The sequence below is a fragment of the Oncorhynchus keta genome, chromosome 26 (genome assembly GCF_023373465.1).
Source record: "Oncorhynchus keta strain PuntledgeMale-10-30-2019 chromosome 26, Oket_V2, whole genome shotgun sequence".
Lineage (NCBI taxonomy): Eukaryota > Metazoa > Chordata > Actinopteri > Salmoniformes > Salmonidae > Oncorhynchus > Oncorhynchus keta.
The window spans coordinates 22,080,059-22,218,529 of record NC_068446.1 but is presented as its reverse complement, the minus strand read 5'-3'; the positions used below and the strand labels follow the sequence as shown (position 1 = coordinate 22,218,529).

Genomic DNA, 138,471 nt, shown 5'->3' with positions numbered 1-138,471 from the left:
TATCTCTCAGCCTCATGGCAGAATGTGTAAAATAGCATGAGATTAGCTATAAAACAGCACATTTTTTATTTCTGAACATTAATGTGGATGCGACCATGATTACAGATAATCATGACTGAATCATAAATAAGGATGAATGAGAAAGTTACAGAGGCATAAATATCATACCCCCTGAAAAACGATTTTTGTAAGTTTGTAAATTAAGCACTCATCATTAATCACGATTCATCAACATTAATGTTGAAGTGTTCAGAAACATTTTATATTATTAATTACAATAAAAGGGACTACAAAATGACGCAATGCATTATTTACCATTAATTTCTACGTTTTAGCATCATTGTTCAAATAAATAAGTAGGGGAGTGTATATATGAAGGGTTACAGCAGGTTACAGCAGCCGGGTCACACTCGTTTCGCACCACTTCAATACAAAAGTGATTTTCGTAGAAGTTTAGTATAGCATTTGTGTTAAGCCTTGCCCTTTTCCTAACTTTAACCTCAGTCTCATAACCTGCTATGTTAATTCTCCTAAACTGCTGTGTAAATTCTCCTAACTTGCTACCATGCATATAACATAACATATAACATAATTACTTCCTGTTATCCTCCAACAATTGACAAACCAATCAGAATAGAGCAAAGTAGTTACTAGGTTAAAAAAATGATTACCATTATGATCCCAAAACAACTGATTCATCATATTTTAGAACTACACAACATTTAGAAAGCAACGTCTCCTATAAAATAATCCTAAACTCCTTTCAGTCATCCACTCAGAAAACATAACATTTGCCATAGTTTATCTGAGCAGTAATTTGCCATACATACTGTCTACTAATCAAGATGAACATTTCAATAGAGATGCTTTATTTTGATCAACGCTGAGTATTGGAGCAGTATTTATGTCTGGGGGCATAATCTGTAGACCACCATATTAACGGGAAACACACGTTTGTCAGTTGACCCTGTCATACAATGTGTCCATACACACATTCTCTCTCACACACACACTGCCACTCACCCCATGCAACTCCCAATCTCCAACCCAGTTTCCCAACTAAATACATCCAGATAAATAATATGTATAAGATTTTTTAATTAAATAGTTAGCCAATATTATACCGTGACCAAAATAGGTGTTCCAATTGTTTCAAAAACAACTGTTGTCATTCTGTTATTCTTCAAATATACGTACATTCAAGACATTATAGAATTATTTTCTCTAAAGGGAAGTCAATTCAATTTAATTGGGATCTTTGGATCCCACATGTGCAATATTGCACCAGAGGCAATATTTCTGCCTCCAATGGAAATGGAGTTGATTGTTCTTGAGAATCATGTTTGTGCCTAAGGCAGCCATGAGATCAAATGTGATTGTGTGACATTACAAAGGCACTGCAGCTATCCCTTATTTTCATCCCTTATCCCTAGATATAGTTCACTTCATTCGACATTTATAAACCCATCTGTCTTTGAGAAATTATATTTCTGAACAACAGATGAAGAGAGCCAAACTCAGAGCCAGCCATGATGCATAGAAGACAATGATATCTTGTTGGAGGAGAGGAGAGTAGGAAATCAACAATGACCTGAGTACACAGATAGGTCCATTGGATAGTGTTTGTTGTGCCTGTGAGGATCTCCCTGGGGTATGGCCTGTTCCCATGCCAGGTCACACTCCCTGATAGAGCTTCAAACAGATGTGCAGCTACAGCACTACTCTACTCCCAGCAAGGAATGGCTCCTGCCTAATGCCTCAGAGGACAGAGCACAGACTGCACAGCCACAGCCATAAAACTAGCATGGATGGATGTGTAGCAGCAGTCAAACACAACTCCACTTACTTAAACAGAAATAGGGCATCGAGTAGGATGACCACTAACATTGGACTAATGAATTGCACTCAGACCCACACTGTGTACTCTGTGAGATACACACTCCCCTTTTAAGGGGTATGACACTCCCCTTTTAAGGGGTATGTTACATATCATAATGAAAGTGGTTAATTCCACTGCTGTGCTAGGCCCAGATAGAAATAGCTTATTTGCTCTGGGTGGTTAATCTGAACAATATAGATCACTTAATGTGTAACATAATCAATGTATCCCATTTAATGAGTGGTTTCAACTCCCAAGAAAATCATAGCCCTGGGTGCAGTCCATCACAAGATGAATGTTGAGAGGCACTGAATATGTATTAAAACAGTTTGAAAAAAAAGTGGAGATGAGATTTCTGGGAGAGTTCCAGTAGGCCATCGCAATACAAGACAAATTAGGTTTAAGGAACGGGCAACATGTGGATGGATCCAACATTAAATGTGATCGACTTCCCTTTAGACCACTCTCTGTAAACATTTGATACAAATCAGATCGAGACACATCAATAGAACTTATAGAACCAATAAGAATAATTAAAGCAAATGTAATAGTAATAGTGTAATGTTGTCTCCGGCTGGAGAAGCCTGCTACTTTTAATCATCTAACAAATTCAATCAATCAATCAGTATGAAACTCCACCCACTCCTCTATATCAAGAGCAATACTCCTTCCCATACACTACCTTGTGTCCAATATAATGGTCCCTTCTCTGTCTCTCTCGGACTGGCTTAGTTCCTCCACTCCCACTAGTAGCATATTATGAATACTTAAATATATTTCTATTCTGATAATATCATGCACACATGTACATTGCACAAACATAATTTATACAGTGAAATATTAAAGTATAATCAAGTGTATACAAATAAAGTGATGTTGCACATAAAGCTCCCCCCCCTACATTAGATAACAGTAGATATTTTCTCTGGCTAATTGTCTGTAAAAACAAACACTCATAAAGAGAAAACAATACACAGTAAATCTTAAAAATCAAAAGGCAATGTTATATTAAAACATGGTCTGACTAGAACTACAAAAAAAGGCCATTTTAAAATAGGTTACAAGAGCATTTATGACACAGAAAAACACATCATCTGAGAGCCAGAGAGAACACTGTTAACGAGCAATCATTTTTCTGTGACTGAAAAAAGAATAACCAGACAATGAATGCCTAGATTTACTTGTACACATGCATTGGATTAAGGGGTAGATATATAGGAATAAGAACACAAGCTTTGTGTTCCTCCTCTGAACAAATTGGGCTTTGAACAGTCTAAATGCCCTTTTCTCTAAATTAAACAGAGTAGAGGTCATGTGGAAGTAACCCTAAATCGCCCCAATTAAATCTAGTCCTGCTCTGGCCTGCTCTATATTCTCCTGAGTTACTCTGCTCTTCGAAAAGCACACCTCCCATAGGGAAGTCAAGCGCTTACAGCAGCTGGCTTTTATAGCATCCCAAAATAATAAGGGACCAGGACCAGAGGTTGAGTTGACTGGCATGTCCAAGATGCTTGGAGTCATACCAAACCCATGTAAACACACACGAGGAAAGAGAACAGTCAGTCAGATTTTTACAATTGAAAAAAATACCTATCGCTTAATAATTGTCATCGCAATCACAGTACATTCACCTGGGCTGGTAGAAGCCTGTAATAGAACTTTGCTTTCCTCTACTACACATAGCAATGTCCAGCTACTCAAACTCAAGTAATAACAGGGTTTAAACTGGGGAAGGGAAACCGATTGTGAGATAAACTACTCCAATACCCCACAGCCTGGCAGGTTCTTTCTATACTATTGGCAAAATTCAGTGTGAACCCCCCCACACAATTCCCCTCTCCTCCCCTGTGCTGTGGCGCTGATCTCCTAAGTGTAGCCCAGATTCTCCATCTCGCTGCGGTAGCGCTGCTCAGACACCTTGCTCTTGTGCTGCTTGCTCTCCAGGTGAAGGCGGAAGTTGGCCTCCTCGCTGGCCCCAGAATTGCACATGGAGCAGTAGAACTGGCCGCTGGGCGTCACACACATGGCCAGGTCTCTGGGGATCCTCTGCCTGGGCCGGGGGTTGTAGTAGGGGGCTGGGTCACACATCAAGACATACACACCATAATGATGGAGAGTGAGTGATGGAGTGAGTGTTGAGCTGCTGCTCACCAGTGAACACTGAGTGAAAAGATGGAAGTGGCAGATAGATGCCAGGCACTGCATGGGGATGGAAGGCTGGCTGTGCATAGGATGAGCTTTCCACTGCCATGGCCATATGAATGTTACAAGAAGAAATACACATGTGTCCCTCATTAGAAGAAGGGAGATGTACTGTATGTTGGTCAGAAAATAGATGCTCTGCTGTATCTGTGTGTATGGCTGGAGGCAACCATCACGGGCCCTTGCAGAGTAACTCTGACAGACAAAGCACATTTCTCAGCGAGAGACTGTTACACAGTTCTATTTCTGGAATGAAATCAGCAAAGTCTCTGAGCCCTGAGGGAAGGGAAGCGAGTGGGTGCAGTTGTGTCCTATGATCCAAGGGGAGAAGGCCATGGTGCAGGGTATGTGGAGTGCGGTGGTGGGAGGTTGGGGGTGGATAATAATAATTAAAAGCAATTTGTGGGAGTTTATATTTGTCCTATTTCACACATGTACAATTGTGTATTAATGTGCATTTCGCAACTCTTCGAAGAGTGGTACGGGGATGAACAGTGGACTGTGAGGGCTCTGTCTGATGGACACCTGCCACTTGAGCAGGCTGTGTCTGTGGATCAGCAGAGTGGCCGTCGGTTGCTGTGCTTAGTGAGGGCCTGTGCTTAGTGAGTTCACAGTGACGAACCAGCCTCAGCCTCGGCCACCCCCTCAACTTTCCTACGACATTTCCCTGGCAAAGGTGGTGATGAGAGAGGGGTATTCACTGCTGGTACGACCGTGGAGCAAAAAACAATAGCCTCCACCTGCTTGCTGCCTGGACATGTGATATACATATACATATTCACATGCATATCAGTCTCATTCACCAGCCGTCAAAGGCTTCATTGGTATCAATGAAAAGGAAATGGGCAAACCACATCTACCCTCAAACATATACTGTACCTTCTGAAGAAGACTATGAACATCCCTGAATTCATCTGATCGTTATGGGCCGTTCTGGCTCTGACAAGGCTTACTTGTCCAAGGCTTACTTACTTTACTTACATCTGATCTGTACATCAAAATTGTGGAACAACAACACATTTTTCCTTATATATTGTTAAAAGTTATTTGCTGTTTGGTCATACTTTATTACTGGTATGTCTTTGGTTCAGTGTGCTGTACCTGGCATGGCAGGAGGCACCTGTGAGGTCCTGCGGTTCTTGATCAACTTGTACTCGCTCCCCTCGTTCTTCAGACGCCTCTGGACACACTCAGTTGACTCTCTGAAAAATGGATAGATCACGTTACTGAGAGCAAGTCTTTAGAGTAACCCATGTGCAGTTTATAAACCTAACCGTTCTTAAATATCTAACAATAATAGCCACTATGATGGACAATATAATGGAATGTATCTTTCAAATGCTTTTGCATTTTTCTTTAAATGGAAGCATTGAAACATAATCTGGATTGCATTTCATATAACAGGGCATGGCTGAAGGGGCAGGGTTTCTGTGTTAAGTATTGGTTGGTTTAATGGCCATATGCACATTGCATCTGTTGTTTGTCTTCCTGGTGGTAGAGGTGGGGAGGCAGTAGAAACACCCACTCACATGATGCTACTGCTCTGCTGGGCCTCAGCCAGCCGCAGTCTCTTGGCATGGTTCTTGCCCTGGTAGTGCGCCTGAGCCACGGCAGGTGAGCTGAACGAGGCGTCACACAGCTTGCAGTAGTCGTTCTCCGTGGCTAAGATCACCCTGCTGGCACCGTTAAATGACACCGGCTGAACAAAAAAACAATGAGTGAGTTTATACAAAGGGCTCTTTCACCAGCCAAAATGACACTCTTGCCAGTTCCAACGCTACATATCAAAAGAGTTCAAAACTTACTGACAGTTTTCTACAAACCATCATGGATGTTTCTAATGAGGAGATTCTATTTGATTGCAGTTCTCTAGATCAACAACAGAGATCCAAACAGTGAATGTGCTGAAAATGCACAGGCCTTGTACTTGCTCATACAGTATTATACTTTGCTGAACAAAAACACATTCCTTGTACCAACGCCAAGCGTTACCTGTTTTGGAGTTGTACTCTCAGTTGGTGGAGTCGTGAGGGGTTGCTGGGAAACTGGTTCTATTACCTCCGGAATCCTGATGGCAGGCAGCTGCTGGCTGCCTGCATAAAAATTTCTCAGCTTCTTACTGTGGTTTTTACCCTGGAGAAGAGACAATGTATGATTCAATCCCACAGCCACAGTTGAGTCCACTCATCGCACTGTCATTGTCATAGTGTCATAAACCAAATCATTGCATCATCAGTGAGCGCAAGGGTTAAGCATTCCTTGTTCTACTTACATTTATGAGGGGATAACAGTGATGACTGACATGCCCAACAAACAAACATTTTTTATTTATTTAATTTTTATTTCACCTTTATTTAACCAGGTAGGCAAGTTGAGAACAAGTTCTCATTTACAATTGCGACCTGGCCAAGATAAAGCAAAGCAGCTTGACACATACAGCAACACAGAGTTACACATGGAGTAAAACAAACATACAGTCAATAATACAGTAGAAAAATAAGTCTATATACAATGTGAGCAAATGAGGTGAGATAATGGAGGTAAAGGCAAAAAAAGGCCATGTTGGCGAAGTAAATAGAATATAACAAGTAAAACACTGGAATGGTAGATTCGCAGTGGAAGAATGTGCAAAGTAGAAATATAAATAATGGGGTGCAAAGGAGCAAAATAAATAAATACAGTAGGGGAAGAGGTAGTTGTTGGGCTAAATTATAGATGGGCTATGTACAGGTGCAGTAATCTGTGAGCTGCTCTGACAGCTGGTGCTTAAAGCTAGTGAGGGAGATGTGTTTCCAGTTTCAGAGATTTCTGTAGTTCGTTCTAGTCATTGGCAGCAGAGAACTGGAAGGAGAGGCGGCCAGAGGAGGAATTGGCTTTGGGGGTGACCAGAGAGATATACCTGCTGGAGTGCGTGCTACAGGTGGGTGCTGCTATGGTGACCAGCGAGCTGAGATAAGGGGGGACTTTACCTAGCAGGGTCTTGTAGATGACCTGGAGCCAGTGGGTTTGGCGACGAGTATGAAGCGAGGGCCAGCCAACAAGAGCATACAGGTCACAGTGGTGGGTATAGTATATTTGGTTACAAAACGGATGGCACTGTGATAGACTGCATCCAATTTGCTGAGTAGGGTATTGGAGGCTATTTTGGAAATGACATCGCCGAAGTTGAGGATCGGTAGGATGGTCAGTTTTACGAGGGTATGTTTGGCAGCATGAGTGAAAGATGCTTTGTTGGAAAATAGGAGGCCAATTCTAGATTTAACTTTGGATTGGAGATGCTTAATGTGAGTCTGGAAGGAGAGTTTACAGTCTAACCAGACACCTAGGTATTTGTAGTTGTCCACATATTCTAAGTCAGAACCGTCCAGAGTAGTGATGCTGGACGGGCGGGCAGGTCCAGGCAGCGATCGGTTGAAGAGCATGCATTTAGTTTTACTTGTATTTAAGAGCAGTTGGAGGCCACGGAAGGAGAATTGTATGACATTGAAGCTCGTCTGGAGGGTTGTTTAACACAGTGTCCAAAGAAGGGCCAGAAGTATACAGAATGGTGTCGTCTGCGTAGAGGTAGATCAGAGACTCACCAGCAGCAATACACTAAGTGTACAAAACATTAGGAACACCTTCCTAATATTGAGTTGCACCCCCCTTTGCCCTCAGAACAGACTCAATTTGTCAGGGCATGGACTCTACAGGGTGTTGAAAGCGTTCCACAGGAATGCTGGCCCATGTTGACTCCAATGCTTTCTACAGTTGTGTCAAGTTGGCTGGATGTCTTTTAGGTGCTGGACCATTCTTGAAACACATGGGAAACTGTTGAGCGTGAAAAACCCAGCAGCTTTACAGTTCTTGACACACTCAAACCGGTGCGCCTGGCACCTACTACCATACCCCGTTCAAAGGCACTTAAATCTTTTATCTTACCCATTCACACTTTGAATGGCAAACATAGACAATCCATGTCTCAATGGTCTCATCTACACTGATTGAAGTCGATTTGAGTGACATCAATAAGGGATCATAACTTTCACCTGGTCACTCAATGTCATGGAAAGAGCAGGTGTTCCTAATGCTTTGTACACGCAGTGTAGTTGACATCATTGAGAAACATTTTCTGCCATAAAAATATATGTGTTGGGGTAGGCCTACAAGTAAGCTTGTCCCCAATTGCTACCACATGTACCCTAATCTCTGGTGGACGAGATTAGGGTACAAGCTACATGTACAGTAAATCAGCTCACCTGGTAGTGGGCCTGTGCCTGCTGGGCAGAGTTGAGGGTGACATTGCACAGTTTGCAGTACAGAGGCTTACACAGCTCATCCAAGGTAGCGTCCTGGTCTGTGGCCCCGATCTGAGCCTCTTCCTCCTGGGGCTTGGTGCTGAGGGCCACCTGGGCAGTTGGAGGTGGGACAGGGCAGGGGACAGGGCAGGGGGGGCCCTGCATCAGCTGGAGGTGAGCGGGTGGTTTGGCAGACAGAGGGCTGTAGAGGGGGAAAAGGAGGGGGTCCGGGGCCACTACCACTGGTGTAGACGGCCTGAGGGTCTGTGGAGGGGGTCCAAGGGTATGTGTAGAAGGCATTGGCTGGAACAACGGCTGTTGCTGGCCAAAAAGGCTCATTGAAGGCGTCAGCATAGACTCTGGTCCTGAGGGCCAATGCAATGATGGCAAAGTATGTATTAGACTAGATTCTACACTTATTATAGCCATGTAATGGCTGTATAACATTGGGAGGAAGCAAGAACTACAGTCATCAACTGTGTTCATTTCTCCCTAGTGAAACTGACACTAACAAATAGAACAATGGTGGGTTTCACAGTCCAGCAGTCATTGTGAAAATTACACTTCCCCTGCAGTCAAGCATGGGCTCTGCTCCTTGCGAAAATAAGTTCCTCAATCATCTCTTGATCTGGTGCTGATTCAAACAGACTATTGCCTGCTTGACTGGATACATTTCAGGCAATCATGTGTGGCCACATTTTTTTCTGCATAAGGGTTGATGTGGGGGATGGGTCAGTGGCTGTGCTCATGTCTGATGTTTCTGTTGCATCAACTCAGATTGGAGACCCAATAACAGTGTGGGATGTTTTTGATTCCAGCAGCCATGCAGTGACACCAAGTGAATGGCATGCTTGAAATGGAACTTTCCGATAACAAACAAAATTGTTTTCCCGGCAATACTAGGCCCACTGTGTACATCAATGTTATTCTGATAAATAACAGAATGTAATCCAAACACCTGAAAATTCTCAAATGTGAGTGTGACATTTTTTTCCCAATAAAATAGCTTACTTTATATTCATGTTTTCTGGGTTTTTCAATGAAGTAGAAACCAAACTGCTAATCTGCTTAGCCTTGCGGTCCAGTATACTGTAAACTGCTTTCCTCATGCAGAGTAACAAGGAGACAAACCTGAATCACATGCTCATTGGAGAATATAGACTAATCCTCAAAATAGTCAGGAACCTACATTGTCATAGCCCAAGGTCAAAGTAAAAGTTATATTTTTGAATCTTGGGTATAAAACACTCCTCCTGCGATGTAAGACTGGGATCTCAAGTAAAATGCAAGTCCTGGGATATTAATGAGCATAGTAGTCATTGGCCATGTATCATAAGGGATGGCCTTGGGTCTCTGTGTTGGAGCGAATTAGCTTAATAAGACAAGTATTTGGTGGTTTTAAAGGAGAGGGTTCTAATTCTATCATTTGGTATCTGTGCAGAAGAAAAAAATAACCAAAAACCTTCAAAAGTTGAATAGCCCTTCACAGTGAGAGGTGTTTGCCACATACTTATAGTTATTTCATGCCTTTTATACTGTCACCTCTGCCACATCAATTATGGAGTGAAAAGTGTATGCCTCATGCAGTGGGATCAAGTGCATGACTAGTCTTTGAATGGAGAAAGGTTGAAGGGAACTCATAAGAACTTCATATTTTAATTAGAGAATTACAGTCCTCTTATTCTGACAAGCACTTTGCTCCACTCGCATTAATATCTGATAACCATGTGTATGTCACCAATAAAATTTGATTTGATTTGCGAAATGTTCAATGCCTTGCAAAGTCTCAAGATCGACATGGTTTTAGCATGGAGATGTGTTGAAAGACCCTGAGACCAATGGTATTTTGTTAACACTCAGTCATGCAGATAACAGATTAATTGCGGCTTAAACGTACCCATTAGTTAGCCTAGTTAGAGATGGCAACACAGCAGTTAGGCTATTGAGTTAGCAGTCTGAAAGGGCTCATTATTGCCAGTTCAAGTGAGAGATAGTTGACACGAAGACTATAGGCTAAGATTGGGGGGCAGCTTGGAGGCTGTCATAAAACAAGACTGAATGATCAAATCTGTCAATACTAATGTTTACCAATAAAGCTATATGGAATCAGGGTATAGTACAAAATGAAGTTGCTTATCAAGCATTTATAACATCTCCAGGGATGTGACCTGTCAGACTCAGCTCTTTCAACCTATTTTAGTGGACAGTGCCATCTCATCTGATTACAGCAGACTGAGTAGACCAACTCAATACAATTAGGTCTTGAAAGATGATGTTGCAAAATATGCTATATAACAGGTTTAATCACTTAAGAGAATATAAGGTAAACAAGGTAAACTCAAGTCCAGACCCAAGCTGTTATTCATAATAATCCTTATCAACACCATTATCATCATGTGAATAATGTACACTACACCATGGTGTGTCAATGAGCTTGTGCCATGACAAGAGTAGACAGATTTCAAGAGTTGGGAACCGAGACTGTCAAAAACATGGTCCTCCCCCTAAACAAGGGGACCATCATGTCATTCTACACCCACCGGTCTGACCATTATTACTTTAGCTGATTTTACATGAAACACCAATCCACCACTTCACACCTGCACTGAAAGAGAATGAGAAACAGTGATAGTGCTGTGGATACAGCAAATCAACACATTTTTGTTGACATATATTTTGGGTTGAATTGATCAGCAACCTATTATACCTCTGATTACAGATTTAATTTCAACATGACTGTTGGTCTAATCTCTTCAAATTAATGGGAAGGCTCAACCTCGACAAATGTTTTATAGCTGTACACTAAGCTAGTTCAACATACAGTATAATACCAACATGTTTACACCCTCTTAAATCTGCAAATTGCACTGGTTACATTGTAGCTGAGGCTGCATGCATCCATCCATTCTCAGTGTCACGGCTACTGACAGCAATGAATGCGACCCTTTTCCTACCTGGTAACCGGGCGAAATAATGTCTGTTATTCCGATAGTTTAAAGGCACCGAATTTCCGTAATAATCGGCACTTTGATAATAAGAAGCATCTCTATTCTTGACATGTAACGCCATCATTGCATCCTGGCCAACTTCGAACCAGTTTAGACGTGAGAACTCAGCAAGCTACTTTCACCGGGGAAGAGGAGGGGTGTTATACACTATACAGAGTTATACACTATTCTTTTTACATTGGCTACATTTTAGTAAAGCCTTTCATAATAAACCCCAAACATGGTAACCACACATTTAAAACATTTGGTAAAGGCGAGTCTTTGAAAAATATGCTTTATGCCTGTGTTGTTCTCTTGTTGGTACAGTCCATTTACTGCATTCAAGCTATCCGACACTTGGAAATTCATGGTCACCCCAGCGCTAACACACTACATTTACCGATATGATATCATAGCGAACACAGTTGATCAGAACTGGAGGATTTGAATGACATTTTGGTGTAAATAAAAAACCATACTGATAACTCGTTATACTCAGTATTAGGGTGGTATAGGATTTGGTCTTGAAAAATCCAGTGATAACTCTTTATACTCAGTATTAGGGTGGTATGTGATTTGATCTTGACTAAACCAGGGAAATTATGAACTCGACTCGTTTAGGGACAGTTCGAGGTGTCATGAAAAAAAGGCATCCCCCAACGTGAAAAATATTTTCACATGACCCTCCCCTTGTACTGTAAACTAAATTTGCACCCCTCCTCATAGAATTAACTCAAAATAATGTTTACGACCACAAATATCAATAACAGTAGCGACCCTGTGTTTATAAACGTGGATATTGATTTTGCTATTTAAACATGTTTTTGTGGCATGGTCGATGCCACGCAGGGCTATGGGCTGGATGGTTATAGAAAAAATAAACAGATACTTCACCGGATGTATAAATGTGAAACATCCGCTTGGCATTTCGACTCACTACAAAATTATGAGGTGAGAGGAAGCCCAGTGGCCAGCAGTTGGAAAGGATGAAAGCAGATGGATTTTGGCAGGCATTCTGCTAATTTTCTCATTGATAAAACATTTGATCTCAATACCGTTTGCTGTTCCCAAAGCTAGAATCTGTTTTGAATAGAGTTGACTAAGTTTTATAGACTTTGCCCTTTACTAAAGTTTTTACAAATCATGTTGTTCAGAAGTGCGAGTTATTACACACGCGCACTTCACAGTGCAGGCGTTCCCTAACGGAAAATATGCAGATGTATTCTAGAACAGGCTAATAGGATCTCGCTAGCTCGCGCTTGGCTCTGCCCACCTCCTTGCTTGTTCTGCCCACTGTGATTTATTTGTTCCCATTGAAAACGACAGGCTATGGTCTATCTTTTAGTTATAAAAATCTTTGGTTGAGGGTACTCTCCCTGCCTGTTTCTTTACACTATGCTCACAGCCGGCTGCAGACAATGCTAATCAGATGTTCTACATTTTGATGCCATATTTCTTATTATATAAAATATATGCAACGAATTAATTTTTCCACCGACATGTTTCTGTGCCAATGCACAACGCAACCAATAAACAAAGCATACCTACTTCGGGCACTTCAGTATCATCGTTTGCGTTTTCAACAACACAATAAACTATGTCAATCTCGACACTCAAGATAATGCAGACCACCCAATGTAGGTTTACCCAATTCGAAGACTTGGTTTGACAATCTCTGAATGTCATTCAACTGTCTGGTGTTTTGTAACAGATGTCTCTTTCTATTCATCAAATGGCCAGCTGCACAGTTTGGATTCATTTATTTTATTTGTCAAGTTTTAAAAAAATACATATATATATATATATATATATATATATATATATATATATATATATATATATATATATATATATATATATATATATATATATATATATACACACACAGTACATTTTTAAGTGACCGGGATTGCAAAATAAATCATGGATTTATTTCCATTGTGGTCCCTATTTTTTACATGAATACATTTACATACTGTAGATACAGACATAGATACATTGTAGATTTTTTTTAAATGCTCGACCTCCAGATGAGTATGAGGGCAGCATTTAAGTACAGTTTGTTTTGGTTGGTCTGTAGTTTATTCTTTAGATGTTTGGGCTGCTGGTGAACCATGATGTGCAGGCATCATCAAAGTGACACTAGATTAGCAATTTGCCGGTCTTTAGGCTATCTATAGATAGATTTCCATCCAATTGGCGACATATTTTCATGTGAATAGTCTAGATTCTGCAACAACAAAAAAAACTTGTATTTTCCCATTAGAGTTGTGTTTCTATCAAATTGACTTGTTGCGGATAAAAGTCTAAACACAAATATGTAGTGCACATGAAAACAACGTGTGCGGCTAAATTCCCATACCAAATAAAAAATACAAATGAATCGATTTCCATCGTATTTTCAATTCCAGGCCTACAGATGGTTTTGACACAAAAAATGTTGATTAGGTATGTGGCACATGCCCTCTAGCCAACAGTTTGCAGATAGAGTGGGGGAATTTGGGGTATTTTGGATACCTAATGAGAGTATTATGGACAAAAGCGCAAGTTCATTTTTAGTTGTCAAACTGCAGCCAAACATCGATCATCATGTCACCAGAATAAGAACATCGATATTTATTGAAAGGAGCATCAAGCTCATCACCATGTACTTTCACCACCCTGTGAAGTTCATATCTTATTTCATCTGTAGCCTAAAAAACTGCATGCTTTCCCGTGCTGTCATGACATTTTTTTATCTGACGTACTTTACTCGCATAAAAAGGTTGGATGGAAACATGGTTAATGTCAAGTCATTTTGAGGATGCTAGAATTAGAGGCTATTTTGGACCAACATGCACCCCCCACAGCAACTCGCCCAAGCCTTCCCCAGATGACACCATTCTGTATACTTCTGGCTCTTCTTTGGACAATGTGTTAACAACCCTCCAGGCAAGCTTAAATGCCATACAACTCTCCTTCCGTGGCCTCCAATTGCTCTTAAATACAAGTAAAACTAAATGCATGCTCTTCAACCGATCGCTGCCTGTAACTGCCCACCTGTCCAACATCACTACTCTGGACGGCTCTGACTTAGAATACCTAGGTGTCTGGTTAGACTGTAAACTCTCCTTCCAGACCCACATCAAACATTTCCAATCCAAAGTTAAATCTAGAATTGGCTTCCTATTTCGCAACAAAGCATCCTTCACTCATGCTGCCAAACATACCCTTGTAAAACTGACCATCCTACCAATCCTCGACTTCGGAGATGTCATTTACAAAATAGCCTCCAATACCCTACTCAACAAATTGAATGCAGTCTATCACAGTGCAATCCGTTTTGTCACCAAAGCCCCATATACTACCCACCACTGCGACCTGTATGCTCCTGTTGGCTGGCCCTCGCTTCATACTCGTCGCCAAACCCACTGGCTCCATGTCATCTACAAGACCCTGGTAGGTAAAGTCCCCCCTTATCTCAGCTTGCTGGTCACCATAGCATCTCCTACCTGTAGCACACGCTCCAGCAGGTATATCTCTCTAGTCACCCCCAAAACCAATTATTTCTTTGGCCGCCTCTCCTTCCAGTTCTCTGCTGCCAATGACTGGAACGAACTACAAAAATCTCTGAAACTGGAAACACTTATCTCCCTCACTAGCTTTAAGCACCAACTGTCAGAGCAGCTCACAGATTACTGCACCTGTACATAGCCCACCTATAATTTAGCCCAAACAACTACCTCTTTCCCTACTGTATTTATTTTATTTATTTTTCTCCTTTGCACCCCATTATTTTTATTTGTACTTTGCACATTCTTCCACTGCAAATCTACCATTCCAGTGTTTTACTTGCTATATTGTATTTACTTTGCCACCAAGGTCTTTTTTTGCCTTTACCTCCCTTATCTCGCCTCATTTGCTCACATCGTATATAGACTTGTTTATACTGTATTATTGACTGTATGTTTGTTTTACTTCATGTGTCACTCTGTGTCTTTGTATGTGTCAAACTGCTTTGCTTTATCTTGGCCAGGTCGCAATTGTAAATGAGAACTTGTTCTCAACTTGCCTACCTGGTTAAATAAAAGGTGAAATAAAACAAATTAAAAAGCATGCCTACAGGATTTTTTTTGAAGTAGCCTCATCAGATTAAAACATTGCGACTTGTTGTGTTTATGCCACATATAGGAAGTCCAGGATCCAGTTGCAGAGGGAGGTGTTTAGTCCCAGGGTCCTTAGCTTATTGTTGAGCTTTGAGGACCCTATGATGTTGACCGCTGAGCTATAGTCAATGAATAGCATTCTCACGTAGACATTAACACAGCCAAAAAGTCATAATTATGACTAAACCTCACCCATTTCTACACTTTCTCTTCCTAAAATTGGATTTTAAACCTCACCGTATGCATAATCCTAACCATAAATTAAGACCAAAAAGCACATTTCTGTAGCCAATTTAGACCTTGTGGCAGAGGAATCTGACTTTGTGGCTGTGCTATGTAGTGGAAACCGCTGAACACCCACTGGAACCCAGCAAGAGAAGGTGGTGAAGCAAGGTAGCGCAAGCTGTTAGCAAATGAGGTCTAATCGCAGTGCCAGTAACAGGCAGCATGCCTTGGTAAATGGTAACATTTAACGCTAATAGCTGGTTAGCAAAATCTTATTAAAATAACTAGCTAGATAGATATCTTTTGATTTCAATGATAAATCACTAACTATAACCAGAACAGGAGCCTTAGCTAACTAACACGTAAAGATGTTGGCAGCCGTTAGTTAGTATCAAAACAGATAATGAGTAGAAAAGGTCAGCTTGCAAATATCTTGTGAATGCCAACTATAGTACTTAACGGGATTTTGTTTTCTTAACTTCTGACTGTCAATTATATGATCTAGCTAACTATAGTTAAGTCACAGCATATTTACTAGATAACTTGACAGTTGTGATAACATTGTATGGCTATTGCAATCCATCTAAAGTTAGTTAGCTATCCAACTAACTAACATTATTAAACACAGCTGTAACCTTATGCTATAACTTGGTGTTATTAGAATAAGTCGGCTATTTGATCATGAAACTACCAGCAGAGTCGTTAGTGAAATGTGCTACATGATTAGGATTGGACTGTTATTTTTCTCCCTCTTGCCTTGGTAAGTCAGCTACACACACCCACTCCTTGCTGCATGATTTTCTTGCTCGAGCTCGCTACCTACATTTGTTGAGGGGGTGTATCATAAGAGTTTGATGTGGGCTATTTATTGTGATGATAACGATTCTGCTTCCACCCTCTGTCTTCACACAGTCTGGTATCACAGACTAGACGTAACATAGTGGATCTGGAATCACTGGCCACTTTAATAATGGAACACTAGTCACTTTAATAATGTTTACATAGTGCTTTACTCATCTCATATGTATATACTGTATTCTATTCTACTGTAGTAAGTCAGTGCCAGCCCGACGTCGATCGTCCTAATATTTATATATTTCTTATTTCTATAATTTTTCTTTTAAATTTGTGAATTGTTAGATACTACTGCACTGTTGGAGCTAGGAACACAAGCATTTCACTACATCCACAATAATATCAGTTAAATATGTGTATGTGACCAATACATTTGGTTTGATTTGACAAGGACAGCTGGAGCGCACCTGACTGGTAGGACTAGGCATGAATAGTAATTGAGAATGGTGAAAAACATCTATTACATTCCCATTAAAGTGAGATTACAAAATTATTGTTAATATAGCTATTATGTTATCAATTTTATTATTTTATTTTTTATTTCACCTTTATTTAACCAGGTAGGCTAGTTGAGAACAAGTTCTCATTTGCAACTGCGACCTGGCCAAGATAAAGCATAGCAGTGTGAACAGACAACACAGAGTCACACATGGAGTAAACAATTAACAAGTCAATAACACAGTAGAAAAAAAGGAGTCTATATACAATGTGTGCAAAGGGCATGAGGAGGTAGATGAATAATTACAATTTTGCAGATTAACACTGGAGTGATAAATGATCAGATGATCATGTACAGGTAGAGATATTGGTGTGCAAAAGAGCAGAAAAGTAAATAAATAAAAACTGTGGGGATGAAGTAGGTGAAAATGGGTGGGCTATTTACCAATAGACTATGTACAGCTGCAGCGATCGGTTAGCTGCTCAGATAGCTGATGTTTGAAGTTGGTGAGGGAGATAAAAGTCTCCAACTTCAGCTATTTTTTCAATTCCTTCCAGTCACAGGCGGCAGAGTACTGGAACGAAAGGCGGCCGAATGAGGTGTTGGCTTTAGGGATGATCAGTGAGATACACCTGTTGGAGCGCGTGCTACGGATGGGTGTTGCCATCGTGACCAGTGAACTGAGATAAGGCGGAGCTTTACCTAGCATGGCCTTGTAGATGACCTGGAGCCAGTGGGTCTGGCGACGAATATGTAGCGAGGGCCAGCCGACTAGAGCCTACAAGTCGCAGTGGTGGGTGGTATAAGGTGCTTTAGTGACAAAACGGATGGCACTGTGATAAACTGCATCCAGTTTATAGAGTGTTGGAAGCGTGAGTGTTGGAAGCAATTTTGTAGATGACATCGCCGAAGTCGAGGATCGGTAGGATAGTCAGTTTTACTAGGGTAAGCTTGGCAGCGTGAGTGAAGGAGGCTTTGTTGCGGAATAGAAAGCTGACTCTTGATTTGATTTTCGATGTTTGATATGAGTCTGGAAGGAGAGTTTGCAGTCTAGCCAGACACCTAGGTACTTATAGATGTCCACATATTCAAGGTCGGAACCATCCAGGGTGGTGATGCTAGTCGGGCATGCGGGTGCAGGCAGCGATCGGTTGAAAAGCATGCATTTGGTTTTACTAGCGTTTAAGAGCAGTTGGAGGCCACGGAAGGAGTGTTGTATGGCATTGAAGCTCGTTTGGAGGTTAGATAGCACAGTGTCCAATGACGGGCCGAAAATATATAGAATGGTGTCGTCTGCGTAGAGGTGGATCAGGGAATCGCCCCCGCAGCAAGAGCAGCATCATTGATATATACAGAGAAAAGAGTCGGCCCGATAATTGAACCCTGTGGCACCCCCATAGAGACTGCCAGAGGACCGGACAGCATGCCCTCCAATTTGACACACTGAACTCTGTCTGCAAAGTAATTGGTGAACCAGGCAAGGCAGTCATCCGAAAAACCGAGGCTACTGAGTCTGCCGATAAGAATATGGTGATTGACAGAGTCGAAAGCCTTGGCAAGGTCGATGAAGACGGCTGCACAGTACTGTCTTTTATCGATGGCAGTTATGATATCGTTTAGTACCTTGAGTGTGGCTGAGGTGCACCCGTGACCGGCTCGGAAACCAGATTGCACAGCGGAGAAGGTACGGTGGGATTCGAGATGGTCAGTAACCTGTTTGTTGACTTCGCTTTCGAAGACCTTAGATAGGCAGGGCAGAATGGATATAGGTCTGTAACTGTTTGGGTCCAGGGTGTCTCCCCCTTTGAAGAGGGGGATGAATGCGGCAGCTTTCCAATCCTTGGGGATCTCAGACGATATGAAAGAGAGGTTGAACAGGCTGGTAATAGGGGTTGCGACAATGGCGGCGGATAGTTTCAGCAATAGAGGGTCCAGATTGTCAAGCCCAGCCGATTTATACGGGTCCAGGTTTTGCAACTCTTTCAGAACATCTGCTATCTGGATTTGGGTAAAGGAGAACCTGGAGAGGCTTGGGCGAGGAGCTGCGGGGGGGGACGGAGCTGTTGGCCGAGGTAGGCAAAAAAATGGTTGCTGCGCCACATTGCGATGTTGACTCATTTTTATAAATTTCGAAGCTATAGCATTAATTATTAAATTGATAAGAACATTAAATTATGGCTAATAATACATTTGTTGAAAGTAATGAGCATTACAAACCAGAAACATGAAGATAAGAAAGATTTTGTGCCCTTCTCGCCAGCTGTTATTTCTGTCTCAAGGCTGTGTCACTCCCGCCCCGCCGGGAGGTACAAAAGTAACTTTGCGGTAGTTCTGTTCTTGGTCTATTTAATTTAAACTAATTTACCCTAGAAATGAAATTAGTTGCTTATGCTAGAGGACATATATACGTTGTTTGTCATAAAATATGGTGTCTCTATCGATGTCACGTTTGTCATACATAAGGAGTAGACCAAGATGCAGTGTGGTATGTTTCCATCCTTTTTTTTTGGAATAGAAAATTCCAAAGAACAAAAACAACACGAACAAACGAAACGTGAAGCTAATAATAATGCTCTCATGCAACTATACATAGACATGATCCCACAAAGCACAATGGGAAAAAAGACTACCTAAATATGATCCCCAATCAGAGACAACGATAAACAGCTGCCTCTGATTGGGAATCATATCAGGCCACCATAGAAACACAATTCCCCTAGATAACCCACCCTAAATCACAACCCGACCCAACCAACATAGAGAATAAACAGCTGTCTATGGTCAGGGCGTGACAATCGATCTCAATGTAATTAGGGGAAAAACAAAAGTGTTACTTTCGTCCTGGTTCTCCCCAAAATGCTACAGCCCACACTTATTTGTAAAAGAGGAATTGTTGTTCAATATTTTGTTTATCAATAGGTGATTGTGTTTCTGTCTTCTGTCTTGGTATAGGCTCTGAGATGAAATAGTAGGCTATATTATGATGTGCTCTTATCTCACAGCAATACTACAGCCTAGGCTTACCCATACTTTCCAGGCTACAGGTCTATTTACTTTCGAGCATGCTTGGCTATTAATTGAGCAATAGATAAATGGTAGCCTAATATTTGTTGTGTAGCAGGAATAAACCAGTATGTCAGAAAATATGATTGATTTTTACATTTACATTTACATTTAAGTCATTTAGCAGACGCTCTTATCCAGAGCGACTTACAAATTGGTGCATTCACCTTATAACATCCAGTGGAACAGCCACTTTACAATAGTGCATCTAAATCTTAAAGGGGGGGGGGTGAGAAGGATTACTTATCCTATCCTAGGTATTCCTTAAAGAGGTCGGGTTTCAGGTGTCTCCGGAAGGTGGTGATTGACTCCGCTGTCCTGGCGTCGTGAGGGAGTTTGTTCCACTATTGGGGGGCCAGAGCAGCGAACAGTTTTGACTGGGCTGAGCGGGAACTGTACTTCCTCAGTGGTAGGGAGGCGAGCAGGCCAGAGGTGGATGAACGCAGTGCCCTTGTTTGGGTGTAGGGCCTGATCAGAGCCTGGAGGTACTGAGGTGCCGTTCCCCTCACAGCTCCGTAGGCAAGCACCATGGTCTTGTAGCGGATGCGAGCTTCAACTGGAAGCCAGTGGAGAGAGCGGAGGAGCGGGGTGACGTGGGAGAACTTGGGAAGGTTGAACACCAGACGGGCTGCGGCGTTCTGGATGAGTTGTAGGGTTTAATGGCACAGACAGGGAGCCCAGCCAACAGCGAGTTGCAGTAATCCAGACGGGAGATGACAAGTGCCTGGATTAGGACCTGCGCCGCTTCCTGTGTGAGGCAGGGTCGTACTCTGCGGATGTTGTAGAGCATGAACCTACAGGAACGGGCCACCGCCTTGATGTTAGTTGAGAACGACAGGGTGTTGTCCAGGATCACGCCAAGGTTCTTAGCGCTCTGGGAGGAGGACACAATGGAGTTGTCAACCGTGATGGCGAGATCATGGAATGGGCAGTCCTTCCCGGGAGGAAGAGCAGCTACGTCTTGCCGAGGTTCAGCTTGAGGTGGTGATCCGTCATCCACACTGATATGTCTGCCAGACATGCAGAGATGCGATTCGCCACCTGGTCATCAGAAGGGGGAAAGGAGAAGATTAATTGTGTGTCGTCTGCATAGCAATGATAGGAGAGACCATGTGAGGTTATGACAGAGCCAAGTGACTTGGTGTATAGCGAGAATAGGAGAGGGCCTAGAACAGAGCCCTGGGGGACACCAGTGGTGAGAGCGTTTGGTGAGGAGACAGATTCTCGCCACGCCACCTGGTAGGAGCGACCTGTCAGGTAGGACGCAATCCAAGCGTGGGCCGCGCCGGAGATGCCCAACTCGGAGAGGGTGGAGAGGAGGATCTGATGGTTCACAGTATCGAAGGCAGACGATAGGTCTAGAAGGATGAGAGCAGAGGAGAGAGAGTTAGCTTTAGCGGTGCGGAGCGCCTCCGTGATACAGAGAAGAGCAGTCTCAGTTGAATGACTAGTCTTGAAACCTGACTGATTTGGATCAAGAAGGTCATTCAGAGAGAGATAGCGGGAGAGCTGGCCAAGGACGGCACGTTCAAGAGTTTTGGAGAGAAAAGAAAGAAGGGATACTGGTCTGTAGTTGTTGACATCGGAGGGATCGAGTGTAGGTTTTTTCAGAAGGGGTGCAACTCTCGCTCTCTTGAAGACGGAAGGGACGTAGCCAGCGGTCAGGGATGAGTTGATGAGCGAGGTGAGGTAAGGGAGAAGGTCTCCGGAAATGGTCTGGAGAAGAGAGGAGGTGATAGGGTCAAGCGGGCAGGTTGTTGGGCGGCCGGCCGTCACAAGACGCGAGATTTCATCTGGAGAGAGAGGGGAGAAAGAGGTCAGAGCACAGGGTAGGGCAGTGTGAGCAGAACCAGCGGTGCCGTTTGACTTAGCAAACGAGGATCGGATGTCGTCGACCTTCTTTTCAAAATGGTTGACGAAGTCATCTGCAGAGAGGGAGGAGGGGGGGAGGGGGAGGAGGATTCAGGAGGGAGGAGAAGGTGGCAAAGAGCTTCCTAGGGTTAGAGGCAGATGCTTGGAATTTAGAGTGGTAGAAAATGGCTTTAGCAGCAGAGACAGAGGAGGAAAATGTAGAGAGGAGGGAGTGAAAGGATGCCAGGTCCGCAGGGAGGCGAGTTTTCCTCCATTTCCGCTCGGCTGCCCGGAGCCCTGTTCTGCTCGCAATGAGTCGTCGAGCCACGGGGCGGGAGGGGAGGACCGAGCCGGCCTGGAGGATAGGGGACATAGAGAGTCAAAGGATGCAGAAAGGGAGGAGAGGAGGGTTGAGGAGGCAGAATCAGGAGATAGGTTGGAGAAGGTTTGAGCAGAGGGAAGAGATGATAGGATGGAAGAGGAGAGAGTAGCGGGGGAGAGAGAGCGAAGGTTGGGACAGCGCGATACAATCCGAGTAGGGGCAGTGTGGGAGGTGTTGGATGAGAGTGAGAGGGAAAAGGATACAAGGTAGTGGTCGGAGACTTGGAGGGGAGTTGCAATGAGGTTAGTGGAAGAACATCATCTAGTAAAGATGAGGTCGAGCAAGGTGCCTGCCTTGTGAGTAGGGGGGGAGGTGAGAGGGTGAGGTCAAAAGAGGAGAGGAGTGGAAAGAAGGAGGCAGAGAGGAATGAGTCAAAGGTAGACGTGGGGAGGTTAAAGTCACCCAGCACTGTGAGAGGTGAGCCGTCCTCAGGAAAGGAGCTTATCAAGGCATCAAGCTCATTGATGAACTCTCCATACAGCTCCATACAATAAGTCAATCAAACATATTAGGCTACATGTTGCTAGGCAATCTTCTTACCAATGGTAAATGTATCCATTTTATCATTAGGCTATTTTTTATTGTTTTTAAAAACATAATTTTTATTATTGTGTGTCAAACACCTCAATTTCCCCCAAAATAACAATATTTGCTTGTAATACAATTCTTAATTCATTTTAAGTTCTGCGTACTCATGGTCTGAGATTTGAGTGGAGATAGGCAAACTTTCCTTTCAAGTTCAAATTTGATAAATACCAACAGTTTGTGGGAAAAATGGCAAATGCAAGTTTTAGAGTCTTTTTCATGTGTGTGCACATTTAATAATTGAGGCCCCAGTTCTTTTTAAGGTAAGAAGCCACATCTGTTTGATTTGTCAATTACCAAAGTCTTAATCCTTTTTGTTGTTGTCTATATCCTCAGCAATACATGTTTCTGTATTCAAATAAACTAGGATTAGTGTTTCCTTTCTCCACATCCTGTGTTTGAGGAAGCTCCCTCATTTGGCTTGCACCCTGATGACAAGACTGACCTTTCACATTGACCAGAGCATAACTGTTTTCCTTGCCGTACAGTAGTTGTCATTGTTAGCTGCATGTTTACTGCCATTAATGGCTTTAGACAGTGATAGCAAAACAAGTTAAAGGTCTTGTAGAGCTTACCTTGTATACCATAGGGCTACTTGTTGTTGCACCCTCAGGGAAAGGGAAAACTCTGGTATTTGGTGACAAATGTTGTAGGCTCTCGCTGTATGTGGAGGAGTAATAACTTCACTTCTGGAGACAGGTTTAATTTCTGTTTGTCATGTGACTCACATACTGAGTAGGCTAGATCATCATGGACATTGATGGAAATAAACATGATTCGGCATAGCTGTTATCAAAACATAGGTTAGTTTGTCATTAGGTGTAGTGTTTTCATGCATTAGGGTCTGGTGAGTCATGGCGAGTTATTCTGCTGCCCAGGAGGGGTGTGGAACTCTACACAGTCACACTACAGCAAGAGGCGGGGCTGGATATAAGCTACGGTATGATGTTTGTTTTTATCATTTGAATGTGCTCTTTTTTTCTTCTTCAGGAGATAAGGAACTATTCTCTATGAACTTTGTCTGAGTGTGGACTGTAGAAATGCCCCCTGGGCCATCTTTTGGCAAATTATATTTGATGCCCCCCCCCAGGATCTTTGTGGACTTCTTGTTACCAAACGGGATGATCCTGACCCTCGAGTGCCTTCGTGAGCCCACGCTCATCGCCATCAAACACTAACTGTTCAAGGAGGCCAGGAAGTACCCCCTGCATCTCCTACTACATGCCTCTTACATATTTATCAGTGTTACACAGGATGCAGAGCGAGAGGAATTATACGATGAAACTAGGAGACTGTGATCTCAGGCTCTTTCAGCCTTTTCTGAAGGTCATGGAACCCATTGGCAACCTAGAGGAGAAAATTCTTAACAGAGAAATTGGTAAGACTTAGGCTACTTACTACCCTGCCTCTTTGTAGAGAGTAAACATAACTTTTAAACAGGCTTACGTTTATATTAGATATCTTCTAAAACATCATATCAGTAAGTGAGTTTCTTTTGTTTCCGGATTCGCAATATGTTTACCCTCCCAATGTGGAATAGACACAAGAACTTCCAAAGCACATCCATGGCAAACTGAACAAAGGTAGGCATTGTTGTATCAATTAAAATCAAGCAATGTGATTGTAATGTCATGATTCTGCAAGATGCCTAAGGCAGATCTAGTGGGTGTCAAACAACAACCTGTTTTTACTTTGTCAACACATATGCATTAATAAGCAACATTAATAAGCAACAAACAAAATGATCCTTATTCCTTTTCATGATAATCTCTTTCAAGGTTGTTCTTAGCCTGTGTGTGGTAATGATTATTCTCTTTTCTGTTCCTTATTTTATAGGTCAAATCATTGTAGTGATTTGGGTGATCGTCTCTCCCAACAACGACAAGCAGAAATACACCTTGAAGATCAACCATGATTTGTGTGCCAGAACAGGTGATAGCCGAGGCCATTCGGAAGAAAGCCAGGAGCATGCTGTTGTCCCCCGAACAACTCAAGATGTGTGTACAGGAGTACCAGGGCAAGTACATGCTCAAAGTGTGCGGCTGTGACGAGTACCTCCTGGATAAATGCTCCAAGAGGTTTGTTTGTTGGGCCCTAATGAGCACTGTATGTAACTAATGCATATACATGAAGCCTAACATTAGTTCTGACTCAGGTCTATATCTTAAAGGTCCAATGCAGCCATTTTTGTATTATCTCAATAGCAAATCATTTTTGAGTAGCAATTAAGTACCTTACTGTGACTGTCTTCAATTAAAATGGTAAAAAACAACAATTAAAAACAGTTTCTTAGCACAAAGCAATTTCTTAAGTTCTTATTGGTCTATTAACTAATTTACCGCCTGGTGATGCCACCAGGCATGCCAAAGCTCCATCCCACCACAACAGGCTGAAACTTCACAATTTCACAGTATTATTCCAACCTCAAAGTGTGGAGAAGAAAAAATAAATATATACACTACCGTTCAAAAGTTTGAGGTCACTTAGAAATGTCCTTATTATTGAAAGAAAAGTACATTTGTTGTCCATTAAAATAACATAAAATTGATCAGAAATACAGTGTAGACATTGTTAATGTTGTAAATGACTATTGTAGTTGGAAATGGCAGATTTTTAAAGGAATACCTACATAGGCGTACAGAGGCCCATTATCAGCAACCAATGGCACGTTGTGTTAGTTAATCCAAGTTTATCATTTTAAAAGGCTAAAAGATCATTATAAAACACTTTTGCAATTATGTTAGCAAAGCTGAAAACTGTTGTTTCTGATTAAAGAAGCAATAAAACTGGCCTTCTTTAGACCAGTTGAGTATCTGGGGTATCAGCATTTGTGGGTTCGATTACAGGCTCAAAATGGCCAGAAACAAAGAACTTTCTTCTGAAACTCGTCAGTCTCGATCAACGCTGTGTACTACTCCCTTCACAGAACAGCGCAAACTGGCTTTAACCAGAATAGAAAGAGGAGTGGGAGGCCCTGGTGCACAACTGAGCAGGAGGACAAGTACATTAGTGTCTAGTTTGAGAAACAGACGCCTCAAAAGTCCTCAACTGGCAGCTTCATTAAATAGTACCATCAAAACACCAGTCACAACGTCAACAGTGAAGAGGCAAGTCCCTATTTTTTGTGTTGTCTATTCTTCCTGTTGTCCATGAAGATTTATGTTCGAATCGGCGTCTACCATGGAGGGGAGCAGATTTGTGACAACGTGAACACGCAGCGTGTGCCGTGCTCTAATTCCAAGTTTTACACACACACAAAACACGTGCTGTCACAGACAGTGACTCACTCATCAAGATATATATTGTTGCTATTTATCCGATGGTAATGTGTTGATCTGTGATTTTTACACTTATAATTGGTTCAGGGTGATTTACCGTGGCTGTGCTTGTCTCCTAGGTGAAACGAGTGGCTGACATACGACATGTACATTCCAGACATCCACCGGGCTCCCGCCTCTGTCTCTCCATCTGCTCTGTGAAAGGCAGGAAGGGGAAGAAGGAGGCAAGCACTGAGTTTAATCAGACACCCCAGACCTTTAAGAGTATAAATGATACCCACTGGCTAGAACAGTGTTGAATGGTCTTACTTGAATGACCCGAGGTGTCCTCTATGTGCATGTTGAATTACTTATCGACTTGTGGCGTGGAGCGATCATGGCTGTGTAACCTAGGCATGAAGACTGTAACCAACACCTGGGCTGAGTGATATCACCTGAACGTCGGAGAGATGGGTTTTCGTGCCTATGATGAATTAGAGATAAATGTCTCTAAAGGCCATCCTTTGCGAGCAACCTACTTTATACCTCGAAGCCAATTAACTTGGAACTAAAACATTGTCTGTTTGTTTGCCTCCTATTCTTTTCAATTCAATTCAGTATGACTTTTATTCCACAAGGGGGCAATTAGGATGTTTGTGTTGTTAGTTACAAGTACCCCATATAACATTAACATAAGCCTGCATTCACTATTCTTTGTGGAAGGATGGCCATTCACAATATGTGTGTTAGTAACCGAAGCCACCCTTTGACCATGATCCTCCCCTCAGGAGTATTGTCCACTGGCATGGGGGAACGTCAACCTCTATGACTGCACTCACACCCTGGTGTCTGGGAAGATGGCTCTGAACCTGTGGCCTGTACCCCACGGCCTGGAGGACCTACCTCAACCCCATCAAAGTCACAGGCTTCAACCCCAACAAGGTAAACATGTTAGTTAGCATGTTAATATGACCACTCTATATTTCTGTGATCTTCAGTTCCTATTACAGTATAATGCCTATATTTCGCACACACAGGAAACACCCTGTCTAGAGCTGGAGTTTGACTACTTCAACTATCCTGTCAAGTTCCCAGACATGACCACTGTGGAAGAGCATGCTAACTGGACAATATCCAGGGAGCTGGGCTTCAACTACTACCAGTCAGGCCAGGTAATAGCATAAATGGATATGCACTGAGTGTATAAAACATTAGGAACACCTGCTCTTTCCGTGACATAGACTGACCAGGTGAAAGCTATGATCCCTTATTGATGTCACTTGTTAAATCCATTTCAATCATTGTAGATGAAGGATAGGAGACAGGTTAAAGAACGATTTTTAAACCTTGAGACAATTGATACATGGATTGTGTGTGTGTGCCATTCAGAGGGTGAATGGGCAAGACAATATATTTAAGTGCCTTTGAACGGGGTACGGTAGTAGGTGCCAGGCGCACTGGTTTTAGGGGAACAAGAACTGCAAAGCTGCTGGGTTTTTCACGCTCAACAGTTTCCTGTGTTTATCAAGAATGCTACACCACCCAAAGCACATCCAGCCAACTTGACACAACTTTGGGAACCAATGGGGTGAACATGGGCCAGCACCCTGTGGAACGCTTTTAACACCTTGTAGATTCCATTCACCTGAGGAATTGAGGCTGTTCTGAGGGCAAGAAGGAGTGCAACTCAATATTAGGAAGGTGTTCCTAATGTTTTGTACACTCAATGTGCATGGTAGCTGGCCTGATGTGATGTCTGATCCTTTGCAGAGTAAAAGAGTGGCGCGAGACCACACCTTCACAGACAGTGATAGCGAGCAGCTGAGACAGGTTCGCAACCGAGACCCTCTGTTTGAGATCACCGAGCAGGAGCAGGACTTCCTCTGGATGCACAGCTCCTGTCAGAAGCAGTACTGTCACCACCACAGAACTAGAATCAGTAGTCACCACCACACTTTACCTGGACAGAACCACCTAGTGAGGCCTTGACTAGCATGTCTACTGTCGCTTACTCACCAGGCAATAGTGTATAATTATACCTTTCCCAAGATCCTACTGGCTGTCAAGTGGAACTCAAGAGATGAAGTAGCGCAGGTGACATGTTTGTTTTTAACATTACGGAGCCAACATTTTTTAAAGACACTTCTCTCAAAAATGGAGAATGAAAGAAAATGTATTTTGAAAGTCTTCAGTCACCTTTCTGTGAACTCTTGTGGGAATTGAATCCTCTTCTACTGCAGCACTTATACCAATGTAATAGTGGTGAAGTTACTGTTGTTTTTCTTGCTCATGGATGTATTGCCTTCTGAAGGATTGGCCAGCAATAAACCAGAGCAAGCCATGGAGCTGCTGGATTGTAACTATTCAGACCCCATGACCCGTGACTTTGCAGTTCGGTGCCTTGAGAAGTAGTTGACCGATGACAAACTCTCTCAGTACCTCATTCAGTTGGTCCAGGTAGGATTTATTTGGCTTTGGCTTCCAGAGTGGCTTTCCTCTCACGTTTCTTTGATTGTTTGGACGGTTGTCAAATATAAAATGTCATAATGACTATAATCTCCATACTCTCTTGTCAGGTTCTTAATATGAGCAGTACCTTGATAACCCACTGGAACGATTTCTGCTGAAAAAGGCCTTCACTAACCAAACGATAGGATTTATTTTTCTGGCACTTACAGTGAGTTACTAATAGTTACTTTACTGAGTCAATTCCATTACTTTCACAGAGGTGACTAATTGCTAATGCCCTATTACTCATCCACATTCACTGTCCATTATGTGCCCCAGGTCTGAGATGCACAATAAGACGGTGAGCCAGCGGTTCGGCCTGCTCTTGGAGTCCTACTTCCACGCCTGTGGCATGTACCTCAAGCACCTATGCAGACAGGTGGAGGCCATGGAGAAACTCATCAACCTCACTAACATCCTCAAACAGGAGAAGGGCGAGACTCAGAAAGTAACCCAGCACTCCCTCTCTTTCTAATACACTCAGGCTTATTGTGCAACATGATGATCTGTTAGAGAATCTCTGTGGCTTCAGCTTACTGTTCCGCGTTTCTGTTTCACTTCCGAAATTGACATCAGTGGCTCTGTTTACCTAATGTTGTGAAAACTAGGCTTCACATTTCAAATAGGACATCTATCTTCACAGCTTGTGGCCCTTGCAGGTGCAGATGAAGTTCCTGGTGGAGCAGATGAGGACGCCAGACTACATGAATGCCTTGCAGAACTTCACCTTTCCTCTCAACCCTGCACACCAGCTGGGAAACATACGGCGGGCATGCCACACTGGCACTCCTGTGCCTTACCCACATTCTGTATATAGACACTATTGAAACTGTAGATGGGGCATTCTGTTTCAATGGCTAAAATGGTCAGCAATCTCTCTTAAATGGCCCTAGTGGGAATATTACATTAATTTGATCTAAGAGAGAGAAGGGAAACTTTCTAGTTCCCCCTCATAAAGTTCTGCTCATGCATGAAAATGTGAAATGTCATCGGTAAACCGATTGTCAACCGAAGTGCTCAGCCGCTGGGCCCCTCAGTGCAGACGACTGGCACTCTAACACTGTTCATCCAATTGATCAATGAAATTAATGCAGCTGCATGTGTTGCTTGTGCCTTGTAAAATGCTCTGACACCCCCAGGCTTGAGAAGTGCAGAATCATGTAATCTGCCAAAAGGCCACTGTGGCTCAACTGGGAAAACCCTGACATCATGTACTAGATCCTCTTCCAGAACAATGAGATCATATTAAAAAATGGAGATGTTGAGTCCGAGTCAGGTTTCATATTCATTCTGCGTTCTAAAGAAGAGCTTTACCTTGTAATGTTGTACTGGATCAGTTTGGTTAAATGGATGGAATATATTTCAATTCTGCCATGGCACACTGAATATGACTTTGTTTGTTTCAGACCTGCGACAGAACATGCTAACACTTCAGATCATCAGAATCATGGAGAACATTTGACAGAACCAGGGTCTAGACCTGAGGATGTTGCCGTACAACTGCATGTCTCTAGGTGACCATGTGGGGCTGATCAACGTGGTGCGGAGCTCTCACGACATCATTCAGATCGTGTAAATGTGGCCTGAAGGGGGCACTACAGTACAACAGCTCAGAACTACACAAGTGGCTCAAAGACAAGAACAAGGGAGAGACATGAAGAAACTATATGTCGTATGGGCACTTTCCTTCACAATTGAGTTGGTTTGAAAATCGTAAATCATGGCTCAGATTTGACATTGTAACTCTGTATGTATGTATGACCTGGCCAATTGCTTGTTTACACGATCCTGTGCTGGGTATTGTGTGACCACCTTCATCCTAGGCATCGGTGACAGACACAACAATAACATAATGGTGAAGGATGATGGGCAGGTAGGACCTGAGTTCTCAAGCTATTGTCATGATTTTTTACAGACTCTTCCATACTGTCTGCTTTAACAAATGGACTGATATCAGTATATACTGCTAAATCAACCATTTTCAACATAGACTATATATTGCAATGGCCAAATTTATGTTTGGGGCGGATTTTTTGAGGCTAGAGAATTCCGAGGCAACAAGGGGAATGGTATATACTGATTCTTCTGCATTTTCCCTCCTATTCTGTTTCTCAGGTTCTAAGAGATGTGCTATAAGGCCTACTTGGCCATCAGGCAACATGCCAACCTGTTTTCCATGATGTTGGGCTCCGGGATCCCTGAGCTGCAGTTGCATACATCTGTAAGACCATGGCACTGGACAAGACTGAACAGGAGGCCCTGGACTACATCATGAAGCAGATGAACGACGCCCACCACGGCGGCTGGACCCCCAAGATGGACTGGATCTTCCACACCATCTGCCAGCACGCACTCAACTGAGCCCAGGCAGGGATACCTTCACCCTGCCGGACACACCTGCCAACTGTGAGCGACACATCCATACCTCATGAACTGATGGGTGATGCCCGACTGTCTAACCGAGCACTTAACAATCCAGAGCGATATTTTTGTATTTTTTTTAACTGTATTTGTTTCCTGCAGCAGCTTAACTAACTCGCCTTCTCTAAAACCGTTGTTTTTTAAACTATTTATTTAACTAGGCAAGTGAGTTAAGAAGTCATTCTTATTTACAAAGACGGCCTACCCCGGGCCAATTGTGCGGCGCCCTATGTTACTCCCAATCACGTACGGTTGTGATACAGCCTGGAATCGAACCAGGGTCTGTAGTGACGCCTCTAGCACTGAGATGCAGTGCCTTAGACCACTGCGTCACTAGTGTTTTGTCCATACATTTTCTTTGAACCTTTTGTGTACACTTTTCTCTTCTAAGAGACACCTTCCCTCTGTGTTTATTTGTCTTGTTCCTTTCATTTTTGTAAAAGAGAAGAATTTGCCTGTCACCTTTACAGGGTCACAGGGTATAGGTGTCTTCCTGTAACGTAAATGTCTGTTGAATATGCACGGTACATAGGAACTCCCCCACAAAAAAACAAGGTATGAATTCAGTCACCTCTGGATGTAAAAGTGTTCCATTGAGGCCCAATGGCTCTATTTGGTGGGTATTTCTAGCGCCAGTTTTTGAATCCATTGTCATACTCCTCTTGCCATCATATTTAGCAGATTGTGCAGATGTTTATTTTTGGGGACACACACACAGGCTGTGTGTGTTACTACAGCAGTGCTGGAAGTAATGCATGTGCTGTCAAGAAATATTGCAGTGTAGAAAGGAAACCTTAATGTAGTTGACATACAATGAGCAAGGGCTGGATTTCTCCCTCTTGTGTCTTTGAGGTCAATGGTAACACACCTCTGTTGCTCAGTGAGACACCTTCAGTTGAGCTTGGTCATAATGAATGTTGAGAAGTGCATTAAGCTAGACAGTCATAGTCACATCTTGCAACTGATGTTTTGATCATGTCAATGGTGCAGTTGGATTGTGAACTATATGAATGTCACAGTGCTGTAGGTTAGAATGGGGAGAATGGGGCAGTACATTGTGAACATAATACTTTATTTGTAAATGTTGGGAGGTGGATGAAGTCTGATCAGTGAATGTGAGATATTTAATGGCTGTTCTGAGGCAGCTAGTCAGCACTGTTTGTGTGTGTTTGCTATTGTGTTCTTAGTGTAAACCTTTCGATAATAGTTTGACTCAGGCGACTCTAAATAGAAGCTGTGGGATACGGTTTTCATTCCATAATGACACCTCTTTCATATGAAGGACATTCATTTTCAGGTGAAAACTCTGAATTCTCCATAATGTTCTCAAGCATAACTCTGATATATGCTGGTGAGAAATAAGGTACCATCTGAAGAAGTGGCTATTTCTGGAAGATTTTTCCCCAATGACAACATATTTCTCAGAAAGTGATCAAGAAAAAAAACACACTTTGCCTTTTGTAACAGTTTTTGTTGATTCTATGAAAGCCAGTTTTGTGTCTATTTTTATGTTATGTGAATCGCTCAATGGTTGTATCTGCATTACCATAGAAAGCCTAACATATACGTGTGTATATATTGTGTATGTGGACACCCGTTCAAATGAGTGGATTCTGCTATTTCAGCCACACCTATTGCTGAGGGGTGTATAAAATCGAACACACAGCCATGCAATCTCCCTAGACAAACATTGGCAGTAGAATGATGACTTTCAGTGACTTTCAAGGTGGCACTGTCATAGGATGCCCCCTTTCCAACAAGTCAGTTTGTCAAGTTTCTGCCATACTAGAACTGCCCCGGTCAACTGTAAGTGCTATTATTGTGAAGTGGAAATGTCTAGGAGCAACAATGGCTCAGCCACGAAGTGGTAGGCCACAAAAGCTCACAGAACAGGACCGCTGAAGTGCGTCTGTTCTCAGTTGCAACACTCACTACCGAGTTCCAAAATGCTTCTGGAAGAAACGTCAGCACAATAGCTGTTCGTCGGGAGCTTCATGAAATGGGTTTCCATGGCCAAACAGCTGCACAGAAGCCTAAGATCACCATGCTCAATGCCAAGTGACAGCTGGAGGGGTGTAACGCTTGCTGCCATTGGTCTCTGGAGCAGTGGAAATGCTTTCTCTGGAGTGATGAATCACACTTCACCATCTGGCAGTCCGACGGACTAATCTGGTTTTGGCGGAAGAATGCTAGCTGCTCGAATGCATAGTGCCAACTGTAAAGTTTGGTGTAGGAGGAATAGTGGTCTGGGGCTGTTTTTCATGGTTCGGGCTAGGCCCCATAGTTCTAGTGAAGTTCCAGTGAAGGGTATCTGTACTTTACTTTACTATTTATATTTTGGCAACTTTTACTTTTACTTCACTACATTCCTAAAGAAAATAATGTACTTTTTACTTCATATATTTTCCCTGACACCCAAAAGTACTCGTTACATTTTGAATGCTTAGCAAGACAGGAAAATGGTCCAATCCACGCTCTTATCAAGAGAACATCCCTGGTCATCCCTACTGCCTCTGATCTGGCAGACTCACTAAAAACACATGCTTCACTTGTAAATTATGTCTGAGCTTTGGAATGTGCCGCTGGCTTTCTGTAATTAAATATTTAAAAAAACAAGAAAATGGCGCCATCTGGTTTGCTTAATATAACGAATTTGAAATGTTTTGTACTTTTACTTTTGATACTTAAGTATATTTTAACAATTACATTTACTTTTGATACTTCAGTATATTTAAAACCAAATACTTTCAGACATTTACTCTAGTAGTGTTTTACTAGGTGACTTTTACTTGAGCCATTTTTTATAAAAGGTATCTTTACTTTTACTCAAGTATGACATGTGGGTACTTTTTCAACAGACTGTCTTATAAGCAATTGTATCCCTTTCCATCTACATTTTGTCAGATGCATTCATTTAAAGCTTATAGCGGACCTGCCAACCCGTATCCATTTTGAGTATCGTGTGCACACATTTCGAGGTCAAAGAACATTGGTACGATACCAAGCTTAAACTATACCATTTTTGTTGTTGTTTTGAAATAAGCCTGCTGCACTGCTTTTCACTCGTAAAATAACTGCACCATACACTCGTTCAGGAACAGAAACTGTGTAGCATATTTAGCGGGCGGAACATGCTCTGATCTCTGAAACGGTGTTAGGCGCAAGCACATTGACTAGCAGAGCAGAGACGTGCTTTTGTGAACGGAAAGAGACTCATGGCAGAGAGAGCTGTTCCGGAAAGAAAGCAGTTTACATTTTCACTGGACTGTCCACGTAAAGACGCTTATTAGAATATTCATTACCCCTTAATATAACTTATAATAATGTGTGGGCGCTGAGGGGGTCATTGAGACCACTTCAAAATTAATTCACGATCCAACACTGTTAATTAGACTACTGTTTGCTACATTGATTTATATAATTTAAGACTCGAGGTTTCAGGAAATTGCAGTTACAGGGTTTTCAAAAATGCAAAATGCTCCAACTTCCAGAGGGCTTCACAGATCTCCCCTGCCCTTAGTCCTATGTCTGCACCACCTTGTCAGAAATGTAAATATAATACAGTGAGTGTGGTAAACGGTTTGTAAATATTTCCCACTTGCTGAACAGCACCAGGGGAGGCATTGTGAAGAAATAAAAACCACGTTTGTATGTTGAAAACAAAGCTGTCAGGGCCATTTGCTATATAGCACGGAGTGTTAGCACAGGGAAATCCATACCGATTGTGAATGTTAAAATAGTTTGGTCATCAAACAAGTCTCTTTACAGAAGGAAATTCAAAGACATGTGTCAACTTATTGAGCTATACATTGGTGTAAAAGGAAATAATCATTTGATGTGTAAATGGTGTAATTGTTATTTAAGAACAAGGTTCAAGGGTCATCTTTGTTACTCCTCTTTATTTAATACAGTACTTTTAGGTTTATAGACATATTGAATTATATTTTTAATATACTGTATTTTGTCATTACTATCAACCATGCTACTATGATTGTATTTATTACGCAGTCATCTTGCATGAGAGTTGGTTAAAATAATATTATTTTAGTCATTCTGATAAACAGCTGTAAAGAAAGTTTGACGCTATAGGAACAACTAATAATACTTCTAACCAGTGACATCTGCATTATTAAATACAGTATACTTTGTGTTTCAGTTTTTGTTCCTCGGTTAAATACTTGCATTGTATCCAGACTGACTAGAATTATTTGAGTGTTATGTGACAGTGTACAAATAAACTTCTCAGTTAAGTACTTGCATTTGTGGATTGTGTGTTGCTTTACAGAACAACAGCACCCAGCACAATTGAATTATTTTAGTTATTTGTTTTTTTTTGTATCAAATGGCTAAACAGTCTAGATGCACTTTTACAAATTTGAAGGAATACGAAAGCAAGTTTGAACTGCATTGTCAGAGAGAGTTATAAAAGCTTGGTAATTTTTCATTTCAAATCAGCAGATGTGCTTATGATACAAATGCACTATACAGCGTGCACTTGTTTTTTTCACTGCTAGATTAAATCACTTAAGCCCTCCTCTACCACTGGCAAAGGTGTTGTGCTTTTGTCCTGTGCAGGCCTCTGGGTTGTTGGGGGGACAAACTGCTTCCAGGGCTTGGAGGGGCAGTGGAAGGGGCTCTCAGCAGCAGTGGTGGGGGCCACAGAGGGCAGGGCTGGCTCTGGGTCTGTGTTAGCCATGGTCACAGCAGTCGGGCTGCGCTCCTGAGACTCCTCTGATGACTCCTCTTTGGCTGAAGCAGTAGAAGCTTGGGTTGTTTTAACTTCAGCAAAATTGTTGAAGTTCCTCAAGGGAGACCATCCAGGAGGTCTTCTTCTAAAGACTTCCTGTGAATGGAAAGATTGTTCTTGTCAAAATCCTCCATCATTTAGCACAAATCCCCAAAATGTACAGCTACACATCACTGCCCTATTCATTTATCAGATTTTCTGAGCATCATTAATATGCTATGTTAGTACTGTTTGCACAATGTCTCACAAAATTGTCAAGGGGGCCCGGTGCACATTCCACATTTGCTTCTGCAGTCTCATGCCTCCAAGGTGCCACATCTACAGTGGAATTGCAGTGAGCGAGTTCCTAGTGAGATAGCATACAAGATGATAGCGATGCCAGGGACAAGCATTCATGATACAACACACGACAGTGAATTATTATCAAATGTATTTCATTTACGTACAGAAGTATTACCACACCAGAATCATATATTAGATCAAATACAGTAGGTTATTTTAAAAAAAATACTATGAGCTCTAATGGAGTTTACCACATCAGCATCTGGATGACATTCGTCGTTCAGCTCTTTGTGGTCCGCTTTGGAGCAATTGCTTTTCCTCATATCGAACATCAGTCTATACCTGAATCCAGCAACCACCTGAGAAGAGCGTGTGAAAGAAAGTAGATGTTATTGAAATACAATAGTTTGAGCCCCCCCCTCCCACTCAATGAACTCTGGAATGACACTCCTAACGCAAACAAGTGCATTGCAGTCCAACGGTCACAACCATAAAGATCCATTTCGCCACACGCATCACACCTCCCAATGCCAGAACCAAGGTGATGATTTGGTGTGTTTCCATCGGAAGGGATGAGCAAAGATACTTATCTTCTTACAAAATATGATATTTTTTTCTAAATCTCTGTTTCTTTGTGTTGTTTGTCATTGTTGTAAGGCCCAATACCCCCGATCCCAACTGGTTACGCTGTTCCCTGATTCACACTATAGGGCGCCGACCGTACAATGCTGGCTCTGATAGTTCCTTTTCACAAGTTCCTTTCCAGCATGGGTTCAGAAGCTATGGTGGATATGTAACCAGGCCAGCCCTGGTCTAGTTCAGCTCAGCATGATTTGACTTGGTTGGGCCCTATTGTGTGAATCAGGCTTGAATTGAATTAGGTGTTTAGAGTCATGGTGCTTAACTTTCCACCAGGGGGTGTAGTTGGCTAGTCTTTGTAATGTTCAATAACTCCCAGTGAGATTTGCAACTGATTTACATGTACCTGTCTAGTAGCGAAACCAACACTGTTCAGGATGAAGTGGTGGCTGGAGTCAGAATCAGCATTGAACCTGGTGATGGAGTATGTCAAGGGATCCTTCAGGTCCTCACTGTCCACATCAATCTCCCTCGGACACCCCAGACATGTGGAGCGTTCAGCAACAACAGGGGCCTCCACTGGAAGTCAGAGAGGGTTGTCAGTATCACAGTTTGTCTCAGCTGCTCAAAGAAAATTATTTTAGCCACATTTTTCCCAGAATGTTTGGGTGATTCTAGTCACTGTAAATACATATTCTGCAGCATGTGTCATTCTATGGTCAATATATATTGGGTTGTCTAGAAATAGACTTGTTGGTGTTGTATGGCTTGGTCTGCTTGATGTGAAGTGAAAAACTAACCACCTGGGTCACAGAAAACTGCCAGGACCTTTTTATCTGTCTCTGACATGTGGACTGTTGCCTTACAAGGCCTTGGCACCTAATAAACAAAGAAAAAGTGGAAAAAAACTTTAATTGCCAAGAGATGTAATCTAATAACAATGCATTCTTCACCTAGCAAAATTATTCAAATGTACCTTGTTCCCGGTGGGGAGGTAGTCACAGTCTCTCCAGACTTTGTCTCCTACTGCTGGACAGTCAGTGACCCTGCTATTGAATTCCACAAAGTACTGAGTGCATGAGTCATTCTGAGCCTACAAGAGAGGAACGCAATACTGGACTGTGACTCGGTGTAGGAATGTTCGTATTCCATCTTCAACAACAGAATGAACTCAAGATGTATGCAAATAGGACAGGATAAATGACTAAATATACCATTACAATATTCTCAATCACTAAGCCACCTACCTTTGAGGACTCCAGAATCTGGTAGAGTGCTAGTTGATTTCCAAAAGGAAGCTTCTCATTATACTTGACTAGGGCCAAGTCCACAGCTGCCTCCACATCTTTGTCATCACAGAACGCCAGGACCTGCTCTGGCTCCAGCTCCTGCCCCTGTCCTGGAGCCCAAAGCTGGAGAGAGAACACCACCAGCACACACAGTCTCACTCCAAGTTTCATAATGAATGTCCCAGGTCCAGAGAGAATCAAATGTGAGACCAGATTTCGTTCCCTACTGGACTCCTACCTCTGAAATGATTGACTGTAGTCTATTCGCCAACACGAACCTGTTCAAATAAAATGAGACTGTTCACACACAAAAAAAGAAAGCCATCCAGGCAGTTCCAGTGACAGAGGAGTAAATGTTTACTTATCAGCTGTCACCACCATGCCTGCACTCTTTAAAAATCAATACCCTTTTCTGAGTTGGAGAGAGTTTATGGCGAGAAAAATAATGGACATGTTTAATGAGATATTAACTTCCAACAGTCACTTGTTGTGGCACCAGTTTGTTTGACACATCTAAAAAGATCCATACATGGCTGATAATGAACTATGTAAGAGTCAAGTGTACGAGTCACCTAGGTTAGATTCACGTGCCTGACGAGGGTTTATTTTCCTGTCTCCTGTATAATGTAAGGGATTAAACCTATCTTACTGTGCTGTGAATGTGTTGGTCAAATGACACATTATTCCAAGGGAATAACCTGTAGTAGCCACTATATCAAAACATTTTGGTCTAATGAAAACTAATTGTCTATCCCTAAAGTAAACATAAATATTAGTTTAGTTTTAAGTGGGTGTCATACGGTAATACAATAATAAAGGTCTCTGCTATTTAGATGTAAATGGGGAGGGAATAAGACAACCTCTCTACCACAATAAAGACTTTGGATGGATAAATATCACGCCTAACCAGACACTTTCCAAAAATGATTGTCAGTTTGTCAATGCAGAGTTAAGCCTGACCTGCATTGACACTGCTGCAGTACTGTGTATTTTAGGAGATACTTTGTCCCTTTCAACCTTTGACCCCGATTTCCTCCAATGCCTGCCTACGCATAGTTTGATTTCCCGAGCTCAGCCATTCCCAGAAACCAACTACAACTCTGGTGCAATAATTTCTATTCCGCAACAAAGCCTCCTTCACTCACACCGCCAAACTTACCCTAGTAAAACTGACTATCCTACCGATCCTCGACTTCGGCGATGTCATCTACAAAATTGCTTCCAACACTCTACTCAGCAAACTGGATGCGGTTTATCACTGTGCCATCCGTTTTGTCACTAAAGAACCTTATACCACCCACCACTGCGACTTGTACGCACGCTCTAGTCGGCTGGCCCTCGCTACATATTCGTCGCCAGACCCACTGGCTCCAGGTCATCTACAAGTCCATGCTAGGTAAAGCTCCGCCTTATCTCAGTTCACTGGTCAAGATGGCAACACCCATCCATAGCACGCGCTCCAGCAGGTGTATCTCACTGATCATCCCTAAAGCCAACACCTCATTTGGCCGCCTTTCGTTCCAGTTCTCTGCTGCCTGTGACTGGAACGAATTGCAAAAATCGCTGAAGTTGGAGACTTTTATCTCCCTCACCAACTTCAAACATCTGCTATCTGAGCAGCTAACCGATCGATGCAGCTGTACATAGTCTATCGGCAAATAGCCCACCCATTTTTACCTACCTCACCCCATACTGTTTTTATTTATTTACTTTTCTGCTCTTTTGCACACCAATATCTCTACCTGTACATGACCATCTGATCATTTATCACTCCAGTGTTAATCTGCAAAATTGTAATTATTTGCCTACCTCATGCCTTTTGCACACAATGTATATAGACTCCACTTTTTTTTCTTCCTATTGTGTTATTGACTTGTTAATTGTTTACTCCATGTGTAACTCTGTGTTGTCTGCTCACACTGCTATGCTTTATCTTGGCCAGGTCGCAGTTGCAAATGAGAACTTGTTCTCAACTAGCCTACCTGGTTAAATAAAGGTTAAATAAATATAAAAATAAAAAATAAAAATAATAATACGAATAATAATACAAATGCAATCTTTGATTAACCAATGTAAAACATATTTTCAATTTAGAGGCTAACATCTTTAACTCCTGGCTAATGCAAACAAGTAATTATCATAAAAAAATGTGAATTCAACAGACCAGATGGGCTGGTTCCTTTTTGACCTAGTGGGCCTGTCTATTTTGGGGGGGTTGCACAAAATTATCATTATCTGGCTAATAATGTGGGCCTCAAGGAAAGAAATTTACCGGGTTTTTCTTCAGAAATACCAGAGACGATTTCTGGTACCAGTCCGCTCTGATTCAACATATGACCTTTAAATGAACCAACCTACTTTTAGACTATGCTTTTAGGTAATAAAAAAAAGAAGATTATTTCACCTTTATTTAACCAGGTAGGCTAGTTGAGAACAAGTTCTCATTTACAACTGCGACCTGGCCAAGATAAAGCACAACCGTTCGACACATACCATAACACAGAATTATACATGGAATAAACAAACATACAGTGAATAATACAGTAGAAAAATAAAAATCTATATACAGTGAGTGCAAATGAGGTAAGACAAGGGAGGTAAGGCAATAAATAGGCCATGGAAGGAGAGTTGTATGGCATTGAAGCTCGTCTGGAGGTTAGTTACCACAGTGTCCAAAGAAGAGCCAGAAGTATACAGGTGTCGTCTGCGTAGAGGTGGATCCGGGACTCACCAGCTGCAAGAGCGACCTCATTGAGGTATACAGAGAAGAGAGTCGGTCCAAGAATTGAACCCTGTGGCACCCCCATAGAGACTGCCAGAGGTCCAGACAGCAGACCCTCCGATTTGACACACTGAACTCTATCAGAGAAGTAGTTGGTGAACCAGGCGAGGCAATCATTTGAGAAACCAAGGCTGTCGAGTCTGCCGATGAGGATGTGGTGGTTGACAGAGTCGAAAGCCTTGGCCAGATCAATGAATACGGCTGCACAGTAATGTTTCTTATCGATGGCGGTTAAGATATCGTTTAGGACCTTGAGCGTGGCTGAGGTGCACCCATGACCAGCTCTGAAACCAGATTGCATAGCAGAGAAGGTATGGTGAGATTCGAAATGGTCGGTAATCTGTTTGTTGACTTGGCTTTCGAAGACCTTAGAAAGGCATGGTAGGATAGATATAGGTCTGTAGCAGTTTGGGTCAAGAGTGTCCCCCCCCCTTTGAAGAGGGGGATGACCGCAGCTGCTTTTCAATCTTTGGGAATCTCAGACAACACGAAAGAGAGGTTGAACAGGCTAGTAATAGGGGTGGCAACAATTTCGGCAGATCATTTTAGAAAGAAAGGGTCCAGATTGTCTAGCCCGGCTGATTTGTAGGGGTCCAGATTTTTCAGCTCTTTCAGAACATCAGCTGAATGGATTTTGGAGAAGGAGAAATGGGGAAGGCTTGAGGAGTTGCTGTTGGGGGTGCAGTGCTGTTGACCGGGGTGTAGCCAGGTGGAAAGTGGAGGTGGCACTGACGGAAACATGGATCACCACAGATAACACTGCTCCTACTGCTCTCTTCGTCCGCCCACGTGTTCTCGCACACCCCGAGAGCTTCTGGTCAGCGGGGTGGTGGACCTCCCAAGTGGTCATTCTCTTTCTCCCCTTACCCATCTGTCTGAAGGTCCCCCAGAGTTCATCAATGAGATGTCTTGATAAGCTCCTTTCCTGAGGACGGCTCACCTCTCACAGTTCTGGGCGACTTTAACCTCCCACGTCTACCTTTGACTCATTCCTCTCTGCCTCCTTCTTTCCACTCCTTTCCTCTTTTGACCTATTGTTCCCTTGGCAATGGTCAGTCTCATCCAACACTTCCCACATCTGTTTTGCTCAAACCTTCTGATCTTGATTCTGCCTCCTCAACCTCCTCTCCTTGAAAGAGCTCACAGAACAGGGCTTAGAATGGAGGCCTCCCTGGTATTTTCCTCCTCTGGATTCCAAGCATCTGCCTCTAACCCTAGGAAGCTCTTTGTCACCTTCTCCTCCCTCCTCAATCCTCCTCCCCCTCCTCCCTCTCTGCAGATGACTTCGTCAACCATTTTGAAAAGAAGGTCGACGACATTTTTGCTAAGTCAAACGACACCGCTGGTTCTGCTCACACTGCCCTACCTGGTGCTCTGACCTCTTTCTCCCTCTCTCTCCAGATGAAATCTCGCCTTGTGACGGCCGGGCCCAACAATGACCCTATCCCCTCCTCTCTTCTCCAGACCATTTCCGGAGACCTTCTCCCTTACCTCACCTCGCTTTTCCCTGAACGTCCCTTCCGTCTTCAAGAGAGCGAGAGTTGCACCCCTTCTGAAAAAACCTACACTCGATCCCTCCGATGTCAACAACTACAGACCAGTATCCCTTCTTTCTTTCTCTCCAAAAAAGCCAGCTCTCCCGCTATCTCTCTCAGAATGTTGATCCAAATCAGTCAGGTTTCAAGCTAGTCATTCAACTGAGAATCACGGGGGTCCGGCTAAAGCAACTCTCTCTCCTCTGCTCTCATCCTTCTAGACCAGATACTGTGAACCATCAGATCCTCCTCTCCGAGTTGGGCATCTCCGGCACGGCCCAGAACAGGGTCCAGGTGGCGTGGCGAGAATCTGTCTCCTCACCACGCGCTCTCACCACTGGTGTCCCCCAGGGCTCTGTTCTAGGCCCTCTTCGCTATACACCAAGTCACTTGGCTCTGTCATAACCTCACATGGATTTATGCAGACACACAATTAATCTTTCCTTTCCTCCTTTGACCAGGTGGTGAACATCTCTCATGTCTGGCAGAATGGATTTTGGCAAGACGGAGCTGCTCTTCCTCCCGGGAAGGACTGCCCGTTCCATGATCGCCATCACGGGACAACTCCATTGTGTCCTCTTCCCAGAGCGCTAAGAACCTTGGCGTGATCCTGACAACACCCTGTCGTTCTCAACTAACATCAAGGCGGTGGCCCGTTCCTGTAGGTTCATGCTCTACAACATCCGCAGAGTACGACCCTGCCTCACACAGGAAGCGGCGTGTCCTAATCCAGTGCTGTCTGATTACTGCAACTCGCTGTTGGCTGGGCTCCCTGCCTGTGGTCTCACGTCACCCCGCTCCTCCGCTCTCTCCACTGGGATCCGCTACAAGACCATGGTGCTTGCCTACGGAGCTGTACACCCAAACAAGGGCAGCTACCACTGAGGAAGTACAGTTCCCGCTCAGCCCAGTGGAAAGTCAATCACCATGAGCCAGCCACCTCTTTAGAAAAATGCTTATTGTAAAGTGGCTGTTCTGGATGTCAATTATGGTGGATTTATCAGTGGTGACAGTGTGAAATTTCAATTATGGTGGATTTATCAGTGGTGACATCTTCAGTGCAGTGGGCAGCTGGGAGGAGGTGTTCTTATTCTCCATGGACTTTACAGTGTCCCAGAACTTTTTTGAGTTAGTGTTGCAGGAAGCAAATTTCTGCTTGAAAAAGCTAGCCTTGGCTTTTCTAACTGCCTGTGTATAACGGTTTCTAGCTTCCCTGAACAGCTGCATATCACGGGGGCTGTTCGATGCTAATGCAGAACGCCATAGGAGGTTTTTGTGTTGGTTAAGGGCAGTCAGGTCTGGGGAGAACCAAGGGCTATATCTGTTCCTGGTTCTAAATTTCTTGAATGGGGCATGTTTATTTAAGATGGTTAGGAAGGTATTTTTTAAAAATATCCAGGCATCCTCTACTGACGGGATGAGATCAATATCCTTCCAGGATACCCCGGCCAGGTCGATTAGAAAGGCCTGCTCGCTGAAGTGTTTCAGGGAGCGTTTTACAGTGATGAGTGGAGGTCATTTGACCGCTGACCCATCATGCAGGCAATGAGGCAGTGATCGCTGAGATCTTGGTTGAAGACAGCAGAGGTGTATTTAGAGGGGAAATTGGTTAGGATGATATCTATGAGGGTGCCCGTGTTTAAGGCTTTGGGGGGGTACCTGGTAGGTTCATTGATAATTTGAGTGAGATTGAGGCCATCAAGTTTAGATTGTAGGATGGCTGGGGTGTTAAGCATGTTCCAGTTTAGGTCGCCTAGCAGCACGAGCTCTGAAGATGGGGGGCAATCAGTTCACATATGGTGTCCAGAGCACAGCTGGGGGCAGAGGTTGGTCTATAGCAGGCGGCAACGGTGAGAGACTTGTTTTTAGAGAGGTGGATTTTTAAAAGTAGAAGTTCAAATTGTTTGGGTACAGACCTGGATAGTAGGACAGAACTCTGCAGGCTATCTTTGCAGTAGATTGCAACACCGCCCCCTTTGGCAGTTCTATCTTGTCTGAAAATGTTGTAATTTGGAATTCAAATTTCAGAATTTTTGGTGGTCTTCCTAAGCTAATAACCAACGAGTAATCTAACCTAACAATTTCACAACAACTACCTTATACACACAAGTGTAAAGGGATGAAGAATATGTACATAAAGATATATGAATGAGTGATGGTACAGAACGGCATAGGCAAGATGTAGTAGATGGTATCGAGTGCAGTATATACATATGAGATGAGTAATGTAGGGTATGTAAACATATAAAAGTGGCATTGTTTAATGTGGCTAGTGATACATGTATCACATAAAGATGGCAAGATGCAGTAGATTGTATAGAGTACAGTATATACATATGAGATGGGTAATGTAGGGTATGTAAACATTATATTAAGTGGCATTGTTTAAAGTGGCTAGTGATACATTTTTCACAAATTTTTCCATTATTAAAGTGGCTGGAGTTGAGTCAGTATGTTGGCAGCAGCCACTCAAAGTTAGTGGTGGCTGTTTAACAGTCTGATGGCCTTGAGATAGAAGCTGTTTTTCAGTCTCTCGGTCCCTGCTTTGATGCGCCTGTACTGACCTCGCCTTCTGGATGATATGACGGTGTAAACATGCCGTGGCTCGGGTGGTTGTTGTCCTTGATGATCTTTATGGCCTTCCTGTGACATCGGGTGGTGTAGGTGTCCTGGAGGGCAGGTAGTTTGCCCCCGGTGATGCGTTGTACAGACAAAGGTATGGTAGGATGTGGATACAGTGAGGGTAAACCTGTGCATAGAGTGACAATGAAAGAGATATTCTCCCTAGAAATATCATTTAAACCAGGTGATGTCACCGCATGTGTGGTAGGTGGAACTAAAGTTTTAAATAAGGTGTATTGAGCAGGGCTAGAGGCTCTACAGTGAAATAAGGCAATAAATACTAACCAAAACAGCAATGGACAAGGCATATTGACGTTAGCGAGAGGCATGCGTAGCCGAGTAATCATAGGAGTCCAGTGAGCGGCTTCAGGCGGCTTGCGGGCCGGGGCTAGGAATCTACCAGAAGGGCCTTGGAGGGACGTCGCGACGAAATAAAGTCTGTTGTGGCACCCTCGTGCTATTGCATTGGCAGACAGATCAGCAGGGCTCTGTGTGGTAAACCAGGCCAATTGGCAGAATAGGTATAGTGGCCAAATTATTTGCCCGATGGGCCTCTTAAGCTAACAGTCCGATGTGCTCTGGACAGCTAGCAGGCCGCGGGTAGCATGCTAGTGGATGGGATTTCAGGGGACGGTGCGAAGGCGGAGCCAGTTGATAAAAACCCCATTGGGCGAGTCACGTCGGTGGTCCAGTCATGATGAGTCGGGAAAGCCAGTTGGCAAAAAGAGGTATTGTAGCCCAAGTAGTGGCTGATGGACCTCTTTGGATAGCTGGGAGATGGGCCTAGTAAAGCTAGCTTCAGGCTAAAGAGTTGAGTCGACACAAAACAGAACATATCTGACCTGCAACAGCACAAGGTGCAGTTAGTTACATCACATACTGTCCATCAGCCATTTAAATCATTTAAAAATTAAACACTCTTTGCCCCTCCCCTTGAATGTGCTCATCACTTGAGCAAAATGTTTTGGTCTTCTGGAGTGGAATTCACCACATCACATCTCACAACCCACATTTGGTGACAAACACCTAACTGAACGCACAAGAAGACAGACAAACTCAGCAACAACATGCATCGTGAAACAATACTTTTTCTACTGGTTGTGATCATAATGGGTGAGTTACATGCACCTTTATCTAATAATGTCTAATAATGTTTAATCTATTCAGTGTTAGTGGTAGTCTGATATAAATTGAAACTAGGCAATGCTGCAATGCAGTTAACCACGAAGTATGGAATCGTTAATCTGCAAACAGAATAATATAGGGCATTTGAATCCGATTTTGATTCTGAGATGATAACAGTGGTACTCTTTAACAGTGCTCTGTTGAGTGCACTCTTAGAAAAAAAGGTGCTATATAGAACCTAAAAGGGGTCTTCAGCTGTCCTTATAGGTTCCAGGTGGAAACCTTTCGGTTTCCATGTAAAAACCCTTTCCATAGAGGGTTCTACATGGAACCCAGAAGGATTCTACCTGGAAACAAAAAGGGTTCTCCTATTGGGACAGCCGAATAACCTTTTTGGAACCCTTTTTTCTAAGAGTGTAAAAAATTGCTCGTAAACTTCATGACATTTTAAAAACATAATCATGACCACTTCAACACATGGAGTAATACCAAACAAGTTGTTAGAATAGCTTATTTAGGTTTATTGTTTTTAAAAAAAGTTTAAAAAAAAAGAAGCATCTGAAACCAAAGGGTGCTTATGAATGGTGTCTTGTGGTTTCTGTAAACTGTTTCACTTTATACTTCACAGCATACCCCTTTACAGGAAACAGCCTCATGACTGCTGCATTGGATCCTAAGCCCACTGAACAGGCCAACCTACCACAGAGGCCTGTCCTTCAGCCCAAAGAGACTGTTCCTGTCACCGGAAACTATGTGCTGAAAGACCCTACAGGCACGTCGTGCATCAAACTCTCCATGGGAGTTGAGTACGTAGTTATTGAGAAGAAGGTAGGGGCAGTCACTTTCTCAGCACTTTTTGTTTAGTACATTTCAGCACTTCTTTGTCAGGGGTGAGATCTCATGTGGGTTGCTACCAAACTGTGAAAAATAGACAACGGCCACAAAAAAATGCTACAGATTAATATGATATAAGTAGCTGTAAATCCTACAACATCACTTGTTTGCTATTGTTTTTGTCCTTTTCCAACCCAATGCTACGTTGATTCTTTTTTTCTCCCAGAAACCTTCCTATTTCAACTTAGACCCTACCACCACCAAGACTACTGGTAGATGTGCTGAAAAAGAGTCCGTTCTCTCCCTGGCTTTTCTAGGAAAGGGAGGTGATCTGAATCTCACCTTTGAAAAGGTACAAATTCAGAAATGTCCATTTTCTCATGTCTGACACGTATGACCACATTTTATAACTGGAAACCCTTTTTAGCCCCATATCCTTTCTGACTCGTACTGAGATAATGGCTGTGAATTCACAGGTTGACGTTTCCATAACGAGCAGAAGCAGAGTCATAGATTATACATGGCTCTGAGTAGAAGCATACTCATTCAAATACATTTGCATGATGATTTGCATGTTTGGCTTTGAATAAACACTTAAGTATTTGTCTACCCACAGGAAGGGAACCTGACCTATGTGTCAAAGATCACAGGTAATTTGGCACCAGGCAAAGGTAAGTTAACCATTATCATCTCACAAAATAGACACATGATGTGAAACAAATGCATATATCTTTTTCTACAGATGTCATTGTCAGAAAAACAAGGCTGATCTTGTTCTTCCACAATTAGGAATTAAAAACTATTCTGGGGTAATAGAACATGAGAAGCTGTTCCCAACTGCCGCTGGCCGCAGCCTCAAATGCTACTCTCAGACCGAGTTTCATCTGTCTGAGAACCTTCGAGTGAAGATTGTGTCTCTTCAGTTCCAAGCTTTCAAACTCACCAATGGGAATTTTGGAGAGGGTAGGTCACTTTAACTGGGGCCTTTCTGTTCACGATTTACAAAACCATTTTATTTATGATTTTACTGTAAGGTTATATATGGTTTAATGCTTTGAAATGTAACATTGTAAACGTAATGTTTTGTCCTTTCAGCCCATCAAAAACAATTATTCAAAGTGCTAAGATCCAGATGTAGTTTTCTAATGTCCCCCTTATGACATTTCAGAGGTTGAGTGCAGGGCTGATTTCATCAAGAAGATCATTCCCATTATTTGTGGTGCCACGGTTGTGGGGCTCTTGCTGATTGCTGTCCTGTCATTCCTGATAATCCGGGACCACCACAGACAAGCTGGCTATGACAGGATCTGAGAATGCTTCATGCAAAAAACATGAACACTTTTTATAGCCATGTTTTGTATTTCCTAAATGTTTTTTTATCCATTGCCAATTAGACACTATTGTTGTTTTTAAATATGAAATATTTCTGCAAAGAAAATATAAATAACATTATTACAGTAAAAAAATATGTGAATGTGGTTAACACTTATAGGAAAGCTCTGTGTACATTTTTTAGAATTTTGATGTTTGGAGATTATATTCTGGTTTGAATAGTGCATACATTCCCGTGTGGCTTTATCCAGCTGGATTGAAATACATTATCATCAAATGCATGTATACGCCTTTTTATAAAAACACACTGCCCAAAAACATATAATTCTGTAAAACATTGTTAATTCGGTCTTGAACCTCTCTGTGACCTCTCCTGAGGGTTAGCGCTATTCGTGATCCTTAGTATTTCCCGACCTTAAACACTAACCATAAACATAACCATTTTACATTTCAATTTCAATCGTAGGGACACTCAAGGACCCCGCAAAGCACGGCCAGTCCAGAGACCCGATTGACACTAGATAAAACACGCCACAAACCTCGTCTATTTCTACAATTTATCTTCTTGATTTTTAACCTAACCCTAACCACACTGCTAACATTATGCCTAACCCTTACCTTAAATTAAGACCAAAAAGTAAATGTTGGTTTTCGTACATTTTTAACATATAGACCGATTTTACTTTGTGGCTGTGGTAACTAACGGAAACGCAGAGACCCCACCTCCGTCTCGACTTTTTCTATTGGTTGATCATCTTACGGGTACCCAAGAGAGACAGTCTTAGCAAATGGAACTTCATTTTTGACATCACTCTGCATTTGTTATTTTCACCAAACTAGAGCATGTTTTAGTTTTATAATTTCATAGAATAGCAGTCCCACCGATCAACTCTAGTTAATACTTATTATAAAATGCAGTATCGTAACTAGCTAAGGCTTAATTGGTAAATCAAAACAATCGATTTCATAAAGACAAACGCTTATCATTTCCTCATTCGGCTGCTACTGGACAGTTTGTTAGACAGCAGACATGTTTGCTGTCCTGAAAGTTCAAACCCTACAGGGTCTAAGAATATTTCAACAGTAAGTCGATAATGCTTGTCGCATGTTATGTTTACTATTACTGCAAGTTATCTATTCAAAATAAATGAACTGCTAAGAAGAAAAGAAAAATGTTTATAGCTTCTTGTCTAGGCCAACTAGCTAGCGTCGCTAGACAGCAAGTCGAACGTGCATCAGAATATTGTAGTTATCATCTTAGTGTTAAACAAGTAACGTTAATATTATATAGCCAAAACCACTAAGTCACTATCTTGTGTCGTGTATTTCAACATAACTAACGTAGTTAACATAATTATTTTTTAATATGCACCGATTTTGTGCAAGGTTAAATAAAGGTAACTAACTTAGCATAACAGCTAACAAACCAGCTAGCTAAACAATTTGAATGGTGAAATGTTTCGTTTCCAAAGCAATGGGCAGTTAAGTTAATGCATATATATCAGCTAGCTAGCTAGTTAGATAATAGTCATTATCTTTGAGCAATGGTCATTACGCATTCGAGTATTAGCCAGCTGTGAAGGCAGCCACCTGCACTGTGGTACATGGTACAATTAGCATGTATGCCCTTGAAAGCCATTCATTTATGTAAACGGCTGAAACTACTGTGGGTGCTCTCTTGACATGACCTGTCCAACCAAGGTCTGTGTCCTGCAATGACCTGTGATTGTCTCATCTTAGGAAATGTATATGGACCAAAGGATCAGTACGGTTTGCCTCAGTTGGTAAGTAACATGGGACAATAATATTCACAGAAGTGCTGACTTTAATATGGTCTCTTTTTCAAGTTATTACTCTCCATCGAGATTGAACTGCAGAGGAAGCATTGTAAACTTAGCAAAAAAAAGAAAACGTCCTCTCACTGTCAACTGTGTTTATTTTCAGCAAACTTAACGTGTAAATATTTGTATGGAATTAACAAGATTCAACAATTGAGACATAAACAGACATGTGACCAACAGAAATGGAATAATGTGTCCCTGAACAAAGAGGGGGGGATCAAAAGTAACAGTCAGTATCTGGTGTGGCCACCAGCTGCATTAAGTACTGCAGTGCATCTCATGGACTGCACCAGATTTGCCAGTTCTTGCTGTGAGATGTTACCCCACTCTTTCAACAAGGCACCTGCAAGTTTCTGGACATTTCTGGGGGGAATGGCCCTAGCCTTCACCCTCCGAGCCAACAGGTCCCAGACGTGGTCAATGGGATTGAGATCCGGGCTCTTCACTGGCCATGGCAGAACACTGACATTCCTGTCTTGCAGGAAATCACGCACAGAATGAGCAGTATGGCTGGTGGCATTGTCATGCTGCAGGGTCATGTCAGGATGAGCCTGAAGGAAGGGTACCACATGAGGGAGGAGGATGTCTTCCCTGTAACGCACAGTGTTGAGATTGCCTGCTATGACAACAAGCTCAGTCCGATGATGCTGTGACACACCATCCCAGACCATGACGGACCATCCACCTCCACCTCGATCCCGCTCCAGAGTACAGGCTTCTGTGTAACGCTCATTCCTTCGACGATAAATGCAAATCCGACCATCACCCCTGGTGAGACAAAACCGGGACTCGTCAGTGAAAAGCACTTTTTGCCAGTCCTGTCTGGTCCAGCGACGGTGAGTTTGTGCCCAGCGACGGTGAGTTTGTGCCCATAGGCGACGTTGTTGCCGGTGATGTCTGGTGAGGACCTCCCTTACAACAGGCCTACGAGCTCTCTGTCCAGCCTCTCTCTGTCCAGCCTCTCTTTGTCCAGCCTCTCTCTGTCCAGCCTCTCTTTGTCTATTGCAGACAGTCTGAGAACTGATGGAGGGATTGGATTGTGCGTTCCTGGTGTAACTCGGGCAGTTGTTGTTGCCATCCTGTAACTGTCCCGCAGGTGTGGCATTCGGATGTACCGATCCTGTGCAGGTGTTGTTACACGTGGTCTGCCACTGTGAGGACGATCAGCTGTTCGTCCTGTCTCCCTGTAGCACTATCTTGGGCGTCTCACAGTATGGACATATCTGGCCATATCTGCAGTCCTCATGCCTCCTTGCAGCATGCCTAAGGCACGTTCGCGCAGATGGGTAGGGACCCTGGGCATCTTTGTTTTAGGTGTTTTGTCAGTAGAAAGGCCTCTTTAGTGTCCTAAGTTTTCATAACTGTGACCTTAATTGCCTACCGTCTGTAAGCTGTTAGTGTCTTAATGACTGTTCACAGGTGCATGTTTATGGTTCATTGAACAAGCATGGGAAACAGTGTTTAAACCCTTTACAATGAAGATCTGTGAAGTTATTTGGATTTTTACTAATTCTCTTTGAAAGACAAGGTCCTGAAAAAGAGATGTTTCTTTTTTTTCTGAGTTTAATTTACTAAATTGGTACGTGTTACATCACTCATAGATCAGGTCTCTTTTCCTTTAGGGCAAGGCAGGATAGAGAAAGTACTCATTGCCAACAGAGGAGAGATTGCCTGCCGTGTGATGCGAACAGCGAAGAAGATGGGTGTGCGCTCTGTGGCAGTATACAGTGATGCAGACCGAGATTCCATGCATGTGGCCATGGTATGTAAAGGCTGTCAACTTTGACCCCTCAGTGTTATGTTTGTAGATGCAACTGTATTGATGAGTTTTCTCTCATATTCCTTAGGCAGATGAGGCCTATAACATTGGGCCAGCTGCATCCCAGCAGAGTTACTTGTCAATGGAGAAAGTCTTGGAAGTTGCCAAGAGATCTGGATCACATGTATGTCAAGTGCAGTATTGTATTTGTAGTATTTTTTAAATTCTAAATTATGACAATCCACTGTTTCTCAAAGTCACCATACCAGCTTTTTCAAAGTCACCATACCAGCTATCACTGAAGAATAAGTTGATGTTTGTAATTGTGTTTTTGTTATAGGCTGTCCATCCGGGATATGGCTTCCTGTCAGAGAACACAGAGTTTGCTGAGGCGTGCAAACAGGAGGGTATCATTTTCATTGGTCCTCCATCATCTGCCATCAGAGACATGGGTATCAAAAGGTATAGTTAAATGACTCTCTTTTCAAGTCACTTTTCAGTTTTGTTTGTTGTAAGTCTGATCTGAATAAGGGTTATTAAAAAGTTAAATCTTAAATCTACTCCTTTTCTTTTTCCTAGTACATCAAAATACATTATGTCAGCTGCGGGTGTTCCTATCATCGAGGGTTACCACGGAGACGACCAATCAGATGAGAAGCTCCAAGCTGAGGCTGTTAGGATCGGCTACCCAGTGATGATAAAGGCTGTGCGTGGCGGGGGTGGTAAAGTAAGTAAGATATCAATGTCCAAACCAAAATGATTGTTTCATGGAATGATAGTGTGGTTGGTATTTCAAGGCTCCTATGGTTCTGATTGGTTTATCTAGGGAATGCGCATTTCACACACCGCTGAAGATTTCCATGAGCAGCTTGAGTCTGCGAGACGAGAGGCTCGCAAGTCCTTCAACGATGACGTCATGCTAGTGGAGAAATTTGTAGAAGACCCCAGGTATGTAGAAGACGCTGTATATCTATTTGTTTTGGAGATTCAGACAGTACCCTTGTTTAGATGTTGTGTAACCAGATTCCTTCCCTGACCAGACATGTGGAGGTCCAGGTCTTTGGGGACCAGCATGGAAATGCTGTCTACCTGTTTGAGAGGGACTGCAGCGTGCAGAGAAGGCACCAGAAGATCATTGAGGAAGCGCCAGGGGTAAGTGCAGGGTACCGGACTCCGCCCAGTACCCTGCCCTGAACTTTAGTCACTGTTACTAGCCGGCTACCACCCGGTACTCTGCCTTCCACCTTGGACTGCTTCGACACTGGTATTTTTTTATAATGTTACATACCCATTTCATACTGTATTATAGTCCAAGTTAAATCCTATATAACTACTGCAGTACACACCTTTTCTATTAATATACTGTCCACAATGTCTATACACACCATCATATATACATATACACTGAGTGTACAAAACATTAGGAACACCTTGCTAATATTGCCCTCGGAACAGCCCCAATTTGTCGGGGCATGGATGCTACAAGGTGTTGAAAGTGTTCCACAGGGATTCTGGCCCATGTTGACTCCAATGCTTCCCACAGTTGTGTCAAGTTGGCTGGATGTTCTTTGGGTGGTGGACCATTCTTGATACACACGGGAAACTGATGATCATGAAAAACACACTCAAACTGCCAAACTGGTGCGCCTAGCACCTACAGTACTACCATACCCTTTTCAAAGGCACTTAAATATTTTGTCTTGCCCATTCACCCTCTGAACTCACGTATACACAATCCATGTCTCAATTGTCTCAAAAATCCATCTTTAACCTGACACCTCCCCTTCATCTACACTGATTGAAGTGGATTTAACAGGTGAGGGATCATAGCTTTCACCTGGATTCACCTGGCCAGTCTGCCATGGAGAGAGCACTCAGTGTATATTTATATTCCGGACACTGACACTGCTCATTCTAGAGGTCGACCGATTATTATTTTTCAACGCCGATAACGATTATTGGAGGACAAAAAAAGCACAGCGTTAATCGGCAGATTTTTTAAATGTATTTGTAATAACGACAATTACAACAATACTGAATGAACACTTTTAACTTAATATAATACATCAATAACATCAATAAAATCAATTTAGCCTCAAAAAAGAAAGTGTTGGAGAAGAAAGTAAAAGTGCAATATGTGCCATGTAAGAAAGCTAACGTTTAAGTTTCTTGCTCAGAACATGAGAACATATGAGAGCTGGTGGTTCCTTTTAACATGAGTCTTCAATATTCCCAGGTAAGAAGTTTTAGGTTGTAGTTATTATTAGGACTATTTCTCTCTATACCATTTGTATTTCATATACCTTTGACTATTGGATGTTCATATAGGCACTTTAGTATTGCCAGTGTAACAGTACAGTTTCCGTACCTATCCTCGCTCCTGCCTGGGCTCGAACCAGGAACACAACGACAACAGCCACCCTCGAAACAGCGTTACCCATGCAGAGCAAGGGGAACAACCACTCCAAGTCTCAGAGCGAGTGACGTTTGAAACGCTATCAGCGCGCACCTCGCTAACTAGCTAGCCATTTCACGTCACATCGTTACACTCGTCTATTCTCAGGAGTTGATAGGCTTGAAGTCATAAAACAGCAGAGCTGCTGGCAAAATGCACGAAAGTGCTGTTTGAATTAATGCTTATGAGCCTCCTGGTGCCTACCATTGCTCAGTCAGACTGCTCTATCAAATCATAGACTTAATTATAACATAATAACACACAGAAATGCGAGCCGTAAGTCATTAATATGGTCGAATCCGGAAACTATCATCTCGAAAACAAGATGTTTATTCTTTCAGTGAAATACGGAACCGTTCCGTATTTTATCTAACGGGTGGCATCCCTAAGTCTAAATATTCCTGTTACATTGCACAACCTTCAATGTTATGTCATGATTAACATTCTGGCAAATTATTTTGCAATGAGCCAGGTGGCCCAAACTGTTGTTCTTTTAGCTAAATATGCAGGTTTAAAAATATATACTTCTGTGTATTGATGTTAAGAAAGGCATTGGTGTTTATGGTTAGGTACACGTTGGAGCAACGACAGTCCTTTTTCGCAAATGCGCACTGCATCGATTATATGCAACGCAGGACACGCTAGATAAACTAGTAATATCATCAACCATGTGTAGTTATAACTAGTGATTATGATTGATTAAGTTTAATGCTAGCAAGCAACTTACCTTTGCTTCTTAATGCATTCGTGTAACAGGCGGGCTCCTCATGAGGCAGGTGGTTAGAGCGGTGGACTAGTTAACTGTAAGGTTGCAAGATTGAATCCCTGAACTGACAAGGTAAAAATCTGTCGTTCTGCCCCTGAACAAGGCAGTTAACCCACCGTTCCTAGGCCGTCATTGAAAATAAGAATGTGTTCTTAACTGACATGCCTAGTTAAATAAAGATTAAGTAAAGGTTTAAAAAATTACCAATTTCCGATTGTTATGAAAGCTTGAAATTGGCCCTAATTAATCGGCCATTCCGATTAATCGGGCGACCTCTAGCTCATTCTCATATTTCTTTATTCCTTTTTGGGATTTGTGTATTGTTAGGTATTACTGCACTGTTGGAGCTAGAATCATAAGCATTATATTTATTTAACTAGGTAAGTTTGTTAAGAAAAAATTATTCTTTACAATGATGGCCTACCAAGGAACAGTGGGTTAACTGCCTTGTTACCGTTTCAGCTCGGGATGCGATCTAGCAACCTTTCGGTTACTGGCCCAATGCTCTAACCACTAGGCCAGCTGCATTTCACTAGACCCGCGATAACGTCAGCAAAATATGTACATGCAACCAATAACATTAGATATTTGCTCTCAGCTCTAAAGTAACATGTCTTGGTTTCCTGTGTAAATGCTGAATAGGAGACTTGACTGCACTGTGGTTTGCACAACCTAGGCCATGCGAGTGTGTAATTATTTTTTGTTTGTGTTTGCACCTGTGCTTTGTAGCCTGGTATAAGCAAGGAGGTGAGGTGGAAACTGGGAGAGGCAGCGGTGAGAGCAGCCAAAGCCGTCAACTATGTGGGAGCAGGTGGGCAGAGAATGGACCTCAAACATTGTTGCTTTGAACACTCACTCACTAGAGGGTTATGAAAACATTATTTGTTGTTGTAATGTTTTAAATAGATGCTTTCCCATCCTTTGGACTACCCTGTGCACCGGTGTGACAACCACATTTACAGTATGTCCCTGATTCTATGCAGGCACTGTGGAGTTCATCATGGATGCACAGCACAACTTCTACTTCATGGAGATGAACACACGTCTGCAGGTGGAGCACCCTGTGTCTGAGATGATCACTGGAACTGACCTGGTGGAGTGGCAGCTCAGGGTAAGATGGAAAGAGGGATGCCTTCAGAAAGAGGAGGTTGGGGACATCGATGTGTTGGTGTACAAAACATGCATAACACCTGCTCTTTCCATGACAGACTGACCAGGTGAAAGCCATGATCCCTTATTGATGTCACTTGTTAAATCCACTTCACTCAGTGTTGATGAAGGGGAGAAGAGATTATGGATTTTAATCTGCATAAAGATTAAATGAACAATTTGTTAAAGCTCCACCCTGATGTAGGGCTCCACGATATAGACAGAAAATCTTATAGCAATCTTTTTTATTTTCGATTTGTGATCTAGATCAAAACACTTGGGTGAATTGTTGGAATCATAGTAATATAATTATTTACACTGAATGTACAAAACATTAACAACACATGATGTAGCCTGGCCACCACTGTAAGTATTCAGAGGTACAGTAGATAATGAATAACATGGGCTTTCTCTCTGAGGTTACGCAGCACAGCGGTAGTGATGCTATCACACAGCAGTCATAAAGATAAGCTAACCATCAATGAGAATTCACCCCAGCCATTACCAAATGTTCATAAAATGCAAACAAATATTTTGTCCTCAGAACAGCCTCAATTTGCCGGGGCATGGACTCTACAATGTGTCAAAAGCATTTCACAGGGATACTGGCATAAGTCTTCAAAAATCCTTCTTTAAACAGTCTCCTCCCTTGAAGTGGATTTAACGAGTGACATCAATAAGGGATCATAGCTTTCACCTGGTCAGTCTGTCATGGAAAGAGCAAGTGTTCTAAATGTTTTGCACACTCAGTGTATATTAAAAATCAAAGTGGAAAGCAGCATCGTTCCTCTTTTGGATCAATCTGTTGACTGCATTTGACCTAACAGAACAGCATGCAAATGTATATTGAATCTAACCGCGAGGAGGAGGAACTGTGTTGCTTGAGTGACAGGGCGAGGCTGTGTGTGTGTGTGGTGGGGGGGAGCCACAACAGGAGAGAGACGACAAACCGAGTCAACTATAAACTATTTGGCTCTCAGGTGGCTGCAGGTGAGAGGCTGCCCCTCCTGCAGGACGAGATCGAACTGGTGGGCCATTCATTTGAGGCCAGGATATACGCTGAGGACCCCAACAATGACTTCCTCCCTGGGGCAGGACCCCTCCTTCATCTGTCTACACCCCCGGCAGACGAATACACACGCATCGAGACGGGCGTCAGGGAAGGTACAGTACACCCAGCTTACCTGTAACTACTTACACCTATTTTACACTAGACTGTCAAACAGAACTCTTAACCACATAGTGATGATGTACCTGTCTGTGTTCTCAGGAGATGAAGTGTCAGCCCACTATGACCCCATGATCGCTAAACTGGTGGTGTGGGGAGAAGACCGATCTGCTGCTCTGAAGAAGCTCAGATACTGTCTACGCCAGTACAACGTAAGAGCATTATACACACACTGGACACATCCCATTTCTGTTTCTTTCAGAGACTTTTGATTGACCTTTGACCACTGATCCCGGCAGATTGTAGGACTCAACACCAACATTGACTTCTTGCTGAATCTGTCTGGGCATCCAGAGTTTGAGGCGGGGAATGTGACCACCAGCTTCATCCCCCAGCACTATGAGCAGCTGTTCCCTAAACCCATCCCTCACTCCAGGGCCACACTGTGTCAGGTTGCCCTGGGCCTGCTCCTCAGAGAGAGGGCCAGCACTCAGACCTTCAGAGACAAGTCCAACGGTGAGGAACAACAACAGGCCTGTCTCTACAGGTCACTGACAACTACACTACATGACCAAAAGTATGTGGACACCTGCTCGTCGAACATCTCATTCCAAAATCATGGCCATTAATATGGAGTTGATCTCCCCCTTTGCTGCCATAACTGCATCCACTCTTCTGGGAAGGCTTCCCATTAGATGTTGGAACATTGCTGCGGGGGACTTGCTGCTTTTCTGTCACAAGCATTTGTGAGGTCGGGCACTGATGTTGGGCGAATAGGCCTGGCTCAGAGTCGGCGTTCCAATTCATCAAAGGTTTTTGATGGGGTTGAGGTCAGGGCTCTGTGCAGGCCAGTCAAGTTCTTCCACACCGATCTTGATAAACCATTTCTGTATGGTCTTCACTTTGTGCACAGGGTCATTGTCATGCTGAAACAGGAAACAGTTGGAAGCACAAAATCATCTAGAATGTCATTGTATACTGTAGCGTTAAGATTTCCCTTAATTCGAACTAAGGTGCCTAGCCCGAGCCATGAAAAACAGCCCCAGACCATTATTCCTCCTCCAAACTTTACAGTTGGCACTATGTATTGGGGCAGGGTAGCCTAGTGGTTAGAAAGTTGGACTAGTAACCGGAAGGTTGCAAGTTCAAATCCCCGAGCTGACAAGGTACAAATCTGTCGTTCTGCCCCTGAACAGGCAGTTAACCCACTGTTCCTAGGCCGTCATTGAAAATAAGAATTTGTTCTTAACTGATTTGCCTAGTTAAATAAAGGTTAAAAAAAAAAACATATTTTTAAAAAGGTAGCATTCTCCTGGCATCTGCCAAACCCAGATTCGTCAGAATGCCAGATGGTGAAGCGTGATTCAAAAAAACATGTTTCCACTGCTCTGGAGTCCAATAGCGGCAAGCTTTACACCACTCCAGCCGACGCTTGGCATTGCGTATGGTGATCTTAGGCTTGTGTGCAGCTGCTCGGCCATGGAAACCCATTTCATGAAGCTCCCGACAAACAGTTATTGTGCTGAAGTTGCTCCCGGAGTCAGTTTGGAACTCGATAGTGAGTGTTGCAACTGAGGACAGACAATTTTTACGTGCTTCAGCACTTGGCGGTCCCATTTTGTGAGCTTGTGTGGCCTACCACTTTGTGGCTGTGCCGTTGTTGCTCCTAGACGTTTACACTTCACAATAACCGCACTTACAGTTGACCGGGGTTGTACAGTTTGACAAACTGACTTGTTGGAAAGGTTGCATCCTATGACAGTGCCACGTTGAATGTCACCGAGCTCTTCAGTAAGGTCATTCTACTGCAAATGTTTGTCTATGGAGATGTTATACACCTGTCAGCAACAGGTGTGGCTCAAATAGCTGAATCCACTAATTTGAAGGGTTGTCCACATACTTTTGCATAGTGTGTGCTTGCATACATATATCCATACAGTTGAAGTCGGACATTTACATACACCTTAGCCAAATACATTTAAACTCAGTTTTTCACAATTCCTGACATTTAATCCTAGTAAAAAATTCCCTGTCTTAGGTCAGTTAAGATCACCACTTCATTTTAAGAATGTAATATCTCAGAACAATAGTAGAGTGATTTTTATTTCAGCTTTTATTTCTTTCATCACATTCCCAGTGGGTCAGAAGTTTAAATACATTCAATTAGTATTTAGTAGCATTGCCTTTAAATTGTTTAACTTGGGTCCAACGTTTCGTGTAGCCTTCCACAAGCTTCCCACAATAAGTTGGGTGAATTTTGGCCCATTCCTCCTGACAAGAGCTGGTGTAACTGAGTCAGGTTCGTAGGCCTCCTTGCTCGCACATGCTTTTTCAGTTATGCCCACCAATTTTCAATAGGAATGAGGTCAGGGCTTTGTGATGGCCACTCCAATACCTTGACTTTGTTGTCCTTAAGCCATTTTGCCACAACTTTGGAAGTCTGCTTGGAGTCATTGTCCATTTGGAAGACCCATTTGCGACTAAGCTTTAACTTCCTGCCTGTCTTGAGATGTTGCTTATATCCACATAATTTCCTTTCCTCACGATGCCATCTATTTTGTGAAGTGCACCTGTCCCGCCTGCAGCTTAGCACCCCCACAAAATGATGCTGCCAACCCTGTACTTCACGGTTGGGATGGTGTTCTTTGACTTGCAAGCCTCCCCCTTTTTCCTCTAAACATAACGATGGTCATTATGGCCAAACAGTTCTATTTTTGTTTCATCAGACCAGAGGACATTTCTCCAAAAGTACGATCTTGGTCCCAATGTGTAGTTGCAAATCATAGTCTGGCTTTTTTAATGGCAGTTTTGGAGCAGTGGCTTCTTCCTTACTGAGCGACCTTTCAGGTTATGTCGATATAGGACTCGTCTTACTGTGGATATAGATACGTTTGTACCTGTTTCCTCCAGCATTTTCACAAGGTCCTTTGCTGCTGTTCTGGGATTGATTGGCACTTTTCACACCAAAGTACGTTCATCTTTAGGAAACAGAATGCGTCTCCTTCCTGAGCGGTATGACTGCTGCGTGGTCCCATGGTGTTTATACTTGCATACTATTGTTTGTACAGATGAACATGGTACCTTCAGGCATTTGGAAATTGCTCCCAAGGATGAACCAGACTTGTGGAGGTCTAAAATTTATTTTCTGAGGTCTTGGCTGATGTCTTTTGATTTTCCCATGATGTCAAGCAAAGAGGCACTGAGTTGGAAGGTAGGCCTTGAAATACATCCACAGGTACACCTCCTATTGAATAAAATGTCAATTAGCCTATCAGAAGCTTCTAAAGCCATGACAATTTTCTGGAATTTCCCAAGCTGTTTAAAGGCACAGTCAACTTAGTGTATGTAAACTTCTGACCCACTGGAATTGTGATACAATGAAATAATCTGTCTAACAACCGACTTGCCAAAACTATAGTTTGTTAACAAGAAATTTGTGGAGTGGTTGAAAAACACGTTTTAATGACTCCAACCTAAGTGTATATAAACTTCCAACTGTACGTCCTACAGTACCAGTCAAAAGTTTAGACACATCTACTCATTCAAGGGTTTTTCTTTATTTTTTAAACTATTTTCTACATTGAAGAATAGTGAAGACATCAAAGCTATTAAATGACACACATGGAATCATGTAGTAACCAATAGTGTTAAACAAATCAAAATATATTTGAGATTCTTCAAAGTAGCCACCCTTAAGCCTTGATGACATCTTGGCATTCTCTCAACCAGCTTCATGAGGTAGTCACCTGGATTGCATTTCAATGAACAGGTGTGCCTTTATTGCATTTCTTTCCTTAATGTGCTTGAGGCAATCAGTTGTCTTGTGACAAAGTTTGAGTGGTATATAGAAGATGGCCCTATTTGGTAAAACACCATATTATGGCAAGAACAGCTCAAATAAGCAAAGAGAAATGACTGTCCATCATTACTTTAAGACATGAACGTCAATCTAGAAAATTTCAAGAACGTTTAAAGTTTCTTCAAGTGCAGTTGCAAAAACCATACCATTAAGCGCTATGATGAAACTGGCTCTCATGAGGACAATGGAAAGGAAGACCCATCGTTACCTCTGCTGCAGAGGATACGTTCATTAGAGTTACCAGCCTCAGAAATATCAGCCCAAATAAATGTTTCAGAGTTCAAGTAACAGACACATCATCAACTGTTCAGAGGAGATTGTGTCAATCAGGCCTTGGTCAAATTGCTGCAAAGAAACCACTTCTAAAGGACACTGATAATAAGAGGAGACTTTCTTTGGCCAAGAAACATGAGCAATGAACATTAGACTGGTAGAACTCTGTCCAACTTTGAGATTTTTGGTTCCAACCGCCGTGTCTTTGTGAGACACAGAGTAGGTGAACGGATGATCTCCGCATGTTCATGAGGGGATGGCTGCCGTCTTATCGGCTTTTAACCAACTATGCTATTTTTTAAATATTTATTTTGTACCAAACAAGTTAAACAATGCATAATGTTGCTGCTACTGTCTCATCACTAAAAATAGCTTCTGGACATCAGAATTGTGATTAGACTGAGTTTTTCTTCTATGAGTCGGATGGGAGGGATATACTACAGACACCTGACCAGCCCAGATCGCCTTCATTCACTGGAGAAGGAAACTGAGATTTTGTGTAAAAAGATCAGGGTGCCTTGTGAGGATCAGGTGACAAGTGGCTAATTTGCCTTTGCCTTCCATCCTGCTAGTTAACATTTTGCATGACGCACAGGCAATTTGCATACCACACCAACAGATCCACAGATAATGCAATCTCTATTGCACTCCACACTGCACTTTCACACCTGGATAAAAGGAACACCTATGTGCGAATGCTATTCATTGACTCTAACTCGGGGTTCAACACCATAGTGCCCTCAAAGCTCATCACTAAGCTAAGGACCCTGGGACTAAACACCTCCCTTTGCAACTGGATCCTGGACTTCCTGGCGGGGCCGTCCCCAGGTGGTACGGGTATCAACACATCCGCCATGCTGATCCTCAACACGGGGGCCCCTCAGGGTTGCGTGCTCAGTTCCCTCCTGTACTCCCAGTTTACTCATGACTGCACAACTCCAGCACCATTAAGTTTGCTGATGACCCAACAGTGCTAGGCCTGATCACCAACAACGATGAAACGGTCAATAGGAAGTCCGAGACCTGACCGTGTAGTACCAGGACAACAATCTCTCCCTCAACGTGATCAAGACAAAGGGGATGACTGTGAACTACAGAGAAAGGAGGAATGAGAACGCCCCCATTCTCATCGGCGGGGCTGCAGTGGAACAGGTTGAGAGCTTCAAGTTCTTTGGCGTTCACATCATCGACAAACTAACATGGTCCAAGACAGTCATGAAGAGGGCACGACAAAACCTATTCCCCCTCAGGAGACTGAAAAGATTTGGCATGGGTCCTCAGATCCTCAAAATATTTTACAGCTGCACCATCTAGAGCATCCTGACGGATTGCATCACTGCCTGTTATGGCAAATGCTCGGCCTCCAACTTCAAGGCACTAAAGAGGGTAGTGTGTACGGCCCAGTACATCACTGGGGCCAAGCTTCCTGCCATCCAGGACCTCTATACCAGGACCTCTATAAAATTGTCAGACTCAAGCCACCCTTGTCATAGACTGTTCTCTCTGCTACCGCACGGCAAGCGGTACCGGAGTGCCAAGTCTATGTCCAAGAGGCTTCTACACAGCTTCTACACCCAAGCCATAAGACTCCTGAACAGCTAATCAAATGGCTACCCAGACCATTTGCATTTCCCCCACCCTCTTCTACGCTGATGCTACTCTATCTGTACATAGTCACTTTAATAACTCTACCTACATGTTACCTCAACTAACTGGTGCCCCTGCACATTGACTCTGTACCCGTACCCCCCGTGTATAGCCCCGCTATTTGTTATTTACTACTGCTCTTTAATTATTATCTTACTTTTTTTTGTGGTTTATTCTTAACTGCATTGTTGGTTAAGGACTTGTAAGTAAGCATTTCACTAAGGTCTACACCTGTTGTATTCGGCGCATGTGACAAATAACATTTGATTTGATGCGTGGTTCCCACCATGGAGTAGATGGTGTGATTGTGTAGGGGGTGCTTTGCTGGTGACACTGTCTGACATTTTATTTAGAATTCAACCAGCATGGCTACCACAGCCTTCTGCAGCGATCCGCCATTCCATCTGGTTTGTGCTTAGTGGGACTATCATTTGTTTTTCAACAGGACATTGACCCAACATACCTCCAGGCTGTGTAAGGGCTACATTTTGACCTAGAAGGAGAGTGATGGAGTGCTGCATCAGATGACCTGGCCTCCATATATATATATACTTCTTTACTTGGTATTATTGTTTCACTCGCATCTCTGACCTGTATTGTTGGAGCTTAAGAATTGCACTGAACCCTGCAATTACAGTAAATCTGCGACCATGTGCATGTGACTAATAAACTCTGATTAGATTTATGCAACTGTTGGAAGAGATCCTAAATTCTGTTCTTTTCTCCCATCGCAGATCCCTTCTCTCCTTTTGCCTGCAGTAACGGCCGGAGGGTGAACATCCTATACAGTAGGAATATGACCCTCCAGCTGGGTGAAACTAGTGAGTCCGAACCTCCTTCACCAGGTCATAGACTGATTTTTTTTTCATGACATAAAAAGTGTAAGCCTATGCAACATTACCAACATCAACAACTACTGTAGATTCAGCCGCGGGACATGTTTTTAAATAAATTCTTGAGCGGATGGCTGGATCAGAATTACAAATAAATTGTAGACTGCAAGATTGAACGCAAGACGCCCAAACAAATATATTTGACTAAAACATGATCATTTCTCAAACCTTGCTTACAATCATGTGTCTCTTTTGTGTGTGACTACATGGGAACCTATTTACAAAATTAATATCACTTAGAGCTGATTTCCTGGCGTTTTTAGTCTCAGGCAAAATAAATAAATACATTCTCAGAACTTGGAGGGACAAATAAAACCACTCGCGGGCCAAATGTGGGGAACCCTGCAATAGGCCCAATACATTCTCACCACATATTGGCTGTGCTTGAATTGCCCTGCCAGTGCATTGTTGTTCAGACCATTTAAAAATATATATATATTTCAACATTTGATGTAGACAGTATGATCACACCAGTAATAGATCAGTTGTTGTATTACTTGTTAGGCACAGCTGAGTGAGCATGCATTTTATTTTACTGGGCTGATTGTCATTAGTCTCAGTGAAGGGAAAGCGCAGCAGACTGAGGGTCCGCCTCTCAATGTCCCTCCTTGAATAAAAAGTGTTGCCAGTGTCGAGTAAACTTAAACCATGCAGTCACTCAAAACCAGCAGCTCTTTGCTGTATTCGTTGACAGTCTCTCTAGAACATGGTTTTAAACGTTTTTAAATCTCGCAGTAGGCTTTCTTTTACGCCTGCTACGTTACTGCATACACGGGTATTCTGAGCCATCCAACCAATTGGCCAGCGGAAGGCATATAGTGCACTTGATTTGCTCTCTGGGACCGCCGGAAGGCAGAGTTGGTAGCTTCAGACATGAAAAAGGTTATAAATGGGAATACTTTGCCTACCCGGTGCACAGGGCAGCTGAATCGGGTGAACTTACTGCCAACAATGCGAGTCAAAAAAAATATAGTAAATCAAGGCTTTATCGTTGTTTTTTTTTACAGAAATGTTTGCAGATCGACTAGGAATGCCTAGGTCGATCACGATCGACTAGTTGGTGACCACTGTCATAGAGAAAGCAGCCAGTAGAACCTGGTTTGATTGAAATGCTAAGTCAATCTTCATATTGATGAGGAGCCCAAGTCTGTCCTCCTAGACCTTATTCTAATGACTGTTTTTAAATAATTAATGTGGTAATGACTGATTTAATTAGTGTCTGATTCCTCCGTCTATAAGCAAGCCCATCTCCTCATTATAGTTGAACTTTCAGCAGTCCATATGACATCATTAGTCACTCTCATCCTCATGTTTCTCATCCTCATGTTTCACTTTTGCTGAGAATATTTATTTGAATACAGAGAAAAGTACTTTAAGAGCTTTAAATCTGCTTTTTGTTTACTTGTCACATGAAATGTATAAGTCGTTTCCACTGAGGATAAGTTATTCATATTTTATGTCATACAAATACATCTTTAGAATAGGACACATCATAGATTTGCCTTTTATAGAAAATGCATGAGTCCATTTATCAAGTGGCAGAGGAAAGACTTCACAACTTTTTTTTTTTTCTCTGCAGAAGTGGAAGTAACGGTTACATACAATTCAGATGGGACTTATTCTATGGAGGTACATGTTCTGTGTGTGTTGTAAAAATTGCCATACATGTCTAAAGTTCTCTGTGGCACATGATTTACGACTGATGGGTCTTGTCCCCTTCATCAGATTGGAGGGGAAGTGTTCCAGGTGTCAGGGGAGGTGGAGACAGAGGGACAGACATCATTCCTGCACTGCTCTGTCAACGGGGTGAAGTCCCGGCCCAAACTGGTCATCCTTGATAACACAGTACACCTCTTCTCTATGGTGAGTGTCGCTTCACTACAGCAGGGTTTCTCAAACTCGGTCCTGGGGCCCCCTGGAAGCATGTTTTGGTTTTTGCCCAAGCACTACACAGCTGATTCAAATAATCAAAACTTGATGACTTGGTTATTTGAATCGGCTGTGTAGGGCTAGGGCAAAAACCAAAACGTGCACCCAGATAGGACCCTGCTCTAGAACACTGTCACTTTCCTTCTCAGGTCTTCTAACCCAGCCTCTTCTCCCCATCAGGAGGGCAGCGCAGAGGTGAGCGTTCCAGTGCCCAAGTTCCTGGCTGGTGTGAGCACAGGAGCACAGGGAGGAGCTGTGGCACCCATGACCGGGACCATTGAGAAGGTAATATTATGGATCATCTCTTTTTTTTCTTCTTCTCACCACCATTATTTCTGTCTATAAAAGCTGACCCAGCCACTCTGACAGATGATCTTGAATATGATTTCCTGCCAGATGGTCAGTTAGCACTCAGGCATTCTTATTCATGGGATATTAGCTCACTCAGCAGATTATTTAATCTGTACCTCCTATTGATGACATGGGGTGCATTGTTCAGACATGCCAATTGATAAATGTCAGTTGTGGAAAAACAGACATTGAGACTCCTGTCCTAACATTAACAGGGCCATTTTATAATCTATAGGTAAGGTTCTTAATTTAATCTCCTCTTCCTCTAGGTGCTGGTGAAGGCAGGTGACACTGTGCAAATGGGAGATGCCTTGATGGTGATGAATGCCATGAAAATGGAGGTGAGCTTGTCATTTCCTACACTGAGGAGTCCACTCCCAACCCACACACACACTCGCTCACTTTGACTTTTCGAACCCTGTAGCCACTTACATTGTGCTGTAAATGAACTGTGGGTCCTCAGACTGTGTTTTCTCGCTCTCTGCAGCACACCATCCGAGCACCTAAAGCTGGAGTTATCAAGAAGGTGTTTTTCAAAGAGGGCTCCCAGGCCAACCGACACGCAGCCCTGGTTGAGTTTGAGGAAGCTGCTGAAGAGGAATAATCTCGTGTGAATATCCATGTGTGAACCTTCAGTTACTGTAGAAGTCATAGGAGAGAGGCATTTACTATAGGAGTTGCAAACTGCTGTACCATCACTACAGGTCCATGTGGATCACATTGTACACAGTATGAGATGACAGAAAATTCCCTTTAACAATACTGGTATATTTGCTTTGGGTTATTTTATCAGATGGCTGTATGAAAGTAGACATCTGGCTTTTGTACTGTCCTCTGCAAAGTGCTCTTGTAGTCTGTTTCTCTATGTAGTGTGGTTCATGGTACTACTGTAACCACTAAACCACTAGCTTTTTGGTGGGTGTTCTTGCTCTTCCTCTCCTTCAAACTGTTTTTTTTTTCTTCTAGCTTCACTATAGTCAAGGTCCCATATGCTCTCGTCAAACCTAAGGAGTTTGAATGATGGCACAAATGGGTCTAGCACTCAGGCTACATCTCATGATTCACTCCAGGCTGTGAAATTCAAATAAGGGATATTTGCTAACAGCCTCACCTCACAGGCCTACCACATTGTGTTTAATGACCAGAATCTGGTTACTTTACAGTCCAATAGGTAATACCAGGGCAAAGATGGCCTGCCTTCTGAATTCATATAACACGGTCATCTCTCATATCATGTGACATACAAAATAGATAGACCATCAAATAACCAAGAAGAGAGAAGGGCCAGAGCACGTGTTTTTATAGGTGTTGTAATATGTTAGTGTTGTCTACTAAACTGTGCGGTCATCCATTATTCACGTTGATTTGTAATTAGCTGAGGGTTGTCAAATTGTTTTTCTAAAAGATCATTTCAGATAAATTCTCTAAATGTCTCATTTTGTGGTTTTATAGAGGTATACTACTATGCTGGGCACAGTAGTGTGTGTGTGTGTGTATTGGTTGCATACACGGTCTGCTGGAAAGGACAAAGGTTACATGCTTTTTAAAAACATTTATTCCGTAAACATCAGCAATGAAACCGTTTCACTGACAGGTGAGTAACAGAACTCTTTTTAAATTAACATGATCAAGAGCTAGGAACATGAACAGCTGACTTCATTGTTCCTAGTGCAGATGCATCCTTATTGCCAATGAAAATGGAGACTTCCAAAATAGATTTCAATATTCAAACACCTCTTGTTGACTGACCTATTGAGTGGCATGATTAGAAGCTCTTGGTGAATACTGGCTTGAGACCAAATTTCACAATCTGAACTAATAGCTGCATATATAAAACTGACAAATGACAACTGTAGCATACTAGTACAAAAAGTATACTTCGCCAGAGTGACCAATGCTGACCTTGATAAATCATGCCAGATGTGCTTACAAATATTCGTAACGTGCAAAGAAAAAAAAGCTCCACTGACTACTTGGACATTTCGGCGTCTCCCACTTCAAGCTGATGAAGTAACCGCTACAAATAGCAACCAAATAATTCCCACAATTTTATATGAACTTGGGTCATATTCGAATAAATCTGTGTGTGCATAAGTCACGGTCATAGATAGCAAGTTTAAAACGGTTGTCTCAATGACCCTCTCGACTCTGGCATTTCCGTTATTGTGGGCCAAAGGCCCCAAAAGATAGGATGCAGTTGAGTTCAGTCAGGTGATGGAAATAAATACACAAACAAACATGAAGTGGTTAATAGCATAGGGGGGAAAGACACACACACACACAAAACAAAAACATGATTTCAATGGTAATTAGCAATGAAAGGAAAACAAGAACTGTAATGTGCAAAGCCATGTTATACGTTGACAGCTATTTAATGTCTCGGAGCTATTATATGGACATTCTCTTGACATTTCTGAACAAACGTACTACTAACAATCTGCAGAAAAGGCATATTTTAGGGACAGTTTTGAGACCTGATCATCCAACTGCTTTCACATTTTCATACCTTGAAAAATCAGGTCATAAAATGGAGGATATGGCTATAACGAGGCCCACCTAATTTCCTCAGGAAAGATGGCAGACCTTCCACAGTCAGGTGAAGCAGCAAACAACACTAACCTACAGGCGTAAAGAAGTAGACCATGTTCTTTTTCACTCAAGTCTGATAAATTATTTCATATTTGGTACCATCTTATTCCCTTTTATTATTTACAGGAAGAGAACAGAGGCCCATGTAGCATCTCTTGCAAAGCCTCATGTCATTGCTGGTCAGCCCTGGGCTGTGTGGTGAGTAGTTCCTCTCCGTGTGGCAAGGTGGCACTACTGCTCTCTGCTACCTTAGCAATGAGCGGCCTCCATGGGTGCGAACGTCAAAATGCTCCGATCGTTGGAATTGAAGGTGTCCGAGTCGCTCCATGATCTAAAAGCATCAACGACAGAGGAGTGAGGGAGGAGAACTAAGCTGAAAACCTGCCTCGAGTGCTTCAATCCAACTCAGACCTGCCTAAAATACCCTTTTATTTACTGTTGGATGTGACATCCATCTTGCCATGGCATGGTACAGTAGGGTGATGGTACAGGAGTGGAGTGAAGACCTTATCTGTATTGATATGAGGCCCTGCCTTGGAACTGAAACCCTGTCATTCTGCTCATCTTCTACTGGCTTCCTGGCCTGTCACTAGACTTATTTCATGCCCTACACTTCAACCTACAGGGGTAGCAGCACAAGCAAACGGAGTTAAACTCAAAAGGAGGAGAGAGAATAGGGTGAGTACAGTGAGGGTTAGTAAAGGATGACAAACAGTCAACTTCCTTCTCTCAGTCAATATATGCATAACCAGGTATACTAAATACTTTCTTTGAATGATATGAAGCTCAGGCCTTGGCTATACAATTATATGTTAACAATTTACACTACCTACTGCTAATAGGAAAATATCATATAATCAATATACCAAAGACATCTTAAATATGTGCATATTTATAGTAAAATACATATCTAGTATCAAAGAGCCCTTGAAAAGAGGGCTCAACTCCTTCAGGAAAGGCAAAAGGCCCCTCCCGATTTCAGTTTATACAGGCTAACATTGCCACCAGGGGGCATAGTAGGGACTTGCCACATCTCAACCACATTCAGACTCCTGTAGAATATACTATAAATCATCTTGTTCATCACTATACCCATTTTATCATCTTTGTATCACAAGTATTACCACCCTATACGTGCTATATGGATTATAAGACAAAGACAACCGTTTTAAGATCTTGTATGCACATGGTGCTGGATGACTTCAAAAATAGGTATTTCTTGATAAAATGTGTATGTTGGTTTTAAATATTCAGTCATGACTCATCTCTTATTGTTAAAAACAGCAGTACTCCCACTTGATATCAAGCTATTAGTCAGTTGTCTATGGTGATCTATCAGAACAGAAAACCAGGCAAGCAGCAGAATATTAGATTGAATAGTGACGTCAAGGTGATATAACAGCTGCATATGAATAACGTAGATGGGGGAAGTTGAATATTATCTAGATTTTAGACAGAGCGGCAACGACGAGAGAGGTTCAGACAAAGTGCAGCAAAGCAGGAGTAACGCTATAGAAAAGCTCAGGACACACGTGAACACACAATGTCTAGTTACTCAGCATACATAATACCAAAAGGCAGCCCCATGCAACAAGACAGTTGTCTTCTCAAAAGCACCTAAGGCTTCAAATACTTCACTTTATCAAATAAATAGCAAAAAGACTCCTATACTCATTTTGAGACTACGGTTTTCCAGTACATCTCTGTAAGGGAGTGTGGTCCCCGTGTTTCAGCTGAGGCACACCGACACCAAACACTGCAGCATGTCAAAACACAAGCATCATTCAGTAACAGTACAGGGTACGGTAAAGTAGGGCTGATATACTGCCATGCTGCCAGTCAGCGAGTGTGGCCGATGGTGGGGTCTCTCCCCCTGTGCACTGGCAGTATCCTAGCATTAAGGCCGGAACAAGTCTCAGTCTAACTTTGACTATTTTCTTTCTGAGTGCTTATCTCACCTCAGTGTTGAGAGAGTGAGGGTGTGAAGTAGATGTGGGCAGACAAGGAAGGGGCTGAGAAAGCATTACACTGGCATCATGCTGTCATTGTCCATAGATACACACATACAGTATAACAAACTTTGGCAAGTCAGAGACCAAGAGTACAGTCGTGGACAAAAGTTTTGAGCATGACACAAATATACATTTTCAAAGTCTGCTGCCTCAGTTTGTATGATGGCAATTTGCAAACACTCCAGAATGTTATGAAGAGTGATCAGATGAATTGCAAAGTCCCTCTTTGCCATGCGAATTAACTGAATCTGAATCCAAAATATTTCAGCCCTACCACAAAAGGACCAGCTGACATTATGTCAGTGATTCTCTCGTTAACACAGGTGTGAGCGACCGGGTGGCCTATGGGGTGACGCACAATTGGCCCAGGGTCGTCCGGGTTAGGGAGGGTTTGGCCGGCAGGGATATCCTAGTCTCATCGCGCACTAGCGACACGTGGCGGGCCGGGCACAGTGCACGCTGACCAGGTCGCCAGGTGTACGGAAACACATTGGTGCGGCTGGCTTCCAGGTTGGATGTGCATTGTGTCAAGAAGCAGTGCGGATTGGTTGGGTTGTGGAGGACGCATGGCTCTTGACCTTCGCCTCTCCCGAGTCCGTACATGAGTTGCAGCGATGAGACAAGACTAACTACTACCAATTGGATACCATGAAATTGGGGAGAAAAAAAAGGGTTAAAAAAAACAGGTGTGAGTGTTGACGAGGACAAGGCTGGAGATCACTCGGTCATGCTGATTGAGTTCGAATAACAGACTGGATGCTTCAAAAGGAGGGTGGTGCTTGGAATCATTGTTCTTCCTCTGTCATCCATGTTTACCTGCAAGGAAACACGTGCCGTCATCATTGCTTTGCACAAAAAGGGCTTCACAGGCAAGGATATTGCTGCCAGTAAGATTGCATCTAAATCAACCATAAATCAATCAAGAACTTCAAGGAGAGCGGTTCAATTGTTGTGCAGAAGGCTTCAGGGCACCCAAGAAAGTCCAGCAAGCGCCAGGACCGTCTCCTAAAGTTGATTCAGCTGCGGGATCGGGGCACCACCAGTAGAGCTTGCTCAGGAATGGCAGCAGGCAGGTGTGAGTGCATCTGCACGCACAGTGAGGCGAAGACTTTGAGGATGGCCTGGTGTCAAGAAGGGCAGCAAAGAAGCCACTTCTCTCCAGGAAAAACATCAGGGACAGACTGATATTCTGCAAAAGGTACAGGGATTGGACTGCTGAGGACTGGGGTAAAGTCATTTTCTCTGATGAATCCCCTTTCCGATTGTTTGGGGCATCTGGAAAAAAGCTTGTCCGGAGAAGACAAGGTGAGCTCTACCATCAGTCCTGTGTCATGCCAACAGTAAAGCATCCTGAGACCATTCATGTGTGGGGTTGCTTCTCAGCCAAGGGAATGGGCTCACTCAGAATTTTGCCTAAGAACACAGCCATGAATAAAGAATGGTACCAACACCTCCGCCGAGAGCAACTTCTCCCAAACATCCAGGAACAGTTTGGTGACGAACAATGCCTCATCCGGCATGATGGAGCACCTTGCCATAAAGCAAAAGTGATAACTAAGTGGCTCGGGGAACAAAACATCAATATTTTGGGTCCATGGCCAGGAAACTCCCCAGACCTTAATCCCATTGAGAACTTGTGGTTAATCTTCAAGAGGCGGGTGGACAAACAAAACCCCACAAGTTTTGACAAACTCCAAGCATTGATTATGCAAGAATGGGCTGCCATCAGTCAGGATGTGGCCCAGAAGTTAATTGACAGCATGCCAGGGTGGATTGCAGAGGTCTTGAAAAAGAAGGGTCAACACTGCAAATATTGACTCTTTGCATCAACTTCATGTAATTGTCAATAAAAGCCTTTACACTTATGAAATGCTTGTAATTGTACTTTAGTATTCCATGGTAACATCTGACAAAAATAACTAAAGACAAGACAGCAAACTTTGTGGAAATTAATATTTGTGTCATTCAACTTTTGGCCACGACTGTACAAGTAAAAAGCAGAACGAGAATGCTACATCTTTAACAATGATCAACTATATATAGCGTTACCTCAGTTAGCATTCTCTTGAATAGATTTTCAGCATAAACACATTGTCATAGATCAATAGAGACTTAAGACTCTGAACCTGGGCTTTGCCTACACTGTGAAGGAAAAACACACGGACTCGGCAGGCTTTGGAAAAGTTAAAAGCACAAAACTTCAGACAGGTGACAGAAAGCCCCCAAGTGAAAGAAGACTTGCATACAAGTACAGACTTGGAAGTAGAGATTACATAGACACATGGCTACATTGGTGAACATATTGTCCCACTGAATATAGAAGACAAATAGACTAGAAGGACTCCATGAAGTCGATCATAGCATACGAGATAAATATGTCTCTATTAAAGAACATTTAAGATCCAGGATCCAGATACTAGTCTCCCTCCCTACAAACCTTTCTCTGTCACTGGGGTGCCTGTCCTACCAGTAAGACCTTAGTCTAGTCTACCTGTCTCTCTCTCTTCTAGGCTAGGCCTTCACTACTCCTGGGGAGCAGTGGGCTCATTCTGCTCCAGCTTGTAGGAGATGCGCCTGCAGCAACAGAGGCTACAGAGGGTGGGGTCACACCTGTTGGCGTAGGCAGGGTCGCAGCGGCCCATCACTTGCGCCACCATCCGGCCCAGCCGGGCGCACCCGTTCTCCCCCTCTGAGTAGCAACACATGGAGTCCACGCAGCCGATGCCCTGGTAGTTAGTCTCAATAAACTGCACACACACAGAGAGAGACAGAGAGAGACAGAGACAGAGAGAGAGAGAGAGAGAGAGAGAGAGAGAGAGAGAGAGAGAGAGAGAGAGAGAGAGAGAGAGAGAGGGGAATGGTGAGGAAGGGGAGACCGAGCACAACATAATATTAGAATCAGAACACACAGGTCACGCCAATATCCACAAAACAGCCCAATGACTGTCCAGGGAGCCGGGAGGGGATTTGATTTCAAAACAATAAGAGGTGGGTGATGCACAAGGTGTCAGACACAAATGTAAATGGCCAAGCTGGAGAGGTGAAAAATCAATCAAATTTAAAAAACTCAAATCTATAAACGATGCAGTATTTTCTAAGGCAAGGCTGTCCTTGTCCCTGGCCTGGGCAAGCCTTGAAGGCACTAATCAAATCACACAGGAGTTACAGGCAGTTGCCATGCCAGTCTGACGTGTGCTTAAAATCCTATTCTCACATTAATCTCAGTCAGCTCAGCTCCACATAACAATGATAAATAACGGTGATTCACTCGCAATCAAAGACAATCTACGGCTACAAATGAATGGCGAAGGCAGAGCATTTTGTGAATATAAAATGCATAGCATTAAGTGGAGGAATGTCGATTCCTAGACGACTCTGATCTCTTACAGCCAACTCTTGATTTTCCTGAGTAAGCACCTGCGCAGTGAGTGCATGAGCACTGCTAAAGGAGCAGTCCTGAACACATCAAGACTATCAACACTGGTTTGTGGTTACAACGCTCAATTCCCTCCTCTCCCTTACCACTCAGAAACTACTGCATATTTGCAACAGCAGCAGAAACAGTGGTTAGAAGAGTGAGAACAAAATAGTTATTAGGCTACACTGCCATGGATGTATCATTCTACTGTATCCTACATTAAAAACACTGTCCTCCAAATGCTACTGTATGAAAAACTGATGTGCAAAGGCAATCCAGTTCAGGAGATGTGTATTACACAAACATCCTTCATGTTGCTTCCACCTTGACCTGTAGTTAGGGGACCACTAACATGGTTGGAGGAGGTGATGATGATTGACAGTTAAAGTAACCGTCCAGTGTTTCCAGATTTGTAGAAAAACATTGTTTGGCATGACTTTTGCTGGTTTAAAGGCATACACAGACAGACAGGTGAAAAATGACACGAGTCATGATTAAGTAAGCTTGGGTTTTGTTTTCAAAAACTAAAAGCATTGTATTTTGGACAAATCATTCACTAAACCTCAAATAAATCTTATAATGAATACTGTGGAAATAGAGCAAGTTGAGGAGACTACGCAGCTAAGATGGGTAGAAGTCTGTCCATAATAAAGTGTTGCTCTGCTTTCTTAACAAGGCAGGTCCTATAGGCCCTAGTTTTGTCGTACCTGGACTACTGTCCAGTCGTGTGGTCAGGAGCCACAAAGAGGGACTTAGGAAAATTACAGTGGCCCAGAACAGGGCATCACGGTGTCCCTTTTAACGTGAACGGAGAGTTAACATTAATAATATGCATGTCAATATCTCCTGGCTCAAAGTAGAGGAGAGATTGACTTCATCACTACTTATATGTGTGAGAGGTGTGTTGAATGCAGCAAGCTGTCTGTTTAAACTACTTGGGGGGGTTCAGTATTACATAGAACCATGACTACATGGAAATCTATTCCACATCAAGTAGTAAAATGTCAGATAAAAAAAAAAACAGAGCAATGGGCCTCCCGAGTGGCGCAGCGATCTAAGATACTGCATTACCACAGACCCGGGTTCGATCCCGGGCTGTATCACAGTCGACCGTGAACGGGAGTCCCATAGGGCGGAACACAATTGGCCCAGCGTCGTCCGGGTTACGGAAGGGTTTGGCCAGGGCCAGACTTTACTTGTCTCATCACGCTCTAGCGACTGACAGGCCGGGCACCTGCAGGCTGACCTCTGTCATATGTTGAACGGTGTTTCCTCCGACACATTGGTGCGGCTGGCTTCAGGGTGTTAAGAAGTGCGGTTTGGCGGGTCATGTTTCAGTGGACGCATGACTCAACCTTTGCCTCCCGAGTCTGTTAAGGGAGTTGCAGCGATGAGATAAGATCGAAATTGGGAAAAAAAACACACAAAAAAACAGAGCGATATGGGGATGGGTGGACAGGGGAGGATCCACACACACACACACACACACACACACACACACACACACACACACACACACACACACACACACACACACACACACACACACACACACACACACACACACACACACACACACACACAGGCCTGGCCTGGCCTGGCCCAGGGAAGCAGTAGGGTTACTACCTTGGCAGCAGCTAATGGGGATCCATAATAAATACAAATACTACCTAGGGGACCATAGGGCTGGGCCTTGGGCGGGGGGAGGAGAAGCAGCTAGCAGTTGCCAATTGTCCTCCCCTCGGCTCCTGCCTTCAGCAGAGTCATATTCTGAGCTGACTGAACTCTTATCCTCTTCCATCTGGAAGCACAAAACAACCCATTAAGTCTCATGCACGGAAGAAAACAGAAGAGAACAAGACAAATGAGCACAAAAACCACTCCCACATCCATAGGAGGTGGAGGATAGCCGCACCAATCAATTCGTGTCCAAAACAATTAGTGTACACTAACATTTTAACTAGGAGACTGGGCACAAAGATGTTCCGAAGAATCAATGAGCCAGTTTAGTAATTTCAGTGTACTCTCAATTATGTAAATGTATCCATTTTAACTGGATGATTGAGGAATTCATTTAGAATTTGGCTTAGCAATTATTCTGTCAACATGCCAATCCAATTAGGAAATTGATCACTTGCTTTTGGATGGAGTGGTTGTCATTTTCTCTCCTCATTGTGCATATCTTAAGAAAATAATGCTATTGTTTTAAAGCATGCTGTCCAGAATATGATCCGGAGATACAGTGAACAAACTACTCTGAAAATAGCATTCACCATCTAGCAGCTTTTGCGCACTACAATTTTGGGCCTCAGAATTACTGTATTAGCAGCATACATTAAACCGTCTCAAGCTGTGCTTCACATGCAGTCATGGCTGGAACTTTATGTCAAGGCTGCTGCAGTGAGAGGCTGCTCTGCCCAGTGCATAGTGCACTAGGCTAAACTAAAGTGGCAATAAGTTGATAGAAGATTTCCTAGAGTCAACATGCAGGGGTGCATAACAAAATGCCGTAGCCTTATCTTTCCCTCTTTCTTTTTACCCCTATCCCTTTTTCCTAGAAAGCTGGTTAGTTAGTTTGTCGTCTGCATGGGTAGGCCGCCATTGTAAATAAGAATTTGTTCTTACCTGACTTGCCTAGTTAAAAGGTTAAATAAATAAAACACATTCTTATATTAAAAATGTAGCAGGGCCCCTCCTACTCTACCTAATTTTGCCCAGCTGATTCTTGGCTCTGGAAAGAGGCTGCAGTGCGATGAAGTCATCACCTATGACGACTCGATTGGAGTACATCTACAGAGCAGAGGGAAGGAGGCAAGGGCGCAACACAGAGAAGGTCAGTTAGGAGGGAAGACGACATACACAGTAGACACAGACGTTGATCATAACACACTCGTACAGACACACATGGACACACACCAGCCGGAGAAAGGAAGAAAATCATCTATCACAGAGACAGGAAATGAGACTCAACCCTGGGAAAGAGAGCTTTTCTCTTCTAAGACCCACTGAGCAGCACTTTAACACTTAACTTTCTCCATCACAAATGTTAGAATTGCTGACTCGCCAACCATTTGATGCAAAAAAAGGCTTAATACGTGTAAGTAAACAAACAAAAAGAGGGCGTGTTAATATCAACCTTTTAAGCAAAGAGGAAGTTGTGACCACAAGAATGGAACAGTTCAAGAGGCTGTTTTCAAAAAAAAACTGTTTGTTCAGCAATATGCTCCTACCATATGGCCATATCCACTGTCTAGCTCTCCCACCTATCAGACACGCTACAGTAGATTAAGATCTGGAACAGAGATGCACCCTCTTTGTTTGGAGCATGCCTTTGTCAGTTGCACAGTGAATTGTTGTTCTTGTGTTATCTGAGGTGAGAAAGCCATGCTTTGGTGTCATGCGTTTCCTGTCAGTGCAAAGTTTATTACCGCAACCCACCCCTTCCCCCCTCCTCTCCCCTGTCCCTGGGTGTCCTACCTGAGACTTCTGGGTGCTGGTTGGCTGGAGGTGCCTATAGATCACCTTCTTGATGATGTCGGGGAAAAGGCAGGCGATGAGGATGATGATGATGGCGAACCAGGCAGAGCCGCTGGAGAGCAGCTGGACAAAGACAAAGTACATGTCCTGGGTGTGGAGGAAAGGCCTGAAGGGGGGCAAAGGTCAGAGAATCACACTGTTAGCCAGCCGACATCTGTTCAGGCTTAACTAACCCTGTGAGTAGAACACCCTTTGAGTTGAGCCTGGAATAGAACTTCAAGCTTTTCGACTGTGTGGGATAGACAGTCACCGAGGTGAAGTTCTAAGTAGACTGTATGCCACATGCAGTACAATCACACTTGTTGATCTTATCACATACTATATAATGAAATGTCATGTGTATTAGAGATACACAGGTTGTGTGGGAAAGAGATGGCAGCTCAGCTCACATACTATATAATGAAATGTCATGTGTATTAGAGATACACAGGTTGTGTGGGAAAGAGATGGCAGCTCAGCTCACATACTATATAATGAAATGTCATGTGTATTAGAGATACACAGGTTGTGTGGGAAAGAGATGGCAGCTCAGCTCACATACTATATAATGAAATGTCATGTGTATTAGAGATACACAGGTTGTGTGGGAAAGAGATGGCAGCTCAGCTCACCAGATGATTCCCCCATAAAACAGGGAGAAGATGAAGTAGAAAGCGATGGAGCCCCAGGTAACAAAGTGATTCATCCACGTCCAGAAGTGGGTCTCCAAGGCCAGCTGTCGACAGAGTGAAAGAAAACAACAGTTTGGTCAGAAAAGCACGTGAAAGGTTATAGGAGAGTAGACGAGTGAGGTGACTGTGACAACAATACCAAAGAAGTGACAGATTTCATGTGGGATTGCTTTAAGAATTATTTATGAATTGAAGAATTGCAAAAACTCTACGGACATTATTTACCTTCAATGTAACAGTGATAACCATTACTGTGAATACCAAAGTGCCAAAGGTCCAGTTTCCAAACATCTACAAGAAGAATAAAATAAAACATTTAAGGATGTTCAAAAGAGACAATACAATGGCTTTAACATCCATCATAGGAATACTGCTTTAATAGTGATGTCGATCGAGTCACGTGTTAGTAGTCACATATTTCCAGAAGACTGGGCCTACGCCTTCTAAGCTAAATCGCTGACAAACTTGTGACACTGGAAGTTACTGACTCGTCATCACTCACCCCTTGAGAAACATGGCACATCAAAATCATAACCAAGCAGGGTGTTCATACAGAATGAACCAATGACAGCAACAGATGTTAGGGGGGTAACTATGACAGGGCTATGCATTAACTCTGATTTAGTCAACTCTTACCAGTTGTCTGTTCGCTCTCAAACTCTGATGACATGCAGAGCATGAAAAGAGGGAGGAGGTGAAGAAGAGACATTAACAAGAGAAAGCGAAAAAGAGCAACAACACCAATCTAGTAGAACGACTGACACAGACAAACAGAATAGAGACAGGAGAGAGAGAGAGAGGGGGCTGCAGCCCAAATAGAAAAATCAAAAACAGCACACCCTCCTAGAACAGTCTGGAATTTACTGCCATCACACTGCCTAACTTAAACTGAAAAGGAAATATTTCATATTACTCTGCACCTTGGTAAAAGACCCAATCAATATTCCCAGAGATCCGCACCGAACATTCAAAGTCAGGTTCAAAGTCAAGTTCCCCTTGGAGCCAAGCCAGGTGGGGGTTTCCTTACCCTTTCCTCCCCCGGCAGAACCACTACCAGAGGTAGAACAGAGAGTACAGTACATGCAGCCCAGCCCACCTCACCTGTCCATTCCCCATGAGAGACGTGTCGTCCCCCATCAGGATGTAGGAACCATAGAAGAAGACAAAGGCGTGGCAGAAGCCCAGCAGTGTCCAGTACAAAAAGGTCTTGAAGGAGAGGAGGGAGTTCTTGCTGATGTCTCTGTTGGTGTGAAAGGATACAAAGCAACATGGTTCTGTCCGTAGCAAATGCCTGTTGTGTTTTCATGTAAATGCAGCCTAAGGAGGTACAGCCCCATTCTGTATGGGGGGAATATGTCAAATAGAACACCATGTCCTACCTGTAGAGCACTGGCTTACTCTGCAGCATGTGTGAATGGACCTGTTGCTCAAACAGGCTGTACACCAGTATGGGCAGGGAGGTGAAACAGATGTTGTAGAGTGTCAGGTAAACACTGTCATACAGAGTCTGGGGAAACAGGGAGGCAACAACGGGGTAGGACAAGATTGGCACTTCACCCTGGGCCATGTACAACACAGCACACATTCACACCTGCCAAGAACTCTCCCCCACCGTCAACAAGGGCCTACACTTGGCTAACTCCTTCTGTATGTGGATGATTCAGAGATGGACAGTTCGAGCTCAGGGGGGAGATATAGCTCCACGTGGTACATTCAGAACCATAGGCATGTATATGACACAGAACAAGATACACAAACAACACTCACAAAGCAACAGTAATAAGGGACCACAAAAAAATGAACAAATAGAACTAATGAGACACTGAAAGACACTTACTTGTTGTGAAAACAGACAGAAGAACTGGTATAAAAACTGGGGCGTAATAAAGCACACATTCTAAAAGAAGACAAAAAGGGATTTAGACCCGAGACAAGCACATCTAGCTCCTGTATTGACTATCATTGTGTAAGACACCGCAAAGCATCCTTAAACATAGGACTCACCTTGTAGAAAAAGTACTGTACAAGGGTTGCAACTCTAATGTAGTAGAAGTGGCCATGGACGAGCAGTAACTTGGAAAGGAATCTAAACCTTGCTATTGCATAGTCACTGTTTCGTACGGCTTGTCTTCCCTCCTTGCCCATGATACCTGAAATGTTTTTAAAGTCTGTTATTAGCCATTTTGTTCTGAAACTACAAGCAAAATGCACGATTGAGTAATGGGTTATTGTAATTTGATTAGGGTGGAGGACTTGAAAATAAAGGAGAACAATCTTAAGAGCTCAGATGCAAAAATGTAATGTACAACGTTTCGACAGGCAAACTGTCTCCATCAGGGTATAATCACAAACACTGCAGGATGACTCGTTTATATAGTGTCAAAAGACACACAGGTGTCTGTAATCATGGCCAAGTATGGCCTAATATCATTGGGTAATTCTCAAATATTAAAATGACAAAGAACATACAAAAAAAAAACAAATGGATAGCATACGATTTAGACTACATAAGCCTACAAACAATTACAATGGCAAAGTCACAATAATCACAAGAATGGCTTCAGATCAAAGTCTTACGTTGAGACCGAAGGGATTAAGGGTCTTTAAATGAAAGATCCAGGCAGCCTCTTGTTTTAACAATAAGGGAGGGTGACATGTTCGATGCCAATATAACGCAGAGACGAAATCGAGTGTTTGCTTCCAAAAAGTGGGCCGCAACTGGGTAAGTCGAGTTTTTACACCTATGGTGCTACGATGCTCTGAGATACGTACTTTTAATTCACACTTTGTTTTACCCACATCATTTTTACCACAAGGACAAGTTATAAGATAAATAACTGCCTTAGTGGAGCACGTAATAACACCTTTTATTGGGATTTGTTTCCCTATTTTGGGGGTGTTTGAAGGATCTACATTTGTAAGTGCCATTGCATTGAGCACAGCCATTACATTTGTAATTTCCATCCATTTGAGTCTCTATTTCCATCCATTTGAGTCTCTATTTCTGTTGAAATCTGATTGTATTTGACAAATTCTTTTGATTCGACAGAAATTGGCTGTAGGGCAAACCATTTTTGAATGATCTGAAGCCATTCTTGTGATTATTGTGACTTTGCCATTGTAATTGTTTGTAGGCTTATGTAGTCTAAATCGTATGCTATCCATTCGTTTTTTTTTTGTGTGTGTTCTTTGTATGTCATTTCAATATTTGAGAATTCACCAATGATATTAGGCCATACTTGGCCATGATTACCGACACCTGTGTGTCTTTTGACACTATATAAACAAATCACCCTGCAGTGTTTGTGATTATACCCTGATGCAGATAGTTTGCCTGTCGAAACGTTGGACATTACATTTTTGCATCTGAGCTCTTAAGAATGTGCAGCACTCCTTTATTTTCAAGTTTTCCACTCCACTAGCCAGCTCCTCGCCTAAATAGGTGTGCGTTTCTTTTTCCTCTAGGGTGGAGGACTTACCTATGCCAACATGGGCCTCTTGAATCATGCTGACATCATTGGCTCCATCCCCAATGGCTAAAGTGATGGGTTTCTCTGGAGACGTTTTCAGCAATCTCACCACCTGCCAAGCACAGAATTCTCCTGAAGCAGCACAAATGAGACCAGGAGCATGTCCATGGCAATTAGCCTTTACTGTAACACTAGCTTCTGCAGATAAAACCACAGCACTGGCCAGATACTCTACTCTCCACAGCCATGACCACGAATTTAAAAGTCTGAGAAACCAAAAGACAAAACTGAAATAGCTAGCCATCTAAGGAAGTTTTTCTGAACAATTTCAGTAAGTGTCACATAAGTGCACTGTTGTAACTGAGTTGTAAAGGAGTCTACAGACCTTATGCAAACTACGGAAACACAGCGCAACAGAGTACTTGAATGTCGTTTTGCATCACAAAATGGGCGGTTCCTTGAAGAACATAGTTCTGCCTATGTTGCTGCGTCGCTACGTCGACAAATCACGTTTTGGACTGCCCTGGGACTTTAAACAATGAACCAAATATTAGTATCCTCCCAAAAAAGCTATTTGTTGAGAAGTGAAACAGTAAGAACAACTGGTAGCCATGTACCTTTTCTCCGTAATATATGATGACATTCTATTTTTAGCTGATGGGAGAGAATACATTGAACCAGCATATCAAATTCCGATAATGTTGTAAGTCACACTGGCAAGTACAACAATATTTGCCAGGGCACATTATTTAATTATAAATCTCATGACTTCATATTGAATCTAAAAAGGGTCGTTGTTTTTCTGTGTTTTTAGCTAGGCTAATTCCCACTAGCTACTACTAGCAAGGGAAGACCACTGTTAGTTTTATTCACCACAAATGAGAAGACAAAAAAATATATATATATATCGCCCCCTTGTGGATGGGGGAGCCTGGGAAAGACGGACCGACATCGTGTCATCAAAAGGTGTGCGCTGCTCCAAAAAATCTGATTCACCCAGGCGCACACATACGGTAAATGATCACAGTTGTAATTATAAATCATCTACTTCAATCACGTTCATTCTACTAGCAGGTGTTATGTATTACTACAAAATGATTTATACTAATGTATTATTATTGCTAATTTATTTAGGCAAATATCTTTACATTAACAATACATTTGTTTTAAATACTTGAGGGCATGAGAAATATGAGATTGGCGCTGTTGACTGATTAATTCATCAAGGAAAGCCCTAAAAGGCTGGTAGTGACAGGGAGAGGGGGCTTGCCTTGGCCTTCTGCAGGGGCGCCATGCGGCAGCACAGCACGGCAGAGCAGTTCTTGCACACCTCCATGAAGAGCTTCTCGTGCCCCCGCAGTGCTAGAGACAGGCTGGCCCCGTCCACCACCAGGCCATGCTGGATCACATGGTCCTCTCTGATCCTACACACACACACAGGCAGACAGAGAAAGGGACACATAAAAGAGCTGGTATAACTATACAGAACTAATGTGGAGGTCCTCCACACACACACACACACACACACACACACACACACACACACACACACACACACACACCTTTGTTTTACTATCCTTGTGGGGACAAAATAAAATGGATTGATTCTCATTCAAAATCCTATTTTCCCTGACCCTAAAAAAGCTTTTTTCCTTGTGGGGATCAGCGAAATGTCCCCAATTGTCTGAATTTTCCTTGTTTTATTATCCTTCTGGTTACTCTCGGGATAGTAAAACCAAACACACACACACACACAAGTCTACAGTGCATCTCACACTAGAATGATTATGCATCATCTCCCAACATAAATCCACTCATTTTAAATGGAGTATAATAAAAACCTTAATTGTCTTGATTTCTCATAACCATTTCGAAACTTTGTCACACGACGAATATAAGATGTGTCGTGACTACAAAAAGGTTCCGTACTCTTCCCTGGTTTCCAGACTGAGTCATCTGCAATGCATCGTGCCTAATGACACTATCCCCCCCCAGGGGACCATAAACAAGACTCCTTCACCATTAATAAGCCAAGGACCATTGGAAAAAGGACTGCAAGAAGACATCTCTATATATCAGTGGTGATAAACAACAGAAGGTTCCCAGAGCTGCTCTGGCAACATCCTGACATGTTTAGGCTACACATAGCCCAGAATTCTCAACTCCACGATCCCCGATGGAGTGGAGTGCCGAGGCTATGACGTCTATAAATAAACTATGGATTGCAGCACCCAAAGAAAATAATGCAACTAAACAGGACAAACGTAGGTACAAGTTACGCATGAAAGAATTCAAAGTATCGACTGATACCGACTCGATGTAGTCGGACGTAGACTTACACTCCTCGCCACTCAACTCCACCGGGGATCGGGGATCGTGGAGGTTAGAATTCTTGGCGAGGCTACGCAGTGATTCTCTTAATTGGAGCACTGTCCTTAACACTCATAACTGATTACGATAAATTAAGTTAAACTCTGCCTCCTATAGTTCTTTATTGCACCCAGACCTGTATATTACTCTGAATACATTAACATGCTGATGAGGGCTTGTAGACTAGTTAACCCAGAGAAACACAACATGGACAACAGACATGGTGAGTGTCTGACGTGAATGGCATGGGGAGACGTGGTGGTAGATGTTAGTGACAGTGTCCTACCTCCTGGCCAGTTGTCGGAGTTGCTCGGCACACTCGTTGTCAGACTTCTGCTGCACCAGCTCCAGGATGTTCATGGTGCGGTGGAAGTGGCCGCAGGACAGGCTGACACTGACCGCCGTCTCGTGCTTGTCCCCGGTCAGCACCCACACTTTGATCCCAGCCAGACGAAGCGACTCGATGGTCTCCTGGACCTTTTCCTGCAGCCTGGGGACACAGACACACACAGCACGTTAGCCTCCATGCCATATGAAGAACTAAAAGGTAGACCCAGAGGTGGGTTCATTTCCGGTAAACAGAATCGCCCCGGTAAGACTAGGGGGAGGCTCTGTACAAGTGCACTGTACAATGATTGCAGAAAAAGGAATAATGTTAGCTATGTGTGTGTCTTTCTTTCAGCTTCAAATGTTTTATCCCGCTACCACATAATGCAAACAAATGATAGGTTAAAGGTGAAATCAATCTGATTAGCTTTAAAAGGTCCAATCCACAGTCGAAACAATAACAAAGCAGGCTCCCCGCCTCTGTTTTGATAAACATCTGAGGGATGAGGCTGGAGAAATGTAACCACTCAAATGCCTCGTCAGTCCTAGCATACATAGCTCTGTCCAATATATAACAATTATAGTTAAGCATGTTGAGGCTATACAGTTAGTTTACATTTACAAATGTTGACAAACATTGCAGAAAAACAAGCTTATATTTTTGGGTTCGACAGTTGAACTTAAGTTCATGAGGCATTTATGAGTTGAGCGATTAACCAACTATTTTTTTTTGTGAGCCCAATGTGCCGTTTCTCTAGAGCGAAATCAAACTATTCACGAGAGAAATCAAGTCAAGTACTATGTGGGCTGATGGGGTGAAGGGAGTTGTAGTTTTCATTAAGCAAATATTCAACTTAGTTCAGTGCAGAATCATGGTAATTAATGACAATGACCATCATCCATTGTGCCTGCTCTTTCCGCCTCAGAGATGGATACACTTACGCCTCCTATGTTAGGTGCATGAGAGAAGAATGTACACAGTAATGAGAGATATTTTATTATTTCGTCATCAAAAAGAAAGGAGGACCAAAGCACTCTTCATATAATTGATTAAAATGCCTTTATTAGTATGGCATGTTCAATAGAAACAACGTTTTTTTCACCCTACTCCCTGACGAAGGCCATGCAGCCGAAACGCGTTGGTTTTTAAAAACTTTGTTTCTATTAAACATGACATACTAATAAAGGCATTTTAATTAATTACAGTGCCTTGCGAAAGTATTCGGCCCCCTTGAACTTTGCGACCTTTTGCCACATTTCAGGCTTCAAACAAAGATATAAAACTGTATTTTTTTGTGAAGAATCAACAACAAGTGGGACACAATCATGAAGTGGAACGACATTTATTGGATATTTCAAACTTTTTTAACAAATCAAAAACTGAAAAATTGGGCGTGCAAAATTATTCGGCCCCTTTACTTTCAGTGCAGCAAACTCTCTCCAGAAGTTCAGTGAGGATCTCTGAATGATCCAATGTTGACCTAAATGACTAATGATGATAAATACAATCCACCTGTGTGTAATCAAGTCTCCGTATAAATGCACCTGCACTGTGATAGTCTCAGAGGTCCGTTAAAAGCGCAGAGAGCATCATGAAGAACAAGGAACACACCAGGCAGGTCCGAGATACTGTTGTGAAGAAGTTTAAAGCCGGATTTGGATACAAAAAGATTTCCCAAGTTTTAAACATCCCAAGGAGCACTGTGCAAGCGATAATATTGAAATGGAAGGAGTATCAGACCACTGCAAATCTACCAAGACCTGGCCGTCCCTCTACACTTTCAGCTCATACAAGGAGAAGACTGATCAGAGATGCAGCCAAGAGGCCCATGATCACTCTGGATGAACTGCAGAGATCTACAGCTGAGGTGGGAGACTCTGTCCATAGGACAACAATCAGTTGTATATTGCACAAATCTGGCCTTTATGGAAGAGTGGCAAGAAGATATCCATAAAAAGTGTTGTTTAAAGTTTGCCACAAGCCACCTGGGAGACACACCAAACATGTGGAAGAACGTGCTCTGGTCAGATGAAACCAAAATTGAACTTTTTGGCAACAATGCAAAACGTTATATTTGGCGTAAATGCAACACAGCTCATCACCCTGAACACACCATCCCCACTGTCAAACATGGTGGTGGCAGCATCATGGTTTGGGCCTGCTTTTCTTCAGCAGGGACAGGGAAGATGGTTAAAATTGATGGGAAGATGGATGGAGCCAAATACAGGACCATTCTGGAAGAAAACCTGATGGAGTCTGCAAAAGACCTAAGACTGGGACGGAGATTTGTCTTCCAACAAGACAATGATCCAAAACATAAAGCAAAATCTACAATGGAATGGTTCAAAAATAAACATATCCATGTGTTAGAATGGCCAAGTCAAAGTCCAGACCTGAATCCAATCGAGAATCTGTGGAAAGAACTGAAAACTGCTGTTCACAAATGCTCTCCATCCAACCTCACTGAGCTCGAGCTGTTTTGCAAGGAGGAATGGGAAAAAATGTCAGTCTCTCGAAGTGCAAAACTGAGAGACATACCCCAAGCGACTTACAGCTGTAATCGCAGCAAAAGGTGGCGCTACAAAGTATTAACTTAAGGGGGCTGAATAATTTTGCACGCCCAATTTTTCAGTTTTTGATTTGTTACAAAAGTTTGAAATATCCAATCAATGTCGTTCCACTTCATGATTGTGTCCCACTTGTTGTTGATTCTTCACAAAAAAAAATACAGTTTTATATCTTTGTTTGAAGCCTGAAATGTGGCAAAAGGTCGCAAAGTTCAAGGGGGCCGAATACTTTCGCAAGGCACTGTATAGAGTGCCTTGGTCCTCCTTTCTTTTTGATGACCAATTTACACCTTTTACGAAAGAGCACCTTCTATCTACCAAGATTTACTATTGTGTACCTTAGTAAGCGCTTCCCTTCCTCCTCTTTCTAATATTTTATTATTTCATTGCAATTTCCTATTTTTCTATTGATCAAGTCAACCAAATGTGAACCTGAGACAATGGAATATTTTCAATGTTTTGGCAATTGAATGTTTCCTATTTTGGGCTTTGGAATAATTTTGTGATTATGAAATAATGCATTTAATGTAGACTTTAAAAAAAAATCTAAAACCGAAATCTGTGATTCTTTTTAATTTTTTTTTATAATCGAACCGAAACTGAACCGAACACAAAAAGCACTAATCGCTCGGCACTACAATGGGTATACCGTAGAACTTCAATTAATAACCTGGGCGTTTATTTGCTTCAATCACAACCTGCGCTTAGAGGCTTCTATTGAGCCAGGTGTCTTATTTCCTTCATCCACACAGCTTTTGCTACCAAACGTAATTGTGACCAGTATAAACATTATAATAAAAAAATCCATTGCTCTTCTTTTGCACCGTCTAGATGAAGTTCACTCCTAACCAATTAATTTAGACCAGACGTTTATATGAAACAGGTGGTTATTTGCTGAAATGTATGCCGATGCCCAGCTGTTAAAAAAGGGACAGGCCACTATTTGATACTTGCCATTTTTATTTAAGTTTGACATTATTTCAGTAATTTATAAGTTCAAAAATGGATGTACAGCAGCATCTGCAGATTGACCCTTTAATGCTGCTGCAGCTAATTGGCACACATCCATATTCCATAGGAGTGTGTTGAGATCCCCCTCCTGAAGTAAACATGTAGGGTGTGGCTCATCATGACTCAAACCAATCACTTAATTCAGTTTCATTTACCATTTCATTTGCTATGGATGTTGATATGATATCAGAATCAACAGAGGTAACGAGGGCATCAATGAGATGTCATAGTCAGACCAGGCCATTAGTCAATCAACTAACTAACCAGACTTAATTTTACAGTCACCCTAAGCTTGTTGTACACTAGAAACACTAATTTGAATACAGAGATAGAAATGTTAAAGTTAAGTGGTAAACGCCAGATTGATTAAGAGCTTAAAGAGTGGGTGCTTAAGATTAATCATATAGAGGCTTGTTCCTTTGAAGACTTTTGGGGGTGAACAGAGCAGCATCCTCTAAGTACCATTACTACTGGAGGAGGGAGGGAGAGAGAATATGATGGCGTGGGCTGTCTGCATCTCACTGCAGAGCAAGCGCACACACACAAATGCCAAACAGAAAGTCTCTCCCGGACTGCCACTCACTGACCAATGATCAAATCCAGACTGCCTGTATCTCCACGACCACTCTGTTCAGTATGTGTGAATGACATGGAGCTACACCAGACAAGTCTGAGTTATTCTATATAATACATGTGGTAATCAGCGTAGATGTGGATCGTCATTTTAAGATGCATGCAAATCTAACCCAGAGGCAGCTAATGGCAAGTGAGCCCTTGTTACATAATTGTTCTAATGGAGCATGGATACGTCCCATTACATTTCATTGCGACGGCCCCCTCAACACAATCGCAAAAAAACGAGCTACAATGTTGGATCCTGAGCCTTTGTAAAGGCTTGCCTTGAAGCCCCTCTAACATCATTTTAAAGAGCCTATATCCCTAAATATTGACACCCTCTCCCTTCCAGCAGTATGCTTGTAATGCCTTTGTGCTCAGCAGCAGCACACGAGGCAGGGCTGCGTGTAGAAAGGCATGAGTCATGTTTTAAGTGGCTAAGTGCATTAGACCCAGGAGGGCTGAGCCCGCGACCCCCTACGCAGGGAGGCAGCTGCACGGTGCTAGTGAGTCACAACGTGCTGTCAAGGTTTTTAAAAAATCTGTTGACAAGGAACAGAGGAGGAAGCGATCTGCCCCTAGTGCCATCTTAACAATGGCTGGGCCTCAAGACCATTTTCACATTGACCGATAGCGAAGGGACATTTTAGAGAGATCAATTCTTGAGAGACAATACTGCTGTGTAAAGCTGCTAAATTAGCACGTTGCGCATCACACTCAACTGACAGTTGCCCCCCTCCGAGCAGAGCAGTGCAAACAGAAAGAGCCAGACCAATGTTTTTTGGGGTCCGATACAGATTCTTGGGGGGACAAAATGTACCGAAACCGATATACAGTGAGCTCCAAAAGTATTGAGACAGTGAATTTTGTTTTAGCCTCTGTAATCCAGCACTTTGGATTTGAAATTCTACAATGACAATGGAGGTTAAAGTGCAGAATGTCAGCTTCAATTGTAAGGTATTGTCATCCATATCAGGTGAACAGTTTAGAAATTACAGCATTCTTTGTACATAGTGTGTGTGTGTGTGTGTGTGTGTGTGTGTGTGTGTGTGTGTGTGTGTGTGTGTGTGTGTGTGTGTGTGTGTGTGTGTGTGTGTGTGTGTGTGTGTGTGTGTGTGTCCCCGTCAAGGGATCAAAAGTATTGGGACAAATTCACTTGTGTATTAAAGTAGTAAAAAGTTGAGTATTTGGTCTCATATTCATTGCACGCAATGACTACATCAAGCTTGTACACATTAGTTGGATGTATTTGCTGTTTGTGTCACTGATCCAATACCTTTGGATCTCACTGTATCTAATAGTCCAAGAAATATGCTTCAAATGTTGATTTCTTACATTGTGAAATGAATGATATCATGAGAAGTGTTCATTCAGATAAGCAAGAAATTGCTTTTTTTCCTCCATACTATTTATTGAATATCGGTGGAATTATTGGCCGATACCGATATAGCAGTAAATAGCCACTATCAGCAGATAATGTTGGTGAACTGATATATCGTTCAGGCTCCAAACAGAATTGTCTCATTGAGCTCAACACTCCTACAGTATAAATGGTAATACGAGAGCAATGTTTTTGAAACAGCTAAAATCGCAGTAACAGCCTGTTAAATACTAAAATTGTAACAGTCGCTGCCGCCTGCTGGTTGCACTGAGCCACATAAAACTATGGAAGCCCATTCCCACCAGCATTTTTTGGGGTGTCGATAGGCCTACCACAGAGGTAGGCAATCCTGGTCCTGGAGTGCTGCAGGTACATTACATGATCAAGAGTATGTGGACACCTGCTCCTCAAACATCTCAGTCCAAAATCATGGGCATTATCATGGAGTTGGTCCCAACTTTAAAACACATTTCATGAAGCTGCTGAGTGTTGCAACCGAGGACATGCAATTTTTATGCGCTATGCACTTCAGCGGTCTCGTTCTGTGAGCTTGTATGGCCTACCACTTCGCGGCTGAGCAGTTGTTGTTCCTAGACCTTTCAACTTCACAATAACAGCACTTACAGTTGACCCGGTCAGCTCTAGCAAGGCAGAAATTTGACGAACTGACTTGTTCGAAAGGTCTCATCCTATTACAGTGCCACATTGAAAGTCACTGAGCTCTTCAGTAAGGCCATTCTACTGTAAATGTTTGTCTATGTCTGTGTGCTCGAAGTGTCAGCAACAGGTGTGTCTTCACACAATACCTCATAATGACAAAGCGAAAACAGTTTTTTTTATGTTTGCAAATCTATTAAATACAAAAACAGAAATATCTTATTTTTATAAATATTCAGACCCTTTGCTATGATACTCGAAATTGAGCTCATGTGCATCCTGTTTCCATTGATCATCCTTGAGATGTTTCTACAACTTGATTGGAGTCTACCTGTGGTAAGTTCAATTGATTGGATATTATTTGGAAAGGCACACCTGTCTAATAGAAGGTCCCACAGTTGACAGTGTATATCAGAGCAAAAACCAAGCCAGGTCGAGGTAATTGTCCGTAGAGCTCCTAGACAGGATTGTGTTGAGGCACAGATCTGGGGAAGGGTACCAAAACATTTCTGCAGCATTGAAGGTCCCCAAGAACACAGTGGCCTCAATCATTCTTAAATGGAAGAAGTTTGGAACCACCAAGACTCTTTCTAGAGCTGGCCACCCAGCCAAACTGAGTAATTGGGGGAGAAGAACCTTGGTCAGGGAGGTGACCAAGAACCCGATGATCACCCTGACAGAGCTCCAGAGCTCAAGAAGGACAACCATCTCTGCAGCACTCCATCAAATCGGCCTTTAGGGTAGAGTTGCCAGACAAAAGTCACTCCTCAGTAAAAGGCACATGACAGCCGCTTGAAGTTTTCCAAAAGGCACCTAAAGACTCTCAGACCATTAGAAACAAGATTCTGATGAAACCAAGATTGAACTCTTTGGCCTGAATGCCAAGTGTCACATCTGGAGGAAACCTGGCACCATCCCTACGGTGAAGCATGGTGGTGGCAGCATCATGTTGTAGGGATGTTTTTCAGCAGCAGAGACTGGGAGACTAGTCAGGATCGAGGAAAAGATCAACGGAGCAAAGTGCAGAGAGATCCTTGATGAAAACCTGCTCCAGAGCGCTCAGGACCACAGACTGCGGAGAAGGTTCACCTTCCAACAGGACAACGACCCTAAGCACACAGCCAAGACAATGCAGGAGTGGCTTTGGGACAAGTTTCTGAATGTCCTTGAGGGGCCCAGCTACTCAAGGACATTCATCAAGGAATGTATTGATGTCTTCAGTATTATTCTACAATATAGTAAAAAATTAAATAAAAACACTTGAATGAGTAGGTGTTCAAACTTTTGACTGATACTGTACGTACATACATACATACATACAGTATATTTGCAATTCATGGATTCTATTTTAACTGCTCATAAAAGTGGGGTAAATGTGTACATTTTCCTGTTTTAAAAATACATTGTTCAAAACAAGCTGTTTAGTTACTTACTACTCTGCCCCTCAGTGACTACCAGCAGAAGCAGCTCCTCCTCCGTGGGCACACAGGCCATGTGAACAATGCTTCAATAGTTTTCCCACCTATTCGCTATGGGATGGAACTGCCCCAATGAATTCGGAGGATTTCATAGCAGAAATAATAACGGCAAAGTAAATGGACCAATCCTGGGGCACTCAAATGTGTGTCCATTCCGTCAGAACTTCTGGATGTGCTCTAGTCTTCATCACAATGAGTCTCTTGCTTACTTGCCAGACAGCTTAGTTCCACACGTGAGACTAGATCTGCTCTATCAGGTACAGATGGGACTAAACCAAAAAGCTAATTGCTTATTGACTTGTAAATAAATAATCATAACAGTCACGGGAGCCTGGGACCTGATAAACCGGAGGGATACACTAGCTAGAACCTTATCGTGGATCTGGTAGGACAAAAGGTTCTACTGTAGGTGACAAGGCGACGTTGTCTGGACTAAAACAGCATAAAATCAGGTGTATCGTATAGCATGATCAAATTCATTTGCGAGCTACAGTAATGTTGATAAACATTGAGAAATGGTTTGGTAAAAAAAAAAACATTTGGAGAGGGGGTCAAATGAACCAGTTATGGACTTTTGAAAAGCAGCTAGCTGTTAGCTTGCCAGCTAGTTAACGCCCATGCCAATTTCAAGTCTTTCTAAACTAATAGCTAACTAGCTCGGAAACATGAAGTTACTTCAGAAAAAAAGTTGAAATTGATTGGTCTTCCAGGTTGGTTAAATCAAAAACATGAAGTACAGTGTATATATACAGTGCCTTCAGAAAGTATTCAGAGACCTTTCTGAAATCATTGCTTGGTGCTCATAATGAGCTAACCTTTGACCGGACAGACACCAAACAGTGTTGTTGACATACTTGTCTTCCACCCCGGTCGCTCCCAACAGCTCCAGGTCCTTTTCTATGAAGCTGAAGACCTCGGCCAGCCTCTCCTCTCTCTGCTGCAGGGCCGCGCGGGCCTCGTGAAGCCGCCGGTCCACCTCCTCATACTCCTCCACAGTGAAGTGTCTGCAGGCCACCACCAACGTCCGCAAGCCCTTCTGAAGAAGGGGAAGAAAGAGAAACGAGTAGCTGACAGGGACTGGCTTTATATCAAATGAAAACTCACCAGCCAATCACAAATCAAAAACAAATCTCTGTAGATCCTGATGTCTGGATAAATGATCTGTTAAGTTGCAGGATTTATTGATTTTCTGGGGGGGAAAAGTACCACAAGTAATATTTACACTGCTGGAAATAAATACAAATAAAAAACATGTTTTATTTTAAGAGTCAAAAATCAGCCACGAAAGCCAGCTGCACTGGTGCTCTTCAGCACAGACAATAAAAGATGGCATTCAGCGTAGCAGAAATCTGCTGTACATAAGGGCTGGAAATAGTGCCTTGTCTAATATGATGTGATGTGGTATACTCACCAAGGCAAATTCATCTACATGTACTCTTGTTTTGTCAATTTCTCCACTTTTAGTAAAGGGAAGAATGGCGGACTCAGCTCCCTTTGTAAATAGTACTTTCCCCCCTACAGCAATAGATAAAATATATTGCATTGTCATAGTGAGTGTGGGCCAGATATGAAATACAGGGTAGCAGTAACAGTTAGGGAAACTGAACAATGTAACAGGACCAAATCAAAGGTGGGTTACACAATGTAATTAAATCCTAATACAATGTTTATGAATGAGCCATTTGTTTAATATGGAGAGAAATCAGTGTACCTGAGGGTGTCTGTAATATGACACTCATTCTCCTTCGGGTTGCATCAAACTCTAGTACATGGAGTAGTTTATACCTGTGGGACAAGGGAATAATAGGTTTTACATCACTTTCTATGCACAGTACATGTTCATCATGGACATTAAATGTCCGTCTTTTTAACCATAGAAAAATATACTTACTTTTCCGACGTTCCAAATGTTTTTATTTCCATAACTTCTCCATGGCTTCCAATAAAGGTTACCCCCATCCTGCAATTCAATTTTTTCATGTGACATTGCTGACCATAAATACTGTAACATGCAGACTGGTCGCCCATACATAACCCATGACCATAACTGTAATACGCAGACTGTGGTCTGGAATGTGGTGAGCCTCAAACTATTTGTCTCAATAAATGTTCATTTGTCTGAGTGCTTGTATGTCCACAAAGACCTGGAATTTGATTTACCAACAACAGTACAAATGGGTTGAACAGCGAAACATGACAGGTATCCTCCTGGGTACCTTTTAGTGGCTTCCACCAGTGCTTTCTCATCTGGCGAGGAGGCATAGTACTCCATCTGGGAGGAGAAGCCATTAGCGTGGGGGAAGGGATCCCCCGGGCCGTCGCCTGGCTGCTCGTAGCTGATCTGCACTGTGTGGCACAGCGATACTGCCTTCAGGAACAGCAACTCCTCCCGACTCTGAGAGGTGGCAGACAGACGGAGAGCGAGAGAGAGACAGACATGAGAAAAGTACTTAAGAGTCATCAATCCAGTGCGAGGGTCCAAATCCATGAGGACAGTCAATTAATAATTGTTTAACACATGAATGGAAATGCACACCTAACCATGTATATTTAATGAATGCACAGGCAACACATGGATAAATAACGTATTGCAAGTCAATTGGGCGATATGAAAGGTTTTAATGGTGTTTACTAGAGGAGGCACAGATCCGTCAGGCAGGTCATCCGTCATCCCCTCGTGTATAAGCTTTCCATTGATTTCCTGGTATTTGATACCATTGATTGAACATTCACGAAACAGCATCTCATTCTCCGTCAGGGTGCCGGTTTTATCCGTAAACACGTATTCCACCTAGAACACACACACACACACACAGTGGCTGATCATAACACACAAACTCTGCGATGACGTTGAGCATGGGGCGCCATAAACAGTAGTGAAGTGCTTTATGTCCAGACCTGTCCCAGCTCCTCGTTGAGGTCAGACGTGTTGACCTGAGCCATCTGGTCGCTCTCCTCATGATAGAGGTCCAAGTCCCAGCCAATGAAAAACGAGCCCAGGAATTTCTGCATCTCCACAGTGACGTAGAGTGAGATGGGGATGATAAAGTTGTACAGGACCAGAAAGGCCAGGAAATCAGAGATGAACTTCAGGATCTGTCAACAAGGAAGTGGGTGGAAAATAATAAAACGGGGAAATAATAGTGTAGTGTATTGAAGTTAAGACTGATGTAAAATCATTTCTATTCTATTTTTTATGTATAAACAGATAAAAGACCATTCATAAAATAAATCCCCAAATAAAAAGAAATGGAAAACAAAAGTACTCAAATAAATGAGGCAGGAATCAACAAGGCAGAAATAAAAAACAATTCAAAGAGAGGACATAGAAGGCACAGTGTGTGGGTATGTATGTACGGGTGTATATGTGGGGCAGTGCGGGAGTGTTTGAAGATGGGGTGCCTGTGTGTTTTGTGTGATTAGGAAAGTTTGATGAGAAAAGTGAGTGAGTAAGGAAAATTATTGCAAATACCAGAGCCCATGTGTGTCTGCAAGCAGGAGTTGTAACAGGGAGAGTTTTTGCGCAAATATGAGATATACATTTTTTTTTTTTTTAAACAGAGCAGCGCAAACTGGCACTAACCCGAATAGAAAGAGTGGGAGCCCCCGGTGCACAACTGAGCAAGAAGGCCAGCATCCCGGAGTCGCCTCTTCACTATTGACGTTGAGACTGGTGTTTTTTCATGAAGCTGCCAGATGAGGTCTGCTTCTCAAACTAGACACTAATGTACTTGTCCTCTTGCTCAGTTGTGCACTAGGGCATCCCCACTCCTCTTTCTATTCTGGTTAGAGCCAGTTTGCGCTGTTCTTTGAAGTGAGAAGTACACAGCATTGTTCAGTTTCTTGGCAATTTCTCACATGGAGTAGCCTTCATTTCTCAGAACAAGAATAGACTGACGAGTTTCAGAAGAAAGTTCTTTGCTTCTAACCATTTTGAGCCTATAATCAAACCCACAAATGCTGATGATCCAGATACTCAACTAGTTTAAAGAAGGCTAGTTTTATTGTTTCTTTAAATCAGAACAGTTTACAGCTGTGCTAACATAATTGCAAAATGGTTTTCTAATGATCAATTAGCCTTTTAAATTTCTAAACTTGGATTAGCTAACACAACGTGCCATTGGAACACAGGAGTGATGGTTGCTGATAATGGGACTCTGTACGCCTATGTAGATATTCCATTAAAAAAAGAAATCTGTCGTTTCCAGCTACAATAGTAATTTACAAAATTAACAAAGTCTACACTGTATGTCTGATCAATTTGATGTTATTTTAATGGCCAAAAAAATGTGCTTTCCTTTAAAAAACAAGGACATTTCTAAGTGACCCCAATCTTTAGAATGGTAGTGCAGACACACGTTCACACACACACACACACACACACACACACACACACACACACACACACACACACACACACACACACACACACACACACACACACACACACACACACACACACACACACACACACAGGTTGGAGTCATTAAAACTACACATTTCTTGTTAACAAACAAGTCGGTTAGGACATCTACTGTGTGCATGACAAGTAATTTTTCCAACAATTGTTTACAGACAGATCATTTCACTTATAATTCACTGTATCACAATTCCAGTGGGTCAGAAGTTTACATACACTAAGTTGACTGTGCCTTTAAACAGCTTGGAAAATTCCAGAAAATTATGGCATGGCTTTAGAAGCTTGATAGGCTAATTGACATCATTTGAGTCAATTGGAGGTGTACCTGTGGATGTATTTCAAGGCCTACCTTCAAACTCAGTGCCTCTTTGCTTGAGATCATGAGGAAATCAAGAAAGCAAAAATTGTAGACCTCCACAAGTCTGGTTCATCCTTGAGAGCAATTTCCAAATACCTGAAGGTACCACATTAATTTTAGTACGCAAGTATAAACACCATGCGACCACGCAGCCGTCATACCACTCAGGAAGGAGACACATGCTGTCTCCTAGAGATGAACGTACTTTGGTGCAAAATTTGCAAATCAATCCCAGAACAACAGCAAAGGACCTTGTGAAGGTTCTGGAGGAAACAGGTACAAAGTATCTATATCCACAGTAAAAACTAGTCCTATATAGACATAACCTGAAAGGCCGCTCAGTAAGGAAGAAGGCACTGCTCCAAAACCGCCAAACTACGGTTTGCAACTGCACATGGGGACAAAGATCGTTACTTTTCTGATAAATGTCCTCTGGTCTGATGAAACAAAAAATAGAACTGTTTGGCCATAATGACCATCTTTATGTTTGCAGGAAAAAGGGGGAGACTTGCAAGCCGAAGAACACCATCCCAACCATGAAGCACGGGGTGGCAGCATCATGTTGTGGGGGTGCTTTGTTGCAGGAGGGACTGGTGCACTTCACAAAATAGATGGCATCATGAGGAAAAAGAAAATTGTGTGGATATATTGAAGCAACATCTCAAGACATCAGTCAGGAAGTTGTTTGCAAATGGGTCTTCCAAATGGACAATGACCCCAAGCATACCAAAGTTGTATGCTACTCCAATACAAGGACAAAGTCAATGTATTGGAGTAGCCATCACAAAGCCCTGATCTCAATCTTATAGAAAATTTGTGGGCAGAACTGAAAAAGCTGCGAACAAGGAGGCCTACAAACATGACTCAGTCACACCAGCTCTATCAGGAGGAATGGGCCAGAATTCACCCAACTTATTGTGGGAAGCTTGTGGAAGGCTGAAACGTTTGACCCAAGTTAAAGAATGTAAAGGCAATGCTACCAAATACTAATTGAGTGTATTGTAAAGACCCAACGGGAATGTGAAGAAAGAAATAAAAGCTGAAAGAAATCATTCTCTCTACTACTATTCTGATCCTAACGGACCTAAAACAGGGAATTTCTGCTTGGATTAAATGTCAGGAAAAGTGAAAACTAAGTTTAATGTATTTGGCTACGGTGTATGTAAACTTCCGACAACTGTACACACACACACACACACACACACACACACACACACACACACACACACACACACACACACACAGGGGAGAACAAGTATTTGATACACGATTTTGCAGGTTTTCCTACTTACAAAGCATGTAGAGGTCTGTTATTTTTATCATAGGTACACTTCAACTGTGGGAGACGGAATCTAAAACAAAAATCCAGAAAATCACGTATGATTTTTAAGTAATTCATTTGCATTTTATTGCATGATAAGTATTTGATCACCTACCAACCAGTAAGAATTCCAGCTCTCAGACCTGTTAGTTTTTCTTTAAGAAGCCCTCCTGTTCTCCACTCATTACCTGTATTAACTGCACCTGTTTGAACTCGTTACCTGTATAAAAGACACCTGTCCACACACTCAATCATGCAGACTCCAACCTCTCCACACTGGCCAAGACCGGGAGCTGTGTAAGGACATCAGGTATAAAATTGTAGACCTGCACAAGACTGGGATGGGCTACAGGACAATAGGCAAAGCAGCTTGGTGAGAAGGCAACAACTCAACAGTTGTTGCCTTCTCACCAAGCTGCTTTGCCTATTATTAGAATTATTAGAAAATGGAAGAAGTTCAAAATGATGGTCAATCACCCTTGGTCTGGGGCTCCATGCAAGATCTCACCTCGTGGGGCATCAATGATCATGAGGAAGGTGAGGGATCAGCCCAGAACTACACGGCAGGACCTGGGCAATGACCTGAAGAGCGCTGGGACCACAGTCTCAAAGAAAACCATTAGTAACACACTACGTCATGGATTAAAATCCTGCAGCGCACGCAAGGTCCCCCTGCTCAAGCCAGCGCATGTCCAGGCCCGTCTGAAGTTTGCCAAATACCATCTGGATGATCCAGAGGAGGAATGGGAGAAGGTCATGTGGTCTGATGAGACAAAAATAGAGCTTTTTGGTCTAAACTCCACTCGCCGTGTTTGGAGGAAGAAGAAGGATGAGTACAACCCAAAGAACACCATCCCAACCGTGAAGCATTGAGGTGGAAACATCATTCTTTGGGGATGCTTTTCTGCAAAGGGGACAGGACGACTGCACCGTATTGAAGGGAGGATGGATGGATGGGGCCATGTATCGCGAGATCTTGGCCAACAACCTCCTTCCCTCAGTAAGAGCATTGAAGATGGGTCGTGGCTGGGTCTTCCAGCATGACAACGACCCGAAACACATAGCCAGGGCAACTAAGGAGTGGCTCCATAAGCATCTCAAGGTCCTGGAGTGGTCAAGCCAGTCTCCAGACCTGAACCCAATAGAAAATCTTTGGAGGGAGCTGAAAGTCTGTATTGCCCAGCAACAGCCCCGAAACCTGAAGGATCTGGAGAAGGTCTGTATGGAGGAAATCCCTGCTGCAGTGTGTGCAAACCTGGTCAAAAACTACAGGAAACGTATGATCTCTAAAATTGCAAACAAAGGTTTCTGTACCAAATATTAAGTTCTGCTTTTCTGATGTATCAAATACTTATGTCATGCAATAAATAGCTAATTAATTACTTAAAAATCATACAATGTGATTTTCTAGATTTTTGTTTTAGATTTCGTCTCTCACAGTTGAAGTGTACCTATGATAAAAATTACAGACCTCTACATACTTTGTAAGTAGAAAAACCTGCAAAATCAGCAGTGTTTCAAATACTTGTCACACACACACACACACACACACACACACACACACACACACACACACACACACACACACACACACACACACACACACACACACACACACACACACACACACACACACACACACACACGTTCAGGGAAACTAACTCATTTTCTGGTGCACTGCTCAAATCTCCCCTTTCATCAAGGTATGGATATGTAACCTGATACAGCAGTCCTCCGATTTAGCCTAACAGAAGTTGATTTACAAGCAAATGACCTCTACCTGCATTGCTCCGCGCAATGGCCGCCATTATGCCATCAATGACTTGAATGGGGACACCCATTCTACTCATTTTATTTCTACAGCAGCACATGCAGTCAGGAGCGGGAGAAAAAAATGGGTCTTAAATTATTATGTTAGCTATTCAAATGGTTATGACAGTGACCATAGTCATTTGGCTGGTCAATTACCATCATACAAAGGTCCACCTTCACTCATTCACTGCATTATCCACAAAAACAACAAACTATTTGTAAATAAAGAATACGTATCCAAGAATCCTATGAAATCAAAGATCATCAGTTAGAGAGTGATTTACCAGTGTGAATAAAGTGTCTCAGACAGTGACTGACCTGGCTGCTGTTCCTCTCCTGCTCTGTCTTCTGGTTGTAGAAGGGCTCGTCCCACTTCTTCTCAGCCTGCCAGGCGTACTTCAGGATGGTGCTGAGGATGGCCTCAAACAGCAGGATGCCCAGGTAGATGAGCAGAAAGGTGTTCATGGACCTGAGAGACAAACACCAAAAGACACACACTCTCTGATATACTTACTGTAAAGCTGAACCTGAAATCTGAGAAGAAAAAACTCAAGTGTTCAGTGTTGCTGCGCAGAATATCCTAATGCTCACTTCTCCACTGCAGAGCGCTTCTGGGATTTGCACTTGTAGTTCAGGGCCATCTTGGACTCCATCCCAGTGTAAACTGCTACACCTGCAAATCAAGAGTGGAACTTTAGTGAACCATGCATAGACAACAACCAACTGGGCAACTAGGGACAAAAGAGGATAACTGAGGACAGAAAGCAATATGACGACAACAGTGAGAGCAAGAAGCCACTTACCAAAAATTTCTTTGGTATTTTTCAATCTTGCTCCTCGAAGCAGCAGGTTTTCAGGTCCAAGGGGTCTAATGAAGCAGATACAACATAATAACTTTTCTTTCACCAGCAAATGGAAACAATGTGCTATTCAATCCATGTAACCCAGATAAAAATCCAATCAACTAGAATTGCAATCTCACCTTACAATCTCTTCTTCTTGTTGGGTTACTGTTATTCGCCCAACAAACCTGAAAGTAGAGGCATTTCTTCTGAGTGGGGAGAGTTACAGAGTAGCAGAGAAACTGCAACACCCACAATCTCTAAAAAAATACCTCCATTCCGGCCAGTAGAAATGTGAAAAATAATAAGTGGTCCTTTTCAATTATGGCAGTGGGCCTCTTTGCGGTGATTTTCCTTTGTTCCATTCAGAATACATAACAATGATACATACAATTTCAATTCAATGTGTTTAATGCAGTCCTGAATCACTTAACTGAATATATCTATTGTTCCCTGGATGGCAGATAGATGGCAGTATAGCGCAGCTGTTGAACAGAAAGGCCGAAATATAACGTTTGCCGAAATAGAACGCAACTGCCCAGCTACAGCGACCAACACATACCAGTTTGCTACTAGCTAATTTTGCAGTCTGGCGACATGGATCGATTTATTGTGAAAAATAAACGTAAATCTATCGACAATGAAAATGAGAGGGACGAGCTGGAGAACAACGTGACAGCAATGAACGAACAACCACTGGGGAACCAGGAAAATCAGGAAGATAGCTAGCTGCATTACCCAGCCGCAAACGTAGCTCCGGTGCCTAAGAAAAGGATACGGTCGATTCAAGAACACAGAAAGTTCCAAGAGAAATGGACATAGAAGTATTTTTTTGTACTGCATGCTGGGACTAGTTTTGTCTTATTTGCCAGAAGGCAGTCAATTGTTTTAAACGAGCAAATTTAGAGCAACATTTCCAGTCACACCATGCCCACTTTGACAAAACATATCTGCCACAAAGCAACCTGAGAAATAACAAAATAGCCCAACTCTAAGGAAAACAAAAACGATGGACAGATCTAGCACTGTTGCAGAGAGAACGGCAGAGGCAACATATGAGATTGCTTAGATACTCGCAAGAAACAAGAAGGCCTTCACAGACGCGGAGATTCTCAAATATGTTTTTTGGCATTAGACAAAATATTGTATGCTGATTTCACAAACAAGGGAGCTATTTTAAAGCAAATTAAGGGACTGCAACTCTCAGACTCGACCATAACAAGACGCATAGAAGACATCGGCGAGGACAGAGGAAAGCAACTGATTACTGACATGTTCGTGGCGCAGTGTTTTAGTATTGCGCTTGACGAAATCACTGTTTAAGTGACATTGCCCAACTATGTGTTTGGGTCCACTTCACTTCAAAACAAGTCGTTCAGAGAGGAACTTTTGTGTTTCCTTCCCCTTCAGGGACAAACACGAGGAGAGGGTATTCTGAAAGCCCTTGTTACATTTTTAGCCAATAACAATATTGACTGGTCAAATCTGTTATCTGTGTGCACTGACCGCGCCCCAAACATGCGAGGGAAGGAGAAGGGACTCATAGGCCTGATGAAAGAGAGGATATTCCCAAATTAGTTATGTTTCAGTGTATCATTCATCAGGAAGCACTTGTGGCTAAACTCAAAAGAATGACTTACAGAATGTGATGCAGCAAGTCGTGCGCGTGGTGAACATTATTATTGCGAGGGCACGGAATCACCTGCAATTCCGCGAGTTGCTGGAGGAAACCCAGACAGAATACGGTGACTTGATATTTCACAATGAGGTAAGATGGCTGTCTCGTGGCAGAGACATGGAAACATCCCTCCTCCCTCAAATCTGTGAATTTGTTGCAAGCAAGGGGAGAGAGAAGCCAGAGCTGGATGATCCACAGTGGATATTAAAGCTGCCTTTTTTGACTGACATCACCTGAATAGAGTGAATCTCCAGCTCCAAGGTAAAGCTAAAATTCTGGGCAAAATGCTGCGTGTGGTCACAACGTTTCAAAATAAAATCCCCACACTCTTCATGCTTGACAGTTTGTTAATTTCACAAAACTCAGAGCAGTCACCACATCCAACCCAGACATATTGCAACATTTTAGCTATGATGCATTTGTGCGTGTGTTGGAAGAGTTGAAGTTGGAGTTTAAGTCAAGATTCAAGGATATCATGGAGTTTTTCAACTTCATTGAGAACCCATTTTATGTGCCAGTGTCATCTCTGGCCCCAGTCATAACAGTCCTCTGTCCTGACCGTGCAGGAATAGAGAGTGAGAGAGTCGAGCTGCAGGAAAATGACACATTGCAAGGTGAACTAAGATCAGGTGTTACCCTGGAGCCTTGTGTCAGAAACAGCGTATCCACTTCTGAAGCAGTGTGTGCAAAGAGTGACATTTTTTGTCAGCACTTATTAATGTGAAGCAACATTTCAACAATGAACATGTTGAAACAAAAACAGAGAAACAGACTGACCAAAGCACTCCTGGATCGCCTCACACGGATAGCAACAAACTACAGTGGGGCAACAAAAAAAAAATCCAGAAAAATCACATTGTAGGATTTTTAATGAATTTTTTTGCAAATTATGGTGGAAAATAAGTATTTGGTCACCGACAAAACAAGCAAGATTTCTGGCTCTCACAGACCTGTAACAACGTCTTTAAGAGGCTCATCTGTCCTCCACTCGTTACCTGTATTAATGGCACCTGTTTGAACTTGTTATCAGTATAAAAGACACCTGTCCACAACCTCAAACAGTCACACTCCAAACTCTACTATGGCCAAGACCAAGCTGTCAAAGGACACCAGAAACAAAATTGTAGACCTGCCCCTGGCTGGGAAGACTGAATCTGCAATAGGTAAGCAGCTTGGTTTGAATAAATCAACTGTGGGAGCAATTATTAGGAAATGGAAGACATACAAGACCACTGATAATTTCCCTCGATCTGGGGCTCCACGCAAGATCTCACCCCGTGGCGTCAAAATGATCACAAGAACGGTGAGCAAAAATCCCAGAAACACACGGGGGACCTAGTGAATGACCTGCAGAGAGCTGGAACCAAAGTAACAAAGCCTACCATCAGTAACACTCAAATCCTGCAGTGCCAGACGTGTCCCCCTGCTTAAGCCAGTACATGTCCAGGCCCGTCTGAAGTTTGCTAGAGAGCATTTGGATGATCCAGAAGAAGATTGGGAGAATGTCATATGGTCAGATGAAACCAAAATATAACTTTTTGGTAAAAACTCAACTCGTCGTGTTTGGAGGACAAAGAATGCTGAGTTGCATCCAAAGAACACCATACCTACTGTGAAGCATGGGGGTGGAAACATCATGCTTTGGGGATGTTTTTCTGCAAAGGGACGAGGACGACTGATCCGTGTAAAGGAAAGAATGAATGGGGCCATGTATCGTGATATTTTGAGTGAAAACCTCCTTCCATCAGCAAGGGCATTGAAGATGAAACGTGGCTGGGTCTTTCAGCATGACAATAATCCCAAACACACCGCCCGGGCAACGAAGGACTGGCTTCGTAAGAAGCATTTCAAGGTCCTGGAGTGGCCTAGCCAGTCTCCAGATCCCAACCCCATAGAAAATCTTTGGAGGGAGTTGAAAGTCCGTGTTGCCCAGCAACAGCCCCAAAACATCACTGCTCTAGAGGAGATCTGCATGGAGGAATGGGACAAAATACCAGCAACAGTGTGTGAAAACCTTGTGAAGACTTACAGAAAATGTTTGATCTCTGTCATTGCCAATAAAGGGTATATAACAAAGTATTGAGATAAACTTTTGTTATTGACCAAATACTTATTTTCCACCATAATTTGCAAATAAATTCATTAAAAATCCTACGATGTGATTTTCTGGATTAAAAAATAAATAAATTGTCTGTCATAGTTGAAGTGTACCTATGATGAAAATTACAGGCCTCTCATCTTTTTAAGTGGGAGAACTTGCACAATTGGTGGCTGACTAAATACTTTTTTGCCCCACTGTATATATTTAGAATGAATTCATTCAAGGAGCATAAGGGACATTTTCGCTCATCCAACTACTGAGGTTACCCTTGATATGGGTCATATACATGTGATGTAGCCTATTTGATGTGTGTATGTATACATTTGTGATGCGCTGGGCTTCAAATCAATTGCATGTGCTCTATTACTCTGAATTTGCTCTCAATTTATAATTGATAATATTGAAAGAAAAAGTACACCAAATTAAAGATCTGTGCAGCCCTCTGAATGATTGTCTCAACTCAAAGTGGCCCCCTTACAAAAAATAGTGAGTAACACTGCTTTATGAGGACAGTGAAAGGAGAGCTCAGCGTTCTGACTGGCCAGTAAGAGCAAGGTCTTCTGTTCTGGACTGTAGCTGTGACTGTACCGTACCTATAAAGATCTGCATCTGGCTGCTGACACTCCACCACAGCATGTAGGGCCTCTAGCCTGGACACCGACTGAGACACCAATGTCTCTGGCACAGAGTAATGAGTCTACAAGACCAAAGAGAGAGTCGGGATATCTTTATGGAAAGGGACAAAGATAGCACTTTTATAGAATATAAATAAAAACATTTGCAATGAGACAGCGAGCCTAGACGACAAAGAAATAGCCTGGTACATTGTAATGATTTACCAATGAATGTAGCTCAATAGTGCCGTACAAATTGCAACCGTTCCACAGCTCCAGCCTCTGTCAACTGTTTGACAGGTTGAAGGCCACGAGGCTTGTTAGGTTTCCATTTATAATTGAACTGAACCACTCCATGACTGCTTGAGTGGCAAAATCCAATCTGGTGGCTAAAGGAGTCTGTCCGCATGCTTTCCAGCAGCAACGGTCTGTGCATATATTATGATGACATTTTGTGACATTTTCGGGTGTTGGTGCACACAAACATTTTAATGGAGGTAAGCTGAAGTCGGTAGTAAGAGGTCTATGGCCCTTCGTCGGTGCTTGGTCAACAGTAGGGATTCTTCAATGAAGTGTTTTATTGAATCATTCTCATGCAAATTTTTGCACTTGAGAAATACTGCACCAAAACATATTGTGTTAGATGTAAAATTGCGTGACTATGATGTAATCTGCAAAAATATCAAAATCAATGACACATTTCTTGAGTTATCTAAGATTAATATAGACTATTATGTGGCAGGGACTGGCTACGGTGTCTCAAGATGGACAAACAGTATTATTTAAGCTTTTTTTGTTTTTAAGGGAGTATGCGAGCACACTCGTTCGCTTAGCAGAGTTTGACTAGGCGCCAGGCGAACAGAAGCATGCTGACGCCTTTACCCATGTGCAACGTTTTGTTGCTCTAACCCACACAGTGAGAAAGCTAGTCCATCCCCCATTGGATTCTAATGTCATTACTGTAACACAAACAGCCATAAAAGACAAGTAGCTGGCACAGAAAGATGACAGAGGCTGCACTCCTGAGATTGCACAAGAAAGAATACATTGCAGTTGTCAAAAAATATATATTCTGTTTGTGGCAATATACTCTTCAAACGTCAAATTTCCAGAGTGGGCTCCCTGATACTTTTAATGATATGACCAATTTATTAAAAGAAGAAAAAATGATGAAGAAGTTATAGGGCAGAATCATTTTGATTAGAAGCAGATAATTAGATATTGCCTCTGGCAAAAACACGATATCGCGATAGAATGCATAAGTACTAGTTCAGGGAAATGAAAGGATGGAGACAGGCCATGAAAAGAGCAGTTTGTCCTCCCCCTATGAGAGGGGAAAGCTAATCCTTTTAGGGGATCATCCTTTTAGGGCTCAGAGAGAACAAAAGCGAGAGCGGGGAAAGAAGATTAAAAGCCCAACCTTCAGATTAGTCTCTCCGTCCAGGCTGGTTGTGGTGATGTGACACGTCCCCTCGGCTCGGTCCGATGATAAGAGGACCAAGTCCACTGGGAATGTCTCATCTTTGGCCACCCGGACTATATCCCCCACCTGAGTAGACAGCACAGAAAGACAGGTCACAACAGATGAATGAGAAGCAAAACTCCCCCATGAAATCCATGACCTCAGAATCCAATATTTTCTAAAGGACAGTGTAATTCAATAGTAAATGCCACCATGCACTGTTTTTTTTTTTTAAAGTACAGTTTTTCCCCGTGTGAAAACTGATACATTCCAACTGCAGAACTGTTTAAACAATAAACTAAAACAGCCCTTGAATACACTTCTGGAATCTTCTGGCAGTTTAATGTACGATTTATTTTACCTTCAAAATGAATTATCCAAATAAACGAAAGATTAGTGCTAATCTTTCCCTTTCAAGATGATTCGATATGTATCTAGATAGATGGGCTCCGATACGATACAGGAACAATACATTTTAGTTTGAAACAATTCAGTGCGATTCGGTTTGATTAGAGAACGAATCGATGCGATACACTAACATTTGTTGCAAAACACATTCATTTTCTATACTAAATCCAAATCTGCTGCTGATGGAACTCATGAGCTGGATCTGTCTGAGCCGACTTCTCTGTGTGTGTGTGTGTGTGTGTGTGTGTGTGTGTGTGTGTGTGTGTGTGTGTGTGTGTGTGTGTGTGTGTGTGTGTGTGTGTGTGTGTGTGTGTGTGTGTGTGTTTTATCGCCCTCCAGGTCCCCTCGGAGAGTTCATCAATGAGCTTGATGCCTTGATAAGCTCCTTTCCTGAGGACGGTTCACCTCTCACAGTTCTGGGCGACTTTAACCTCCCCACGTCTACCTTTGACTCATTCCTCTCTGCCTCCTTCTTTCCACTCCTCTCCTCTTTTGACCTCACCCTCTCACCTTCCCCCCCTACTCACAAGGCAGGCAATACGCTCGACCTCATCTTTACTAGATGCTGTTCTTCCACTAACCCCATTGCAACTCCCCTCCAAGTCGCCGACCACTACCTTGTATCCTTTTCCCTCTCGCTCTCATCCAACACTTCCCACACTGCCCCTAATCGGATGGTATCGCGCCGTCCCAACCTTCGCTCTCTCTCCCCCGCTACTCTCTCCTCTTCCATCCTATCATCTCTTCCCTCTGCTCAAACCTTCTCCAACCTATCTCCTGATTCTGCCTCCTCAACCCTCCTCTCCTCCCTTTCTGCATCCTTTGACTCTCTATGTCCCCTATCCTCCAGGCCGGCTCGGTCCTCCCCTCCCGCTCCGTGGCTCGACGACTCATTGCGAGCTCACAGAACAGGGCTCCGGGCAGCAGAGCGGAAATGGAGGAAAACTCGCCTCCCTGCGGACCTGGCATCCTTTCACTCCCTCCTCTCTACATTTTCCTCCTCTGTCTCTGCAGCTAAAGCCACTTTCTACCACTCTAAATTCCAAGCATCTGCCTCTAACCCTAGGAAGCTCTTTGCCACCTTCTCCTCCCTCCTGAATCCCCCCTCCTCCCTCTCTGCAGATGACTTCGTCAACCATTTTGAAAAGAAGGTTGACGACATCCGATCCTCGTTTGCTAAGTCAAACGACACCGCTGGTTCTGCTCACACTGCCCTACCCTGTGCTCTGACCTCTTTCTCCCTCTCTCTCCAGATGAAATCTCGTGTCTTGTGACGGCCGGCCGCCCAACAACCTGCCCGCTTGACCCTATCCCCTCCTCTCTTCTCCAGACCATTTCCGGAGACCTTCTCCCTTACCTCACCTCGCTCATCAACTCATCCCTGACCGCTGGCTACGTCCCTTCTGTCTTCAAGAGAGCGAGAGTTGCACCCCTTCTGAAAAAACCTACACTCGATCCCTCCGATGTCATCAACTACAGACCAGTATCCCTTCTTTCTTTTCTCTCCAAAACTCTTGAACGTGCCTTCCTTGGCCAGCTCTCCCGCTATCTCTCTCAGAATGACCTTCTTGATCCAAATCAGTCAGGTTTCAAGAATAGTCATTCAACTGAGACTGCTCTTCTCTGTATCACGGAGGCGCTCCGCACTGCTAAAGCTAACTCTCTCTCCTCTGCTCTCATCCTTCTAGACCTATCGGCTGCCTTCGATACTGTGAACCATCAGATCCTCCTCTCCACCCTCTCCGAGTTGGGCATCTCCGGCGCGGCCCACGCTTGGATTGCGTCCTACCTGACAGGTCGCTCCTACCAGGTGGCGTGGCGAGAATCTGTCTCCTCACCACGCGCTCTCACCACTGGTGTCCCCAGGGCTCTGTTCTAGGCCCTCTCCTATTCTCGCTATACACCAAGTCACTTGGCTCTGTCATAACCTCACATGGTCTCTCCTATCATTGCTATGCAGACGACACACAATTAATCTTCTCCTTTCCCCTTCTGATGACCAGGTGGCGAATCGCATCTCTGCATGTCTGGCAGACATATCAGTGTGGATGACGGATCACCACCTCAAGCTGAACCTCGGCAAGACGGAGCTGCTCTTCCTCCCGGGGAAGGACTGCCCGTTCCATGATCTCGCCATCACGGTTGACAACTCCATTGTGTCCTCCTCCCAGAGCGCTAAGAACCTTGGCGTGATCCTGGACAACACCCTGTCGTTCTCAACTAACATCAAGGCGGTGGCCCGTTCCTGTAGGTTCATGCTCTACAACATCCGCAGAGTACGACCCTGCCTCACACAGGAAGCGGCGCAGGTCCTAATCCAGGCACTTGTCATCTCCCGTCTGGATTACTGCAACTCGCTGTTGGCTGGGCTCCCTGCCTGTGCCATTAAACCCCTACAACTCATCCAGAACGCCGCAGCCCGTCTGGTGTTCAACCTTCCCAAGTTCTCTCATTGTCACCCCGCTCCTCCGCTCTCTCCACTGGCTTCCAGTTGAAGCTCGCATCCGCTACAAGACCATGGTGCTTGCCTACGGAGCTGTGAGGGGAACGGCACCTCAGTACCTCCAGGCTCTGATCAGGCCCTACACCCAAACAAGGGCACTGCGTTCATCCACCTCTGGCCTGCTCGCCTCCCTACCACTGAGGAAGTACAGTTCCCGCTCAGCCCAGTCAAAACTGTTCGCTGCTCTGGCCCCCAATGGTGGAACAAACTCCCCACGACGCCAGGACAGCGGAGTCAATCACCACCTTCCGGAGACACCTGAAACCCCACCTCTTTAAGGAATACCTAGGATAGGTTAAAGTAATCCTTCTCACCCCCCCCCCCTTAAAAGATTTAGATGCACTATTGTAAAGTGGCTGTTCCACTGGATGTCATAAGGTGAATGCACCAATTTGTAAGTCGCTCTGGATAAGAGCGTCTGCTAAATGACTTAAATGTAAATGTAAATGTGTGTGTGTGTGTAAATGATGTATGTCTTTGGTGCATGCACTATGTAGGCACCGGAGCTGAAGGGAGACTAGGCATCTACCACCCCACTACCATTATCAGATTACAGGGGGCAATGTAGCCTTTGTACCCACAGTTTGGTTCTGCAATACTTGTCACCCACTAATTAACTTGTCATTTTTGCACATTAAGTGTTTTAGCTAGAAATGTATCAATATTTATTGTTTACAAAATAGCTATGCAACTGCCAATGAATATATAGCATAATATTGGATTACACCCTCTCTTAAAATCGAATGGTCTTGAAGTTTGGAAGCTTTTAATGGAGTGATCTTCTCCTCTCGCTTCGGGCCATGCAGTGTGCCTCGCAAAAGAGATTGGTGTCCTCGTTATGAAATTATCAACTTCACCCTGTATATCTAAAAATGACCATAATCATTGATTGTTTAAAGCAAAATTACCAAAACTATTTGCTGATAGTGAACCTGAACAATCAAAATCAAATCTATTTTAAGCCCCGTTCAGCAGGTACAGTATAGCCAGATGAGTTATGTCTCCGGTAGCTTACTTTTATTCCGGTAAAACACATAACAATAACCTAGACAATTAGAAAGGTTGTCACTCAATTAATAAAGCCTAATATCAGGTGTACCGTGCATTGGTAAGCGTGCAAAGCTGGGCACAGTGAGCAGTTTGACTAGGCTGCTGATATTGCCTGGGGTTGTTCGTCATGCAAAATGACTTGTAGATCAATTACTGTCAACACAGTTACATGCAATTCGACAATGAAGAGGAGAGGACGCATCAGTTGTCACAAAAGATGAGGTAGAAAATGTAACGGGAAGAAAAAAAGTGTGACCCGGCAAATTCGTAAAGTTTGAATCTATTTTTCTGACTGATTTTGGATCCGCGGACCGATGCACTTGCATCTTAAACATTTGAAATCGGGGAATAGTTGGCTAGCTACATCTGGCTAACATTTGTTAATTGGGAACAAATGCTCTTATTCAATAACTACCTGGTGAGTAGATAACCAACATTTAGGCAAATAATGTAGCAACTGAGACTTGTCTGTGGGGGGGTACCTTGTTTTCACATTCCTGGCCAATTGGTTTACTGACAAATCTTTAACACAGTGGTACAAAGCACCAGCCAAAAGTGGGAGTTATATGAAATATAACCATTTGTGTGACATCCGTGTGTGGGTGTAAGGTTTGCTAAGTGTTAGGATGGTGTGCTGTACAAGGAAGGACTCATTATGACAGTGAGGTGACTCACTCGTATGTTCTTTGAGCGAGTCTGCACAAGGCTGCCACTACGAACCACAAACACAGGCGCCCCGTTCACCTCGTTGTCCGCCTTGTGCCTCAGCCAGTCCTCATAGCCCTGAGTGGTGGGGGGAGGGAAGGAAAGAAGGGATGAGATTAGACTAGGGCTGCCCAACCCTCTTCCTGGAGATCTACCGTCCTGTGGGTTTTCAGTCCAACCCTAATTTAACACACCTGATTCTACATATATTAGCTGCTCAACAGGACCTTAACTAGCTGAATCCGATAGGCTAAATTAGGGTTGGGCTGAAAACCTACAGGACAGTAGATCTCCGGGAAGAAGGTTGGGCAGCCCTGCTCTAGACATTCTGACATCTAGACAAAGTATATATGATAAGCAGCCATATTTAATTTTCTGAATATACGGTTGATGTTTTAGAAAAAGAGGAATTATACATGTTAATACTCTCACCTGTTTGATGGCAGTTACTGTGATGACAAAGAACAGAGGAAGTCCGCTGGTGACAGGGGAAGTGGGGGTATCTATCATTAGCTGGAAAATAAAGAGATTATGTCAAAGGAAACAACAGCTGGCAATAATGTGGTTTCCTCATATAACCTGAAAACACTATGACCAATTCATAAGCTGATGCCATCTATCGCAGAAAATGCATAATGAATAAGTATAATGAATTAACAGATGTAGAATTGGACACAGTAGTGGCCATAGAAAGCTTCAGAATATCTGAAGAAACTGTGTGGTCTCTGTGTAGCCTGATACATACTGAAGGTTAGCTGTTTGGGACCTCCAGGCGCAGTATGCTCAAGAGCACACAGCAATTGTTGGTTACTGCCCACTAAATAGAACTGAGTCACGTCACACAGGCCAGCAACAATTAGAAACATGGTCGACTGGGTGCTGAGGAAAGCCCTTACCTGGACCAGGAATATGATGAGAAAATAAAAATTGGCTATTCTTCTGAACTGTTCAAACAGATTCTTGGGAACAAAATTCCAAACGGTGTACTAAAGAGAGGGGAGGGGAGAACAAACGTCAGAGTGTGAGTGGTCTGACACTGAAATTAAGTGGTTGAGTAACTTGAACATTTGTTGACACTTGACACAAAAGCTAGGGACTCAACAACGCGGCCTTACCTTGGATGATATGATTCTGTTGTCTGCAAACCGCTGAGGGACATAATGGCCATGTTGAGGGAAGCGGTTTGCAATGTAAACCGTTCTGGTATCACTTTGATGGGGAGGGTCAAAGCCCTGGAGGAGAGAGAGAAGAGAGGGTAAGCAACAGGTCAAACTTATACAACTTACTCAGAACCAATATGGACAACTTTTACATAGAAACTGCATGGTCAGAAAAATTACAGCCCAATTTTGAAGAGCACCGTGTCTGTAAGTCTATATTTAAGACATGTTGAATGCAAACACTACTTTGCACTCTGATTATCTGTCAGAAACACTAGATTACACCATGATTATAGTCTGTAGCCAGTGATCAAGCATTGTACTGAACAAAATATATTTGACCGAATTAGCATAATTCTACAGCTGCACCATTGAGAGCATCTTGACTGGCTGCATCAAGGCACCCAACCACAAGGTGCTACAGAGGGTGGTGAGTACAGACCAGTACATCACTCGGGCCGAGCTGCCATCCAAGACCTTTACACCAGGCGGTGTCAGAGGAAGGCCCAAAAACTGTCAAAGACTCCAGCCACCCAAACCATGCTACCGCTCTGCTACCGCTCTGCTACCGCACAGCAAGCGGTACCTGTGCACCAAGCCGGGAACCAACAGGACCCTGAACAGCTTCTAAGACAACTAAAGAAGACTAGCTATTTAGCAATCAAATGGCTACCTGCACTAACTCTCTTGCACACACATTGGACTCTACCCATGCACCATGCACTTACATCCCAACACACACACACACACACACACACACACACACACACACACAACTTACCACACACACACACGCATACTGACACACACGCATACTGTTGGAAAAGGATTTCACTGTTAGTCTACACCTGTTGCTTACAAAGCATGTGACAAATACAATTTGAATTGATTTGAAATGAGCCTATTCAAGTCAATGACACTTCTCTCGTGGGCTGGTCAATAACTTCCTTATTGCAGGGAACTGAAAGGAAAAAAAACCTAGAATTCTAATCCTAGAATGCTATAGGCTAACCGTATCTTAAAATTACATTTCTGTGCACAATTTTCAAAAGAGTAAATTAATCTGGGTCACATGATGGGGAATAATAATGAAGACAACAGAGTGTGTGTGTACATTGCTCATGAGTATTGAGAATGAGTGAGCCACGTCACCAATGCCAGACATCAACACATGCATTCAATTACTGTCCCAGCACGCCCTCAATGGGCTTGTGTGTTTGCACAACACTCTCACACACTGCACTCCCCACCTTGGCCATGTTCACTGCACCCAGGCAAAAGCTCTCATCTAATGATCTGCCTGTGCTGCTAAGCCCCAAGCACATTTAAAAGCAGTCTTAGTCCTCCTTGGCGATCAAACATCATCATCATCTGTGGTCACTAGTTTGAATCATAGGCTATGTGTACAGAATGTGCTGCAGTGGGGAATGGCAGAGGAGAGAAGCCAACAATATTACAAAGAGTACAGTTATATTTTCACCAGGCAGGCATGTTGACAGAGTTTCTGGAAATTATTGTGTAACTAGTATCAGTGTCAATATGGCTCTCTGGGCCAGGGAATGAGTGACTTTTGACACTTATTTGGCACAACAGACCAGGTGACAAGTTATTTCATGCTCTAACAAAGCCTACAACTCCCATGATATATTGAGGGAAACCCCAGAGCCTAGCTACATAGAGGGGATAATGAATGAGGAGCTGCTATAAATCAAACAGGGTAAATCCATTTGAATTCAATCACTTTTTGACAACACCCCTTTCGATTTGAATGAAACCTACCATACATATTTGCCCATTTTACATCTAAGGGTTTTTGGGTTGTGCCCGCCATCGGTTGAGACACAACATGCTCTTGAATACAGGGTGGGTGTCATGTTTTGGCTAATAAATGTACTAAAATTGAAGCAAAATACAAAAATCGAATTTCAAAAATGGTAACAAAAAGATGGAGGTCTACACGGAGAATGTTGACGAATGGGAATATCTGTTGTTTTTAAAATATACTGTCAATCCTCCATAGGAAACCTATTGAAATCATATAAATAATAGAATAGGCATGACCATATAAATTTGACATTCAACGCGGGTGGACCGGCGGCCATCTTTGTTGTAGTAATTAAAAGGTGAACATTTAATTTATAAATGTTTTATACGTTTCATTTTTTTATACCCCAGATAAACATACACACAAGAACATCAATTTACAGATGAACACAAACAGTGACTACACCTCATCTGCCCAGACCTGCATGCTCACACCCCCATCCCTAGTGCCTGCAATATATTTTACCACATGGCCTTAAATTGTACCAATTTGTTTTTCTTTGGTTGCCCATGCTATTTCAATATGTGCATAATAACTACTTAGATTTTTCCATTGTGTAAAAATGGCAGATTTCCACATTCTTACCTATCATATGAAAAGCATTTTCTGACTTAAATAACACTCCCTTAAGGATGCTTGTAATATGTATCTTAAGTCGCATGTATTTGTATATGTATTTTATATCTACATTTGTCAATCCAAAATTGCTTTTTAATTGTGTAATGGAAATACATTTATGTCCTGTTACCAAGTAATTTACGGTTTCTATGTCTTTAGTTTTCCATATGGACCAATTTAGCTGTGAATTCTGAAAAGATATCCAAGGATTGTTCCATATGGTTGTGTTTTTAGGGAGTGATATTGATTCTTATAGAATAGATATAATTTTATTGCATATTGTTAGCATTTAACTATGAAGTTGTTAATGTTCTTAGCTTTATCCTTTGAAAATAGACAGAAATATTCTGGGGATGAGCATGCATTCTTCAATATGTACCCATTTTTCCTCTTTAGTGCATTTAACTATATGTCCCATGTAAAAGCCTTGGGTAGCAAGTTGATACAATTCCAAGTCTGGAAGGTTAAAACCACCCTCAGACTACGTAGATTTGAAACTTTATTTTTTATTCTATGAATTTTATATGCCCATACAATATGTTATGACCGATCATACTTTTTTTAAAGAATGTCTTCACTGGTATTTTTGTGCTCCATTTTTTGCTTAGCTTCCTGTCTTTTAAGTTTGGTGTGGGTTTTTTCTTTTGTTTGCCTGTTCTTGGGAAAAGTTTGTGCGCGCTCATGGTGTTTTAAGTCCCACTTGTTGCTCGTCAACGTTCAGTGGACACCCCCCATGAGTGTCTTTCAGAACCCCTCCTAATACCCCACCGTTTTCGTTTTGGTTGTTGTCAGTGACTTTGTTAGTTCCCCCTTCCTTTCTTATTGGGGAACGTTTCACCACTAAGGATTGCTGTAGATTGTGATTTTTCCCCTATTGCCAGTAGTCACCCCCCTCCCCATATATATATTTCTGTATATTTTTTTGTGAAGGGGGGGCAGGTAGCCTAGTGGTTAGAGTGTTGGGCCAGTAACCAAAGGTTGGTTAAATTGAATCCCTGAGCTGACAAGGTAAAAATCTGTTGTTCTGCCCCTGAACAAAGCAGTTAACTCACCTAGACCGTCATTGTAAATAAGAATGTGTTCTTAAATGACTTGCCTAGTTAAATAAAAGGTTAAATATATATTTTTGAATGATTTTAGAGTATTCATATTGGTCAGGTATAAATCAAGAGATCTGCAAATAAGTTTTAGTTTATATTCATGTTTACCAATACTGATACCTGTTACGTTTGGGTCCTGTCTAATTCTTTCTGCAACCGGTTCAATGGCCAGTGCAAACCGGAAGGGGGAGAGGGCACACCCCTGTCTTGTGCCCCTTTCTAAAGCGAGAGCCGTTCCTCAGGGAGAATTTCATCAGAATACATTATTTGTGTATGTTTTTGCTTTAGGACATTTATAATCATTTGTATAAAATGTATTATTTCCATTGGAAAGTTGAAAGCTTTCAAAGTTTTGAATAAAACAAAAGGTCATTCAAGACGGTCAAAAAAAATGTGGCATCGGACATTGATCTATATCCAGTTTCTTTGCATATTGTATTAAACTGAAACATGTTCTTGTATTTGTTTGTAAGTGTCTAGTTTTAATAAACCCTGTTTGATATGTATCAAGTCTGGTAAGACTTTAGCCATTTTATTGCTTAAGCTTTTTTTATTATTTTGTCACAATGTATTAAAATGTTGGTCTATAATCAGCAGGGGACTGGTTTTAATATAACTTAAATAAACTGCTTGATGTTGTTATGTGTAAATAGGGGCACAACGTTGTTCCAAAATCTGGAATAGAATTCTAATCGGAAAGCCATCCATTCCGGGTGCTTTTCTCCGTGTGAATGTTTTAACAGTATATAATATATTTTTTTTGGGGGTGATCTTGGTTTTTAGTGATTCTTTGTCTACTGATAATTGCTAAAGGGTTGTTGAGTCTAAGAAGGCTATAGGATCTGTCCTCCTGTTTAATTCTGATTTACATACATTTTTTCATAAAGCTTTCACAATTGTTATGAATTGCATTGGTTCTAATACCCGCATTTGTATCTTTTGAAATTATAACTGGCTTAGTGTGTATTTGTTTTGTGAAAGCGGCAAGATATTCACCAGGGGTCAGCTTTTCTCGGTTCTGTACCTTCTCCAAATTCTGTCACTCAGTGTATTTTCTACTGCTGTAATTAAGAATGATACCGTTAATAAAGCATGCATTTTTAATCCAAAAAAATGTTACATCCATTTTAGGGAAAACAATGTAGTTAATTCTTGAATAGGTTTTCTTACTTTGAGAAAATAAATAATAGTATTTTGTAGTTGGGATTAGTAATCCAGGTGTCCTGTAAATTATTTGTAGAGATGACATTTTTCAGCCTCTTTGGACACTCTCTAAATGTGCCTATTTTAATACTAAGTCTGTCAATCTTATTGAGGGTATGATTTAGGTCAACTGATAAAATAATAGTTCCTGTCTGGATTTGATATAATTTACTGTATATTAAGTACATTTGGAAAGTCTGCAGACCCCTTGCCTGTTCCACATTTTGTTCATTACAGCCTCATTCTATAATGGATTATATTGTTTTCCCAATCCTCCCTCAATCTACACACAATACCCCATAATGTTTGCAAATGTATAAGGAAAAAAACTAAAATATCACATTTACATAAGTACTCAAACCCTTTACTCAGTACTTTATTAATGCACCTTTGGCAGCGATTACAGGCTTGTGTCTTATTGGGTATGATACAAGCTTAGCACACCTGTATTTGGATAGTTTTTCCCCTTCTTCTCTGCAGATCCTCCCAGGCTCTGTCAGGTTGGATGGGGAGCATTGCTGCACAGCTATTTTCAGGTCTCGCCAGATATGTTAGATCGGGTTCAAGTCCGGGCTCTGGCTAGGCCATTCAAGGACATTGAGACATGTCCTGAAGCTACTCCTGCATTGTCTTGGCTGTGCGCTTAGGGTTTTTGTCCTGTTGGAAGGTGAACCTTCGCCCCAGTCTGAGGTCCTGAGCGCTCTGGAGCAGGTTTTCATCAAAGTTCTGTCTTTACTTTGCTTCATTCATCTTTCCTTTGACCCAGACTAGCATCCCAGTCACAGCAGCTGAAAAACATCCCCATAGCACGATGCACCAACATGCTTCACCATATGAATGGTGCCAAGTTTCCTCCCATACGTGACGCTTGGCATTCAGGCCATAGAGTTCAATCTTGGTTTCATCAGACCAGAAAATCTTGTTTCTCATGGTCTGAGAGTCCTTTAAATGCCTTTTGGCAAACTCCAAGTGAGCTTTCATCTGCCTTCTGAGGAACGGCTTTCGTCTGGCCACTACCAAAAAGTCCTGATTGGTGGAGTGCTGCAGAGATTGTTATCCTTCTGGAAGGTTCTACCATCTCCACAGAGGAACTCTGGAGCTCTGTCAGAGTGACCATAGGGTCCCTGGCCAAGGCCCTTCTCCCCCAATTGCTCAGTTTGGCCGGGCAGCCAGCTCTAGGAAGAGTCTTAGTGGTTCCAAACTTATTCCTTCTAAGAATGATGGAGGCGACTGTGTTCTTGGGGACCTTCAATGCTGCAGAAATGTTTTGGTACCCTTCCCGGATCTGTGCCTCGACACAATCCTATTCCTTCGACCTCTTAGCTTGGATTTTGCTCTGACTTGCACTGTCAACTGTGGGACCTTATATAGACAGGTCTGCCCCTTTACAAATCAATTGAATTTACCACAAGTGGACTCCGAATCAAGATGTAGAAACATCAAGGATGATTAATGGAAACATCATAGCATCATAGTCTCATGGCAAAGGGTATGAATACTTATGTAAATAAGGTATTTCTGTGAATTTTTTAGATATCTATATATATACAAAAAATAATCTAAAAACCTGTTTTCACGGAGTCATTATGGGGTATTGTGTGTAGATTGAGGATTTGAAATTGTATTTAATCCATTTTAGAATAAGGCTGTAACGTAGTCGTGGGTGAACAGGGAGTACAGAGGGAACTGAGCACGCACCCCTGAGGGGCTCCAGTGTTGAGGATCAACGTGGCAGATGTGTTGCTAAAATAATAATAGGTGAATATTGCACAATCCAGGTGTGCAAAGTTATAGACTTACAGCTGTAATCGATGCCATGAGGTGTGTCTAACATGTATTGACGCAGACAGCTGAATACTTATGTAATGACTATATTTTTGTTATTTAATTGTGATCTAAAAATCCATTTTAATGCCACTTTGTAATAAAATGTGAAGAAATACCTGGAAGTTGCATACTACGTCACATCTGTGCAGATATGTGCAACACGTTATTGCTCTCTCTCGCTCTGTTGGGGGTGCATGATGTGCGAGGGGCACTCAAGATGGTGGCGTGAGAGGGTGTAACATTTCTAGCTGAGGAACAATTTTAGGGTTCTCTCAGTTTATAGTTTTAGACTACGGTTGCAAATTAGTTTTTTCACAAAAAAATGATATCTAGCCATACAATGTAGCTAATTTGAATACTTTTGTAATTAATCAAACCATTGAAGTATATTTTTCACGATTTCCAATGAACAAGCTAGCTATTCGAAAAGTTTTGGCGTATGTAGTTAAGTTAGCCTGCTATCGTCTTCATAGCTCGTAGCATGGAATCAGGACATGACCAAACTGTTGCTGAGGTAATGGATGTTGAAACTTCCAAGGAGAAAAGAGGCATTGTTGAAACTCACTCATATGCTTGCAGTGTAATAAAGGGGGATGAATGTAATTCATACCCAAATACCCCAACCAAGGAGCAACTTCCAAAGAAGCTGAGAAGTGAACCATCAATGAGCCAGCTACAGGACAACACCGTCCGCATCCTCGCGGCTAAAATCAAAGAGAGTGCAGATGACATCATGAATTTGGTGAAAAAGAACACTATCAGTATCGTTAACCTGAAGAAATCGATTGATTTCAATGCTGAGTAAGTAACAACTCTGAAGCAGCAGAACGCAACATTGAAAATTCAGGTTGCAAAGCAGGAGAAGAAACTCACTGAAATGGAGTCATAGGTAAACAAGAACACGGTATGGTCGGAGATGGAATATTTTCGAATTTATGGAATAGCAGAAAAATCTGACGAGAACATCAAAGCAAGAGTGAAGGACATTTGCAGGGCAATGGTCCCGGAGGAAGAACGAAATGTTGTTGCAGGTTCTCTGGATGTAGTGCACCGCCTGGGTAGGCTGAGAGATGGGGAAAACAACCAGCCACCACGACCAGTGATCATGAGATTCATCTCCAGAACAGCGAGGGATTCGACATGGAAAAGTGCAAAGAAAAATGACCATTTAAAGAACAACCTGAGGTTCAAGGAGCATCTGACAGCATTTGACAAAGAAGCTCTGAATCGTCTGTGGCCGATGATTGAGAGAGCAAGGAAGGAAGGGAAAAGTGCATACTTTGCAGGAGCCAAGGCTTTTGTTAATGGAAGGGAAATTCCCGCTGACGACTAGCTTGTTGACTGCTGGATTTATCAAGTGAGTTGTGCAGGACTGAGTTTTATTTGCATCTGATAAAACTTGATATTTCTTGAGGAAAGAGCATTGTTTATGTGAGTGAAACTATATATTTTCTTTATGGGCAGGGAAATTCGCACGGGCACTTAATGTTAGCTTGATGGCTATTTGTTTTACCAATCTATGGTACAATGTTATTTGCAATTGTATAAATATTATATACAATATTTGCATGGTGCAAAGGACTGTTTTTATTTGCAACTAGTAAGAACTTAAGAACCCGATTCATGTGAACAAGTTTAATATTTTTCATATAGTCAATGTGATAGTAAATGTCCATTTCTGTTTTTTCTATTAATGCCAGGGGAATCTGTAATATTTTGAAAAGGAAAACTTTATTTTTGTATTGTATGGGTAAGAGTACAGACTTTTATTTCATTCAAGAAACTCATGCCTGTCCCACAGATACTGCATTTTGGAAGTGTCAATGGGGGAATGACGTTTGGTACTAATCGGTCAGCAGGTGTCGCTATTTTAAAAGGCAACTTTAAGGGTCATGTATTGAGTCATGAAGCAGATAATACAGGGAGATGGATTATACTATTGGTAGATGTCAACCACATTCAATTCATTGTTGTAAATACTTATGCTTCCAATAACAAGTCAAGTAACTGCATTTTATTTATAGACATTGAGAGGAAAATAAAGTAAAATGATGTCTAAATTTCCACTGGGGTGGAGATTTTAATACAGATTTTAATACAGTATTACGTGATAATTTAGATAGATGGCCTCCTAAGGATAGCAGTTATGTTTGTGAGATAAGGAATATATGTCTAAGGTTAGGTGTTCTAGATATTTGGAGTCATAAGAACCCAGATAAGATTATGTTTACATGGAGTACCAAAGATGTATCTATACAATCCCGTATTGATTTCTGGCTGATATCTGAAGATATGGCTGACAAGGTTCATACGGTCTCGATTGAACCATCGATTTTAACAGACCACAAAGGGATCTCAATAAAGATAAATATGCATGGTTTGTCAACAAAAAAAGTTAGTAAAGGTTACTGGAAAATGAGCAAGACTTTACTAGAGAATGAAGTATTTAAGAAGGAAGTAGCAGGAATTATTGATAAATACTGGAATTGTGCCTCTGTTATGAATACATTTGGAAGTTACTGGGAGCTAATGAACTTTTATATAAGGCTTTTGGCTATTTCAATGGGGATAGAAATTGCTCGTGCCAAGAAAGAGAAAGAATATGATATCATAAAAGGGAATAATGGATTATACTAAAAAACTGAACTAACTAATCAGGAATTACTGGAGCTATCATCATTACAAATGCAGTTAGACTATCTATGAGGAAAAGGCCCGGGGAGCGTTTGTAAGATCAAGACAAAAATGGATGGAAGAGGGAGAGAAAAATACAAAATATTTCTTTAATTTAGAAAAAAAGGGCAGATGAAAAGACATCCATATGTAAATTCATGATTAATATAATAATACTCCCAATGAAAATCCAAAAGAAATCTCTCAGCATGTTGCCCAGTTTCATCAGAATCTGTATACATCAACCCAGTCAACTTCTAATGTGGATATTTTATTAGACAATGTAGCAAACATTGCTAAGAAGATAGATAATGATTTCATGGATTTTTTGATGAGAAGTTATCTGATTTTGAGATAAAATACTGTATTAAAAGCCTTAAGGACAATATGTCCCCTTCGAAATGATGGTTTCTAAGCGAGTTTTATAAAACATGCAATGATAAATTGATTCCTTCCATTCTTGCTATGTTTCAAGAATCAATAGAAAAATGGGAGTTACCGGCTTCCTTAAAGCAAGGTGTAATTACTTTGATTCCCAAACCTAATAAGGATACTCTTTATATAGACAACTGGAGACCCATTAGCCTGTTGAATAATGATGGGAAATTATTTGCCCTTGTATTTGCTAAGAGGTTGAAACAAGGCTTGCACCATACAATTGATGAAGAACAATCTGGTTTTATGCATGGTCGACACATTAGTAATAACATCAGGTTGATCTTAGATATGATTGACTATAATGACCTCATCCTTGATGATAGTTTTCTTATGTTTGTTGATTTTTATAAAGCTTTTGACACTGTAGAACATGAGTTTATGTTCAAAGCAATACTTTTTTTGCGTTTGGTGACTTTTTTTGAAAGCAGTCCAAACTTTATATAGCGGTTGTACTAGCTCTGTAAATGAGCTCATAGGACATCCCAAAGATTTGATATTGGCCGTGGAATTAGGCAGGGCTGCCCAATCATTTTATTGGTTACCCAAATTATGGCTCTTCATATCAAGAAAGGGAATTTGCAAGGTGTTTCAGCACTTGGCAATGAATTTAAACGATGTCAACTGACTGATGATACCACCATATTCTTAAGAAACAGAAATGGGGTTTCTAAAGCAGTTTCCTTTATTGAAGACTTCTCCTAGTTTCGGGTTTGAAAATTTATATCAATAAGTCAGTCTTATTTCCACTCAAGGATTGTGTTTTACAGGAAGTATATGGTATCCCAATTTAAGATAAGGTTACTTATCTTGGAATTGTTATATGGAAGGATGAAAAACAAAGATAAGGAAAATACTTCCCTAAGTAATTATTTGACTCTGTTAGTGGTTTAGAATTTTTTGCTTTGATGTAATAAAATCCCAGTAAAGTTGGCCAAATTCCATAAGCAGGCAATTTTAGCTTGGATGTTAGCGTATAAACACAATTTTCTACTCACAGATAATTTATATGGGACAACAAAGATATACGATTTAAAAATAATTATATATTTTTTGTAACTGGTTTGAGAATTGTAATTTAAAATGTTACATACGATAAATTCTGTGAAACATGTTTTGGAAAGATTCAACATGAATATTGACGATAAATGTGATTTCTGTGGAATGGAGAAAGAGACCATTTTGCATTTATTTTTTGCCTGTATTTATAGTAGAATTATTCGGGACTGACATACAGAATTTTGTTCCAAAAAAAATAGGACCGGTTGTACTATTTAATGGTTTTGATATAATGCTTTATTTCAGAAATGTTTACATAAAAATGTAGTATATTTAATTCAACTGCTAATAATACTAGGTACATTTCAAATTCACAAAGCAAATGGTCTATAAATGAATTTTAAAATTATTTTATAAATGAATATAAAGAATATTGCATTACTTTAACTAAAATGAAAAACAAAAAGGCAATTAAAACTTGTATTATTAATGAATATGATTTGTTTGTTTAGGATTCCTGGCAATGTAAATAGTTTGTATGTATGCTTGTTTGCATGTGACTATTCCTCTTTTGTTTGTTGATATTTGTTTTTTAAAAGTATTATTTTTTAAATGGTGCATGTGTGCCTCTTGCTAGCAGTCACTCAAATAGCAAGGAGCTGAAGCTCAATAGTTTAACTTGAATTGGTGGGGGACATTTTTTTTAAAGTGGTGCTGTACAGCTTCCAGAAAATCGCTAATTGAGGTAAAACAGTAATTCTACTAATAGATTATGCATCTATAAACTACACATTGACACATCCAGCCCAAAGCGGGAGATTTTTAAAAAATACTTAGTTGTCGCCAAAGTTCCATATCATGTATTTAATAACTACCAGCTAGCTATCTTTAAGTGGAAATGACAGCATTTTAATTACTTTTAAGATATTTAACAATCATAATATCAGTCAAAAATATCAAATTCCCAGTTTAGGCTACAAACAGAGTTTTTTTTTTTTTTTTTTAAAGGTAATATTTGCCAAAATGTTTGCTGCCTCCACCCATTCGGGATGCACCGTTTCAATTACTCAGTATTTTTACAAAAACAGACAAATGTAACTACGGCTGGGAATGTCAATACAATCAAACTAGCAAGGGCAAAGATCATAAGTCAGTCATAACGTGGCTAATAGGCTAGCATATATATTTATGTATACAAGCTAAAAACACAGAGCCTAACGTTGCCAGCTAGCTATCTGCTCGGAGGATGCCATGTCATTGGAGGAGTGGGTGACTGACCCAACTTTTTCGCCCTCATATCGTTTTTTAGGGGCTACTGCTAGAGATGCAGGTGTTATTTGGTTAGCTAGCAAGAAATGTGAATCGCTGAACTTGAATGACTGTTATCCAGTTAGCACATCTCTTGCACTCGTAAATTCACTGGCTATCTACTCAGATTTCTGAGCACTCGTCTCATTGTGCATGAGCGCAGAATAACTGATGAATTTACGAACACACGCTGAATATTACCGGTGTCAGTAAACTTCAGCAAAACAGTTATACCAAATGTTGTTGCCTGCAGCACAGTTAGTCACTAAAGCTCTACATAACATGTAAACTGGCTCTGCTAGAGCGAGTAAAATTGTCAGTGAGGTTCTCTCTCATTTGAGTCTGGAAGTAGCTAGCAATCTAGCCAGTTAGCTTGGTCCTTGAATTCTGTTTTAGGAACACTTGGCGCAACCATACTCCTCAACCAGAGCGTCCAGTGTCAATAGTGCAGTGTACGCTCTGAATTTACGAATGCAGGGCACACTAACACATAGGAGGCAATTTACAAATGGATCCTTAGTTGTCAATCAAATGTACTTGTCATCGATTAGCAGGCAAGTTCCCATTCATTCGTCAAAACGTGGGTTGGGACAAGCATGCATTGGCAGGCAAGCTGCAGAAGGACGAGCAGGCCCCATAGTTTATAAGGAAAAACTCCGGGCCCCAGGGGGGAAAAACAATTGTCCCATCACTCTGGGACCTATGGTGCCACCAGTCTGCTCGTAGTTGTCAGTTATCGTCAGGTACAGTGCATTCAGAAAGTATTCAGACCCCTTGACTTTTACCACATTTTGTTAAGTTACAGCCTTATTCTAAAATTGATAAAATTAATTGTTTTCCTCATCAACCGACACACAATACATCATGATGACAAAACAGGTTTTTAATGCTCAGACCCTTTGCCATGAGACTTGAAATTGAGTTCAGGTGAATGCTGTTTCCATTGATCATACTTGAGATGTTTCTACAACTTGATTGGAGTCCACCTGTGGTAAATTCAATTAATTGGACATGATTTGGAAAGGTACACACCTGTCTATATAAAGGTCCCACAGTTGACAGTGCATGTCTGAGCAAAAACCAAGCCATGAGGTTGAAGCAATTGTATGTAGTGCTCAGAGACAGGATTGTGTCGAGGTACAGATCTGGGGAAGGTTACCAAAACATTTCTGCAGAATTGAAGGTCCCCAAAAACACAGTGGCCTCCATTATGCTTAAATGGAAGACAATTAGAATAACCAAGACTCTTCCTAAAGCTGAGGATTCAGGAGAAATGGGCCTTGGTCAGGGATGTGACCAAGAACCTGATGGTCACTGACAGATCTCCAGAGTTCCTCTGTAGAGATGGGTGAACCTTCTAGAAGGACAACCATCTCTGCAGTACTCCACCAATCCGGCCTTCTCGGTAAAATGGCCAGATGGAAGCCACTCAAAAGGCATAGGACAGCCCGCTTGGAGTTTGCCAAAAGGCACCTAAAGACTCTCAGACCATGAGAAACAAGATTCTCTGGTCTGATGAAAATAAGATTGAACTCTTTGGCCTGAATGCCAAGCGTCACGTCTGAAAGAAACCTGGCACCATCCCTACGGCGAAGTGTGGTGGTGGTGGCAGCATCATGCTGTGGAGATGTTTATCAGCGGCAGAGACTGGGAGTCTGGTCAGGCTCAAGGGAATGATGAACGGAGCAAAGTAGAGATCCTTGATCCAGAGCCCTCATGACCTCAGACTGGGGCCAAGGTTCACCTTCCAACAGGACAACTACCCTAAGCACACAGCCAAGACAACGCAGGAATGGCTTCGGGGCAAGTATTAGTGTCTTTGAGAGGCCCAGCCAGAGCACGGACTTGAACCCAATCGAACATCTCTGGAGAGACCTGAACCTGTGCAGCAACGCTTTTTGCTGTGCAGCAAGGGAAAAGGGTCTAATTACTTTCAGAATGCACTGTAGGTGGATGATCAGGGCTTTACTCAGGAAGGTTTCTTGGGCTACTTTGTGTCAAGTGGGTAGCGATGTGCAGCCTGTTAAACTCAGACATCATAGTCTAACTTCATGGAGAAAGTTGTTGCCCAAACCTATCATGGTGCTTCTGTAATGGAATGTGGCTGCTATTTGTATTTACAGCTAAATCCCCTCCTGTTCCCTGATTTCTAAGAGGTGATTACCCTTCCAATCCACTACCATTTTCATTTCGCTCCTCACATGTATTCTCTCATCCACTGGCACATTGACGGTTTCCTCTCCAAGCACTGAGTAGGCCTGTCAATTCCCATTACTATATGTAGAGTCAATCACATTACACAAATTATTTAACTCCTTGCTTGGACTAACTCATTATTAGCCCTGGTCTAAATGTGTGTTATTGTTGTCTTCCCAGTCAAATCCGGTCCTGCCCTCAGTGGAAGAGTTGACCTCTTCTCCAACACCATCTATGATGAGCCTGTCCTGCACTGAAGCCTACAGTATATACACACCTCAACTAAAGTCAAGCCTCTGAACACCTCAACTCATCCTATCACTGCTGTAATCCCGTCCCAACACTGTAACCCTCTCATTCCCAATAATATTGTAATATAAATGTGTTATTCTTTAGGTAACAAAAGTGAAACACGCTTTGTCGTCTGCACCTATACGTGGGTCTCCCATCCTCAATTTGTTCATATCCAACTAGCGTCTAATTGTCCAAATAAACGGCTGCGTTCAGTGTATTGCAATAGAATTTTCACAAATGCCTTTGTCATTCCCAAACATTCTATGACTTTATGAATGACCATATAAGTGCTTGCGTGTCAAATGTACAAAACTTCATTCGTCCTGGGCTGGGGGTGTATTATGAACAGATTTAATAACAGTTCCACTTTAAGATGAATACACTAATTGTAAGTAACGTTAACGTCTGCTAAATTACTCAAAAGTAGCTAATTATAGTTAGCTAGTTTAGTATAACGTTAACTGGCCAAAAGCTTAGCTCATCGTGCATAACAGAACAGCCAACTTGCTAGATCCATTCTAACGCAACTCAAATGTATAAGTGAGCCCTGGTTGGATTAATGCAGTAGCTAACAACTAGCCCTACTCATCTTTGGTAAATAAACAAGCCAGCTAGCTCAGCGGCGAACTTACACAGGCAGTTGATCGGATTCTTAACTCTTCAAAGCAACTCGGTAGCTAAATCATATTGTTTAATGTGCATCGTCTTTCTCAATAGCAAAATCGACTTGCTATCGGATATTTCTAGCTAGTTAACGAGTATTTCTAGCTCGTTAACGAGGATACTTTACTTACCAGCTGTTGCCGAATCCACCGTAGTAGCATCCTTGCCAAATGTCATCCAAAGTAGCCAGCAAGGTGGCTAGCTAGCTATTCCCGTAAACCCTTCCCAAACCATAAATATTTCCTTTTACAGACAGATATTGTGTTCGTTACACAAAACATCCAGGCTGTGTGATTATGTGATCAAACATGATCTCTAACATTACGTGGAAGTAATTATGTCCCTATTAATGTGACGGCTGCAAAGTCTGTCTCGTCCATAGAGAATGATAGAGGCCTCTAGTGGCCAAAAGTCCGGTTTGGCATGGGCAGCGCCATTAAGGGCTTCCATTTTTTTTTAATGTAGTCAACTGGGTGGGACTCCTGGTGACCCTGTTGGAGTCATATCCCACTCCTTCATCAGGTGTGATCAGCCAGTTGTGAAGAACATTTAGTACTTCAAAATGTGACCCACCACCTCGATTGGATCCTATATAGCAGCATTTGAAATTGTGTTTTTTACATTGGATAAAAGTAGACACAGAACTAGAAAATTGTATATTAATGGGAAAGTAATTCTGCTTGGAAAGTTGCTAAAAGTTTGACAAAATGGCCTGGTAATGTTTTGGTACACCTACTGGCGAGCTCTTTGTCTACACCATTCAGCATCGTTCACACCCTCTTAAGCCTTAGCCCCACTAGTCTCTTTAAGGATTCACAGTAGTAAACAACCAAAGATTTCAAGACTAAATGGTGATGGTAGTAAAAATACACTATCTAATCCAGACCTATATTCTAATCTGATTTTGGTGCAGGCTTTGTTCTTCACATTAGTCTCTGCTAAGCACACTATCAAATAGAATCAAGGTTTACTTGTCACGTGCACAGGATACAGAAAATGTAAACGGCATAGTTAAATTCTTACTTTCATAGTGGAGTCTTTTGTTTCGACATATAGCTAGCTAGCCAAACAATGAACCATAATCCCAACTCTAACGCTGGGTTGAAAACAACTGGGAACTCAGGAAAAAATGCCTCCGACTGTGGGGAAAAATGTACTTGAATGGTCATCCAACTCAGTATTCCAACTCGGGGAAACTTTCTAGAGCTCTGACTTTCTGATCTGAAGATCAATGACATCATGATTCGACATTGCATTTTTCCAAATTCCCAGTTTTCAACGCTGCAATACTACCATGCATGAATCTGCAAGTAGCTAAAGCTAAACAACTAGGTTAAATTTTAGCTAGCAACACAAATGGCTTTATGAGACTACACAGATCATACACATAATGTTAGCTTGCGAACCAGCTAGTCATTTGCGTTGATAGCTATCTAATGTTGAACCTAGTTGTTTAGCTTTAACTACCTGCATGGTAGTATTGCAGCGTTGGAAACAACTTGCTTTAATAACTTACAATGAAAAATGCCTTTCTGACTAAATTAGAAACTTATATCTGAAAATGAAAATGCAACTTTTTCAGTTCCTCATATCTTTAAAAAAAAAGCAGTGGTAGAAAAGATTATCCACACATACTGAGCAGCTCATGTTAAAGACAGATAGATACAAGGCAGACTAACCCAAACTCCTATATTGGCATGTCCAGCCCATCCATTTGTTAATCAAATCATGGCTAGCGGTAAGGGTCCTGTGTTTTTCCCTGGCTAAATCAACTAGTCTTGTACCTTAATAATTGTATTTCTATTAACGGGGGGGATTCAAATGCCTCTCCTGTGAAGTAGTGATGTGCAACATACACCTAGCTTCTTGAAACAGGTCACATGCTGTCAGACGCTAACACCGCACAGATGCAAAGATGAGTCCTCTGTCTATCTCTATGGTCTTGCGTCTCCTGTCCCACATCCTTTGTGGACCCCAGGAAGAGTAGCTGCTGCATGTGTGGAATGCCCTTTAGGTCTTTGCGTGTCAAAAATGACATGTCAACGCTTATGACCAATCATGATCTGAATGACTGCACGTCACAATACTTTTTTTTTTTTTTTTACATCGTTTTTACACATTGATTACACTATCACTCATATTTCATGTCAGTGATGCAATGATGCTGGTAAAATTGTTGCACAACTGCCTTTGCCGCACAAGGGAGATACACACTTCCTAGCAACATGACCTCATCTGTTGCATTAGTGATAGTTATGCACCACGTTCACATGCTAGTCAGAACTATGAAACTCAGAAATGTACGACTTGCTAACTGGTTGTAGTTGTACATGTGCCGAGTTGAACGAATTAGCAAATCGAACGTTTCCGAGTTACCGAGTAGCATGTGAATGCAAATGCCGCGTTAAAAACAACGGATCTCGGAAATCTGAATTCAAACGACAATTTGTTCAATAGGAAAAACAGTTTAGTACTTTCTGACCTTAAGATCAATGATGTCATGATTTGACCTCGTTTATTTCCAGAGTTCCCAGTTGTCTTGAAAGCACCATAACTATAGCCAGGGGTCATCCAAAGAACCCCTATTTTTATAAGACAGTTTTGTATTTGATTGAAGATTGTCAGACTTGGTCTGGTCAAGCCATGCTTACAAGTTTATCTTGCGGCAACATGGCTAGGTAGCTGGGAAGCTTATTGCTAAGAATATCAAATTATTGCAGCTTCTGGTCATTGTTTTCAGGCTGGTTGCATTGACTTGGTTGTCCTTCTGGAAGGTTCCCCAGAAATTGCTGAAACATCTGAATCAAAGCTATTTGTGAGTGACTTTGTTATTCTGAAAACTGAATTCAACATAGTAGGTAGACTGCTTACATCCAGTTAACAAGCTGTTATCACTGACAAAATGCTTGATTTATTCTGTATTTTGACCGGCCCGGTTCCACAAGGGGGCTTAGCCCTCTCATTCACTTGTGCCCCACAGTATTAGTTTTGTCACTATATAACATTTAAAAAGTAATGCTTGAGTGAAAGGTTGCCACAAAATGTGTATCTCCACCGCTCTGTCAGCACAATGGACAGAGCGTGCTACGGTATGTGTATGGGGGCTAGGGAAAGCAACCCATACAGGAAAGTAATATATTGCAATATACAGTGCCTTCGGAAAGTATTCAGACCCTTGACGTTTTCCACATTTTGTTATGTTACAGCCTTATTCTAAAATGGCTTAATTAAAAACATATATCTTTAGTGAAAAGTTTTTGGGACATTTTTGCAAATGCATTAAAATATAACTTATTTATATAGGTGTTGACCCTTTGCTATTAGACTTGAAATTGAGTCCAGGTGCATTCGGTTTCCATTGATCATCCTTGAGATGTTTCTTTAACTTGATTGGAGTCCATCTGTGGCAAATTCAATTAATTGGACATGCTTTGGAAAGGCACACGTAGGTAATATAAGGTCCCGCAGTTGACAGTGCATGTCAGATCAAAAACCAAGCTACGAGGTTGACGGAATTGTCCGTAGAGCTCAGACAGGATTGTGTCGAGGCACAGATCTGTGGAAGGGTACCAAAACATTTTGGCGGCATTGAAGGTCCCAAAGAATACAGTGGCCTCAGTCATTCATAAATGGAAGAAGTTTGGAACCAACATAGATGGCCGCCCGGCCAAACTGAACAATTGGTGAAGGGTCTTGGTCAGGGAGGTGACCAAGAACCCAATGGTCACTCTGACAGAGCTCCAGAGTTCCTCTGTGGAGATGGTTGTCCTTCTGGAAGGTTCACCCATCTTTGCAGCATTCCACCAATCAGGCCTTCATGGTGGAATGGCCTGGCGGAAGCCGCTCCTCAGTAAAAGGTACATGACAGCCTGCTTGGAGTTTGCCAAAAGGCACCTAAAGACTCAGAACATGAGAGAAGATTCTCTGGTCTGATGAAACTAAGATTGAACTCTTTGGCCTGAATGCCAAGCGTCACGTCTGGATGAAACCAGGCACTGCTCATCACCTGGCCAATACCTTCCCTATGGTGAAGCGTGGTGGCAGCATCATGCTGTGGAGATGTTTTTAGCGGCAGGAACTGGGAGGATCAAGGCAAAGATGAACGGTGCAAAGTACAGAGATCCTCGATAACTTGCTCCAGTGCGCTCAGGACCTCAGACTGGAGTGAAGGTTCAACTTCCAACAGGACCATGCCCCAGGACTACCTGACATGATGACTCCTTGCTGTCCCCAGTCCACCTGGCCATGCTGCTGCTCCAGTTTCAACTGTTCTGCCTTACTATTATTCGACCATGCTGGTCATTTATGAACATTTGAACATCTTGTCCATGTTCTGTTATAATCTCCACCCGGCACAGCCAGAAGAGGACGGGCCACCCCACATATGCTCTCTCTAATTCTCTCTTTCTTTCTCTCTCTCGGAGGACCTGAGCCCTAGGACCGTGCCCCAGGACTACCTGACATGATGACTCCTTGCTGTCCCCGGTCCACCTGACTGTGCTGCTGCTCCAGTTTCAACTGTTCTGCCTTACTATTATTCGACCATGCTGGTCATTTATGAACATTTGAACATCTTGGCCATGTTCTGTTATAATCTCCACCTGGCACAGCCAGAAGAGGACTGGCCACCCCACATAGCCTGGTTCCTCTCTAGGTTTCTTCCTAGGTTTTGGCCTTTCTAGGGAGTTTTTCCTAGCCACCGTGCTTCTACACCTGCATTGCTTGCTGTTTGGGGTTTTAGGCTGGGTTTCTGTACAGCACTTTGAGATATCAGCTGATGTACGAAGGGCTATATAAATAAATTTGATTTGAATTTGATTTGACAACGACCCTAAGCACACAACCACGACAATGCAGGAGTGTCTTCGGACAAGTCTCTGAATATCCTTGAGTGGCACTGCCAGAGCCCTGACTTGAACCTGATCAAACATCTCTGAAGAGACCTGAAAATGGCTGTGCAGCAACGCTCCCCATCCAACTTGCCAGAGCTTTAGAGGATCTGCAGAGAAGAATGGGAGAACTCCGCAAACACAGGTGTGCCAAGCTTTTAGCGTCATACCAAGAAAAGACAATGCTGTTATCGCTGCCAAAGGTTGCTGCAACAAAGTACTGAGTAAAGGGTCTGAGTACTTATGTAAATATCATATTTCAGTTGAATTGTAATACATTTTCCAAAATGTCTTAACCTGTTTTTGCTTTGTCCTTATCGGGAATTGTGTGTAGATTTGTGAGGGGGGGACTATTTATTTAATACATTTTAGAATAAGGCTAACGTAACAAAATGTGGATAGAGTCAAGGGGCCTGAATACTTTCCGAATGCACTGTAGGTGTGCACCAACATGATCAAAAGTAATTGCACACCTGCTCATTAACCCCCCTGCTATAACAGCCTCCACTCTTCTGGGAAGGCTTTCCACTAGATGTTGGAACATTGCTGCAGGGACTTGCTTCCATTAAGCCACAAGGGCATTAGTGAGGTCGAGCACTGATGTTGGGCGTTCAATTAATCCCTAAGGTGTTTGATGGGGTTGAGGTCAGGGTTCTGACCTAGCCTGAACCATGAAAAACAGCCCTAGACCATTATTCCTCCTTCACCAAACTTTACCGTTGGCAATATGCATTCAGGCAGGTAGCGTTTTCCTGGCATCTGCCAAACCCAGATTTGTCCGTGGGACTGCCCGATGGTAAAATGTGATTCATCACTCCAAAGAATGCATTTCCAGTGCTGGAAAAAGTACCCAATTGTCATACTTGAGTAAAAGTATAGATGCCTTTTCTAATAGAAAGTTTCTTGACTAACTATTTGGCTCTAAATATACTTAAGTAGTAAAAGTAAATTAATTACAAATTCCTTATATTAAGCAAAGCAGACGGCACCATTGTCTTGCTTTAAACATTTACGGATAGCCAGGGGCACACTCAGACATCATTTACAAAGATTCATTTGTGTTTAGTGAGTCATATGAGGCACTTGGGATGACCAGGGATGTTCTCTTGATAAGTGTGTGAATTGGACCATTTTCCTGTCCTGCTAAGCATTCCAAATGTAACGAGTACTTTTGGGTGTCAGGTAAAAAGTACATACTTTTCTTTAGGAAAGTAGTGAAGTAAAAGTTGTCAAATTTTAAATAGTAAAGTGCCCCCAGTACTTAAGTACTTTACACTGCGCCACAGTCTAATGACGGCAAGCTTTACACTACTCCAGCCAATGCATAGTAATCGTAGCCTTGTGTGCGGCTGCTCGGCCAAGGAAAATCAATTTCATGAATCTCCCGATGAACAGTTCTTGGGGTGACATTGCATCCAGAGGCAGTTTGGAACTCTGTAGTGAGCACCCTGGGCCTCAACCCCGCCCTGTGCAATTGGGTCCTGGACTTTCTGACGGGCCGCCCACAAGTGGTGAAGGTAGGAAACAACGTCTCCACCTCGCTGACCCTCAACACTGGGGCCCCACAAGGGTCCCTGCTCAGCCCCCTGCTGTACTCCCTGTTCACCCATGACTGCCTTGCATGCCTCCAACTCCGTCATCAAGTTTGCAGACGACACAACAGTAGTGGGCTTGATTACCAACAACGACAAGACGGCCTACAGGGAGGAGGTAAGGGCACTCGTAGTGTGGTGTCAGGAAAACAACCTCTCACTCAACATCAACAAAACAAAGGATGATTGTGGACTTCAGTAAACAGCAGAGGGAGCCCCCCCATCCACATCAAAGGGACCGCAGTGGAGGAAGTGGAAAGTTAAGTTCTTCGGAATACACATAAATGACAAACTGAAATGGTCCACTCGCACAGACAGTGTGGTGAAGGCACAACAGCGCCTCTTCAACCTCAGGAGGCTGAATAAATGTGTCAGTCAGGGTTTTGGGTGACAAACTAACTTTTACAGATCCACAATCAAGAGCATCCTGTCGGGCCGTATCGCAGCCTGGTACTGCACCTGCACCGCCCACAACCGCAGGGCTCTCCAGAGGGTGGTGCGGTCTGCACATCGCATCACTGGGGGCAATCTAACTGCCCTCCATGACACCTATAGCACCCTATGTCATAGGAAGACAAAAAAGCTCATCAAAGACAACCACCCAAGTCACTGCCTGTTCATACCGCTACCATCCAGCAGGCGAGCTCAGTACAGGTGCATCAAAGCTGGGACCGAGAAGCTGTTCAGTCTATCTCAAGGCCATCCGACTCTTAAACAGCAATCACTAACTCAGAGGCTGCTGCCTACATGGTAACCCAATCACTGCCACTTTAACAAATGGATCACTAGTCCCTTTAAAAGATGCCACTTTAAATAATGCCACTTTTACTGTTTACATATCTTACATTACTCATATCATATGAATGTACTGTATTATGCCATATATTGCACCTTGCCTATGCCGCTTGGCCATAGCTCATCCCTATATTATGTACATATTCTCATTCACCCCTTTTTTAGATTTGTGTGTATTAGGTAGTTGAGGAATTGTTAGATATTACTACACTGTTGGAACCAGAAGCGCAGGCCTTTCACTACACTCTCATTAACATCTGCTAATCATGTGTATATGACCAATAGAATTTGATTTGAGTGTTGCAACCGAGAACAGACGACTTACATGTTATGCGCTTCAGCACTCGATGGTCCCATTTTCTGAGCTTGTGTGGCCTACTGATAGAGGAATTCTAAATTCCTTTATGTTTTAATTGCCAAAACCAATTTCGCACTCGTTTCCAATTCATTAATGAGGTGTAAGTTCATTAATTATGCATGAAGTAGATCGAGACCAGTCTTAAAAGCCAGGTAAGAGCGTTTCATTCCAGAGAGTACTAAATGCTTACACACATTTCCACAGGTTATAAACTGAACATGACATCATCAGTTTCCCACCCTCTCTCCGATTCTCACAAGAACCCATTGTTTTAGGTCTGGAACATCTCCCAGACATTTCTTATCTGTCTGAAAAGCCATAGCATCACTCCCCCTTTTCACTTCCCAAGAGACACAGACAATTAATTCGTTCTGCTTACATTTTCAGTAACAGCTTAACCAATAACTTTTACTTTTCATACCATAACATAATAGTATTAGAATAAATGGTTCTAATCAATAATGTATACATAATTAATCATTTCAATCATAATTTCCTCTAACAATCCTCCCTTTGATCAAATATTATACATTCAAACCTACATCTAGTTTACATTTAATCATAAAAAATAAAAGTATAAACGAACTTAACTAACCTTTTTATAGAGGTTTATCAGATTCTTCACACATCATTAATCAAATCTGACCTTAACTCCAACTGGTTTTAAACCTACATCAGAATCATAACTCCTCCTTCCGGATTTTCGTCACGACCTTCATTAAAAAAACAGTTTAATCATGGAAACAAATTACAATCTAATTCCCCTTCATCTCAACACTAGCCTCATCAAACATAAATTCCCCACAAATGACAGATCCAGATTCGTCCACTTCCTCTGTAGACATGCCTTCAGTCCTCCACAGGTCAGAACCTGGAATCGGCCCATAACGCACCATCTGTAGTGTCATTGATCTCTCCAGAGTCCTGGAAACAAGGCCTCGCACACAGGGAATTAGACAACAGCCGCATAAATTTAAAACAGTCATGTATGGTGGATGCCGTCCATAACACAGTGATTATAACATTTTTCCATTTTCCAAACGTATTATCAAACCAATTAGTCAGGGAAGTATTCACCCCAGAGTTTTCTGCCAACCCGTGAGCCAGGGTGGTCAAACCAGCTGAGGCTTCGGGCACTGATTCGTCCGGAGCTGTGCTACTCGGGATGTAAGACATGGTCCTGATTACCACGCCCACTTCCCCCTTTTATCTAATGCAATTCTATTCTGTCAGGTCTTCCAGGTGGTTGCTTCAGTCTGTTCTACAAAACCTTTAATAACACTTCTGGTAACTATAATTAATCCAGTCTACATTCTTATTTGAGAGTAGACCACCAGAAAATGCTTGACTCCAATCCTGCTAATATCTGATTTCTTGCCTTGAACTCATCCGGCACACCTCGCGGAACCCCAATGTTATCAATATATTGTCTGTCGTCAAAAGACCCAGATGGAGCTTCTCTTCTCTCTCGTTTGTCTGACTTCATGTCTTGGTGTTGTATGAGTGTAAAAGGCATTCCTAACCAGTCCAATCAGTCGGCAATACTGGCCACAAACTCATTCCCCCGCACAACCACCAGATGTCGCTCTGGCCCACTTCAACATATTGAAATCCCCAGAGTTCACCCAGCCTGTCAAATCAGACATGGTCTCGTCAGTGGTAATATTCCTTTACCCTGGATGATTACACTGGGAATAGCCGTTGTTTTAGAGGGATTGGTGGAACTTCGGCCAATCATATTCTCCTTATTGACTCTAACTTCTGCCACCTGGAACGGTACCATAGTATCAGTTGAAAACTGGTCGAAGCCCACATACCATAACCCGAGGTCCTGAGTATTGACCACCTTAATGTTAATTCGCACCTTTATACAATACTTCCTCTGCTCGGGAACACAGTCCAAAACGCCAACCCTTACTATACTCCACCTGGTCCCAAATTGAGTGTATGGGTTTACGTAGCCATCCCTTTCAGTGTGAGCTATGACCTGGCTCCACGACTTACACAGTGATTTACACAAATACTTCCCATAGAGTCCCATGGTTCTAGACTGCCAAGGAGTGAATGACCCCAATTGGTCTACACAAAATTCTACTGAGAGATCCTTCCCAACCTCTACTCTAACTTCCTGTCTACCCAAATCTAGGGATCTCTTATGCTTATTCTGGAACAAAATCCTCATCGTCTAAACCATGGGTCAAATTACCACTCTCCGCATACTCGAGTAGGACGTGCTGTATCAGGAATATGTCACCCACGATAAGACAGCTCAGATGAACAGCTTCCATGTGAAACCCCACCCTTTCCCCGAGAACACATCACTTAGCAAGAGCCAGACACATCTTCACTTCTATGAACAAAAACAGGGGTGACAGGACAGGGAGGGTTACTTCATTCGAGAGATGGCCCCCGGAATTCTGTTAATTCCAGTTCTCCTCTCGAACACTGTTATTGTCCTGACAGTGAAAATTGTATCTTACCCTCCCGCAGTGCGATATGAATCCGGGTGGCCCACAGGACTGGATTGAGTGTCTTCACCTGTAGTTCACCTGTAGTGTATAAACTCTTGGACATACAGGTTTGGTTAATAAAACAGTTTCTTATTCGTCAAACCAATTAGCTTAAAAAAAATGTATTAGTTAATTATCCCGTAGGTCACATCCTATTCTAGAACACTATTTACCCATCCCCCCTTTTGTTACCTGGCTCTGCCCAGGTAACAACCTTGCCTTATTCTTACACAATGACTTAGGTAAGATTTTAGTGAATTATCCTTATGTCTGACATTTTCATTTAGGAGTGTCCCTTTCATTTTCCACATGTCCAATTCTCGCTTTGGTCTCCACTCAGTAACTGTTTATCTAC

At 42.4% G+C, this 138,471-nt stretch overlaps 5 protein-coding genes and 1 pseudogene across 10 annotated transcripts; 3 read left to right on the top strand and 3 right to left on the bottom strand.

Moving 5' to 3' along the window:
- Positions 1 to 3,717: 3,717 nt before the first annotated feature.
- On the bottom strand, positions 3,718 to 11,459 carry LOC118359107 (zinc finger matrin-type protein 3-like). Of its 3 annotated transcripts, XM_035737352.2 has the most exons (6): positions 11,313 to 11,459; positions 8,320 to 8,723; positions 6,074 to 6,214; positions 5,611 to 5,780; positions 5,183 to 5,283; positions 3,718 to 3,954 (listed from the first exon to the last, which is right to left on the bottom strand). In XM_035737352.2, the coding sequence occupies exons 1-6, from the start codon at positions 11,428 to 11,430 to the stop codon at positions 3,746 to 3,748; spliced, it is 1,143 nt and encodes a 380-aa protein (XP_035593245.1). In that variant the 5' UTR covers positions 11,431 to 11,459; the 3' UTR covers positions 3,718 to 3,745. The 3 variants fall into 3 exon arrangements, with proteins under 3 accessions (XP_035593245.1, XP_035593244.1, XP_035593246.1); XM_035737351.1 differs by lacking the exon at positions 11,313 to 11,459 and having other exon boundaries at positions 8,320 to 11,303; XM_035737353.2 differs by lacking the exon at positions 11,313 to 11,459 and having other exon boundaries at positions 3,751 to 3,929; positions 8,320 to 11,303.
- Positions 11,460 to 23,548: 12,089 nt separating this feature from the next.
- LOC118358664 (phosphatidylinositol 4,5-bisphosphate 3-kinase catalytic subunit alpha isoform-like) lies at positions 23,549 to 34,823 on the top strand (annotated as a pseudogene).
- Positions 34,824 to 34,955: 132 nt separating this feature from the next.
- Positions 34,956 to 39,429, bottom strand: LOC118359106 (kininogen). Its single transcript, XM_035737350.2, has 8 exons — positions 39,133 to 39,429; positions 37,932 to 38,251; positions 37,661 to 37,777; positions 37,488 to 37,563; positions 37,091 to 37,263; positions 36,357 to 36,464; positions 36,071 to 36,169; positions 34,956 to 35,919 (listed from the first exon to the last, which is right to left on the bottom strand). Exons 2-8 carry the CDS (start codon positions 38,142 to 38,144, stop codon positions 35,587 to 35,589), a joined length of 1,119 nt encoding a protein of 372 aa, XP_035593243.1. The 5' UTR covers positions 38,145 to 38,251; positions 39,133 to 39,429; the 3' UTR covers positions 34,956 to 35,586.
- A 4,364-nt stretch (positions 39,430 to 43,793) lies between these two features.
- Positions 43,794 to 48,484, top strand: LOC118359105 (lysosome-associated membrane glycoprotein 3-like). The gene is made up of 6 exons (XM_035737349.2): positions 43,794 to 46,025; positions 46,666 to 46,865; positions 47,098 to 47,223; positions 47,488 to 47,542; positions 47,661 to 47,834; positions 48,040 to 48,484. Exons 1-6 carry the CDS (start codon positions 45,980 to 45,982, stop codon positions 48,180 to 48,182), a joined length of 744 nt encoding a protein of 247 aa, XP_035593242.1. The 5' UTR covers positions 43,794 to 45,979; the 3' UTR covers positions 48,183 to 48,484.
- Positions 48,485 to 48,631: 147 nt separating this feature from the next.
- On the top strand, positions 48,632 to 67,726 carry LOC118359104 (methylcrotonoyl-CoA carboxylase subunit alpha, mitochondrial-like). 2 transcript variants are annotated; one of them, XM_035737348.2, is made up of 19 exons: positions 48,632 to 49,286; positions 49,944 to 49,987; positions 51,667 to 51,806; positions 51,892 to 51,987; positions 52,144 to 52,265; positions 52,383 to 52,530; positions 52,630 to 52,751; positions 52,844 to 52,955; positions 55,754 to 55,835; positions 56,008 to 56,135; positions 57,154 to 57,337; positions 57,444 to 57,553; positions 57,641 to 57,857; positions 63,855 to 63,941; positions 65,593 to 65,642; positions 65,739 to 65,876; positions 66,123 to 66,227; positions 66,563 to 66,634; positions 66,781 to 67,726. In XM_035737348.2, exons 1-19 carry the CDS (start codon positions 49,234 to 49,236, stop codon positions 66,895 to 66,897), a joined length of 2,127 nt encoding a protein of 708 aa, XP_035593241.1. In that variant the 5' UTR covers positions 48,632 to 49,233; the 3' UTR covers positions 66,898 to 67,726. The 2 variants fall into 2 exon arrangements, with proteins under 2 accessions (XP_035593241.1, XP_052336352.1); XM_052480392.1 differs by lacking the exons at positions 66,563 to 66,634; positions 66,781 to 67,726 and having other exon boundaries at positions 66,092 to 66,229.
- Positions 67,727 to 67,830: 104 nt separating this feature from the next.
- LOC118359103 (phospholipid-transporting ATPase IF-like) lies at positions 67,831 to 128,381 on the bottom strand. 3 transcript variants are annotated; one of them, XM_052480390.1, is made up of 31 exons: positions 128,104 to 128,381; positions 112,787 to 112,903; positions 112,568 to 112,657; positions 112,104 to 112,184; positions 111,642 to 111,749; positions 106,964 to 107,092; positions 105,523 to 105,626; positions 101,291 to 101,338; positions 101,112 to 101,176; positions 100,900 to 100,981; positions 100,627 to 100,777; positions 95,296 to 95,493; positions 95,030 to 95,188; positions 94,614 to 94,792; positions 94,289 to 94,357; positions 94,109 to 94,182; positions 93,809 to 93,912; positions 93,252 to 93,433; positions 84,647 to 84,850; positions 83,261 to 83,414; positions 82,000 to 82,102; positions 80,525 to 80,670; positions 80,358 to 80,417; positions 79,900 to 80,027; positions 79,622 to 79,760; positions 78,746 to 78,811; positions 78,461 to 78,564; positions 77,790 to 77,955; positions 75,983 to 76,113; positions 73,505 to 73,641; positions 67,831 to 69,213 (listed from the first exon to the last, which is right to left on the bottom strand). In XM_052480390.1, the coding sequence occupies exons 1-30, from the start codon at positions 128,131 to 128,133 to the stop codon at positions 73,536 to 73,538; spliced, it is 3,477 nt and encodes a 1,158-aa protein (XP_052336350.1). In that variant the 5' UTR covers positions 128,134 to 128,381; the 3' UTR covers positions 67,831 to 69,213; positions 73,505 to 73,535. The 3 variants fall into 3 exon arrangements, with proteins under 3 accessions (XP_052336350.1, XP_035593235.2, XP_035593240.1); XM_035737342.2 differs by lacking the exon at positions 75,983 to 76,113 and having other exon boundaries at positions 128,104 to 128,380; XM_035737347.2 differs by lacking the exons at positions 73,505 to 73,641; positions 75,983 to 76,113.
- Positions 128,382 to 138,471: the final 10,090 nt, after the last annotated feature.

Bases quoted from the DNA above. Each gene is read 5' to 3' on its own strand.
- LOC118359105 (XM_035737349.2), top strand. From the start codon at position 45,980: ATGCATCGTGAAACAATACTTTTTCTACTGGTTGTGATCATAATGG. The intron at 46,866-47,097 runs GTAGGGGCAGTC...TTTTTCTCCCAG, and splicing joins ACGTAGTTATTGAGAAGAAG to AAACCTTCCTATTTCAACTT. The intron at 47,543-47,660 runs GTAAGTTAACCA...TTCCACAATTAG, and splicing joins TAATTTGGCACCAGGCAAAG to GAATTAAAAACTATTCTGGG.
- LOC118359107 (XM_035737351.1), bottom strand. From the start codon at position 8,844: ATGAACACAGTTGATGACTGTAGTTCTTGCTTCCTCCCAATGTTATAC. The intron at 5,781-6,073 runs GTAACGCTTGGC...TTTTTTGTTCAG, and splicing joins AGAGTACAACTCCAAAACAG to CCGGTGTCATTTAACGGTGC. The intron at 5,284-5,610 runs GTGAGTGGGTGT...TCCATTTTTCAG, and splicing joins CAGCAGAGCAGTAGCATCAT to AGAGTCAACTGAGTGTGTCC.
- LOC118359103 (XM_052480390.1), bottom strand. From the start codon at position 128,133: ATGCTACTACGGTGGATTCGGCAACAGCTG. The intron at 100,982-101,111 runs GTAAGTGGCTTC...CTTGATTTGCAG, and splicing joins AAATACCAAAGAAATTTTTG to GTGTAGCAGTTTACACTGGG. The intron at 78,565-78,745 runs GTAAATAATGTC...CTCTGTCGACAG, and splicing joins TTATCACTGTTACATTGAAG to CTGGCCTTGGAGACCCACTT.
- LOC118359106 (XM_035737350.2), bottom strand. From the start codon at position 38,144: ATGAAACTTGGAGTGAGACTGTGTGTGCTGGTGGTGTTCTCTCTCCAG. The intron at 37,564-37,660 runs GTACATTTGAAT...TTTGTTTATTAG, and splicing joins ACCTCCCCACCGGGAACAAG to GTGCCAAGGCCTTGTAAGGC. The intron at 37,264-37,487 runs GTGGTTAGTTTT...TCTGACTTCCAG, and splicing joins GGCAGTTTTCTGTGACCCAG to TGGAGGCCCCTGTTGTTGCT.
- LOC118359104 (XM_035737348.2), top strand. From the start codon at position 49,234: ATGTTTGCTGTCCTGAAAGTTCAAACCCTACAGGGTCTAAGAATATTT. The intron at 52,956-55,753 runs GTAAGTGCAGGG...TGTGCTTTGTAG, and splicing joins TCATTGAGGAAGCGCCAGGG to CCTGGTATAAGCAAGGAGGT. The intron at 57,338-57,443 runs GTACAGTACACC...CTGTGTTCTCAG, and splicing joins CGAGACGGGCGTCAGGGAAG to GAGATGAAGTGTCAGCCCAC.